Consider the following 144,179-nt stretch of genomic DNA (forward strand, 5'->3'; position numbering starts at 1 on the left):
CCGGAACTGGGATTCCTCTAAGGCTGAAAAAATATAGATAGATAGATAGATAGATAGATAGATAGATAGATAGATATGCAGCAAATTATGATGTTCTCATTGGGAGAAACAAGAAAGAAATAGAATTCAAACAAGAATTCACTTCCCTGGGCTCATTTATCCTCAAGTCCCCAGTGCAAAATTTCTTGCCAAACACACACACACAAATGGCAAAGAGGTTTTGATTTTTTTGTTTTGTTTTGGTTTTTGGTTTTTGTCTTTGTATATATATATTTTTTATTGGAGTATAGTCAGTTTACAATGTGTTAATTTCTGGTGTACAGCATAATGCTTCAGTCACACATGAACATACATATATTCGTTTTCATATTCTTTTTTTACCATAAGTTACTACAAGATATTGACTATAGTTCTCTGTGCTATACAGTAGGAACTTGTTGTTTATCTGTTTTATATATAACAGTTAGTGTCATCTTTAGAGTCCCTCCTACTGGCAGTGGCTTCCTGGGGTGTTAATAAGGTTTGTGAGGTTGAATAGGAGCTCTTTAAAAAAGAATGCCATGGTTGATTAGCATTAGGATGGAGAAGTGACAGTAAAAATGTCCTATCAGTCTTCCCATATTAAAGTCAGAATGACCTAATCAGATTATTTTACTTGAATGGTATTTTGTTATCTAAATTTTAGTTCCTAGAACTCTGAATGTAGGTACATTCCAAAGAGTACATTAGGAGAAATATGCATGAGAGTCTTACTTTATCACATGCAAGATACCATAAGTAAATGTAAACCAATTTTCCCCACATGAGAATCAAATGCAATGTATTTATCAATCAGTTGAGAAAAATGATATTATTTACTTATTTATTACTTGAGAGAGTGCACATGCTTTATTAAAGGAACTGAATTAATTTGAAATCATAGTGCAAGAAATGAAAATAAAGTGCAAGGAAGTGAGCAGTAAAGAAAGCTTGGACTAATTAGGGGGACTGTCAGGAAAGGACCTTGTAAACCACAGGACTGATGGAAGTCAATGGAAGCCATCAGTTTTCATCCGCTTACGTGATCAGATTTACATTGTAGATGGCTCCCTCTGGTGGCAGTGTAGGGAATGGACAGATTAAAGGGCAATAAGAAGCACTTGGGAGGCTTGAGGTGCTCTGGGTGAAAGGCACTGTTGAGTTGAAATAATAGTATTTGTAGTGGGAATAAAGGGAAGTGGAAAGACCCAAGACCGTAAGAGTTGGAATCTCGCAGACTTGATAACGAGTTGGATATAAGCAGAGGAATGCATCAAAGAGTCACTGAACCAGGGAACAGAAGGAAAGAACAGGCTTGGAGCAAAAGACAGAGTTCAGATTTGCACATACAGAGCTTGAGCCAGTTAGACACGTGGGTCTATAGCTCTGAAGAGGGGTCAGGGCCAGAGACAGAAGTGGGTGATCTTGGCACAGAGAATGGGCTTGCAGAGGAGACAGAGATGACAGACGGTTAAAGAAAGCCTGGAGTAGGATGGGATCATGGAAAGTAAGGGAAACATGGGCTTCAAAAAGAGAGTTCCAAAGGTGTCAAATGTTGCCAGGTGGAAAGTGAAAAAGGACTAAGGCACGTGGACTGAACGGGTGTCAGGCTCGGTGTTGGTGAGAGGTTTTTTCCCACTTCGGTAACTTAAAAGAGAATGTATGTTACTGTATATAAAACAGATAAACAACAAGGACCTACTGTATAGCACAAGGAACTATATTCAATTTCTTGCAATGAGCCATAATGGAAAAGGAACTAAAAATATATATACGTATGTCTGTTTATGTATAAAAACATTTTTTTAAGTAACCCAAATGCTCTTCATGTTCACAAGACTTGGGTAAGTCTTTGGCAATTAAGACTTGCTTATAGTTTGGGTTTAATTAAAAACAAACAAAAATGTCTTATGAAGTATCAGCATTAATTATAAAGGAGCATGCATTTTTATTCAACTTGGGCTTACAAACCATGCAAGCTAATATATTTACTAGATGTTTGAACTATAAAATTGAAAATTCAACCTCAAGAAAAATTGTACACATAAAGATGCAGTAAAATGAATTGCTTGATATCCATCACTTTATGTATGTCAAGAATAGTAGTATAACAGAATAAATGTATTTAACTTTAAAAAAAAAAGAGAGTATGTGTAATGGCTTGAGAAGAGTGATGGGACTTGAAGTCAGAGAAGAAATTTGAATACGAAAGGGGGAAGAGGCTGCAGTAGCTAGAGAAGGGCTCAAGGACTGTTGTTGTTATTTTTTAATGTAAGAAAGATTTGAACAATTTTTAAATGATAGGAAAAGCCTGTACAGAAAAGAAATGCTTGAAGATTTAGCAGACAAAAGGTATGCTGGAGTTGGGGCGGAAAGAGAGAGGAGGGGGCTTTGCCGAGCAGAGGTAAAGGGAAGAGCCTTAGCTCAGAGGAGGGACGGTGTCACAGGAGGGAAGGAGGAGATGGGGTGTAAGGATGGAGCAATTAGTTTGCAGATTCTCTCACAACTATTGTCTGTACAGAGCAGGAGGAGATGTCATCTGCCCAGAGTATCGGGAGGAGAGCATGAGGGAGGAGACTTAAGAAGAATGTGGGAAGCACCCCTGTGAAAAGTGGAGAGACAACCATGGAAACAGTGGGGCTGTCCTGCAGCTCGGACATCCTGGTTGAAGTTGTTGGCATGAATTTATGGCGGTATCAGTCTGTGTGTGTAACCTTTACTGGCAGCTGAGATGCGGGCAGCAGAGGGCAAGCAGTTGTATTCATCTGGGTTAGAGTTTTGATTTGTGGGTGTAATGGAAGGACAACAAATCGGGAGAGTTGAGGATTCCAGAAAAAGTGTGGCTCAAGCAATGGTCCTGAGACTTCAAACTGGATGAGGCGGGGGCTAAAAATAATGGGAAAGTAGTGATGACAGGCTGTAATTATAGCGCTGACAGACCGAGGAGGATTCAATGGAGATGGACAAGTTTATAAACAATGGAGATAATTAATGGAACAAGGACCCTGAGGAGATGGGAAAGAATGAAACCGACACACGGGTAAATGGATTTACCTTAAGGAAGGACGTGTGTTCCTCTGAGACGGTGAGGACGGGCATGAGGATGAATACAGGTGCAGAGTTATCGCAAATGGAGCGGAAAAGCTGATCTCTTAGAGTCATTTACTATTTTGGTAAAGTAAATGTTTACCAAAAATAAATACTTAAACTATGTGCTTAATTTTAAGAGACTCTACACAGTAACTTATACACTGGTTAATTAGAAATTGAGAGACCATATAGTTTTATAATGGGCAAAATCAATGCATGATGAAAAATACAGTTTAGAAATGTATGTGCCTGAGGACATAAATTTGCTACAAAAAGTGCTTTAACAAATGTAGTTCCCCTTAACAAGCATTTTTAGTCTCAAGGTTGTAAGTCAGCATCCACAAAACAAACAAGATTTCTCAGCAAACTTCTAGTTAGTGCTTAGAGTCTCAAACTCTCATTATGTTTTCTAAGTCTGAATTAAAGAAAAAGAGAACTAGGGGTCCTTGGAGAAATGGCTAATTTTAGGAGTAGAGCAGGGAAAGTACAATATAAACCTGGAACATCCTGGTGCAGATAGTAGGGAAGTGCTGAAAAAAATGACAGGTGCATAAGTCAAAAGGATGCAGGAGTGAGATCAAAGAAGCATCTGTAGGCTGAATCTGGGGTAATTTAAGCATTAAAATTAATGATGACAGAAATGGACTATTGATTGAATTTAGAAAAATTCATGAGTCCATACTAATGCTAAATAAATAATTGGAGGCAGTTTTATGGGTTGAACTGTCTCTCAACCCTGCAAAACTTTCATATGTCCTAACCTCCGGTATCTCAGAGTATGCTCCTGTTTGGAGACAAGGATTTTGCAGAGGTAATTGAGTTAAAGTGAAGTCATTAGAGTGGGTACTAATCCACCCTGACTAGTGTCCTTATCAAAAGGGGATATTTGGACACAAAGACATGCGTAGAGAGAAGAAAATGTGAAAAGACAGAGAGAGAAGACAGTCATCTACAAGCCAAAGAGAGACCTGGAATACGACCTTCCCTCACAGCCCTCAGAAGGAGCTAACCCCGCTGACACCTTGATCTCAGACTAGAAGTGTGTCTGGCCGTCACAACTGTGAATCAATAAATTGCTGTTGTTCATGTCACTCAGTTTATGTCACTTTGTTACAGCAGCTTTAGCAAACTGATCCAGGTGTAAAAGCTCTTTCTTATAATAAATATACAAGAACAAAATTAGAGAATCACCATTATACAATCATAATAATAATAATTGATTCAGGGAAGAACCATCAGTACATGGTAAAATGCATTGGGTAAAAGGGTGATTAGGAGAAAATATTTACATGGTTTCAAGGGATTCTCTTCACAGATAATTTAATAATTGCAGAAATGGTAACTTTAAAAGGAGAAACCTGGTGGATACAACCTTAACCAAGTAATAAAGTTAATATAACCAGTAAATGGCATAAAATAACATCATATGTAACTTAAATCAAATCATGAAGAAACATTGTAGACACACAAATTAACATTTTACCAAGCAACAGACCTGCACTCTTCAAAAATATCAGTGTCATGAAAGACCAAAGGAGAAAACTAAATATCATGCAACACACAATCCTAGGTTTACTCCTGGATCAAAAAAAGAAATAAACTGACTCTCAAATGGTTCAGCAAAACTAAAAATAATAATAGATATATTTATGGGTATTGTGAAAAACATAAGGAATTCCTAATAATATTTCTGAAATATTCTATAAGTTTGAATATTTTTCAAAGTAAAGTCTTAAGAAAGAGAAAATAGGGCTTAAAAACCAGAAGTATCAATTCAAAGTAGAATTTAAATTCATACCCAAAATTAAATTTTTAAGTAATCACATTTATAAATAATCAATTCTTTTTGTCAAAGAACAATATTTTTCAAACAAAATTTTATAATCAGTTGAGCATTTGACTTATTTACTTCATATTTACTTTTTCCAGCACCCTGAAAATTACTATATTTGCACAAATCAGACTTTTAAAATTATAGCCCTCACATAACTGTAAGATGATAAAGATCACTTATTTCTACTAAAAAAGGAGACATAAAAGGAAAAGAGGGGAAAAAAGAATTAACAAAACCTTTAGCTTCTCAGAAAACCTTGTAATTTATAAAGCATAATTTGTTATTTCTTAAATTACCTCTGCATATTAGTTTTCAGTATTTATAATTAATACGGTCATTATGCAAACATATGACAAGCAGATATTTTAGATTAAATTCAATCCTCCAAATTCAACCCATTTCTTTGCACTCTAAAACACCATCTAGACTCAAACACTAGAAGAAAATTGCATAATCCTAAAGCAAAAAAAGATCTATCCTGGTTAAAACATACTGCTTGAGATCATTCTGTCCAATAACATTTGTTAGGAACCCAGTGCAGATATAATTTATACATAATATATAATTTTATGTAATATGTCATATAATCTTATAATTTATAAATATAAATAAAAATTTAATTCAATTTTTAAATTAACAATTTACATATATTTGGACTTCCATTTTTTTTCTTTGTAGACAATTAAGAGCCAAAATTAAGTTGAAACTGTCATCAACATTAAAGTAGGATAACCTATAACTCCTTTCTTAACACTCTACAGTTATGCTAATTCAGTATTTCCTCACAGTAACTCTTCTGCCTTCTGATTTATGGTTATCAGAAGTAAGCTCTTAACATGGCAGCATCTCGGTCATTGTTAGTCTTTCAATTTTGGCCAAAGCTCTGACTATTGGGAATCTCATGGATCAAATAGTACTTCACAGACCACCAGCCTATAAAATTACTAAAATGTAACAGAGCAATATTTCTCTGACTCGGTTGCCTTCCACAGAATTCAGGTAACTCAGACCCTAAGTCCTCTCTTCCAAGGAGAAAACCTCTGGAAGACGTCTTCCTCCTCACTTCCATGTCTTTCCTGGACTCTGGGATTACAATCTTTCTCAAGGTATCTGAGAAACAAGATGTTTCCAATGCCCATCAAATCCCAGCTCACTGAGAATGCTAGCTTGTTATCAAAGCAACTACTCAGGACTGTGCTAACATGTGCTTCTCTTGTCCGTGTCACATCTCAAAGCAGCATTGTTGTGTGTCTTGTTAGTTTTAAATGGAAACTCTTAAGACACACACCTCAACTCATTCTCCTCTCTCTAGTACGGTTCCCTCTTGACACTTGTCGAAAGACAACTCAGTCAGAAGGTGGAAGATTATCACATCTTGGTGCAATGTGCATACCCTACCCAACTCCCACGTAGGTTATAATTTGTGGAGCATAATGTTATAAATGAAAGAGCTGTACAGAGAGAAAGTTCTAGAGATCTGCAGAGGGGTCCACTCAAACCTTTGACTAAATTCTTATCTATCCATGAATGTAGTGAAACTCTATGAGGATGATAAAGAACCTCCAGAAAACATAAGACTGAACAATTACCAGAGCTCACTCAAGCCTGAAAACAGTTTATATTACCAGGGTGCAGAGACTTTTAAATACTTAGGCCATTGGGTAAAGTCTGTAGAAGGGTATTGCCTTAGTGAATTAGCCCCTAAAGGCTATTCTGAACCTGCCCTAACAAATTCTAAAATCAACACTTGAAAGAGTCAGATTAATCACAAGTAACTAAACTGTGTGTCAGAACAAAGCCCAGCATTCCTTAAAAGAATACAACACACTTTAATACCTAAAAGGTAAAATTACAGTGTCTAGTATACAATTGAAAATTGCTAAGCATTCAAAGAAGTAGAAACATATAACCCATAACAACAAAAAAAGAGATAAACCAGTCCATAGAAACAGATGCAGAAATGACAAAGATAATGGAACTAGCAAATCAGGATATTAAAATAGTTATTATAAATATACTCCCTATATTGAAGGTGGTAGAGAAAAATGAGTAGAATGAGAAAAGAAATGAAAAATATAAAAAAACAGACACAAATGGAACCTCTAGACATAAAATACATAATATCTTAAATTTAAAATATTCCAAGTGGGATTAATGGCAGGTTAGATAATTAAAAAGGAAAAATAAGTAAACTTGAAGATCTGGAAACAGAAACTATCCGAAATAAAACACAAAGAGAAGAGAGATAAAGAAAAACTGAGCATCAGTAAACTGTGAAGAACAGCAAATGATCTAACAGACATCTAATTAGTCTCAGAGATGAGAAAATGTCTTAAAGAAATATGGTTGAACATTTTTCAGATGTGATGATAACTACAACCCCACAGGTCTTAGAATAAGGATTAAAGAACTGCAAGCAGAGTCAGTCTAAATAATATCACACCAAGGAACATTATAATCCAATTGCTAAAACCCAATAATAAAGAAAAACAATTAAAAGCAACTAGAGAAAAGAGAAAGTGCAGCTAACCTTTGAACAATGCAGGGGTTAGGAGCGCCAACCCCAGACACAGTCAAAAATCCATGTACATCTTTACAGCTGGCCCTCCATAAGATCAGTTCCACATCCACAGATTGAAACAACTGCAGATTGTGTAGTATTGTACTACACATTTATTGGAAAACAATGTATGAGTGGACCCATACAGTTCAAACTCGTGTTGGTCAAGAGGATGTAAAAAGAAACAAAAATAAGAATGATAACAGAAATCTCATCTGCAGCTCTGCAAGCCAAAAGACAATAAAGCAACATCTTTAAAGAGCTAAAATTTTTTCAAAAACAGTTAAAATAGAATTCTGGACACAAATAAAGAGAAAAGGTCCCTTTTCTGACCTTTCCAAGCTTACAATCTAGAGGAGAAGCTATACTAGTCAAATAAGCAAAACTAAAGGTATAAGATCATGTCAGGTAGTAGTAAGTCTTTGAAGAAAAAGAAAGGAGAGGAGTTAGCTAGAGACTGAGAGTAAATGCTATTTTAGAGAGGATTCAGATATATCATTTTTGCAGAGATGACTTTTGAGCAAATACCTAAAGTGAGGATTCATGAGAATGATCCACAGGAGTGTCTGGAGGAAGATCATTGTAGACAGAGGACACACCAGTGCAAAGGCCCTAAAACAAGGGCCTGATGGGTGTGCCAAAGAACATCAAGATGATGACTCAGAGAGAGAGAGAGAGAGAGAGAGGGAGATAAAAAACATAAAATAGAGATTAAGAACCATAAAAGACAGACAAGACCTCTTAAAGAATAGAGTTTAAGGATGGAGACATGTCACCATCCAAAGAAACAATGGTTGACAGTTTTCTAGAAATTATGAAATACACGAATCATTAGATTGAAGAAACATGAATCTCATATAAGAGGGGAAAAAATCCAAACCTAGGCAAGCTACAGTGAAATCTTGAAATATCAAAGACAAAAAAAAAATTCTTGAAAACAACTTTTTGTGTTTTTCATGACAAACCACCTTTTTCTCACTCCTCACGTTTTCTAGACTCTCTCCCCAACATGTATGCCTAACTCTAAGAGGAAGAGAAGTGACTCATCTGACTGAAGAAAAGTTTGGCTCCTGTGTCTCTTGATCCTTACCCCTGTCTCTTTTTAAGAGCATCTTCCTACATGCTCAAAGTGGATATGCCGCCTCGTGGTGAAAGAAGCCTGCATCTAGGGAGGAGGTGTGAGATGGCCCATGGGGCAGGGCTGTACAATTTACAGCTGCAGCTTATTCAGAAGGACATCAGGCTCTGACTACAGCCATCAGAAGAAAAAGCACTTAACTTCTCACCCTTCAATACTCAGCATAAAATACTAGTGAGATTGTTATTCTACTAGTGTCCTGAAGAAATTATGTTTTTTATTAGTCAGAGGTTGACTAATACAATCTTAGGACAAGTTTTAAAGAAAAAAAAAAAACCAGTTGAGCTACTAAAATAGCATGGCAACTTTAAAATGTCATTTAGATTTCTTCCCAAATTATGTTTCTTGTGTCCTTTGACTATGCTCCCATTTAAAACGTTTGAACTACTTAGGAAGTGCCTTTTTTAGGTGAAATTCACAGAGATTAAATTAACCATTTTAAAGTGGACAAGTCAAATACTATTCTGCCATAAAAAAGAATAAAATAATGCCATTTGCAGCAACATGGATGGTCCTAAAGATCATCATTCTAAGTGAAGTGAGCCAGAAAGAGAAAGAAAAATACCATATGATATTACTCATATGTGGAATCTTAAATAAAAATAAAAGGACACTACAAACTCACCTACAAAACAGAAACAGACTCACAGACTTAGTAAAAAATCTTATGGTTACTGGGGAAAGGGGATGGGAGGAGATAAATTTGGGAGTTTGAAATTTACAAATGTTAGCCACTATATATAAAAATAGATTTTTAAAAAGTTTCTTTTGTATAGCACAGGGAACTATGTTCAATATCTTGTAATAACCTTTAATGGAAAAAAATATGAAAATGAATATATGTATGCATATGCAGGACTGGGACATTGTGCTGTACACCAGAGATTGACACATTGTAATTGATGGTAGAAAAAAAAAAAGAAAGTGGACAAGTCAGCACTATTTAGTACATTCACAAGAGTGTGTAACCACCACCTCTGTCTATCTAACTCCAAAACATTTCATTATCCCCCCAAAAAACTCCATATCCATTAAGCAATGGTTTCCCCTCCCACCAACTCCAACCCCCTCCCAGGCCCTGGCAACCACCAATGAGCATTTTATCCTATGGAGTTTCTTATTTTGAACATTTCACATAAATGGAATTATGTAATGTTACTTTTCACATCTGCCTTCTTTCCTTTAAGCCTAATGTTTTCAAGATTCATGTACATTTTAGCATGTATCAGTACTTCTTTCCTTTTTAAAGCTGAATAATATTCCATTGTATGTATATACCACAATTTGTTTATCCATTCACTCATTCATGGACATTCAGCCTACTACTACCTTTTGGCTATTATGAATAGTGCTGCTATGAACATGATTGTACATCTGTTTGAGTATTATCTGTTTTCAGTACTTTTGAGTATATATATACCTAAAAGTGGAATTGCCAGGTCCAATGATAATTTAATGTTGATCTTTCGGAGGAGGACATTTCTTTTAAACTTTATAATATTACAATATATCTTTTGCCATAATTCTAATTCAGCCATTCAGTTAGCCCCTTCAACTTTATCTCTCTAAAATAATATTTAATTTTTTTCAAGCATATGTCATTTATTTTGCAAGTATTATTACCTATACATATAAGTGATAGATTAAAGAATGTCTGTGTGCTTAGAATTCGTAAGCAATTGAGAGATATGTATCTTCAAATGTCAAAGATATGCTGTCATATTATTTTATTGGAAAATTTAACATATGTTTAACAGCTATGGGCTATTTTATATATTAAAAACTTCTCTCAAGTATAACATAATTAAGTTCAAATTCTGAAAAGAGTATTTGTCAAGTTTATACTTATAAGCCTATAAAATTGTCTAGTGGTGATTCTGGTGGTTCTCTTCTTATTTGCATTTAAAATCTATTACTTTATCTATAACCAATTTAACTGATAGTTAGTTTACTCAAACTACCATGACCTCTAATAAAATAAATATATTCCTGGCAAATTTACTCAACAAAAATATCTCTATCATTCCTACTAAATGACATCCATATTGTAATTGTAATTCCAAAGTTAAAAGTACTATATTTTCTAAATAGATTTCAAGGGCCAATTTTCTTTACTCTCTGTGTATATTATTTCCATAAATAAACATCTAATTTGAAATTGTCTGAATTTTAATCTCTGATTATCAGTTCTCTTACAAAATAAAAGATATGGCTACATTATTGGGCCATTATGATCATTTATTGTGATCAGATCTTTGTTACCAAGTAACTCTGCCTCTAGCTGGAATAATTCCTCACTTGTGGACCATATCATGATTTTCATGTTACCTAATCTGCCCATATGGACATAAAAGACATATATTCACCATCTAAGGCATAAAGTTTTAAGAAAAGCACACAAAAAAGCTCTGCTTATCTGGCATTCCATTGTCCTAAGAGTCATTATGCCATGAGGAAAGCAGCATTGTATACAAGGTAAAACACAGACCTAAAGCAAACCAGTTATCACAATGTAATAGCATGATTGCCGTAACAATCATATGGCAGGTGCAGGACTTTACAGAGGAGGAGGAGCACTGTCGAGCCTGCATGTCATGCTTTCCCAGAGAAGTAACCCTGTCCAGAGTTTTACAGGGCCTAAAGAGAATTGCCACATAGACAGGGAAGGATCATAAGCGTATGCAGGGCTCAGAGGCCAGAAGCATTTTGAAGGCTTCAGAAAAACAGGAATCACCTAGTTCCCCTATTTCAGAAAGTGTGATAGACATTAACCAGAAGAAGCGAATGGGGCCAGACCACACACGACCATGCTAAGAAGCTTGAATTTAATTCTGAAGGTAATAGGAGCCACTAAAAGGTTTTCATAAAGGAGGCTGGTCAGGAGCTCTTTGCTTAGTCCAGACAAGAAATGAAAGAGTTTGATCAAATGGCATTAGCAAAGGAAAATGGAATTTATGCATATGTAGAGTATAAAATGGAAAAATCTTGGTGTCTGGTTAGAAGCTTGAATTGAGATGTGGCAGGGTTAAGGGAGAGAGAAATGGAGCGTGATTCCCAGGTAGGACCTGTCTTGGGTTGAACTCAGTCCAGCCTCTGCCATGAAAGAGGACCTCAGTGTCCACACTTCTCAAAGGAGGGGTGAGACAAGGGACAGCCCCTTCCAGGACAAACATTCTGCATCTGATGGTATGGATCTGGCCTTTCTGGGGACGGAGAGGGACAGCTCCAGTTTGGGCAGGAGGCTGGAGGGACAAAGACCACTCACAAAACAAACAAACAAACAAACAAAAAAACCAGGCTTGCTGCTAAAGGCATTTAATGCTAATAGCCATGAATTTTCACTGGTCATTAAATGCGGGCTTGTTTGACAAGTTTGAAGCCTTATCATTCATCCATCTCACATACAAAGAAACAATTACGTAAGTTCTTTAAGAAAGACATCAATACCTATGGAACTCACTGTCTACTAATCTGTGCCTGCTTCACTCTACATGAAAGTCAAATATGATTGCTGGATTCTGATAGTCCAGGCATTTGAAATATTGTTCTGCATTAGAAGTGAATTTCACCTATGCCAGCATCTGAATGACCATGAAGTGATCAATAGCACGTACAAAGTGCTTGCCACACAGCGTCAATCTTAGTTTTTCTTTTCCTATGCAAAAGACAAACAAGCAAGCAAGTAACAAATCCCCAAGGTTCTTATAAAAGGTTACAGGAATTTTACAGGCTAAGTAGATCTTTGCAAAGCTAATGATTTTTTAAAGTCCTCACCAAGATTAATTTACTTGATCAAAATCACAACATTCTCTTCCCTTATATATTGTTTTCCTTCTCTAAAGTCAGAGTTTAAATATACAATCCCTAATATTGTCAGAGAATAAGCCTGGTTCTTCTTATGTCCAAGCTACCCCAAAATTATAAATTGTATGCCCTTTTAAGTCACCGGGGTCTGAAAATCTATGCTTTTTTATAGTTATATATAGTTTATAATAGTTCCTGTAATAAGCAAATAAATGTTAATGCTTCTACCAAAGCTGATTAACATAAAATGTATAAATAGAAAGCATTATATAATTGTAATAAGATCAGAAATTGCCTCAAACCCCAATAACAATTCACATAGACTTTTTTTTTTAATACAGAAATTATTATTACAGGTTTTAGTCTGTGGGACATAGTGCTTCTAAAACAAAAACCTCAAAAACCATTAAAAAATGGTTCTCAAAGTTTTCTGCCTCAACTCTGTTCACATGTGCAAACAAGTCATTTCTCCCATTATAGGCATTAATTCAAATAATACACTGAGGAGAGAGATTTACATTATTTAACTTTTTACTGAGTCATTGGAAAATAAGTTATAAACATCATAACTATACCCCTACTTCAGCATGCATCTCTAAAAATAAAAATATTCTCTTACCTAACCACAATAACCATTATTTCACCTAAAAAATAATGATGTGTGCTTGTTGCTACTGGGGTGTAATTGCATCTAAGACATTTTAGTGAAGAGAGCAAGGAAAATATATACACAATTAGTTTGGACTGATATCTCCAGTTCAAATCCAACATTCCAGGGTTCTTCCTTAACTTTTCCCATTCCATATTTGCAGCTCCCTTCTCCCACAATGAAAATCATAATTTCCCCCCAAAATCTACATATTCATTAATTCTCTCTGTCCTACTAGACAAACAAAATAGTTTCAGAGTTATAACACCAATATCACTAACAACAGCAAACCTAATATGAAGAGTTCAAAAGCGTTTTGTCATTGTTTTTGTCCTTGAACTATTTTCTTCTGAGTGTATATAATTAAAGTACTGTATTCAAAACATACTTAACTCCCTTCTCTGTGTAGTAGTTAGGATGTCAACTTTATACACTGTAAGGATTGTTCATGTTTGCATTCATTTTCAGTGTTTGCTTTTTATTTCACTACTTTTTCTTGTTTATTTTTGAATATATAAAATATTTACATGAATGTTACATCACAAAAGTCAAAACTATTTAAAAGTTTATTCACAGAAGTCTAGTTCCCAGCCCTCTCCCTTCCTCAATTCTCACTTGCCTGCGTATGTAACCATTTTTATTGGTTTCTAGCTTGTCATTCCTGTATTTCTTTTTTGAAAAACCAAGCAGTGTGTGTGTGTGTGTGTGTGTGTGTGTGTGTTCTCACTTCTCCTTGTTTATTACACAAAAGGTAGTATACTACACACCTTCTTTTGTACCTTGTTTTCTTTAACAATATATCCTGGAACTCATTCTACATAGTTTCAAAAAGATCTTCTTTGTCATTTTCATGGTGACAAATTAGTCCATTTTGTGGCTATTCAATTACTCTAAGAGTGGATATTTAGCTTGTTTACAAAATTTTACTAATATAAATCATCTTGCCATGAGTAGTTTGGGCACTTTGTTTTGTATTTGTAAGATGTATCTTCATGGGCTTAAAAATGTTTCCAGTATTTGGCATATGAGATGAGTTAGGATTGTGTGATAGTTGTCTATCCAAAATTCTTTTTCTTCCACCTATTAACAGAATCCTGGTTTAACCGTAGACCTCAGTGTGCCAACGACAATATTATACCCCCTACCCACTCTTAGGGAGGCAGATTCAACAGGCTGGGGGGGTCCTTTGCCCTTCTCTCCTCTGTACTTTTTCTGTGTAAAACTTGAACAAAATGTCTTGAACCCCAGCTGCCATTTTGGACTATGAGGCAACCTGAAAAGCTGGAATCAAATTGCAAAGGATGACATAGCAGGTCAATGGGAGACTGTGTTTTGGCCCCAAACTGCCAGCCTCTAGAGTTCTTTACATGAAAGAGAAATAAATATCTATATTGCTTGAGCTATTTATTTGTATTTTTTTAATAATCAGCCAAATAAAATCTTAGTGATACAGAACCGGTACCCCAACGTAAAGCACTACTAGGGAGTTAAGGCAAATATGACAAGGCGTAGTGGAGGCAAACCAGCTGGAAAGCTGATGATGTTATAACGGGGCAGCAAAACACTTAGTCCAATGCTTGCCCCTGTGCTTTGGCAGAATGTCCATGTGCTAATAGACTCCAGTGTTAAGTGAAATGGTTGGAATATTCATAATGATCCACGTGTTGGTTCTTTCTTGTCACTTCTAGTAAAACCTACGAGGGAGAGAGAAACTCAGACCAGAGCTATCAAGTCTGCAAACGGAGATTAAAGGAAACACTGCCTTTGTGAGGGAAGTGTTCCCTGGCTGGGTTCTGCAATCTAAGTTTAATTAGAGACCCACAGTTTGAAGCCTCCGAGCAACTACGGCTTCTGTACTTTCAACCAAAACAGTAATAAGGGTGTCTGTAAAACTGCAGCCTTAACAAGATTTAAGATGGAAGGTGCATCTGCTGGCAATGACAAGACTGAGGGTGCAGCTTCCCACTGGAGCCATTCTTTCAAATGTCCTCCAGACATCACCCTTGAAGTGGAGAGAGAGTGTTGAGAGAACACCAAACTAAAAGATAAGAGAGAACACAACTAAAAGATAAAACTCTCAGTCTTCAGAATTATGTGTCTACAGGAGAGCCAGAGTGGTATCATCCTTTTGGGGATGGATAGATTGTCACTGCAGCAGCCCAGGACTGTGACCATGAAAACTGTCCCTGCCTCCTTGACTTCTGTCTTCCAGAGGAAAACCAGCTGCTATGGATGCTCAAGTGTTTACTATAAAGCAGTTTTATCAGAAATGCTGCAAGGGAGTAAATCTGGTATAGACTTTCTTCCTCCTTAGACCAGGAAGATGTCAGGAAGTCTACCTGCCACTGAATGGACTCAAGATAAGTTCACTCATTTAGGACATCCTCCCAGCTGGCCCCTGATGCCCAATACAATGTTACCTCCTAATCCCTGATTGCTTTTGAGCCAAAAGACTTGAATGCTGGTCTTTGACTCTTTTCAAGGGAAGGGAAAAAAATTGGCAAAACCTCTGCCAAGATTAAAGACTGCTTTGCCTTTTTCAAATAAACCCCTTAGGTGAGCTCATCACAAGACTAAATTAAAGAGAGAGCTTTTACAGACTTCATGAAGGAGGGAAACTTGAAGGGTGGGTAGAATTAAATTAACTCTGACTTATTTCAAGCAAAATAAACAACATGCACAAAAGACTGGAAGAGAGAACCCTCAGAGCCTGTCCAAAGAAGAATGCGCTGGTTTGACTGAAAATTCAGGCACAGGCGAAAAGATGCATTTGGACAGGGCCTTGAGTGCAAAGCTAAGACACTTGGATGTTGTCCCATAGGTAACGAAAAACAATAGAAAACAATGGGTGATGTTTGTAAATACTTTTTTTGCACTATACAGCAATTCCCAAAGCTCATTCACGGGGCCAGCTAGAAAACAGCACAAGTTCAACTAAGAAGAGTGGATAAGTGTTAAACTTGCAAGCCCTTCCAGCGTTCACCAGCCCAGGCCGTGACGGCAGAGTGAAAACGAGGCCAGCTCTGCCTATGTGAAAAAGTCCTTCCATCCGTATTCCTACAGAAATAGACTAACCAGTCTGGGGACTTAGGCAGCATATGATGCATTATCCTTGCCAACTGAGAGCATTTTAAACCTTGCCTTTTTCCTCTCCATCGTAATTTGATAATAGGTCAGCATTGCTCTGTACTATCAGAGCATCAAGAGTCAGATGTGTGACTCGTCCATCGAGATTAAAATCTGTTCAAATGTGTGACCATTTATGAATATGTTGAAACTACTTAAATAAAGACAAAGACAGTAGCTCTTCTAGGCTTACTGAGCAACCTTGATCTTCTTTTTCTTTTGCATCAATATGTACAGTACAGTGTCTATAAATCTTAACTGAGATAGGATGCAAAACGTTGCCTTACTTGGTCTCACTTCCACCTATCAGACTGTGTTCCCTCACCCTGGCAGAGACTGGGATTTCTCTGAATTTCAGACAATGTGATCCTGAGATGTGGTGTAATCTCCGGTGGCTTAGTGAACAGCCATTAGACCACATCAGTGCAGTCATCTCAGCCTCTGAACTGTAAGCTCCAGATGATACGATCTACCAGTTCATGAAGCTGGCTCGTACAGCGAGAACATCAGCCCTCGCTTTAGAAAGGCATTAGAAGCAAGGATGGACTCAAGTGTAAAAAGAATATTAAAAAATAATGAAACAAAAAACATATGTTATCAATGCCTCTCTAAGCAACAGAATAAATTATCCTAACACGAATGTAATAGGAGTATTGCTGTTTGCTGGAGTTCACCTTCCTCTTTCTTTCTCTCTCTCTCTCTGTCTCCTCTCTCTCTCATTCTCTCTGTTCATCTTTTACCTCTTTCTTGTTTGGTACAGTACATTCTTTTAAATTACATTTTGCCAAAGGCAAAAATGGTTTTTGCTGGTACTTTCCTACCTCTAGAGGGAAACAGGGGTGAGTGTCATTTGAAGGCAGACAGCATCTCATTTGTACAGTTGGAAACCTTGCACCCTGCAGACTTGATAAAAGCTCAAAAAATAAGGAAGAACCCTACTTCTACTTTCACTGGTTCCCTTGAGATCAATGTCTATGTTGCAATGAGAATAAAAATTTTAACTCCATAATTCTGGAGTCTGTATTCCCATAAACACACGAAAACCCTTCTGTACTCAGACACTTGACCAGCTTGATCCAAGCTTGTCAAGAAGATGAGAGTTCTGATCATCTTTCTCCCTCTACAAAATAATACTTTCCACTCCAAAAAGGAATGCAGAGCTATTAACTAGTTACTTTCTTTTTGGCTTAAAAGATTTTTTTAATTAACAATGTTCTCTAAATTGTGAAACTTTCCGCAGTGGGTTAACATACAGCATAATGTGGAGGTAAAGACGATTGTCTGTTACAGAAACCCAGGCGGTCTTACTGGGTTACCAGATATTGTTGAATTGATTTGTATCCCCCCAGAACTGGTGGAAGTCCCCATCCCTTGTTCCCTGTGAATGTGGTTTTATTCAGAAATAGGATCTTTGCAGATGTAATTCAGTTAAGGTAAGGTAATTAGAGTGGGCCCTAATCCAACATGACTGGTGTCCTTATCAGAAGAGGAAACCACCAGATGGAGACAGAGACACGTGGGGAGAACACCGTGTGACGACAGGGGCAGAGATGGCGGAACGCATCTACAAGCCAAGGACTGTCAAGGATTGCCTCCACCACCAGGAGCTGGGGAAAGGCAAGGCAGGAGTCTAACCAGTGTTTGACATGAAGCACCACCCTGCCAACACCTTGATTTTGAACTTCTGGCCTCAAGAACTGTGCGGGAATAAATTTCTGTTGCTGCCATCTAGTTTGTGGTACTCGATTACAGCACTATAGGAAACTAGTACAGCAGGCAACGAGCTAGTTGGGACCACTGACAGCTTTTCCCAGTTGGAGGAGCTGCACCTGAACTTGACATCTCATGGGACAGAGACACCAGATTCTCCTGGGGCTGAGCAGCTGACATTTCCCACCAGGTCTTCAACAGCTGTTTGTCTCCTGCTTCATCAGGGGCTTTTACTCTCCCCTCATTACAAGGTAGGGCAAAGCGAGGAGGAGTTCTTCTGCAGGAGCACAGAACCATGATGAGTCCATTCGGGCCAAGCACAGAATGCCGAGGACACGAGAGACGTGTGCCAGTCGCTGCTGACCTTCCACTCATGAGTGCCCGCCTGCACCAAGTGATACAACGTGTCCCAAGGCCTTTGCAGGACATATGAGGCGTTCAAAAATAATTCCAACGTTCCACTTACATATTAAGTAACAAATGGAGAGTGTGGAAGTACAAAGCCCATATCCTGGAGCCAGGGTGCTTGGCTTTGGAAGAGGACGCCTCTTTACTAGCAATGCAGCCCCTTGGGCAATGTATTAACCTCTTTGGCCTTAGTTTCCTTATCGATAAAAATGAAGATATTAAAAGATAATAAGAATTTCTTCTGGGTGTCCTTGACAAGAGTAAATGAGAAAAAATCCATGAAAAGTGGTGAACACAATTAGATGAAAGGGTTAGTTGCTTTGGTTGACACCTCTGTTACCTGCTCCAAGCATTAAGTAGCCGAGAATTTCTCTGCCAGCCTCCCAGTGTGCCAAGACTCTGTCTTCCTGCAGGTATCACACTGACAAATTTCACTGGCTCGTTGTCTTTCCTTGCATGAAGTTGTTCTGGGACTTCACATCCTTAAAGACCACCATGTTATCTGTTTCCATTATTTTTCCAAAATCAATAAGCAAAATATTCACTTAAATTTTTGTACTTAAAAACAGCACAGTCGGAAGGATTCTGAGCTCCCTCAAATGCTTATGAATGATGGTTGGTAAATATCAGGTAAGTATTATCACCACCAGTCATTCAGTTGCTTTCTCACTCAGCTGAGAACAATGAGCCACCATATCTCAAGACAGTTTTAAATTGTCTTTACTTTTCGTCATCTGCAAGATTTGCATTCCTCTAACCAAATTCCCATCAAAATGTCTACAATGCAGCAAAAATGAATGCTTAAAAAATAAAATATGAGAGTAGATCATTTTGGTTCCTTGTTTATTAGGACCAATAAGTCCCCTAGTACTGGGTTAGTCATAGAGAAAAGGATTGCACTTAAAACCCTACAACCGTCTTTCTTATATCTCATTATTAAGATACAAAACAAACACACATGCACAAATAAATACAAAGGAGCTGATTTCTTTTCATACATAAATATTTTTAGAGACATTTTGGGTTCACAGCAAAATTGAGAAGAAAGTACAGAAAGTCCCAATATCTCTCTTGCCCCATACATGCAGCCTCCCCCATTATCAACATCCCCCACCAGAGTGGTACATTTGGTACAATGGATGAATCTACATGGACACTCAAAATCACCCACAGTACATCATTTATATTATGGCCACTCTTGGTGTCATACATTCTATAGGTTCGGACAAATGTATAAAGACATGTATTCATTTTTATAGTATCATACAGAGTAGTTTCAATGCCCTCAAAATCCTCTGTGCTCTGCCTATTCATCTCTGCCCCACCTCCACTCCTGATAACCACTGATCTTTTTACTGTCTCCATAGTTTTGCCTTTTCCAGAATGTCACATAGGTGGAATCATACAGTATGTAAACTTTTCATATTGGCTGCTTTCACTTTGCAGTGTGAACTTAAGGTCCCTCCATATCTTTTCATGGTTTGGTAGCTCATCTTTTTTTAGCACCAAATAACGTCCCATTGTCTGGATGTACCAGTTTATTTATCCATTCACCTACTGAAAGGCATCTTGGTTACTCCCAAGTTTTGGCAGTTATGAATAAAGCTGTGATAAACACTATGTGTGGGTTTACGTGTGGACACAAGTCTTTTGGGGGAAATACTAAAGCACATGACTGCTGGCTCATATGGTAAGAAGATGTCTGTTTTGTAAGAAATGACAAACGTCTTCCAGAGTGGCTATACCATTTTGCATTCCCACCAGTAACGTATGAGAGTTCCTGTTGTCCCACATACTCATCAGCATTTGGTGTTGTCAGTATTCCAGATTCTGGCCATACTAACAGGTGTGTGGTGGTATCTCAATGTTGTTTTAATTTGCTTTTCCTTGATGACACATAATGTGGAGCATCTTTTCATATGTTATTTGCCCTCTGTATGTCCTTTTTGGTGAGGTGGCTGTTAAGGTCTTTGGCGCATTTCTTAATTGGGTTGTCTGTGTTCTTATCATAAAGGTTCAAGTGTTCTTTGTATATTTTGGATGCAGTCCTTTATCAGATGTGTCTTCTGTGGATATTTTCTCCCAGTCTGTGGCTTGTCTTCTTAATCTCTTTTCATTGTCTTTTCACAGAACAGAAGGTTTAATTTTAATGAAGTTATGATTATCAATTATTTACTTCACAGGTCATGACTTTGGTGTTGCATCTAAAATGCCATCGCCACCATGATCTAGGTTTTCTCCTCTTTTATCTTCTAGGCGTTTCATGGCTTTACATTTTACATTTAGTTCTGTGGTCCGTTTTCAGTTAATTTTTGTGAAGGGTATAAGGTTTGAGTCTAGATTCATTTTTTTTTTGGACATGGATGTCCAGCTGTCCCAGCACCATCTGTTGAAAAGACTGTCTTTGCTCCATTGTATTGAGTTTGCTCCTTTGTCAAAGATCCATTAACTGTATTCACATGGGTCTATTCCTGGGCTCTGCTCTGTTACACTGACCCATTTGTCTATTCTTTCACCAACACCACACATCTTAATTACTGTAGCATTATTGTAAGTTTTGCAGTTGGATGGTGTCAGTCTTCCAGCTTTGCTCTTCTTCAGTACTGTATTAGCTACCCTGGGTCTTTTGCCTCTCCATATAAACGTTAGAATCAGTTTGTGAATATCTACAAAATAACTAGCTGAGATTTTGACTGAGGTTGCCTTGAGTCTATAGAGCAAGTCGGGAAGAACTGACACCTTGATATTACTGAGTCTTCCTATCCATGAACATGAAGTATCTCTCCATTTAGTTAGTTCTTCTTTGATTTTGTTCATCAAAGTTTTAAAGGTTTCCTCATATAGATTTTGTACATATTTTGTTAGATTTATAAGTAAGTATTTCATTTGCGGGAATGTTAAGACAAAGAGTATTGTGTTCTTAAATTCCACTGTTCATTGCTAGTATATAGGAAAATGATTGACTTGAGTATATTACCCTATATCCTACAACCTTGCTGTAATTGCTTACTTATTCCAGGAGGTTTTGTTTGTTTGTTTGTTTGTTTGTGGGTTTTTTTTTTTTGGTTGCTTCTTTTGGATTTTCTAATTGACAGTGTCATTTACAAACACAGACAATTTTATTTCTTCCTTCCTAATCTATATACCTTTTATTTCCTTTTCTTATTGCATCAGGAAGGACTTCCAGTGCAATTCTGAAAAGGAGTGGAGAGAGGAGGTATCCTTGTGCTGTTCCTGATCTTAATGGAAAAACTTCTCCACAAGCATAGCAGGAAGGAGGAGGGCTTCAGGTTGGTTCTTCTGATCCACTTCAAATGGCCAATCTTCTTCTCCTCAGTAAGACAACCATCTCTTTTTGACACTCTTACACTTCTCCACTCCCTTCAATCTCAGGATCCTTTAACCCCTTTTTGCTTCCCAAATGCACCCAAGCCACATCTGTTTCTTCCTCTTCTTGGCTTTCAAAGCAGGTATTGCCCCTCTGGCTTCTTTTCTAGATCTCTAGATGTGGCTGGGGGTGGGGTGAGATGGGGTGGGCGAAAAGCTCTCATTAGAGTCTGGCCCCAGGTTGGGTTACCTACAAGCTGAACCTCCACGTCACCAAGGCAGACCTTTTGACATGCCCCTTATTTACTGTTGTGCTACAAAACAAAAGAAAGTCTTTGTCCCTTTCACAGCACCTTTTAAGGTGCTTTCAAAAGGCCCTTCTTAATTATTCTTACTTTGGTATATTTCAAGCCCCAGAAATGGGAGTAGACAAGAGGAGGGAGAACACAACCCTGCTACATGTATATTATGGTTATTATTATTAAAATGAAATTTGTAAAACAATCTGTCATTATATGCTAACCTAAAATTTAAAATTTCACTTGAATTGCAAAATGACTATCTTAACCCCTAAACAAACTATTAAAGTACGCAGTTCTGTGCAAGTGGCTGAAGAAACAAAAGAGTGCACCGTCCTACTACTCCAGACTCCAGGACCACTCTGACACGTCCGGCCAAACAACTGTGCCACTTTGACTCTTCCTAAGAACTTTATTTCTTGATGTCACTGATTTTTTTTTATCTCTGCTTTGCAAATTTTAAAGGTGAAAGGAGGCAGTGTTAATAACCGTAGTGAAAAGAAGCTAGAAACAGTCTGTGTGCATGTTTCTTACTGTTATTGTCGTTGGCAATCTCACTTGTTGACAGTGAGACTGGCTTTGTAGACCACTGCAATGGACTGAACTGTGTCCCCCCAAAACTCATAAGTTGAAGCCTTAACACCCCATGTGGCTATAGAAGAGAAAGGGCCTCTAAGAAGACAATTAAGGTTAAATGAAATTAAGACAGGAGGGTAGGGAGCAGGGCACAGCCATTCAAGGAATGACACAGCAATTAACAACAAAATGATGGAAGATTCAACTCCCAGGAGGCCTTGAGGCTCAAGATGGCAGGAGATTTGACTTCTAGCAGATCTTGAGCTTCATTTTACACCCATTGTAACATATTAACATGATAAATAACATGTCCACAGGCGCCATGACAGTTCCAAGGCTAACCACAAAAGGTCAAAGGGCCAACTGGTGGCCCAATTCCTGGGAATCCCAGCCCCTTTCCCAGGGTAGTTGGAATGGTCCTCCCACTTGTTAGCATGTGAAGCTACTGAGCCCATAAAAACTGGCAACACCACGCCTCCCCTCGTGCCGCCTCTCTCACTCCCTCGTCTTTAGAGACAGCCCACTCTCCGTCTGTCTATGGAGTGTTTATCTACTTTTACTTTAACCTGAGCTCCCAAGCTCCACACCTCACGGCTTTTCTCTCACCTTTTCAAACAGCCTACACTCTATGTAGTATATATCTCTCTAAATAAATCTATCTTTACTCAACTATGGCTCGCTTTTGAATTGTCTCCTGTGTGAAGTCAAGGACACACACTCGGCAGGGCACGGCCCAGGGACTCAACCAAGACCTGGGACGTGGCCCTCCTCACGTCTCACATCCATTTTTCCTGCATCAGAATCATAACAGTGAAGCCTTGATCCCGTGAAACTGGTGTCCTTATACAAGGGAAGAGACATCAGAGGTCTCTCTCTCCACCATGTGAGGACACAAAGAAGCATGGCTATCCAGAAACCAGACCCTGCTAGAACACTGACCTTGGACTGTCCAGCCTCCAGAACTATGAGAAGATAAACTTTTGTTTAAGCCACCCAGTGTTACGTTGTTTTGTTATGGTGGCCTGAGCCCACTTAGACAGCCCCTGATTATATGTCAGGGGAAAGGAGGGTTGCACAATATGAACAGCTTGAGAAAACCTGTTCTAAGACAAAATTACCGTCTTGAAAATACATTGTATCTGAGCCTCCAGCAATTTTGGTTTCCTTTTTAACACATTAAGGAATCATTTGGAGAAGTTTCAAAAAGCACAGATTTTTTTGGGCCACAGCCTCAGAGATGTTGATTCAGTGGTGGGGCATGGTTTGTTGATTTTTTTTTTTTTTTTTTTTTTTTTACATTTCCCCAGATGATTCTGATGCAAAGCCAGGTTTAGAAACCACTGCATCAAGGAAAAACCTCAGAAATAATACTGGTAATGAATGAAATCCCCTCCTCTTTTTTTTTTTTTTTCCTTCTCCCCCACAAACCTGCTCATCCCCTGCCCTCTTCTTTTCTTACTAGTAAAATGAGTTTAAACTACTCAAGAGTGTTGAACTGGAACCAGAGTGTGGAAATTTTCTGATGAAGAAGGAACCTGCCACCCTCTGGTCCAACAATTAGACAGTAGGCACAAGAGCAGGACACAAACCTCAGGAAGCCATTGAATCAACTGTCTGCCCCACGGGTCTGTGACGGATTTCTAGATACTTGTATCCAAAAATGGCCTTCAGGATTAGTCTATTTACTTTCTTTTGACTTTTGCACTTTAAAAGCATAGTTTTCATCTCCCAGCCTAGAAATAAGGGAAAATTCCAACATCCCTCTTCCCTCCTGCCCCTCCTCTCCAGCTGGTCACCAAATCCCCCTGATTTTCCTTTCTAAATCTCTCCTAAATATTTTCCTACCTCTGTATCTATCCACAGCATCTGCCTTCTTCCATATTTTTACAATTTCACACATATTTATTGTAAAAGCACTGCTTTTTCTCACTTGCAGTCTTGACCTTCTATGACCTAATCCAGATTAAGGTCCTTCAAACTCCTTACAGTGGTGGGTAGGGTTGTTCCTCCTTTCAAGCTTAACGTCCACAGCATTACCCTAGTCCTGACCCATAAATACATATACCACAGGACCAGGCATGCTGAGCTTTTTTATTCTCTGAACACTTCACCTCACGACTTAAATGAACTCACACATTTGCTGTTGTAAATTACCCTTCTGCTTGGAATATGACTTCCCCAAAACCTGTACAATCTTACTCATTCACCCCTTCTAGGCCATCCTCAGTGCTGCTTCCTCTATGTAATAGTCCAGACCTTCCCCTGTAGGGTTAAGAGAAAACAAAAACTCATAGTTTTTGTCAATAACTCAAATCTCTGGATAGGCTTGTCCTTGATAAGACAACAGTATAGGGGAATAAAAACCCTGCCTTTAATTTGTGCCTTGAGAGCCTGGGATGTGAAGCAGAGAGTCTGATGAAGCCATGATGAAGTGAGATTCTGGTGTCTGAGAGGGAGCTTTGCAGCCTTTGTCTCCCATAGAGCTCCCCACCATGTTAACAGGGAAAAGATAAATCTGACTCCATATTGGATCTGTTTCTTCTACTTTGTATTCTATTGCTTTTGCTACAAGTTAAGGATGTTGCCTAGAGCCTGAAATAGACAGGAAAGCCCATTCTCAAGCTTCTGACCTTTAAAAGTATAATACTTTCCCATTCATATAGAAATTAAAAGTTATGCAACAGAGAATAACATTTGTCTTGTTGGAGGTTAACAGGAACATCATGACCTGACCTACTACGTGGACAGCAGCAAGAACAAAGGATTCCAGCACCAAGAAGTTTGCACCAACTAACCACAACCTCTCCCCCTTTTTTATATATATATATATATATATGTATATATGTATATATATATATATGTATGTATATATATGTGTGTGTATATATATGTATGTATGTATATATGTATGTATATGTATATACACATACATACATACACATGTATGTATATAGAAGTATAGTCAGTTTACAATGTTGTGTCAATTTCTGGTGTACAGCACAATACTTCGGTCATACAGGAACATACATATATTCATTTTCATATTCTTTTTAACCATAAGTTGCTACAAGATATTGAATATAATTCCCTGTGCTATACAGTATAAACTTGTTGTTTATCTATTTTATATATAGTAGTTAGTATCTGCAAATCTCAAGCTCCCAATTTAGCCCTTCCTACCCCCTTTCCGTGCTGGTAACCATAATTTGTTTTCTATGTTTGTGAGCCTGTTTCTGTTTTGTAAGTAAGTTTGCTAGTCTTTTTTTTTTTTCAGATTCCATATATAAGTGTTATCATATGGTATTTTTCTTTCTCTTTCCAGCTTACTTCACTTAGAATGACATTCTCCAGGTCCATCCATGTTGCTGCAAATGGCATTATTTAATTATTTTTTATGTCTTAGTAGTATTCCATTGTAAATATACCACAACTTCTTTATCCAGTCATCTGTCGATGGCCCTCCCCTTTTAGTATAAAAGAAGCCTGAATTCTAACTCGGGTAAGATGGTTCTTTGGGACACTCCTCTACCATCTTCTTAGTCTGCTGGCTTTCCAAATAAAGTCCCCATTCCTTGCCCTAACACCTCATCTCTCAGTTTATTGGCCTGTCATGCAGTGAGCAGTATGAGCTTGGACTTGGTAACACATGCACAGACTTCCCCCATCATGCTCCATGGCCCTGAAGGGAAGACTCAAACCATCTCCCAAGGAAGGTACCTTTTAAGTTGTAACACCAGGGACCCCCTCACTTCACAATGTGAGGAGGAAGGAAGGAGCTGAAAATTCCCTGAGAGAAAGGCACTACAATTATGATATTTGGAGTTCCTAGAGCTGATATTCTAAGAGAGGCTCTCAGAGGAAATTCGATCTATTTCCTTCCAAGGACTCACTTTGGGAGGTAATTGTTGATAACAGTTTTCAGAGTCTGCTGTAGCTAAATTTAAAAATGATTTTTTAAAAGAATCTGGAAAATAATTTTTATATATATGTATATGAATCATTTTGCTGTACTTCTAAAACTAACACAACATTGTAAATCAATTACACTTCAACTGAAAAAATGTTTCAACCCTTTCTGAAAGGACTGTGCCCTCTTCTCTCTGTACAGACACATGACACACATGGAATTCTCATGCTGGCTCAGTCACCTGTGAATTCAAGAATTCACTGGAACTGAAGCAGGATTTGGGCCCTGTCAGACATGCATTCTTTGTGCTCCAAACTCAAAGAAAAGCAGTTTCGTCTCCTTCAGCTTTTACTTCCCATTTGAAGATTGCTCTCTTTAATACAAGCTCACTCTTTTTCTGTCTCCAAGGATCCTAAATGTTTCCATCATATCAGGCTTCGTATCAGTCTTTAAGGAGAAAGCTAATGACAGTATCAATTTTGGAGGCAGGAGAACTGGGATCTAGTCCAGGCCCTGCCTCTGACCAGATGTGGGACTTTGGAAAAGGTCAAATACATCAGTCTTTTCTCAGCCTATTATCATCAACCACACAAAAAGTATGCTACATATTAATGTACAAGGTGTCTAAGTTGTCTAAAATTCTCCGGGATCTGATAAATAAGTTTATATCAAATATGTCTATACTGAGAGGGAGAGAAACACTTCCATTTACTAGCAAAGGCCTTGAATGGTTTTGCCACTTACTGGCTACAAAGATTGCGGAATGTTATTTAACTTCTTTGAACCAGTCTACTAATCTAAAAGATGAGGATGATAATGGCCACTTCCCCCATAAGTCTGTTGCAAAGATTAAATGAGTTAATAGATGTAGCATGTTTACAGCAGTGCTGCAAATAGTAAGAGCTCAATAAATGTCAGCTACTGTCATCATCTTTATTGTCATTATAAAATGAGAATAACAACCTGCTTTGACTTCTTCCCATGATTCATGAGGGTCAACTAAGATAACAGATACCAAAGTTGATTTGTAAAATTTAAAATGCTATTCAAAGTTAAGGAATTAGGAGGGCAGGGATGAATTAGGAGTTTAGGATGAGCAGATAGAAACTACTATATGCAAACAAACAAACAAACAACAAGGTCCTACTGTACAGCACAGGCAACTAAATTCAATGGCTTGTAATAACCTATAATGAAAAAGAATATGAAAATAATATACTTATGTATAACTGAATCACTATGCTGTACACAAAAACAACACAACATTGTAAATCAACTACACTTCAATAAAAAATAATTTTTAAGGAATTATATGGGAAAAAATAAATTTAAGGAATTATACAAATGTTCAGCAACTGGTGACTGGATTTTTTTTTAAGTGCCATATCCCTACAATGGAAAACAATCCAGCAATGGAAAGGAAGGAGCTACTGGGACATACTACATATGGACGAACTGAAAGACATTTTGCCAAGTAAATGAATCCAGGCACTAAATAGTGCATATATATATGTGGCTGCCTAGGATGGGGTGGGAGCAGGGAAACTGACTGTAAACTGGCATGAGGGGACTTTTCAGGACACCGGAGATGTTCTACTACTGGATTGTGGTAATGGATGCACAACTCCACAAAGTTAATAAAACCATTGAACTGTCTACTCACAATGGGTGAATGCTGTGTTGTATAAATTATACCTCAATCAAGTTACTAAACTAAATAAATAAATACAAAGTTAAGGCGTTATTGTCACCTAATATGTTACGTCATAAACCCTGTTTCTTTCTTTCTTTCTTTCTTTCTTTCTTTTTTAATGATTTGAAATTGCTTGGTTTGGAAGACAAAGTTTGTTGAAAGCTGTAAATCTCTACACGAAGTAATAATAGCATTAACAAAAATAAATAATAATAAGTACATTTTAAGGCACTCTGTGATTGGTCCACGCCACACACAACCAACCTCACAGCCAAATACTCCCACAGAAACCCCTGAGTCCCACAGCCCACTCATTCCCAGAAACCAAGCTTTCCTTGGAGCTCCATCAGCCCATCTCTGGAATACACTGCAATGGAACGAAAAAGAACAAGCCTTAGAGCCAGTCATAGGTTCAAACCTCAGCTCAGCACATATCACCCGTATGACCCTAGGCAAAGAATTTACCCCTGAGCACTTCCTTTTCCCAGGGGCAGGAAGACAGGCCCTGAAGCAGAAAAACTAGCCCTACACCAAGGAGACTGGTCATAACTCTGCACATCCTCCCAAAGCCAGCTGAGCCCCAATTCCTCCACACAGGCTTTCCTGCCCCTTCAGCTCTTCCATGAAGTAATCCACTTAAGCGCTTCCAACTACCTTGACTCTGAGCTCCTTGAGGGCAGAGACCAGGTCCCCTATGTATGTCTCGAACTTCTAGGTTGGAAGTATGTAAGAAATATTTATTGAAAGTCAACAATTTCTGTTCATGACTGAGTGAGCAGCTTCTCATGAGGACTTTCGATGAAGAAGGGTGTTGATCATGATCCATTGTCAAGACATCTAGGACCTGAGGTTTTGGTCTGTTAGATTTGTCCTATCTCATCTGGTCTGCCTTACGGATTTCTTCACGGGAACAGATATCAACATGCACAAACATGGAGAAAGAGCCAGTTTATGGACAGGATGGAGTTTCTTCCCAGGGCAAGACTAACTGTTCCTGGAAAATTTGGACCCTGATGACAAAGTCTCATCACTTAAGTTAATCAACCTAGATTTATTATTCTGCTCCCCATACCCTGAGTTTGGTGGATACCATTGGCCAATAGAGTCAATAAATAGATACTTTTAAAGAGAAAATGCCTTCATTCAAAAAGTATTGCTGGAGACTATTGTCGATTGAATACTTTGTCCGCAGTATTTGCCCCTCCTGCAAAGGGCATCTCTACAGAGTCCTCCCCTGGAATCCCTCTCAGTGAAGGATGCATACTTTTTATTCATTTGACATCAGACTCAGCCATGTGGCTTGCTTTGGCCAATGGAATGTGAGTAGAAATGTTTAATTTTATCATTTAGCAAAAGCTTTAAGAACCATTGTGATGTCCCACCATTACTCTTCCCTCTGCCTAAGAATGGTCTGGCTCCATCAGCCTGTGTCCCAGGGCAAACATGCGAAGTGGACCTGCAGACAATCCACAGCTAATATGCACTGTGGGCAAAATATAAACCTTTGCTGTAGTAAACCACTGGCATATGGGGGCTATGCTTTGTTACCATAGCAGAACTTACTGAGAGTTGACTAATACAGAAGGCTAACTTTAGGCACCTCATACTCTCCCTCTGGCCTTTGTCATACTATAAATACAGAAGGCAATTTGAAGCTCATTTTTTGAAATCAACAGTAAAAGAGATACAAACTATGTCCTACAGTTACTGGAATTGTTTGGTGGGATAACGTATGGAGAGCATCTTGGACTACGTGAGCTCCATTCACGTGAGCCCCTCCCCACCACAACACCTTTCCTTCTCACTTTCTTCCTACTTCCACGGTGGAGGGTAGGAAGCTATGGACAAATGTCTCCTTTTCTCTGCACTGGTGAGGTGAACAAATCATACACAGTCCCTACCGTAAGAAGCTTCTAAGCTAGCTTCTAGCAGGAAAATGTGCATGCTTGCCTTCTTGTATATTAAAGTAAGTTTCCAGCATCCAGGTGGAAAGCTAACAAATGTGACTACAATGTTTCTCGGGATGAAGGCTTTGCACTGTTCATTTTTCCCACTTTCCACCACTACCAACCAGCTTCCTCCTAGACACACGCAACCCCCACCCCCACCTCCAACTAATACTCCCTGATGCTCAAGCTAGATTAGATCACCTCTCTTTGTGGTCCCACAGTTTTTTGTACGTCCCCCTTTGCCCAACTATTACCATGGATTAGATTTACTGGTTTATGAATTAGTTTTTCCACTAGACTCTAGGTCTATGAGAGAAGAAACTATATTTTCCTTATTGTATTTCCAGAAGCTAGCTCTTGCCCAGAACAAGGTACTAATTTATCAACATTTTTTTGAATGAATAAATTTGATCAGTTAATTCCTTCATAATGACTTTTGAGTTCTCCTTGCAAGTGGATGGATTTGTTTTGCCACGTGCTCAGGGATTCAACTCAATCCTTATAGATGTTTTTTTATGAAATATGAAATCGGTATGCGAGTTACATATACCTATAGTCTAAACGCACTCATAGAGCCTCATGGAAATTCAAATGGGCAATCCACAGATTGAATTATCAGCTCCTAATTAAGCAGATGCTGACTTTCATTAAAACTGGTAAAATTATCCCAGAAGTTAATTAATAGCTTGAGAATAACCATGAACTTCACAAAGCTGAAATCTGCCAAGGCAGGGGTGTCCTGAAGTATGTTCAGCAGAGTTTACAAGTGTACTATGTATGTTTCCATAGTTGCTTGCACTGTCATAACCAAAGGATAGATAAGCTAATTTCCTAAAAAAAGAATAGAATGAACTCGAATTTCCTTCATCTCTTGGAAGGATTCCAAAATTGCCAGAATAGGACCATGTCCTTACTTACTCCTAGGCTATCTAAAAAACTTTGATTCTGTGAGTTTCCTTTTAAAGATGAGGAATGATTTTTGTTCTGTTTATTTTTACATAACATCTCTATCATCAAACATATTTTAAAATGATGATTTGGATCAGTGCAGCCACTGTGAAAAGCAGTATGGAGGTTTCTCAAAAAACAAAAAATAGAAATACCATATGACCTAGCAATTCCACTCCTGGGTATACATCCAAAAAAAAAATCCTAATTCAAAAAGATACATGTGCCCCAGTGCTCATAGCACTGCTATTTACAGTTGCCAAGGTATGGAAGCAACCTAAGTGTCCATCAACAGATGAATGGATAAAGAAGATTGATGTGTGTGTATATATATGTACATATTATACACATACATCTATTGTGGAATACTACTTGGCCATAAAAAATAATGAAAGTTTACCATTTGCAGCAACACAGATGAACTTGGAGAGCATTATGCTAAGTGAAGTAAATCAGGGAAACAAACACTATGTAATATCATGTATATGTGGAATCTAAAAAATAAAACAAACTAGTTGATATAACAAAAAAGAAGCAGACTCATAGATATAGAGAACTAACTAGTGGTTACCAGTGGGGAGGGAGGGGTAGCCTAGGGGTGGGGGAGTGGGAGGTACAAACTATTGGGTGTAAGGCTACAAGTATGTATTGCACAATGCAGGGAATATAGCCCATAATTTTGTAATAACAATAAATGGAAAGTAACCTTTAAAAATTGCATAAATTTTTAAAAAATAAAAAATAACATACAAAAATAAAAGGAAATAAAATTTTTTAAAATAGAATCTTTCATTTAACTTTTTTTAAAAGGCAAAAAAACTTTTAAATGATGACTTATAAACACCATCTTTCTTTGGTAGGAAAAAAATCCTTCCATCCCATCCTCCTGTTGGGCTTTAGTCCACTTAAGCCTTTTTTCTTACTGTAATAATTAGTTTAATAGGATTAGCAAAGCAAATCACAATTCAAGACTTTGGTTTAACAACCTCTCTTTCTCTTGTTGGGTGAAATTCTCCTTCACACCCACACCTAGGCCCTGCTGAGCCTGAGAGGTACCCCAGAAGGCAAGAAGAAGGGTACACTTGCTTGCTTTCTGAATTGAAGGATGATTTCGTTTGTTTTAGAATTGCCAAGCCGCTAGGGGAAAAAATCGCCTTCTGGATTTTTGCCACAAGGCTTCACACAAGAAAGGCAAGCAAGAGGCAGGTATTTGGGGACCACATGGGCTGTCTATAGAGGTTCCAATGGCCTTTCAACTGGAAGATTACATCAAACTGTCTACAGATCATATTGTCTATGGAAGACTTTCTATTTTTTTTATGGCTCCCATGTCTCTTCTCCTATCTGCCAGGGTTATAGTTCAAATAATCTGATGTTGCCCCCAAAATATCATGGAATCAATCTATGTAAAGCCTCAAGGCTTCAGAGCCAACAAGGTCCCAGACAGGAAGTAAGCAACTAGCCCTGGGGAACCTGCCTTCAGCAGGACCAGGATTCTCTAAAGTCCCTCCCAAGTTAATTTCTCTAGCCTTGCCAGGTTAGTACTCTTGGAACACTTGGAAGAGCACAAAATCTCCTGCCAACCTGAAAAGTCTGCTCCCACCTCCTTCGCTGCTCTTTTTCTTCTCTGCTCTCCCTTACCTCTCTGTCTCTTTCCACTTTTCCCCACCCCAATTTGCCTCCGCTTTTTCCTCACCGTCTTCTTCCCATCCCTCTCCTTAAAGCATCCTGTGGAAGTTGACTGTAATTTTCCCCTTGAGGAAAGCTGAGTAATTCACCTCCAGAGCGTTTGCTTGGAGGAACCGCAGAGAGATAAGGTCCAAATTCGCCAACTCTTTTTCTTTTGCTCTCCCTCCCAACCTAGGCTGGCCACAAGAGAGGGGAATGGGGTCTGCCTCTCCTGGCACCAGTCGGCCCCTCTCCACCTGGGCCGCCGCCTGCAAAGGGCTCAGGAGGATGGACCCTTCCTCGCACCCCGCCGCCCCGTAGGCCAGATTTATAGTGTGGGCAGCGCTGCCCTCTAGCGTTTGCAACCGGGAGCCCTGAGGGCGCCATCGGCTCCAGAATTTCTTTTACAACCTAAGCAAGACCTGAAGCACCTCGGAGCTCTGACCCCTAGTTCTCCTCCACCACCGTCCACCGCATTGCACCCCAGCTCCCCTTTTCATCCCACCCACCCTGTTCTCTGTTCAGGGATGTCCTGGTTGGCTGCAACCTACCGGTCGATTTAACAGACTGCCCCCTGCTCCTGCTCCTCCTCCTCCTCCTGGTCCTCCTCCTCCTCCCCGCTCTCGCCTCCTCTTCCAGTTGGGGCGCCCAGACTTGGCAGAGAGCAGCGCCTGCCTCCCGGCGCGCCGCGCTTGGGGCCCTGTCTCGCCGCAGCCCCGGGGACACGGCGCGGGCAAAGGGCGCCCGAGGGGCCAGCGTCCGGGTTCTGCGCGCCCTGGAGCCGGGTGCCGTGAGAAGCGGCGCTTTGGTAAAGCTCGAGAGGAAAAGCAGCGGTTTGGAGTGAGACTTCTGGAGCCACGGGACGCCCGGATTCGCCCAGTGCGCGGCGGCTGCGCGCACCGGCCACAAGGTGAGGGGCGCAAGCTTTCCGGGGACGCCCTCGGCCTCCCCTTGACCCCGTCCGCACGCAGGGGATCCAGCTCCGGCTGGCGGATTTCTGCAGCGGCTGAGGCTCCAAGGTGCCGGGGGTTGGGGCCCAGGGAGGGCGACTACGGGGGTCACCAGGGCACCGTGCCTGCCCCTGGACTTCTTAGCTCGGGACACCTGAGGGTCGACCTTGTGTAGATCTGTGCTTTCAGAATTTTATCCTGCTTCCTTGCAAAAGGATTTGAGGGGTCTTCAAGATGAAATACAGGTGGAAGGGGTGCTTGGAGGAAAAAACTTGAGTGGAAATCCCACGGAGAGGGGTGTGCTGAGGGGACCGCGGAAGGATGAGCGGGAGTCAAAGCTGACGCTGACTGAAAAAACCTTTGGTTAGAAAGAATTGCACGGTTGCTCTAGCCCTCAGAAAAGAATGATGTCCTGCGCCCTGGGAAAGAAAATAGCCCAGGTGAGGAGGTGACGGAGCTGGCTTATTTCCCTAAATTACCAGATAAAGCTTGAAAGTGCGAGTGACGACGAGAAGTTTAGTCTTAAGCTATTTCCACCCAGTACTGCAAGGTGAGAGACTGGCCCCCTACGAAGTGAAAATGAGAGGGAATTGAGGCTAAATGGAAGTGGTTCCTGCTCCTATCTCATGGATCATATAAGGTTTTGCATTATTAAAATACAATCTACTTTTATGAGTTGCTGCCGGCGTCCACTTTGGGGTAGCACCTTACATTCAGCCTAACCCTGCTTGTCCTTGAGTTAGAAGGATGAGACAGAGGGTGTCAGCATTCCAGGATGCTACTTCTTAACCTTCCTTATTGTCCTTCCTTGCTTCCTGCACCAAATCTCTCAGAATGCAGGAGGAAATAATATAATAGATGGGCAAATGGATTGGGGGAGGGGTGTTTTCCCAAATAATTCAGGGTTCTTTTACTATTCTTCTTTCACCCCCAGCTCCAAGCAGTATATGCTCGGGTCTGAACTCGACATTGCTCCAGAATATATATTTGCCCTAGTTATACATTCAGATGTAATGTGCATGACCTTAAACACCCAAGGTGGACATGTTCATACCATATGTTATGAGTCTGGGGCTTCCCTAAAACATTGCTCATGGGGCAGGAAGCAGGAGCTGGGTCTGGTACCCTGTGCAGTCTCTTCCATGAGGAGCATATTTGAAATAGATTTTTGCAATATAGAGATTATGAGCCAGCCTTTCTTCTCTTGCTGGTGCACTTGTTTTCCTGCAGAATTAAATGAGATGACCCTGTCTTCCACAAATGAGTGAGCAAAGGCGTTTAAGGACAGCTTAGCAAATGCAGAAAATGTGCCTGCCTGCCTGTTTCCTCCACTCAGAACTTTAGCCCCCAGACCACAGAACTATGAAGATGAAGCATGCCTCCTAAGCGGGACTCAGCTCAGTTTCTGTATCATGTTTAAAGCCAAGCATGTTGCTTATTTCTAAAATTGCATAGCACCTCCACAACTAACTGTTTGGCTGCATGGAGGTGGGGGAGGTATCTCAGCCCAGGCATTTCATCACTCCAGAGCTATACAGAGAAACTCATTCAAATCCTGATTCATCACTGATGATAGAACTTAACTATTGTGTCATCATCACCTGATACGGGCTGTAGAAGCCCAGGGTTGCTGCAGATCTCTGTATAGACTGAGATTTGTCATGAAAGAGCTGAAAAGGAGCTCAGAAAAAATATAGCTGGGACTCAGGTCCTCAGAGATTTGGCATATGCATGCCTGAACATTCCTTTAGTTGGTCATTGTTCCCTTTGTGAAGATTTCCAGGGATGAAGACTTCACAGATTATTTTCATATTAGACAGTATCGACATCGACCATTCATGTCCACCAGCTGACAAATGAAAAAAACTTTGAAATCAACATCACCAATATAGTAAACTCAAGTTTTCCTTCTCTCCTCTTGTCCTGCCCATGGTGACTTTACTCGGGCCATATTCCCAGACCAAGTGCTCCTGGGTGTCCTCCTGGCACACCATTCCTTTGGGCACATGTTCCCTTGCAATTCTCCCTGATGTCACCTTGGTTAGCCTTTCTGGTATCTGCTCAAAACATCTGCTCCCCATTTCTTACTGAATCCTGCATCAATCATGTAAATAAATTTCTATTCTTTTGAGGAAAATAACCAAGTCAGGGATTCTCAGAGGTGGTATCTAAGAAGAGACAAAATCCAGGACACATCTCTAGCCCAGGTGACACTGCAATATGTTTCCATTTCCTGCTGTTTGACGAGATAATTACTGGGGAGTGAGGTGAGATGTACCACTAGCAGCACCTTGGGCCCACCTGGCTGAGGCCCCTCCCTATCGCCATATTAGGTGATAATGGTGATTTTCCCCCATCCCCATCACCACCTCCACCAAGATTCCAAAACTTCAAATTGAAAGTAGATCCCTTAGCAGAAGGCCTCAGGCCCTGACCTGTTAGGTTATCTTCACATTCCTCAAGCGTCCCATTCTACACCTCACCTTTACATACAGGTCATGTTTTCATGTCTCTGTGATACTTTATGGAATTTTATTTCTATACTATCCTTTAAAAGTACAAGATCTAAGTCTAATAGTTTAATATAGGGAGAACTTCCCTTTATTCCTGTAGGCTTATTTATATGAGAAAATAAGCTTGAGGCTACACAAGAGGTGAATTTCAACCAAAGAGGGATTTATTGTTCATACCGTATGTTATCAAGGCCATTCTGTGTCAGAGATGAACCTGGGCATTTTATTCCTTTATGCTCCTTTTTTCTCCACCTCCCACGTTCTTATGTGTGGGAAATTACATGAACATTAATTGCAGGGAAACACTGAAAGTGAGTATGCTGTGTGGCTGAGAAGGGGGCAGGTGGTTGGACAGGAAAGAGAAAAGGGGGGCAGATGGATGGACAGGGAAGAGAAAGGAGGGGCAGATGGATGGACAGGGAAGAAAAGACGGGAAATGGGCAGCAGCTCTTTAGTGCAGCTGACTCCTCCCCTGTTTTCTCCTCTCTGAGTTATTTCTAGAACAAGCATCGTCACCCCTAAAGCTGGGGGCCAGGTCAATCATCTTACCAAAGTCTATCTTCCGGGGAATGAAAGGACTTTGATCAATATCCCACCAACTTCTCATAATTTGATATTCATTTCCACATTTTGTAAATTAAGAAACTGAGAACCAGAATTCACAGAGATCATTCTGTCAGTCTGGTGTATTCCTGGATCACAACAAATTGGCCAAATCTTTAAGAATTGTCTTTCTAATACAATTAGATTCTGATTTTATTTTTCACTTCTTGTTGTTTGGGTTTTTTTTTTTTTTAATCCCATCCACTGTAGATTACCTAGTTCACTATAGTTATTGTCCTAATGATTTCAGGGTTTTTGGTTTATGGTTGTCTTCCCCTAAGACATAGCACATAACCAGGACACTTGTAATAAGTTCGTTGTTCACGCTCTCTCCTGGGTGACCTGTTCTCAACACGTACAGTTGTAGGATTAGGAAGACAAAATCCTTTGGAAGAAGCTGTAAAACCCAGTCCTTCAATATCTGGATCATTTTAAGTTGTGAGAGGATTGAGCGTCTCAAGGTTCTAGTTATCAGTACAGACCAGATGGAAGGTCTTTATGAAATCTGGCATGAGAAAGAAAGCATTTTTATAGCAATAAGATAATATTTTGAAAAATAGCAACCAATGGCAGCAGCATCTTGCGGTTCTAAAACTCACATCTTTCTAATGACCCCATCTACCAGAAGTGCCCAGGTAAAGTAAAACCAGACCCTGAGAAAGCTTTCCTTAGCGGCAGCTGTTCTTTATTTCTTTATCAAATAATGGGCACATGGTGATGTTTCTAGGGGATCTGGGAAGGATCTGACTTAAACATGAAAGTATGGGTTTTGTTGGGACAGCGTGCTGAAGAAAGTCAAATTTGTGTCAAGCTCTGTATTCTTGGGAATCAAAGACAAGCCAGAGTGTCTTTTTGGAGTAAACTCCACCAAATGAATAGTAAGATTAATAGGCCATATCTCCTCCAAAATGACTTCAGCTACATTATTCTAACAATGTTCAGAGTTATCGTAAGTCCATTCATCTCCACTGGTGGCAGTGGAAAAGGAGGAGGAACTAATTAACTTATAATCAGTGTCTGTTATGCTTCAGGGACTGTGCTAAGAGCTCTCCGTATATTCTTTCATTTAATGCTAACAAAAGCACTACAGGGTAAGTATTATCAACCCACAATTCATTCATTCATTTAAAAACTGCACTTGTCATCCAACTGCCAGACTTGCTGTCCTTTTCAGGAAGTTGCAAAAAATCCAGAGGGAGCAAAGGGAACACACACAAGGGGAAAAGCTAGAGAGAAGGTTTTGAGAGGTTTGCTGGTTGTGGAGGGGATCCTACGAATTTGGATTTCACTCTGTAGGCCTGGCAGAATCATCACAGAATTTTTTAACGTATTTAAATGTGTTTATTAAGAATACAAAGCAAGGGATAAACAACAAGTTCATGCTGTATAGCACAGTGAACTATATTCAATATCTTGTAGTCATGACTGAAGCACTATGCTGTACACCAGAAATTGACACAACATTGTAAACTGACTATACTTCAAGAAAAATATATGTTTTAAATATAAATATATATATATATATATATACATTAAATAATACAAAAAAGAATAAACAGCAAGGTCCTACTGTATAGCACAGGGAACTATGTTCAATAGCTTCTAATAACCTACAATGAAAAGGAATATATATATATATATAACTGAATCACTATGCTGTACACCAGAAACTAATACAACATTGTATATCAACTATACTTCAATTTAAAAAATTGAAGCAGGAATTTAAAATCTTCCCACAAAGGAAAAGCAAAAGAATAATATACAAGGCAGGGAGGGTATAGGTCAGTGGTAGAACACATGCTTAGCATGCACAAGGTCCTGGGTTCAATCCCCAGTACCTCCATTAAAAATACATAAATAAAAAAAACTTAATTACCTCTCACCCTCCAACAAAAACAAAACTAAACTAAAACTAAAAAGAAAAGTTATTAAAAAAGAATAATATACTTACAAAAAGTGTACCAATCATAAGTGTTAAGCTCTGTGACTTTTCTCAAAGGGAACATACCCAGGTACCTAACCACCACCAAGGTAAGAAATGGAAGAGCCCCACCACCCAAGTCCTCTCTCTGCCCCCACCCAGACAGTACTTCACCCTCCTCCCTAAAGGTAACCACTATCAGCCTTCCAACATCATAGATTATTTTATGCTTTATGTACACATAAATCACACAGAATGATCTCTTTTGTGATTTGGCTCAATTTTATATTCGTGAGATTTATTCATGTGGATGGTTATACCAACAGCTTGGTAATTTGCTGTGGTGGTGGGAATAGCGTTGTATTGTACGAACGCGCCACGATTTAATTCATCAGTCTACTGTTGATGGGCAGTTAGGTTGTTTCCTAGGTTTCTAAACCTGGTGAATAATGTTTACACTCACCAAGACTGAAAACACAGGAGAATGAGTAAGAACGCATTTGTTGACTCTCAGAAGGTTAAAAGAATTGCCCGAATCTGTGTTTCTGCCACAAGCACTTTCTCCGCTGGCTCCCACCACACCCCTTCCCCCGGCACAGCACCCCTCTCACCCCAAATTGTAATGAGTCACCCAAAAGGGAATGTGAACTACTTCATATTTCCTGAAATGAGGACCTATGAATCATCTGCTCTCCTCTTCAATGTAGTCTCCTTTCCGCAGCACAATTATAAAGGAGATGATGATAAATCAGCTAAAACTTATTTTTTTTTTAACTTTTAGACTACAAGACAAAATTCAGAGCAAGAGAATGGAAATAAAGGAAGTAGAACGTCAAGGACTTAGGTTTATTCTGGGTGGTTCAGGGGGATGGACCCAGTTAACAAAATGTGCAGAGAAGCAGACACCAACGCTGCACAGAAGGACTAACGTTCTCTGAAAATGCAATTAGATTGCTGGTGGGGTCTGGACTCCGCATGGCTGGAAGTCTTTGGGGGCATGTCACAGGTCGGGTTCTCCAAGAAACATCCTGAGATGGGGTTTATTATACAGGATGTTTATTAGGGAAAGCCCAGGGGAACCATATCGGTGGAAGGGAAGGAAGGAGGGTTGGGCAGAGGAAGACGCTGAGATGCAAAGTAGACCCTGGGGGGAGTCTGAGCCAGAATGACCCATGAGAATTGTCCCAAGCTGGGCCAAAAGGGTCAGGCTTCCCTACCCTTCCTCCCCCAGAACAGAATGTGGCTGTCAGGGTGCAGCCTTGCGGGAGGCAGCTCTCTGCAGCTGAGGCTGACAGTTGAATGCTGTCCGGACCCAATCCCAGCAGCTGGGCTGCAAGTCCCTTCTTGAAGGAGGGCTCTGGACAGGTGGGACTCTGTGTCCATCTCAGGTCTTTTTTTTTTTTTTTTTTTTAATATGGACTCCAACTAGAGAGGATGAAATTAGGTAACTTTCCAGGCTCCTACTAACTGTGAGATCTGCATTTACTCTTTTCATTATACCCAGGTTTCTAAGTCACTGAGGCTACTGAAGAGCTTACAAATTGTTGTAAATAATTTACCATTTTGCCTTTAATCTCTCCTCCTGCCATTTCAGCAAGAAAATATGTCACTTAAACTACTCAAAGTGGATGGAAGGCAAGACTCCCTACAAACACATGTGGCCCCTTGATGCAGAACTTCTTGTAAGAAGGGAGGGAGGGAGGGCATACTGCCAACTGTCCTCAGTGTTAATCTTTTAGATGTTCATAAAGGGACTGTGTGTGTGTGTGTGTGTGTGTGTGTGTGTCTGATGGTGATACCTATATTTAATGCTTGAAAAAGAATTTGCAATAACTGCTTCCTTATCATTGGACCTGCATGGCGACTAAAATATAATAGAAAAACTGCTCATGAAAACCTCTCCTTACCGTCTCTGCCTATCCAACTCAGTAGCATACACTTTCCTGCAAAGGGGGTTTTGTTGTGCGCTTTTGACAAGGGGCCAGCTGATCCTTGTTAGCTTAGAGAACCTCTCAGAGAAGATTCTGCAGGGGAAGCCCTGCTCTCACAGACACAGCAGCCCCTGAGCTGGCCCTGCCTCTGACCCCATGATTCATCCCTCTTTGCCTCCAGTGCCGAGGCTGCTGCTCCTGGCTGTCCCACAACTGTAGTTAGTGAATTCCTACCAGGAGCCACTCCACAACATTCTTATGGCCCAGAGAGGGCAGGGTGACACTCCATGTTTTGCATTCATCCGAAGCTCCATTCCTGGGCACTCTTTGCTTTTGCTCCTGCAGTTTGGTCTCCTTTCCAAAACAGTTTTAGTGTCTGCAAAAGCATCTTAATGAAAGAAACGTGGTCTGTTAAGAAAATGTCGTTAGTTTTTTTGGTCTTCGTTGTGTTAATTTTCTCTAATGTTCTTACTGCAATTCTCCAGTTTGCTTTTCTTGATTGTAATCTGATGCCTCCCCCTCCCTTATTACCTAATGTAAGTTCTTTGACTGCTTTGTGCCTCAGTGGTCCCAGTTCTAACATGAGAACGACAGTTCCTGCCTTCCAGACCTATTGTGAGGGGTAAGAAGGGGTAGTGTAACATAGGCTATGAAGAAATGGATGTATTATTACAGTTGCTGTCTTCATTATTATTTCTGTGTGGGATGTGGTAGAAATAATACTGACCTGCACATATCTGCAAGAAGCTCTAATTTGAAAAGATACATGCACCCCAGTGTTCACAGCAGCACTATTTACAATAGCCATGGCATGGAAGCAACCTAAATGTCCATCAACAGATGACTGGATAAAGAGATTGTGGTATATACATACGATAGAGTACTACTCAGCCAAAAAATAAAAAAAATAATAAAATAATGACATTTATAGCAACATGGATGGACCTGGAGATCATCATTCTAAGTGAAGTAATCCAGACAGAGAAAGAAGAATACCGTATGATATCTGTTATATATAGACTCTTAAAAAATGACACAAATAAACTTACTTACAAAACAGACACAGACTCAAAGACATAGAAAACAGATTTGTGGTTACCAGGGTAGGGGAAGGGGGTGTTGGAGGGATAAACTAGGAGTTCAGGATTTGCAGATACTAACTACTATACATAAAATAGATAAACAACAAAGTCCTACTGTACAGCACAGGAAACTATAATCAATACCTTGTAATAGCCTATGATGAAAACGAATATGAAAAGGATGTGTGTGTGTGTGTGTGTATGTATATATATGAACTGATTTTATATATGTGTGTGTGTGTGTGTGTGTGTGTGTGTGTGTATAACTGAATCACTATGCTGTACACCAGAAACTAACACAACATTGTAAACCAACTATGCTTCAATTTAAAAAAAAAGAATCCCAACCTAAATTTAGGTGAAGGATGTGGTACTGGCCTTGTAGAAATAAAAGAGTGATGGATCCAGGCTGAGTTCCACTGCCCTGAACCCAGCCGGCAAGAATTTTTCCTCTTTTAATTTCCAAACTGCCTCAGATCAGGGATGACCTCAAGCCCCAGAGAACGCTCTTATGTGCTGCTTTCTCCAACCACTCAACCTCCACACTCTGAATCCACTCACAAATCCTTCCTTGATACACACAGGAGAGAAGACTGACCCCAGGGTGGGACTCTGGAATTTCATTTTGCTGTTGCTCTGCACTTAGAAAGTCACATGACTTCTGCATACTCTGTAGTGGTGACTGTCAAACCTTAGTGCAGAAGAACCACCTGGAAAGCATGTTAAACCTCAGGTTTCTGGGCCCCACCTGCAAAGCCACTAATCAGGAGGGTGGGGTGAGGCCAAAGATTTGCATTTCTCACAGTCTCCTCAGTGATGCTGATGCTGTTATCTGCAAACCATACCGTGGGTGGCAGGGCTCTGTGGGGGTCAGCACTACGTACAAAACAAAATGTTTTTGTACAGCTAAAGAAACAGAAAACATATAAGGGAACTCATCTCAAAGAACTACAACCCAGATTAGACACATGTCATCTTTAAGCAAGAAAGCATGCTGCTGCCATCTTGCAAATGTTATTTCCAGAGTCGTCTTTGTGGGGAAAGCAAATTGCCTTTAAAAATGAGCAAAAAATGCCACATATATCACGTCAGGGAGCCAGCCGATCGTCATCTCAAAGGCTACCAAATGTTGACTAAATTCACTATATGTTCATAATTTTTTAAAAACAAGCAAGCTAGAAACAGAAGAAACAAATTTATTAGTAAACTAGAAATAGTTAAGGAACAGTTTTTCATAAGATTCCAAAATGGAAGCCACAGTCTTTTTGTAACCTAATCTCAGAAGTGACATCCCATCAGCTGTACTCCGTTCATTAGGGACAAGGCACTAGTTCCAGCCCATACTCAGGGGGAGGGAGTGCGCCAAGGGCACAAGCACCGGGAGGGACAGACCCCTGAGGGCCACCCTAAGGCTGCTGCCACATTATGAGGATACATGAAAAGTTGTTTGATAAGGACTCAATTCAGTATCAGCTGCTATTACTACCTCATAGTACAGTTCCTGGACTGAAATTAAAATCTATGTAATCTATTATAATATATGTAAAAGGAATTAGTAAAATGTAAAGATCTATGCAAAATTAAGATTTCATTAGCTTTATTAATGTTGAAAATCTAGCTCCAAATTATAGGTGGTGATATAAAAACAGCAAATCAAGGATTAAGTGATCTGAATTCTACACCTTGCTCTGAATGACCTTGGAATAACACTTATTTGTTTCATGCCTTAGTTATCTCATGAGGGCAATGATAATAACAGCCTTGCCAGGATCAAATGTAGTATGTATGTATATAAAAGTACATGGAAACCTAAAGAAATGAGATGCTGGTGATGGTGATGAGAACAATGGTAAAGGCGATTATGTTTCAGCTACTACTTCTTGGTCCTTTTTTTGACCATTGAATTAAACAGATGTGGTTTTTATCAGTTATGTTTTAAATGTGTGTATAAAATCCAGGTACTGCCAATTTTTACTACTAATTTTATATGACTTAATCTTATCTTGCTTTGCGCATGAGATATGCTGCCCTGAAAAATGGATGCAAATAGAATTTTTGGAAATTGACCCATAATTCAAATGCACAGAAAGGGTTTCTATATAACTAGGGGAAGTTTACAGTACATGTGTGATATTGTGATATAATTAATATTTTCATAACAGAAAGAATTGTCTTTATCTAATTAGCTAGAATTTTCTGACATTATATCAAGTACTTTAGAATTGGGCACACCTGTATAAATATTCTACTGTATAATCGAGCCTTAAAGTTATTAGAGAAAGAACTTGCAAAACAGCCTTTTGAAGTAGGCAAATACACCCAACTCTTGGTTATCTCAAAGAGTGTTTATATTTAATTCTTGTGCTATGTACACTGCGTCTCTCACTGTAAACTGACACAAATTTAGCAGGCGTAAGTAAAGTTCAAAATCTCCTGTTCAACCGCCTTAAGGTTTTTTCCCCTGCTTATAAATTTATTATATATTCATTGTAGAAAATATGGAAATACAGAAAAGTGTCCAGAAGAAAACTAAAATTATTTAAAACCCCACCACCAAGAGATAGCCACTATTGATAACTGGATGTAGCTTTGCCCACAGTGCTTTTCCTCTATATAAGCAGAAAACAGATGTTTCTTTTTTAATAATATTAGAAGCATGCGATGTGTTTTTTTAAATCCATTAACTTTTTTCCCATTAACATTATAGCTTTAATAGTTTCACATAATAACTAAACATTCTTTTGAAACATCACTTCTAATGAGAATATAATATATTGTGTGGCTATATCATAACTTATCTAACCAATCATTACTACTGGACTTTTAGATTGTCACCAGTTTTTTTTTTTTTAATACTATAAAATTATAGTGTGAAATTATGTAAATTTTATACTATAACATTATAGTGTGAAATTTTTTACTAAAATCTTTGTCCTTTATTATTCTGGTTATTTTCATAAGCATTTTGTAGCAAAGGGTCCTTGAAGTCACTAGAGGAAAATGAGGCTCGGTGATTTAATTGTGGATGGGACTTACATACACATAGCCTTTTCTCCCCCTTTCCCTCTCAGGTCCCCCTTTCCCTTACAGAAGTTTATGGGCTTTTAGTGCTGGAAATTGCAAAAGCAACAATCTAGTTGGAGTGGCATCTGTTCTGTTTTCCCTACCCAGCATCCATCCCCCTTCTCCAGTAACAGTGCTCTGATTTTCCTTGAAGAAATAGACTTCTTTACTCTCAAACTATATGACATGCTCAGGTGAAACTGAAGGCACCCGTTCTCCAAGAGTTACACGTGACCCAGACCAATCACAACACTTTGCTCTCCTAGCCTTTGTGATTGGTTCGGGGATGTCCCATTTTCCAGGACAGACCAATCAGAATCAATGAAACTCATTTTGGGGGTTTACAGGTGCCGCCAAAGGACTGTGTCTGGGCTGTGGGATTGGAGGATCTCTGCCTGACATAAAAGGAAAGCCCCCTAAAGATAACACCTTACATGGTGGAAAGAAGAAATGGAGAATGATTCCTGATTTTACCCTTTGACTTTCTGAATCCAGCTGTGCCTGGATCTATTCTAGAGCAATTCCTTTTTTCCATGTAAACTAATTTGACAGGATTTCTGTCATTTGTGTTTGAAAGGCTCCGCACTAATCCAGAGAGCTTACACTCTCACTTGATGAAGGTGAGTTGTGATCAAGATAGTATAAGTACAGACTTTATGACTTTATATGAGCTGTGGTCAGGAAGATTCTGAAGCTGAATCATGGATGCATCACTCACCGTGTAACTGCGGCAAAGTTCACAGGCCCGCCCCGCCTCAGCTTCCCTACCTCCACAATGAGGAGAATGAAGGGCTACCTACATGAATGTGTGAAAAGCGCTTAGAGCAGAGCCTGGCATCTCCTAAGTGCTGCATGATTGTGCCCCTGCTGCTGCTGCTGGTGTTTTGGAGGTGGAAAGTGAAACACAGGAGAGTTAAGTGACCTGTTTTTCTCAGAGGTTTGTTGGCCAAGCTAAAATTCAAACTTAGGTCTTCTCTTTCCTCTGCTCAGTTAACCATGTCGTCATTTTTATGACAGGGATTTAAGCATTAAGCTTTGAGGGGATTTCTGTCCATCTATTTGAATAGTTCTGACAAAAGCATTGGAGAGAAATCTGGAGCCCACAAAATAAATTAATGTTACTAACAGTGACCAGACCCTGCCGTTAGAACTGTAAGTTATAACTTATAACTGAATATCTTTTACTATGGTAAATTTAATTAATTTAGTTTAATTTAAATAAATTTAATTAAATAAATTTATTGTGATAAACTTAATTTAATTAAACAATAAATTGTTAAGTGTATTTATTTAATTAAAATTAAAATACATTTTCTGGTGACTTCTATTATTACAAGTGGCTAGGAAGGAAACACTTGGTCCCTCTCCCAGCTTTTTATTTCTTAAATCAAGTATACCTTCCCCCTATACCAGGTGCTCCTGCACAATGTCCTCGGCTAGTGGGCTCCCATTACTACTGAGCGCTGGGGGAACGTGTTTGCTGGGGGAGGCAGCTGGTTTCTCCCAAATTTAAATCAGATTTCATCGTGTCTGGCTCAGAGAGAACGTGGCATGTGGCAAATGAATACACAGCTGCCTGGTGAATTTTTCCAGTGAGAATTAGTCTAATACCTAAATGCACAGTGAATAAAACATTTTCTAAATAAGAATAGCACGTTCAAATTCCTTGTCATTGTTAAATATTAAGAGTCAGGTCATGCCCTTGAATTATAATAAAATCCCACTATCCTACTTGGAAAATTACCTCATATTTAATGTCATACTATTCAAGTCCAGGCTGCCTTTTAAATTTTATTATTACAGACTTTTTTTCAGACAGCTACATTGCCTGTTGTTAAAATATAAACTCTTCTTTGAGTGGAGAACTTCCCTATCAAGGCCTTAGAAAGTTCTGATAGAGGAAAGTGTGTAAGAACGGTGACGGGGGAGGTCCTTGGCCTAGGGCTTTGGAATAGTCTGATCACAATTCAGACACAGCCCTGCCACTTCTCGGCTGCCCACCGGTGAGCAAGGTACTTACTACCCTCTGCCTTAGTTTCCACACCTGTAAAACAGTAGTTATAACATCACGCACTGATGATAATTCAAACCTCATGAAATTGCCAGAATCAAAATGAGAAAATGTGCATGATGCTCTTAGCACCTAGTAAGGAAGCACTCAAAAACGAGAGCCGCTTTGTTGCTGGTTCTAAAATCTGCAGGACATCTAACTGAAAAAGTTATCACACCTTTCTGGGTCTCACTTTTTGTCATCTTTACGAGTAAACTGGATCAGATTCCATGTAAAATGCCTTTCAGGCTTAAAATGCTACAACAATACCCATAAGTGTGTACCCATAACCCCAAATCTGTAACAGTGTCAACACTGGGAAAATTTTTCAAACCTGTTCTTCCACAGTGAAATCAAGCTGCACCCATTCTCAGCAAGGTCCATCTATTCATGACTTTCCATCCATTGCTCAGATTTTTCAGCACTTGCTTGGGGAGGAGAGTTAATGGCTCATTACAGAACTTTCCTCATCATGACGACTTTCATAGTATTATTGACAATCTTTCAGATTCCATAATGAATCTTTATCATCATCAAAGGACGGTATTACGTTGTTAGCACAGACAAAAGTAACCAATTCACGGATTAGCTTGGTTAATGAGGATCATTAATATAGATTATTCCCTCCCAGTTGTTTTGGTGCGGTGGGTGTTGAGTGCTTAATTCACTGGAAGAAAAAACAATAGATATAAATATACCCTGTGAGACTGAAAAATGTTTTTCTTCTAATAATAGAAGTGGAATAACGCAAATAAGAGCGTCACCTGAGTTTTAAGTGGCACACAGTATTGTTGGCCCCCAGACTGACTGCTGGCATGAGTACCAGAAAATATAGCCAGGTATTGGCAAATATCTTCCGTATTATTGTTAAGAAAGTAAAAATAAATGCCTCTTCGTTGGTGTGAATTTTCCTTATTTGAGGCTTTCTTGATTACAAGTAACAGATCCCACTTCAAATTAGCTTAATCATGAAGGGAATTTATTAGAAGTTGCTGAGATATATGTAGAACCCCAGAGCCAGAACTAGGTGCTAGGAAGTTATCCAGAAGCTGAACCCAGTGTGTATATGTCTCTCTTTTCTCTCTTTCCCTCCCCTTCCTATCCCCTTCCCTCCCCGCCTCTCCTCTCTCCAGATTGGCTTTCAATGCCTCTGCAAGCACATAGCCAAAGACACGTGTTCCACAGCCCCTTAGTTTAGATGCCCAGATTCAGACAACTCAAAGAGAAAACCAATAAACATCTCTCATTCACAGGTCCAAATTTTTAGAAGAAACTGACTGGCCCAGCTACAGTTAGGTGTCCACCCCTGACCCAATCAACAATGGCCAGAGGGCGAGGTCACAGAAATGCAAACAAGATTGCTGGGAATCTAGTCCTAGCAGGAGGGGAACGGTATGCAAGAAGAAAAGAGGATATCGGTTGTAGAGATACTCCTCCCAAAACTCTGTTCTTCCTTTTGGCTGGTGCACAAACACACACACACACACACACACACACACACACACACACACACACACAAACACACACCCCTACCTCTCTCTTTATTCTGAGGTCTCCATGCCGTACATGATTTAAAACAGCTTACCCTGAACTACACACACACACACACTCTCTTCCTAAAGGGAGATAATCCAATCAGTCATATCTAGCAACTGAAACCAAAAATGTCATCAATGAGCCCCTCTCCTCAAAGTGAATGATTTCCAGATTAGCCCATTTTCCCTCTAGACCAGACTCCATTTTGTTCAGACAACGCTCCTTTCCATCCTGCAATGCAGTGGTTAAGCGGAAAGATTAGAAAGCTGTCAGAACCACAAACACCCCCCCACTTAGAAAAAGATACAAGAAACAAAAATCTTCAAGGCAACACCGTACATTGGTTACCAGACCACAGAATCTATTGCATCTCACAAGACAAGGATTAGAGGGGAAGCTAAAAATACTTTATAGGCCTCCATTGGTGGTGGGTAGGTTCCTTGCTTAATCAACTGCTCCAGGGACACACAATGCAAATGAGGGAATTCTTTCTGCATGTTCCCCCGAGTGACTCCGCCAGTCAGTTCCACATTCTCTCTGTAGCTCTGTTGACCACGCTCTGTGGCTCTGCAGCCTTCTCTATTGATGCAATTTCTCTCTCAGTCAAGATTCTTTGGGTTGCAAGTAAAAACATACACAGATACAAAAACCACACAGCTTAGGGAAAAAATATATTAGGGGTTTATTGGAAGGGTACAGGGATATATCAGTTAGTGCTTACTGAATAACAAGTGACCCCAAAACTTACTGACATAAAACAGCACCCTTTATTTAACTCAGTTTTGGAGAGGGGCTGGGTAGTTTTTCTGGTCTGATCCAGCTCAGCTGGTCCCTGCGGAGTTGCTTGTGCATCTGCACACAGCTGGCAGGTCAGTTACAAGCCTGATCTAGTGTGTTCACACATGTATGGGGGTTGGCAGGCTGTCATCTGGTGCATGGAGGTGGGCCATTCTGGACACTAGACAAGGTGTCTCCACTTGGTGGTCACAGGGTTCCTAAAAGAGCAGCGGAGGAGGCTGCAAAGCTCTTGAGACCCAGACTCAAAACATATACAGAAATCATAAAATTCCATTTCTGCTGTGTTCTATTGGTCAAAGTAATTAAAAAATTCAGCCAGATTCAGGAAATGGGGAAAAGACCCTCCTCATGATGGGAGGAGGTGCAAAATATTCTGGGCACTTTTGCAGTCTCCAGCAAGTGATATTTCAAGATCAAAGATCATGTGAATAGCCAGACAACACAGTGGCTGGAACTGGGAACTGCAAAGCTAGCAGAGCCTGGGAGATTTCCATTTTCATTCAGGCTATTGTCTGCCTCGCATCATATCTAGCTCTGCTTCTCTCAATAAGACAACTAACTTTATTCTGTGACTTTCTTCTCTTTGGTGTGTGTATACAAGACCCAGAGAACGGCCCCACAATTCACCAGGGCACATGTCTTCAGTTCAAGTGACCAGTGGGCAGCTGTTCCCCCAGCCCATCCGCTGCGGGTGGAGAGTCACAGAATACACACATGGTTGCTGGGAGCCCACCCTGTGGAAGGGGAAGTTGTGGGATCTTTCTCAGAGGATGAGAGACCCAGGAGGCACTTGCTGGCACAGTGTGTCATGACAAAGCCTGCCTGCTATAAAAAAGACATTATATCTCCGGATGAAGTAAGTACCCTACCACTAAGTCAGTAGCCGGCAAGAGCAACAAAATTTGAAAACAAGCTGGTCATTTTCTTTGATCTCTAATGAATCTGAAGCTCCCATAAATACTCTGCTCTTTTAGAAGGTTTGTAAACAATATTTAATGGAAGTCAAATTTGGTCTGCAGCGTATTTTTTTCATTCAATTTTTCCCTTTTATCTTGGGAACGTCCCCTAAGGAAAGAAATATTCCAGAGCACCATCACACGATGCGTCTGGGAAAGAAGCATAGCATAAACCAGAGCAAATGGACTATCTGCTTCCTGATAGCAAGCATGATTTTCAGGAACTTCTCTGAGCCCAGGTCTTATGACTTCACCATGCTTCCTGCACTTTCCTGAGGTCCAGCAAAGAATCAGTTTCCCTGGCATTCTTGTTGGGGTGATCAACATCTCTTGCTGGTGCCACTGCTTATTTCCTACAGGGTGATTGGGAGGGAATATGAGCCCCATGCAGATTATCTTCCCACCTGCACTTACCAATCATGTGACCTCAAACAGAGCCTCCTCTCTGTCAACTTGTCACCTGCAAAATCTAGATTTAAAATATCTGCTCCTGCTAGTACTCCATGTGTTGTTTATCAAGATCAAACGAGGGAGGGTGGGTGTAGCTCAGTGATAGAGTGGGTGCTTAGCATGCATGAGGTCCTGGCACCTCCACCAAAATAATAAACAAATAGATACACCTAATTACCTCCCTGTGAAAAACTAAAGTAAAATAAAAATAAATCTTTAAAAAGTCAGCCTCTGCATTAAAAAGAAAAATAATCTACTTTAAAAAAAAATCAAATGAGACCATGTCTACACGTGGTAGTGCCTTGAAAACAGTACAACGTTCTATAGGTGAAAAGAAATGGAACTTCTCTCACAGATATTTGGTAGGGAGATCAATTGTCACAGGTTATTTTATGCCCAGTGTCACAGTACAGAAGTAAAATCCCACCTTGGAAATGTAGGTGACCCCTGCAGAATTTTTGCTTTGCTGCCCCAGCCTGCTGCTGCCCCTTGCAGTATCCTCCTAGCCTTCCTCTCTAGTAAGAAACACGTGAATAAGTCCATCAGAAGGAGGCTGAAGGCATGAGAACTTAACAAACTTCGGTTCTCCCAGAAAAAGCCTCCAGAAAGCTTGCCAGTGTGCTCACAGATGACTCGTCACGCTGGTCTGGGTGAGTAGCCTTGTGGCCCACTCACTTTCTGATGCCCCTTCCATAGTTTTCTCCTAAATTTATCATTATTGTCTTCTCTGATTCCCTTTAATTTTTCTTTAACAGAGCATGCATTCCCATCCTTGAGATGACTCCCAAATGTCAAGAGGACTCTTACACACAATGCTAAAATAGCCAACCTTCAAATTATGTTCTGGATGTAGCAATTATTCCTATTATTTTCAATTATTACACTTGAAATTTTTCCCCTACTTCAACATTTTATTGTGATAAATGTCCAATCTATGGAAAAATTTAAAAAACTAGTACAATGAGCATGAGTACATCCTTCTAGATTCTCCAGTTGTTAACATTTTCCCACATGTATTTGCCTTCTGACCCTCTCTCTAAATCTCTGTCTCTCCCCCTGAATATGCATATTCATCTATGACTATGTGTGTGCAAAAATACACACACATATGTATAGGTTGAAATATGTGAAGTCACAAGATGTTCTGGGCTTATCTTGGACTTTCTGTACACCAATTTGGAATCCATTTCTCCAAGGAGTACTGGTTTCTTTTCATGGAGAATGGTACTTAGAAACCACAATCTCGTCTCTAAGTATACTTGATACTAAGGTGTCACTACTTCTAGGCCTTTTTAGTGGACAGAACTAGGAAAACAGTTTTAAATTACAAGTTTATATTGTTAATGTTTCCAGTTCAAATCCAGCCCTCCAACCCTGCCTCGGTCTTTCTCACCATCCCATTTCAGATTTTGTGTCTTCCTTCTTTCACAGTGAGAACTCTTGTTTCCAACTACATCAGTGTATTTATTCATGTGTCCTATCCTGTAGTACATACAGAACAGTTTCAGAATTACTGTACCAATACTACTGCTAACAATAAAGTTTATAAGTAAAGGTCAGGATTTCTTTGCAGTTCTTTTTTTTTCCCAAGGGGGAAAAAAAAACACAAAAAATTTCCTTGGTATTATAGAGTATGTGTCACTATATTATCAGTCTGATTATGTACATTTGTTTATATTTACACTCACTTCTACAATTTGCTTTTTTCCATTGCTTTTAAATTAATTACTTTTGATCACATAAAATATTTATAGTTTAAAAGTCCATCCTCCTTACTTTCAGGCTGCGTATGTCTTTTGCTCTAAAGTGAGTCTCTCATGGGCAACATATTAAAGGATCTTGTTTTCTTATCCAATCAGCCACCCTATGTCTTTTGATCAGAGCATCTATTCAGTTGACATTTAAAGTAATTATTGATAGATATGTACTTATTGCCATCTTGTTCCTTGTTTTCCAGTGTTTTTGTGTTCTTCTCTGTTCAGTCCATCTTCTTTTTGTTTCCCCTGTTGTGTTTTGGATGATTTTTTCATGTAGTAGGCTTGGGTTCCTTTTGGTTTTTGTGTATCTCTTGTAGGTTTTTGATTTGTGATTATCATACAGTTCACGTATATTGACATATAATTACATCTACTTGATTTAAATCAGTAAGTCATTTAAGTTCACAGAGGACAGACCTCTCTCCACCCAGCCTGGGGCATACCAACACCTGTGCATGCCTCACTAGTGGAGTCTTGGCTTCTCCAGCCTTTCTGTCCGTCCCAGCAATTCTCCAAACAGCCAAGGGGGCTTGTCTCCTACATGTAGGGATCCCAGGACTGGGAAGCCCAATGTGTGGCTCGACGTGCTCCCTCCCCAGGGTGAGTGTCTGCCTATGCAATCTCCTTTTTCCTCTTAGTTCCCTCCCGGGGGCATAGCTCCCAACCTGATGCTTTTCTCCTCATCCTACCTTGATCCTTTACATGTGTATCTTTAAGCCTTGATTATATAGGAATCCTTCTGCTGACTTCCAGTTAGTTTTTCATGAGAATTGTTCCACATGTAGACTTATTTTTGATGTGTTCATGGGGGAAGGTGAGCTCCACGCCCTCTTACTCTGCCATCTTGATCTTCCTCCTCTGGCCATAGGCGTGTATCTGGATTTTGAATCATTATAAAGACTCTTCTATAAAGGAATTGACCTATATTTTCTTCTGGTCTTGTATAGTATTTTGTATTTAGAACTGTGACTAATTTGGAATTTTGCTATGGATCTAATTTTATCTTTTTTCAAATTGCTATCCAATTGTCCCTAACACCATGTATTTACAAGTCATCATTTTTCCAGTGATATTGGAGGCCACTTTTACACAATCAAAATTTCCATTTGCACTTGAGTCTATTTGGGGAGCTTCTGTTCTGTCCCATTGGTCTATTTATGCACTAATATAAATGCGATACCTCTTCAGCTGGGTTCACACAGCAGCCAGTCTTTCTGCCATTGATTCTTGAAAGGGGTGAAGAGAGCAGGCCCATCAGGCTCAGTATCTCACAACTTAGAGACCTGGAGAAGTGTTTAGGGACAGACCCTAGGGTGAGCCCAATGATTCTGCACTCTGATGTTTACACTTTTATAGATTCTCCTCCCCTTGAATGTGAGTGAGACCTGTGACTTGCTTCTAACCAATAAAAAAACAGCGAAGTTGATGGGATGTCACTCCCTTACATTATGTAAGGCTGAGTCTTGCTAGCAGACGTAATCTCACTCTCCTGCTGGCCTTGGAGAAGCAAACAGCTCTGTTGTGAACTAGGGAGCAGGCCACATGACAGGGAACTGTGGGCAGCCTGTATGAACCAAAGGCAGCCTCTGGCCAACAACTAGCCAAAAAAACAAACCAAACCAAACCAAACCAAACCAAACTGAAGCTCTAGAATCTCCCTCTCTGTCCCTCTCTCTCCATCGGGGGCTTTAAAGAAGCAAGCTGCCATGAATCCTACAGCCACAAGGAAATTAATTGTGCCGATAACCTGAGGATGTGTGAAAGTGAATCCTTCTGCGTTTAAGTCTGTGATGAGAACCCAGCCCTGGCTGGCACCCTGACCGCAGACCTGTAAGACCTGAAGCGAAGGACTCAGCTCAGTCATGCTCAGGCGTCTGATCACAGACACTGAGATAATAAACATGTGTGGCTTTAGGCTGCTCAGTGTGTGGTGGTTTATTACACAGGGAGGAACAACTGATACTGTGTTCAATCTTACATCTCAAATAACATTTTATATAATAGAATCCTGAGCATGTATGAGTCTGTGTAGGCTTGAGTGAGAGATTGTGTGTGTGTGTGAAAAATGAAACACATTTAAAAATTAAACATCTTTTTTAAAACATGCTTTTTTAAACAAGGGCCTACTGTAGAGCATAGGGAACTATATGCAACTTCTTGTAATGAGCTATAATGGAAAAGAATCTGAAAAAAATAGACATATGTAAGTATATGTATAACTGAATTGCTTTGCTGTACACATTATAAATTGACTACACGTCTATAAAAAAATAAGAATTAAAACATGCTTTGTTCAAGGTCAGAAAGAGCTGGGATGCTACTTGCTCACCCTGTGGCCTTATAATGTTGTTTACTTTTTTTGAGTTTTCTTTTTTTTTTTTGAAAATAATAATACCACCACCAACTTCAGAGTTTTATGAGAATAAAATGATAAAAGTCTATGAATATGCTTAGCACATCATTTGGCCTTGCTAGAAGATGATAAAGTTAGGTTTGTGCTTAGTTGTTTGACCCTTTACTGGTGTGCACTGGGTTCAGTGGCTGAGTTCCATCACACGCCAACCTTGTCGTTCAGTATCTAAAACAACCTGGGATTTGTGCCACTGTTGAAACAGCCAGTCTCCAGATACCCAACAAGCCTGTGACTCTGAGACAGCTTAGTGAAACCTGTCCAACGGAATTAAAGAAGCCTTGGGAGCAGATGTTCGGAGGCATTTTTAAAGAACTTTAGGCACCAATCCAGGGGGGAATTTTTGCTCAAGTGGAGCTAGTATGGTGAGATTTTTCAAAAACAGTAAGCAGTCAACATTGTTCAAAGCTAATGATTTCCTGCCTTCTGGGCTGATGACTTGAGCAATATTTTTCAAATAATCTTAATCTAAGAAGAATTTTTCACTTTAACCTTTGGGAAAAGCAAGAAAAAAAAATATTTTTCTCTTATTAGCTGTGTAAAGCAACCTATTTATTAGGGCGTTTGAAAGTATCCTTTTATGATAGATGCTGGCCAAGACCATCTGTGTTTTTGTGAAAAGAATTAAATCCGAGAATTCAAGATGAGCTTTCCCTTACTGTCACTTTTCTTCCTACATCTTAAGTCTTCAGGGACTCTCTGTGGATACCTCGGCCCCATCTTCTCAGTCATGTGGCACTGGAGAAAAAGCACAGTGGGGTCTATCTCTCAAGTCACATTGATCTGAATGTTTAGTACTTTCCATTTGCTTTGCAATTTCTTACAAAATATTTTCCCAGTGGGAAAAAAGAAAGATTTATATGCATTTGCACAGAAAGATTTCGAAGATATATGGTTAAATGGGGGGGGGGCGGGAAGCATGTGCTGGAATGAAGACTAACATGCATAGCAAGATCCCATATGCATGGAAGTGCGTGGCCAAAGGTCCGCAGGGTGCAGAATGATAACACTGGTCACACTGGTTTTAGGTTATTACCCACTAGAAAGGGAGTGGAGGGGGGAGAGGGAGGCGGCCTGTCGCCTTTAGTTATGTATATTACTGTATTATTTAATTTTTTTACATTTAGGCTCTATTGACACATTGTTTAATTTTTTCATTTGCTTTCAACTGGAAAAAGAGCATGCACTCCCTGATCAACAGAGGTACTCGTCATTGACCAGCCTACGTTTAAATGTCAGCTTCCCTGAAATAACCTTCCTTGACCGTTCTCTCCAAAGGACCCTCTCTTCCTTCACTCTGTCCCTGTTTCCCTCATCTCCCTCAAAACACTTGCCACCATCCAAATTTAACTCGTATAGATGTTACTGGCCTCTCTCCCAACTAGAATGCAGGTTTTGTGATGACAGAAGTCTCATCAATCTTGTTTAACTTTGATTCCCCACTGTCTGGAAGAGAGCTGGGCGGGAAGTAGACTGTCAGTAAATATTGGAATAAATATTTTAGTGAATAAGACAGGTGTCCATTTGCCTTGTGTTCTCAGCTGCACAACTCCAAAGGGGCAGGAGCTACAAGGAAAAGCAGCAGCTTTCTCAAGTTCTTCAACTCCTTCCAAAATACCCCTCTCTTTGTTATAGACACATGTTTCAAGAGCTCCAACGAAGATTTGCGCAGTGGATCCCAGCAGTCACAGATCTGTGACACAGAAGTGTCCACCAACCAGATGTTGGCTTGGCTCCCAAACAGTATGAGGCAGTATGTTAGTTACTCAGGAGTCTCCAGAGAAGCAGAACCAACAGGATATTGTATCTCTCTCTCTCTCTCTTTCTCTCTCTCCATATATTTTTAAAATATAAATTATAGCTCTATTTATTCTATAAAATTGTAAAAAGTAGATTTTTTTTTCATCAAGAGAGAACACAAAACAATCACTATAGCCACCATCTTATGGATAGAGCCATGATCCCATAATCAGAGTGTGCTCCCACCACAGATTTTTAGCAATGGTACTATTTAAAAGAATCCAGAATTTTTCTTAAAGCCTCTCTGTCTACTTGTCAGAGTAGTAAAGAAATCAATTATTCTGGAAGAAGAATAGAAGATGTTTGATAGAACACAACATGAAGGAAACAGAAAGAAATGATTAATTCTTTGTAGTAATAGTGTTTTTAAAAAGTAGCATGAATTTAAGGTTGTACCCATCTTTTGGAGCTTAGATGGGATAAAAGAACCACAGCACATGACAGACAGGTCCTAACTATAGGGAGAGAATAACATGAGTGGCTCTACAGAACCAAGCTCCTTCCAAAAAATGTCACTGTGTTGTTTCAGGTACCGCTTTGTACTTTGGGCACAATTTGGATTGGAGATTGATCATTTCTCTTGTTCCTTCTCATGTCCTGTTCAACAGCTCCATTGGCTCCAGAAGCATCATTTCATATGCTACCAACAGAGAGAGAGAGAGAGAGAAAGAGAGAGAGAGGTTGATTTTAAGGAATTGGCTCACAAAATTGCAGGGGCTGGCAAGTCCAAAATCTAAAGAGCAGGCCAGCAAGCTCGAGACCCAGGAAGAGTTCATGTTTCATCTTGAGCCTAAAGTCAGTCAGCTAGCAGAATTCCATCTTTCTTGGGGTGGGAGCATCAGTCTTTCTTCGTTTAAGGTCTTCAACTGATTGGGTGTGGCCCACCCTTGTTATGAAGGGTGATCTGCTTACTTCTCAAAGACCTCAGAGTCTACTGATATAAATGTTAATTTCATCTTTAAAAATGCCTTCACAGAAACATTTAGACTAGTGTTTGGCCATGTATCAGGGTAGCATGGGCTCACCAAGTTGGCACATAAAATTAACCATCCCAAGCAGGGTGGCAGAGCTTTAACCGATGCAGGTAGATAGAGAGTCCTGCAATGAAAAGATTAGAAACAAGGGCATGTGTGAGGAAGAAGGGGAAAGTTTTATGTAACTTCCTGACTGATATGAAATCTCTCTTAACCCTCTTTTATGCAATGATTGGAAAGAGAATCAGAAGATAGAGCCCAGTTCAGCAATGGGAACCTTGGCTTTCCAGGCCCATCTCTGCCAAGTGCAGAGATAAAGCTGTTGGTGGAGACTGGGTAGCTCTGACCCCGCTTTGTCTGCAGTGACTCCCTTCCCTAGTGCCTCTAGATTCTTGAGTACGAGGAAGGAAGCCAACCAATTCCACCCACATTTTAAAGAATTAAATTGAAGGGCAGACTGTCTAAACCAGCCAATTTAAGTGGCTCACTGAACAAATTGTCCAGATAAAACAGGATAAGACTTGTCAGGTAGGTTTGCAAAGCTTATTATATTGGGAGTTCACTTTATTCCAGTGGGTGCCTTCGCCAGTTAGATTCTGTGAGTCAATGCAGGCAGATGTTCTGTCTTCACAGGTGTTCTGTCAAGCTCTGTGGAGGTGAAGGTGGGGAGAGGAGTGGATCAGGGACACCCACCTCAGAAGACTAGGGGTTAATGAAACAAAGGCTGGACTGGGTATCAGAGGAACAGAATTCTTACGGGCTTTAACACCTCTCTGGGTAACTCAGGACAAGTCACTTAATCTTCAACCCTCAGTTTCCTCTGATTCTCCCCCTGCCCTACATTTCATGGGCTTTCTAATTTCAGACACTCTGATGCTCATAATGGCCTCAGGGCCCCTTTCTTAATACTTAATGCTAACTCTCTGTGCCTTCAAATCTCCGCTACTGCTCCTGTTGATTTTATTTCTACCGCTTGAGTATTGGAAAACATTTTCCCCATGATGGTGAGTCAGAAAACAGGTTTTACCTTACACATACACTGTATGTTTCTCTAATTATAAATAGAAAATAATACTGTGCCAGGTAATAAAACGAAGCTAGGAGCTACCAAGAAAGCCTGGTTGTTATTTCCAAATACCAATATATTCTTTCATATTTTGGTTTCAGATCGGCTTCCAATGTTCGGGGAGTCGGTTTTTCTTTTTAATATTCCTGCTGTTCACGTGATTCAGAAAACCTCTTGTTGCTATGGAAGTCGAATAGGTTTTTTCATGTTTTCAGATCCTCTCTTCAGACCTTTACAATTAAAAGTCATACCTAATTAGAATGCTAAACATTTCAAAGTGAGATCCCATTGGAAATAAAAGAGGCTGGTGGGTATAGCTCAGAGGTGGAACACATGCTAAGCAAGCAGGAGGTCCCGGGTTCAATCTCCAGTATCTCCATTAAATTTTTTTGAAAATAAAATAAAAATATTTTAGGGTGGAGAGGGTATAGCTCAAGTGGTAGAGCGCATGCTTAGCATACACAAGGTCCTAGTTTCAATCCTTAGTGCCGCCTCTAAAAATAAATAAACAAGTTAACCTAATTACATCCAAGTAATTAATTAATTCAATTTTTTAAAAAGAAATAAAAGAGAATACTTTTTTCTAATTCAGTTTATTATTCTACCTGACATTAAATCTCTCGTTCTTTCACACCCTACTTGAACGAGACTAACGGGTGACGAAAATCAATTATATGAGTTTAATTTGCCCAAGCTCGGGATAAAATTTTATTACTTTTTTCCTGAGCATCTGGTTATTCTAATTAATTTTCTCCTCCTTATCAGCCGATTTAATGCTTCACCTCCATGCCCTTCTTTTGCCAAGTGCGTCAGAGCGGTGCTGTTAACCCGAGGTGTCTCCATGGCTGTTAAGAAGCCCTTCTGTGGGAGAAGAAACAGGAGACGTGTGCTGAGCAGGAGAGGAGTGATGAGCTCATTGCACTGAGCAGTGACTGTCACCTTCATTTCGCCTTTGGGTTTGGTAATGTCCACGCGTGTACGTGCAAATAGAGGTACGCCCACACAAAGACAGGCATCGTTGCGCGTGTCCCTATGTCACAAGTAAGTGGCAAGTGAGGAGGAGGGCATATTCCACATTTTTTAACCTAGTCTTCCTTCAGCTCCTTTGCAGAGCTTCATCTGAGTAAGCCCTTTTAAATCGGAGTCCTTTAATTACTGCAGATTCCCTTAACACTTAGCTTCTTATGTGCCTCTGCCGTCGTAGCAAAGTCACTAGTTGACACGCCCAGCAGGGGAGATCAGTAACAAACGCATGAACCTGTGGTGCGCATGCTCACGACTGGCATTGAGAATGTGATGTGAGTGCCTAGAATTAAGAGTGGAGACAAATTAAATCCGAAATGGTCTGGATGGTCCCTATCCATGGAAGGTATGAAAATGTTCCTAGTCCACTCTGCCCTTGGTATGTTTACTAACTCCTTCCGGAAGGGAACACGGCTCAGCCCCAGACTCTGAGCATCTGCCAATACTGAAAAACGCATGGGGAAACAAAATGCATGAACATGAATACATCCACTGGGAAGCGCATTATCACCACCGGAAACTACTGAGGCTAACGTCAATCACGCAGAAAGAATAAATCACCAGCCCATGCCCCGTGCTTCTGTTTTGCCTTTAATTCCCAAGATTAATCCTCTAAGTAAAAATTGCCTTCCTGAGAGCATTTTTCCACATGCCTTTTATCTGTTCACGGACAGTGGGCAAAGAAGATGTGAACAAAAAGCAGGTGGGATTTTGTTTGCCCCTTAGGAAGAATTTCTGGTGATGAACAATGGAACAGTTTATAAAATGGGATGTGTGGTTTTCAACCCTGGAGCAGGAAAAGAAAAAAAAAAAAATCAAAAACCATTTGCCTGAAGTCGCTTGGGACGGAAATGGCAAGAATTGAATGAACATCATTTTAAGCAGCTGTGAAACTGGTCAGACGTAGATATGACAAAATTAATATCATCATTTATCCTGTAAATACTTGCCAAGCATCTGCTATACACCAAACACTATGTCTGCTTTGGAAATACAATAAACAGACTCCCTTTCCAAGGCCCTCATAGTCTTAGGGATAGGAGAAACAGACAAGCAAAAATTACTATACAAGTCGGGACATAATTCTAGAAAACTCTAGGGGAGGAGCTTGCCCTGGGTGCACTGGGGTACAGAAAAGAGGCACCTTACCTGGGCCAGTGCAAGCTAGGGAAGGATTCCTGACAGTATCCAGCCCTCCATCTCTAAAAACTAAGTAACTATGAGATTATAAAGAAAGCTCACCTGTAGGAATAAAAGAATATGCATTGGAATAGTGTCTTTTGGTGTGGGGTAGGTTGCACTATTAGCACCCAAGACAAAACTCAAGTATATTTACAATTATTTGTAAAATTCCTGCCTGTTGCCCTTAAAGTACTATGTACATGAATATATGCACTTTTATTTATAACTATGTTCAGTAATAAATATGCATAAATATGTGGTCTAAGCAATAAACACAAGAACCACAATCAGCGTAGCGAGATGCTCTCAATGTGACAGACACGGAAAAATGTGATACACTCATTTAGTGATACAGCAGAATCGTTTGCAGTATTAAAATTATTTCTTCCTTCCTCTGCCTTTATATTTTTCTTCAAGCATGAGTAGTTAGATTTGTCTAAGTTAAATGAGGACATGGTACAATTACACTGTATTACTTTGACTTTTCTGTGCAACAGTGATAAATTACAGCTTGAACAAAAGTCTTTGAAGTGTCTAAAATTCTCTTAAAATAGTGATTCACAGTAGTGAAGAACTAAGTGAAAACTGCAGTGCAATAAACCTTTACCAACAACAAATATTTATTAATTTTGGTAGCCTTATATTTCTTAATGCTCTGCCATTAGGAAGAATTATTTCATTTGGAAAAATGATAACTTCCACGTAAAATTACAATTGATAATTTAAAATTAACAAATAAGGGGGGAAGTTACAGCTTAGTGGTAGAGTGCATGTTAAGCATGCACAAGGTCCTGGGCTCAATCTCCAATAGCTCCATGAAAGAAAGAAAGAGAGAAAGAGAGAGAGAAAGAAAGGAAAGAAGGAAGGAAGGAAGGAAGGAAGAAGAGAGAGAGGGAGGGAGGGAGGGAGGAAGGAAAGAAGGAAGGAAGAAACCTAATTACCATTCCTCAAAAAAGAAGAAAGAAAGAAAGAAAGAAAGAAAGAAAGAAAGAAAGAAAGAAAGAAAGAAAAATGAGCAGAGCAGAAACTAACAACATTGTAAATCAACTATACTTCAGTTAAAAATTAATTAACAAATGAAACAATACCATTAAAAGAATGAAAAGGAACATTAGAAACATATTCCCGAAATCATTGGTGTTCCTTCCATCCCTGGACTGTGTTGCCAGGCTGTTGCTTCAGAACCAAATCTGCTCAATTAATATCCCCTTCTGCCTCATTTCCATTGCCTCTATGGGCCAAGTTCCCCATCAGTCCCCACCTCACTGCTCCATATGCAGCCTTCCAGACCAATCCTGCCTTGAGGGACGCATCATCCTGGGCTTCCTATACCAGTGGAGTCAGTGGAGTATCTCAGGGGCTCCTCCATCCATCCTAGGGCATGCTCTAACCAGCGGGGGACTAGAGCTGACCACTGATGCAAGCCAGTCCTGAGTCTCTTCACCCTCTACCTAGTGCTGCCAGTCTGAAAATGAGGCTCGCCTTCCTGGTATGGGACAAATCCCCCTCTCCCACTTTCTCTGAGTCCCACTTCAGAAAGTCTCAATGATACTCAGCTGAAAGCATTAGAATTCCTTTGTGAAATGATTCTCCAACTTGACTGCATATTATATTCATTTAGGAAATTACTTATTTTTTTAATATCAGTGTTTGGCCCTACCCCCATAGATTCTGACTTAGGAGTTCTGGGATAGGTGACAGTCGTCAGCATTTTGTACAAGTTTTCCAGGTGTTTCTAATGTGCGTGTTGCCAGTCTTGAGGACCACTGCCCTAGTAGGCTTCACAAGTAACCCCAGACTCGCCTTCCCAGACAGTCCCAGCAGCCAGGCCAGTCCATCTAGGGGTTCCTCGTACACACACACACACACACCAGACTACCTGTAAGGAAATGACTCAAGGATTCACTCTGAATAGCAGGTCTTTCTCTAAACTAAACAGTTTTAACTGTTAGAGTCTTTTTTGAAGATGGTTAGGGATGAAAGGATTGTTTCATAATTTTTCAGACCCTGAATAAATAACTTAATAAAAGAAATGCCTTGGTGATGTGGAATTTGAGGGACAGATTCGATATTACCAAGAAGAAAGAAGGGAAAAATCAGAGCTGAAAACAAAGTCAGGTGAAGTAAGTGGGTCCTGGGGGAAAAAAAGAGATAAAACAAAGGAAAGAGGGAAAACTAAGGGGGGAATCGTTGAGATTTTAAGGAAAGTTGATCTTACTTAAATTAACAGATTCACAAATAAAGGAAATGGCCACCCAATTATTAGCTACCTCAACTATCCCAGGCCCTGTGGTATAATGAAGACTGCACAAGTCTTGAGCCAAAATGGACAGGTTGACCTCATCACGGCCTCTTTCCAGCTCTGGGACCTGGGGCAATCGTGGCAGACTTTTCCAAGATGCCCACAAGATCTTCTATCACACATGCTCTTCTTACAATGTGACATTAAATCTTCTAGTGAGGGGTGGGGCCTAGGTACCCCATCCCTTGAATCTGGCTGGACCTGTGACTACAGTGGACATGACACTAGCTGACTTCTGAAAACTATATCATGAGAAGCAGTTCTTTTCTTAATCCTCTTGGGATGGTCCCATGGGATCCCAGCCACCATGATGTGAGGAAGCAGGAGACCTCATGTGGCAGCCACATGCCGGTATTCCAGCCGACAGCTCATGAGCCCCCAGCCCATGACCAGTGCCAACCTCCAGGGTAAGCCTTTAAGTGAACCTAGCCCCCAGCCTTCCAGGCATTCCCAGCTTCAAGTCTTCCCAGGTGAGGCCCTAGACACAGAGGAGCAGAGACAAAGTACACCCCCTGTGCTGTCCCTAAATTCCTGATCCACAGAATCTAGGAGGTTAATAAAATAGTTGTTGTTACGTACCATTCTGTTTGGGAGGTTTTGCTACACGGCAATAGATAATTGGAACTGCAAGTTATATAACTTTTCTGAGGTTTGGTTTAATACTTTTCTAAGATTTTGAAAGGTTGTGTTGAAAATTAGAATTAATGTATGTAATTTACCTGGCACAAAATAAGTGCTCAGTAAATGATATCCATTCATGATAATGATTATCATTCATGTGCATTAACTATTGTCTCTTTAAGACCTGGCTGCTGCTGCTGCTACTTCATAATTGCCCTTCAAATTTGGTGATGCATAAGAATGTGAACAAAAGTTTCTGTATGACAGATGCTCTTTCAAAGCTAGCCATGCAAAAGGACCAGCCCTTTGGTTTCAGGTGACATCAGTCATTTGCCCAACAACTTGATCATAAGTTACTTTTTCGATTTATGTTTTCCTGAGTAGTTTAACAAATTAGAGGATGTTGTTTATTGAGGGGTCATGCTTCTGCAAAAGATACAGAGGGCACTTGCTGGTCCTGCACAGTCACAGCTGAAGACAAGAAGTGGTACCCATAGCCAGTCTCTTCCAGACTGATAGCACCAGTGTGTATATACCATGTGGCTGAGAAAAGAACTATCTCAGTGCCATTAAGGATTCGGCATCAGATTTAAATGTCAGCCTTGCCAACAGTTACAGAAACATTAAGCACTCTGACACATGTTATCTTTCTAGCTAGTTTTAATGATCTTCTATTTTCACTCTTAATAAATAAGCTTGTAAAATCGTGATTGAACCAGCTTTAAACTGTCATTATGCCATTATTTTTTATGATCTGAGTGAAATTATTGAGGCAGATATTGCATTAATGGTCATAATATAATTAAACAGATGTACTATTAAAAAAAAACAATGGGCTATGTACAATGACACAAAGATAGGGTTAACAGTCCAAAAGGAGTTAATAGTCCTAATAATAATTAAGAAAACAGTCATCAAATAGACCTAAGAGAGCTTCTCAAGAATCCTTTCATTTTATATTTAAGGAAACTGAAATCGAGAAAAGTTACTCGAGCTGTTCAGGACCACACGTTCTTGGCGGCAGAGCTGGGACTCGAATCCAGGACTCTTGACTTCCAATAATTTATTCACTCCTTCCTTTAGGAAACATTTGTTTCCTGACAAGCACTTCCTGTGCTCCAGCCACTGGGGACTCAAAGATGAGTAGGAAACACTCTCACTGACAAGGAGGCCACAGTCTGATGGGAGGTACAGTCACAAAGGCAGATTAAGTCTAGAGCTGCAGGGTTGGAAGGTGGTCTGGGAGCCGAGAGGGACTGCTGACTCTTCTTTGTTGGGGAAAGATTCAGAAAGGAGATGGCGTCTGGGCTGAGTTTTGAAGGCTGAGTAGGAGTTTGCCAGGCAGAGAAAAGTATTCCAGGTAAGAATAACCAATTTTTATGACACCTTAGAGATATGACTCTGCATTTTTATTACACCAGAGTTTCAGAAATTCAGCTCCATAGACATATTCTCAAAGGACCTAGAGAATTTTTATCCTTTTTTATCCTTTTAAAGGGTAACATTTCAAGTTTATTAAACAGACATAATTCTTCATAAATAAAAACAATACAATACACATATAATACACATCTTTTCTAAAGAAACGTGTAGTGTCTAAATTGGAGAGGCCCTCCGAGCTCATTTATCTCAGCTCCCGTGTACACGCGGGCCACAGCTGAGGAGGAATACAGCTTAATAAGTAGGAAGATTGAAACCAGAGATGTAAAGAGCAAGAACAATTAAATGCTAAAATTAGATTATTATTCCCTTTAGTGCCCTTCCCCTGGCACATCACAAAATATAAAAGCAAAAGAGGAGGGGAAAGAAAAACCCCAGCAAATGGAAAGACGCTACCTCTAGCCAGCTGATCGCCATTATAACATGGTATTTGTAAGAAGAAAAGACATTTTCAAAGGGCACCATTATTAATGCCACCAGGAAAGAATTGGAAAGTTGCCATTTAAATCATGGGTTTTGTGCCAGTTCTCTTTTTTACATAAATATCAATTCTCACTATGAGTTATTGCACCTTAATTTAGTTAGCAATACATATTAAAAAAGGCTCACGAGAAGGTGTGATTCAGTGGAGGGGAAGTATTACCAGCTGCTGCAGTGATCCATTAATAGCTGTTATTATTATTTAACATTCGTTAAACACCCACAGTGAGCTAAGTACCGTACGTACGAAGCTTTGGGAAGATATGGTTCTTTCCCTGGCAAGGAAAGACTAAAGACACAGAAGAGAGGAAAGCTTAAATCTACATAGGATCAGGGAAATTCATTTTTTCTACTCCAACTTTTCCTTGCTTTGCTTGTCGAATTAATATATTCAAGACAATAGACTAGTATTAATAATAGTCATTCCTTTCCTGTGCTCAGTGTTTTACCTTGCAAAGGGTTTTACATACACATCTCACTAGAGAACGTGGCATATAGTCTCTGGAAGGTGTGAGCGTTAAGGAGAGCTGGTTCATTTCAGGAGAAGACCAGAAAAGTTAGAGGGATCAGCTGACCTTCAGAGCATCAAAGGGCAGTTAGTTGTACCTGGTAGAGGAGAGAGATTTTCTTGGATAGGTAAAATATGCACAAAACCACCATCCCTCCCACCTCTGTCTTTCAGCCACAAGTTTCCCTTCATGGAGGCAGGCAATGAAATCAATTTGTGTATTCTTCCAGAGATATCAAATGCATATACTGGCATACAGCTTACACGTATAGTATCATGTTATCTGCACTGTTCTACACCCCACTTCTTTTTCTTATAATATATTTTGGAGATTATTTCATGCTGCATTATTGTTTTTAATGGTTGCATCATATTTCAGCATCATATTTCATAAACATGCCATAATTTAACTAGTCTACCAGCAAAGGATATTTATGGGGAGTGTTGTTTTGGTTTTTTGTTTGTTTCTGGAAACTTCTATTATAAAGATTCAATACATATCCAGTAGAAACAACTCTGCAAGTATATAAAAATGTATATGAACTGGTAATGTTGATAGCTGTTGCCAAATTCTTCTCTGGAAAAATCTATATGGTTTGGAATTCCCAGCAGTAATGTATATAATGTATAGGAATGCCTATTACTCCACCGTCACTGACAAAACGTTACCAAAATTTGTGATCTTTGATAATCTGATAAGTAAAAAATAGATTCTCATGGTAGTATCATTTGCTTACCTTCCAATTTTGAGACTGCTTTTTATCACAGTTTAAAAAACATCAGCATTTCTTTCTGGAACTCTGCTTGTAAGTTTTTCTTTTGGGGGTGACTGTCCTTTTCCTGATTGATTTTGGGGAATTATTTTAATACTAATGAAATACATAATCTGAATTGCATATATTTTTTTTCATAGTATGACATTTGTCTTTTGACTTTGTTAATGACATTTTTAACTTATAAATATGTCTAGTTTTAATAAATTAGTGAATTAAGCAAGCTTAGGAATGTGATGGCGATCTGGCTGCGACATCTAGTCACCCCATTGATCGCCAGGGTTGATTCAGGCCGATCTGGCTGGCTAGGCGGGTGTCCCCTTCCTCCCTCACCGCTCCACAGTGCGACCCTCGAAAGCTGCACGCTCAGTCAAAGAGGACAGCCATCCCCAACAGAGGAGGACCATTCTTCTCGGTCAAGGGTATACAAGTAGCTACACTTCTGGGCTAGAACCTCCAAACAAGCTCTCAAGCAAGCTTCGGTTTAGTTTCATGTGTATAAAAGTCTTTAACACAAGATTATTTTTAAAAGAAAAATTCCCTAGTTTTCATCTAATACTATGATTTTTGTGTGTAATTGATAAACCCATTCGGTGTTTATTTGGTGTGGTAGGGCTCTAACTTTTTGTTTTACTTGATGGCTCCCAAGTGGTCCCAACTCCATTCACAAATAAATCACCTTTCCACCACAATTTAAAATGCCACTTCTATAAAATACTAAATTCCTTTATAGACAGGAGTGCTTTGCTGAGGCTATTGTTCCGTTTAGGGATCTAGAAATTCCCCCGGGTCAGTTCACCAGAGTCAATACTAGACATGACCCACTGAATCCTAGCACACGTGTGTGACCAGGAACACAGAAAAAGTGATACCCAGGAAACAGGCAGAGCACCAGCTGGCACTAAGATAGCAAATAAGAATAGAGGAAAATTAAGATAAAAATATAAAGGAAAAAAGAAAGATCCCAAAACAAATGCTTTATGATGCAGGAGTTGATCTACATTCCAAGTGCCTTCTTGATAAAATAGGTAATTGCCTATTCCAGTTGCCCTCATGATCAAGTTCAAATTCCATCACATGAAATCCAGGAACTGTCTGGTCTGACCTCTGCCTACCTCTCTAGCCCAGGATGGGTTACCCCTCCTTGTCTGTCAGGTTTCAGCCTCAGCACTATTTCCCCAGGTCTACTTCCCTGACCTGGCCAAGACTGAGCCAGGTGCCCCTCTTACGTGTCTCTGCAGGATTCTGTGCTTTATGGAGTCTCACAGTCTAGTCTCTGTTGTGGGTATTTTCCCCTAGCCCCCAGCTTCTGTATCTTTCTCCGGGTAACTGCATTTCTCTCTGGCGGACTGCCCCTTCTCTTACAGCAAAGCTCCACATTTCTGGTAGCATTGACTCCGCCCAGCCCAGAGGTCCCACCCGTGATCTAGAGCAAAGCCATGTAGCCCCAATCATTCTCCAAGCCCCGGTGATTGGTTCAGGGATGGGCATGTGACCATGGAAAGCTAACAGGACACAATGACACTTAGGCGGGGGAGCCTGAACACAGACTCACACCGCACATCATCTTAAAACAGGAAGCTACAGAATGAACTGAAAATAAAGAAGTGGGGCCAATAAATGGAGAGTGCAGAGAACTGCACTTGAAGCCCTGGCTCAAATCTGAAACCGGTCTTGTCCCTGGACTATTTAATGTTATGTGGCTTAAGACATTTCCTGTTTTTCCTTGAGTCACTTCAGGTTGGGTTTTCTGCCACTGCCAACTGCAACTTCTTAACAGCTCCTAAAATTTAAGCTTCTTAAGGGCAGAAACTGTCTTAATGCTATTGTATTCCTAGCACCATGCCTGGAGCACAGCAGCCTCCAATACGGGAAAAAACAGAATAAATAATCTGACAAAGTTCTTTTAAATTTAAATACAGTAACAATTGCTTCCATGTATTGATATTCTACTTGCAAAAGATCACTGAGCTGGCAGTTGTCTGGCAAAGCCTGGATTCAAATCCAGGGCTCCCTGGGTCAGAATCCTTGGTTTTCTCATCTATAAAATGGCAACAATAATACCTACTATGAAGTTCAACATAAACATGATGGTAAAATAGCAGTCAGAAGACCTGCCACACACCCCGCAGGCCAAGTCCAAGGTCAGGTGCATGGAGACCCATCCACACTGGATCCTGTGTTCTCCTCCATGTGGACCCAGCACTACCAGACCATGCGTGCCCTCAGGCTGAGATTAGTGCCTGAGGTACAGAAGAAGGTGTACCAAGTCCAGTGGAGTGCAAGGGGCTGGAGGACACCAGGGAGGGCCTGGAGATGATGGCCTGGAACCAGGCTGAGAACCTAGAGCAGAGGCAGCAGCTGGCCAAGCGGAGGGTCCCCAGGCTGGAGAGGCGCAGGCCCTGGGCACAGCTCAAGAAGCAGGAAGTGCTGCAGCCACAGGAATGAACGGAAAACCTCTTCACCCGAGAGAACCTGGAGGTGCAGAGACTAGAAGCACTGGGCCCCCCAGAGAGCTACAACTGGCCATCCTAGAGGGGGCTGGTGGCCAGGCCACAGCACAGGGCTCCTAGGGGCCCAGTGGGGACAGTGCCCACCCAGGGCCTGGAAAGCATGTGTGTAGGGAGTAAGGAGAGTTGAGTCTGATCTGGAATAAAGCAAGTGGTGCTTCTTACGAGGAAGGCTCAGCCTGTTCCAGCACAGCCCTCACCTTCTGGCCTCTGCACCCACCAGGGGGTCAGAAGCTCTCCAACCCAGTGCCCTGTTCCATCCACATGCACAACTCTCAGCACAGCACCTGAACCTGAGATGGTTTCCATCTCACAGAGGAGCAGACTGGACCAGAGTCCCCTTGGGCAGCCCGGTCATCTCTGAGTATCTTTAAGGGTGGTAGTTAGCACATTACAGCCCATGGGTCAAATCTGGGATGCTGCCTGGTTTTATAAATAAAGGTTTACATACACACACATACACACATACAAACACACACACACACATACAAACACACACACATACACAGAAACACACATACACACATACAAACACACATATACACACATACACACATACACACACACATAAGTTGATAATAATCACAGCAAATATCAAATGTTTATTCTTAAACTGATTATTTCACCCTTTTTCTCCTATCGGCTTAATCCCCTTCCAAATCTTTATAGATTATGAAAAACCACATAGGAACTCTCTAAACTCTGAAAGGTATCATGGCTAAGAGAGATTACCCTGATTTTGCAAATAAAATCCTGTTTTCACTCAACTTCCAATTGTCTCTGCTGATGGGAGAATACAAAGTAGTGAATAATCCAAAGTCATTTATACGTTTTTGGGGACCTTGTTCTTTGATGAGTTCAGAGGTAAATTTTCCTTCCTAATTGCATTTTGCCCAAAGTGGCATTAGAATGAGTTTGGATTGTGTGAGTATATGTTAGCTGGGTGATAAAGAAGATAATCATTGTGGAGGACAGGAACAGAAGCCACTTTTAAATGTTTTAAATTTTTTCTTCATGCAATCCTCAAAGCAGATAATCCACAAAGCAGAGTGGTGAATGTCAACTGAGTATAAGAAATGTTTTTGTTAGACTCCATCATTATGATTTTTAACACAGCATTATGATTTTTTTATTTGGCAATAATTAAAAACAATTTTACCTACTTTGGTTAGAAGAACTTTTATTAACTTGTAAGATTTTGTACCACTTCAATAATCTCCTGTTTCAATTACTATCTTCTCAAAATAGCACAAGTAAGAGCTGAAGCATTATTCATTCTATTCATAAGTTAATGCTGCTTTAATTCTGTTAGTGAAAGATATTAATAATTCTTTATGGAATTCTGCTGATCCACAGGTCACAGTAGGGGTAGCTGGGCTTTAGAGAACAAAATGATTCCTCTGTGCATGTATGACTGGAAAGCCAGGACAGGAGACACAAGAGCACAGATTTGTTTGCAGTGAAAACTTAGCATGCGCAACCGGAATGGGAACTATCCTCTGAGGTACTCCCCCAAGAGATTTACAGGTCCAAGGCATTGCTAGAGGATTCCTTTCTTAAATGTCTGTTAAAAAGAAAATGTATTCCCATAGTGACATCAGCATCATGGCTTCAGGAGTTGCTCCCTTTATCTCTCCCCTTCAACTTAACCCTGATCCTAACTAATAAAACATCCATAACCCAACAAAGTTTCCTCCGCCCAACACACCAGGATGCCAGAAAGATCCGCACGTCTGTCTATCTAAAGGTGAGTGGACTGGAACAGAGGAGGCAGAGCCGGGGGACCAATGGAGGCGGTGTCCACAATCCCAGCCCCCCAGCCGCAACCCCAGAGAATGCAGAAGCAGCAGCAGAGGTGATGCTCACAACTCTGGCCTCCCAACACAGTAGCACCTGCAGTCACAGGGAACCAGGCGCAGTGGCGGAGGCACCTGCAACCTTGGCTCACCTCTGGCTTCCCTCACCACAGTGTAAGGAGGGGCGGGGGAGGGGCATGACCCACGCAACCCCAGACTTGGAAGAGGTGCCCACCATCCCTGTGACCCTGGTGGCAACACCAGCAACAGCAGCGACACTGGCAGCAGCAAAGCCCCAGCGGCCCCAGAGGTACAAGCCGTGATGACAAGGACGCCAGCAACATCCCGGCAGAAACAGGGGATGGAAAGTGCCAGTTCTCAAATATAGCCAGAGGCAGGCGGTGCGGGTAAGAGAAACCAAAAACTTGTGCTATAGCGCCACCTACTGAAAACAAAAGAAAGGTCTCTAAAATTACCAACCTGTTGAATGGTTAGACTCAAGTTAAAAACAAAACAAAGAACAGCTTTACCTAAAGAAGAAAAGCGTTTGCTAATTCAGATGCATCACCAGCAAAGGAACAACTCCTCAAGCACCATTAAAAATCATGGTCACACAGAATCACAAAAAGAAAATGACAGTTCTCAGGAAACCAAACTTAAAAGTCATGAGAGATTGTGATCTGATAGAGAATTCAAAATAGCTGTTGTGAAGAAATTCAACGAGTTACAAGAAAACTCACATAAGCAGTTCAGTGAGCTCAGGAATAATATTAACAAACAGAAAGAATATTTTACCAAAGAGATTGAAACTAAAAAAGAACGACACAAATTCTGGAGCTGAAGAACTCAATAAATGAGATAAAGAATGCATTAGAAATTGGAAATAGAGCAGACCATATGGAAGACAGAATTAGTGAACTCAAAGGCAGAAATTTAGGAATGATTCAGGTAGAAGAGGCGAGAGAACCAATTTTTTTTTTTATTGAGGAAACTATGAGAACTACCTGAATCCATTAGAAAAGGCAACATAAGGATAAAGTTATCACAGAAGGAGAAGAGAGGGAGAAGGGAACAGAGAGGTTATTTAAAGAAATAACAGCTGAAGGGGGGATGGTATAGTTCAGTGGTAGAGTGCATGCCTAGCACTCATGAGGTCCTGGGTTCAATCCCCAGTACCGCCGTTAAAAAATAAACAAAATTACCTACCCCCCCAAAAAAATTCAAAAAAATAAATTAAATTAAATTTTTAAATAAATAAAATTTTTTAAAAGAGAAAAATGTTTTTTAAAAAGAAATAAAGAAATGATAACTGAGGACTTTCCAAATCTGAGGGAGGAACTGGATATACAGGTCCACAAAGCTAATAGAACACTTTTTTATCTCAGTGCAAAAAAAGACCTTCTCCAAGACACATTATATTAAAGATGTCAATAGTTAAGTGATAAAGAATTTTTAAAACATCCAGGGAGGAAAAAAACAGTAATCTACCAACGAATTCCCATTAGGCATCAGCAGATTTCTCAGCATAAATTCTACAAGCCAGGAGAGTGGAACAACATACTCAAAATATTGGAAGATAGAAACTGTCTGCCAAGAATACTCTATTCAGCAAAGTTATCATTCAGATATGAAGGAGAAGTAAAGACTTTCTCAGACAAACAGAAGCTGAGGGAGTGGTAGAGTGACATTCAGGAGAATCTGACTTGGTCACAAAATCCCCTGGCAAAGGGCTTTGACCCTATAATCAGCTCCAAAGCAGTGCTACTGCCAAAATGAAAAAAATATTATCTATCCCAAGATTGTGGACATGTTTAAGTAAGTAATGCAGAAATTGTTAGTTCCTTTAATACACAACTGAATCAAACTGGCTTCTACAAGCATGGTATAGCCAATTTCTAGATTTTGTCTACATATTTCCTTACTGACACCTTAAAATAATTTCTATTTTGAGAGTCACTTTTGGAACCTACACAAGCATTGACATCTGCAAAATGGTGAGAATGTTCTTAGTCAAAACTTTAATGAGGAAAAATATTGATATTACATGTATAAATGGAATGCCTGCAACTCTTAGCATCACATTGATTTTGCTGCTTCAATAAAGAAAGAAACTACATATGCTGTAACTCAAGATGTCAATTTATCAGACTCAATCCTCTATCAACCACCCAGGAAGATTTTTTTTTTTTGAGTGCTGTGGTCTTGTCAAAGTTATGATATTAAACCATTGCCTTTTTAACAGCTTTGTTTCCAAAAAAAAGTGTAACAGAATACGAAGTTCTTCTCTACTACACCTAAGATTGCTGGGTTTCCAAAAAGCATTCTTGAAACACAGTAGAACTCAGAGCAAGAGATGTAGAGAAAAAGAATAGCCATTCTCAGAATAACTCAATAGAGAGTTAATCCATTGTCTGGTTTAGTTAGCAGATATTTTAAGCTGAGGTAAGTCTTCCCACATGCTTCCTAAAGGGATATTATACATAACTGAAAAGATCAGTGGACAGCATGAGCTACCTTCCCAACATCCACTTCTCTTTCTCCCTTCCTCACAGAATGCTAATTTTGTTTGTATATCTCCCCCAAAAGACTGAGGGAAAAAAGACCTCATTTTCAAAGTGCTCCTGCCATCAGTACATGATGTTGCTCTGGCTCCTGTTGTAGATGGAGAAGTCACGTGACCTGTGTTAGTCCAATCAACAGCTAGGGGAAAGTGTTCTCTCTGATTGAATAATAACTGGAGGTGGTCAGGAATTACCATGACAGGGAAAGAACAAGAAGGAATAAAATAAGATGTATTTTAAGAGTTTTGATACCGGCAGATAGGAAACTACCTCCTGGCTATGGCAAAATGGTTGCATATGTATTCACATCTGTTGCGGTGTGGTGGGGAAACACAGCATGCACATAGAAGTAACTGGAGCCTGTAAGATATTTAATGACAGTATACTCCAGTGCATGTATAAATTAGGTGCATGCCTCTATCAGTAAAAGTTCTGGCAGGAATCTTAAGGCACAACCAACAACCAAAAAGGGTAATTGAAGAGACTTTAATGAAAGGGATATTTACAAAAGAGTAAACACGATTGAGGGAAGCCACAGAGATGGTGAAGGAGCCTAGGATTAACAGCAATGAAACCTGTTACCACTCACTCTTAAACCCAAAGAGGTGAGGAGAGAGTTTTCTCAGAAGCTAGCCTAGTGAGAGTCATAGCTAGAGGGCAAGGTGCCTGACAGGAGCTTCGACCCTAGACAGGGATGCAGAAACTGCCAAACTGCAGACCAACAAGAAAAGAGTTGGGAACGTAAATGCCCCATCCTCGGACCTTCCACCAAAGCCTCTCATTGACCAAATCCAACACAGAAGCTAAGGGAAGGGGAGCTGGATTATCCTGTCTGAAGATGTCAGTCCCTAGGATCCGAATAGGATCAAGGGTGGAGAAGGGCCTGACAGGGCAGACACCATCCAACACAGCAGCTGCCCAAATGAGCGCGTGGGAGGGACTCTCATTAAGAAATGGATGGGTGGGGAGTGTAAAGCTCAGTGGTAGAGCGCATGCCTAGCATGCAAGAGGTCCTGGGTTCAATTCCCAGTACCTCTGTTAAATAAATAAATAAACCTAGTTACCTCCCCCCACCATTAAAAAAAAATTTAAGAAAAGAAATGGATGGGGGTAAGGATGGAGCCAGTGGTAGAGTGTGTGCTTAGCATGCGTGAGGTCCTGAGTTCAATCCCCAAGACCTGCATTAAAAAAAAGAAAGAAAGGAAGGAAGAAATGGAGATATTTGGTTCCACAATAGCTCTGGTATACATTTGGGCCAAGGTGCATGTTGTAGAATTCCTCCCATTTTGTTAATGTTAATTTTGCATCATTATCCTTCATGTTGACAACTTTTTGAATATAAACAAATCCATATTTCATAACTATTAACTTTCTGACAGTAAATCCAATCCTTATTCTCTCCGGCAAAATCACTCTCCCAGTTCCATGATCTTGGCAGTACCTCATTACTGCCAAAGAGCAAAGTGTTTGTGTAAACTTGAGGTCATTTGCTTTGATTCCATCTCCAAACTATACTCCTTCACATTAGATTCATCTTTCTCTTTTGAGCTGCTATGAGCATAAATCGTGTCTGGGAGTGTGGGTAGGTGTGTGCAGCTAATTTACTAAACTGATCAACGGAGAGGTTGTGTGTACAGATGAGTTGGAGGCCACCACTAGCTCAACACGTCTGTGTCTTTTCGGGAGCTGATTGTATAGGTCGTGCAGTGCAATGGAAAACATTCTGGATTTGGGTCTGGAGGCACTGGTTATGATCTGCCTTTTCATTCACAAGCTGTAGGACCCCACAGATCCCTTCACCCCTCCAGCTTCACTTTTCTTTCCATTAAAAAAGGCTGAGGCAACAAAGGCTCTGATGTCACTTCCCACTTTAAAATTCTGTGGTTCTCACGCATGACCCTAATTACCACATCTAGTAGCTTTAGTGTGAAAGGGCTTTTTTCAAACTGATAACAGAGAATGCTAAATACTCTACTTTAAATTTTAATTTAAAGTAGATAAAGAGACAAGCAGATGACATTAAAATCCAGCAAATCCTCAGTGACTTTTTCAGAGTCTAACAGTTCTAGTCTCCCATGAATGCTGGGATTTCCTTGAATTGCATAAATTGTATTTACCATCTCACAGGTAAATATTTACACGCCTAAGTAACAACACCACAAAGCTATGAGGAATGAAGAGGATAATTTATGCTCTAGAGCAGAGCTGTGCCTTGTGATTCAGCTCCCTTGAAGAAGCTCTTCTTAGTAGCCTTTATTTCTTCTCCAGTGGCCTAGAACACAGAAAAGAGCCACTCAGCCACTGCTGAGGCTGAAGGATTCCATGCAAACTGGTACCTGTTTACGAAGGTAAATAAATCATTACCTTCATATTTAATACCTGCTCCATGCTGTATTGTGTATATTACATATGCTATTTAATGCTCACAACTGTCCTTTGATAATAAGTCCCATTTACTGGTCTCAGAGAAGTCAAGTAACTTAACTGAAGACAACCTAACAAGCAATGGAGCCAAGGTTTGAACCACACAGTCTACAGCTGATGCCTTCATTCTTGTTCCCCCTGTGTCTCCAGCAACACTGGTCCAATACATCCGCTACATCTCAAATATTTCATTTGTTTTTCATAGAAGATGAAGCTTTCCACTTCCCTTTGCTTTCCCCCTTGAGCGATACCTCTGCAGCCTGAGCCGTCTACAGGCTCCCTAGCAGTATCCACCACTCCGTCTGGAATGAGATCCAGGAGGGTTGCCTTCAAATTTCAGTGTTCTCAGGCTCCGTATCAGGGGCAACTGACACATCAGTGAGGCTTGTCTGAGGCATGAAAAGCCCTATCTCTTTTCACTCTTCTTAATTATTGACCACATTTTCCCCATAAGTATCTACCTCTTCTCTCTTCCACCGTAATTACCAGTTGTCCCCTATCTCAGGTCTTTCTAGCAAACACCTACCATCTAAATGCTCTTCAGAAAATGTTACACCTTTACTGGTCTTTGGAGAAGTGTGTGCCAAAGTTTGGTTAGAGCGTCCTCTGAGAAGATACATCTGCAGGGAAGTGAAGAAAGAAGGACTGAGGGAGGGAAGACCCAGGGATGGGTCAGCCCTGAAGAGTGGTCTCAGATAAGCCACATGGTGCAGTGCTGCATCCTGTCAGACTGGTGAACCTAATTTCTGTCTTCAGCTTAACTACCTGTTTCTCTTGCCAACAAAGGGTTTTTAAGGTTCTAAAGACCCAACTGGAATCTGACTGCAGAATTTAAAAGACCCTGATATTTCTCTCTGGGGAAACTAAATGAAACAAAGGATGACTGTGAAAGTTCTAAAAAATAAAAGAATGAAACCGGGTAATTTGAATAAAAGCCAGTCAAATCTGTGTGGAATATAGCATATTACTGATTGATTATCAGGCCAAATAACTTAATTATATTCTACTTTCCATGTAATTTTCACACCTTAAAAATTCCAGTGTGAAGTCCACATTATCTGATTAGAGAAAACAGAAGAGACAGAGAAAGAGACCATGTAAAAAAAGTTTAGTTAAGGATGGCAGAATGCATTGCAAATTCAGAGACATCTTTAATATGTAAAATAAATGATGCAAATTCATCTTTTGTTTTCTATAAATAAGCAGGGTTTGATTATCTTAAACTATTAGTAAGAATATCTTCACTTTCATCTTTCCTGAACCTGAGTCATTTATGGTTTGTATCAGATCTAACGTAACACGTAACTCTGTTGTTTCAGTTGAATTTAGCAAAACCCTGAAAGAAAATTCTTCCCAAAGATATAATTAATTTCTACGAAGTGTTGATTTAAGAGCTACTAAATTAGGAACATACATATCATTATTGCTAGGTTCTTCTGGTCAAGCTTTGAAGCTGTTCTCTCTAAATATATATATACCTCAAGTTCTGGGATGATGAGGTTTTAGGGACTGAAAAATGCTGAGGAAAATGTAAAACTCTTACTTAAAAGTATCAGGTCAAACACATCGGTGACATTATCTATGCTGAAAACAATTATTTACTTTTGTCCTGACAAAAGATTATATAACAAATATGCAAATAATGCTGTTAGGTCTGATCAAATAAATAACCCCATAAGCAGTTCTAAACCCCATAAGCAGTTCTAAAGTTCTGAGCAGTATTTCTATATAAAGAGGTATGTATGTATGTATGTATATGTTTAAAATACTTCCCATAGTTTATAGTGTCCTAGGAATTATATACAATGCACTTTTAAGTCTGTCTCTAAAGGAGCCACAAGTAACACTTCATTTTAAATTAATCGTGCTTGAACAAGATATAAATCGTGGAAAGCAAAGTTTTTTATCTGTTTGATTTACACCATATCCCCAAGTGAAAGAGTAACTTGCCCAGAATAGGCACTCAATAAATATCTGTTGAATTAATAAATTAGGACAAGGTTAGTGAGGACTGTAAGACAATACTAAGAACAAGAAATGGTCCTGGCCATTCAATGAATGTACTTTATTTTAGAAAGAGAAATAGCAGGTATTTAAAACAAAAGGGTTCAATCTAAGTTTGGGTTAACACTAAAACTGTCTGTTGACATTTGTCCAAATTCTATCCACAATCTTGGATTCTTACATAAATGTTCCAAAACCTTTTAAAATAGGACAATAGGCATAAGCCCAGAACCATGACATCTTTGTTTCAATAAATAGAGACTTAAGAGGTGGCCTGTTTATGTAATGTCTCTAAAATGAAGTATTCATGCTGGGAAATCAACAAATCACTTACTAATTTCAGCCATAATGCTTAACTGTGTTGTTTGACCAAGAGATTGAAATGGTCCTGAAAAGCTCAGGAGAGACAGGAAAACTCGACAAGGAGTTACACCCCATGGAGTCACATAAAGACCCTAAGTGCTGCAGTATTGTCACTATTACATAACACACTTCACAGTTACCAAAGCACATTGATATACCTTATCTAAGTTGATGCTCAGGACAACTTTGTGAATCAGGTAACAGTACTGGAGCATGTTGGAATTTGGGAGTACTAATTACAACCCTTGGCAATCTAACCATTTAAAGTAATAACAATCATCATAATCATCATAATCAGCACTGAATAGCATTTATTTAAGTGCCAAGTACTACCATGCACTTTTACATCTGATAACTCACTGACTCCTCATAACAGTCACAAGGTTCCAAACAGGAATCAAGGCATCTGCTTCATTAAAGACAGTTGGCAAAGTCAGTTTCTACCTGATGCAAAAATTACAGTTTTTGTCCCTCTTGCCTCAGCTGAAGATAATTAGGGAATGACCTCCCTGACTTTTCCACCCAGGGTCCTGCTGTAAAGCTAGAACAGACAGAACTGAGGTCAGGCTGCACCAGGTTCATGCAGTCTGGGTTTGTTACTGTCAGGGCCTGAATGGGTAAGCTTCGGGCTTTCCCCAGTTTCACCAGGCTCTCACAAGTCTGTTCAGTGGGTGGAAAACTGCTGCTGAAGATGCTGCTGCTCCTTCCTGGGAAGCCAAGCAGATACCCTCCAGGTCACCACGGGAAACTGCAGGGAAGAAAGTAAGTGTTCTAGTCCATCCTTCCCCCAACATCTCCAACAGCCAAACGAGGAGAACTGAGGATCAGGTAGGCTTCGAAGCTTCCTCCAAATCAAAGATCTGGCACGTAGCAAAGGCAGGACTTGAGTGCTAGCACTCTGACAGCCATCCACACCACATTCACTCCACAGGACACGGGGAAAGTCTGATGAAAGCTGAAAGACAAAATTCTTTTTTGGAGGGAGGGTTGGAATAAAAATTTTTTTAATCAAACCACAGAATTTATTTCTTGTCACAACCGTTGGCCTACTTAAATAGTTATTTGCAATTAGGTATCAACGAAGTAACAGAAATTTTACTTAAAACTTTACATTAACCTAACTAGACCTTCTCTCACGATAGTTTACTTTTTATTTAAGGATTGTTGGTTTACAATGATGTGTTAATTTCTGGTGTACAGCATAGTGATTCAGTTATACATATACATATTCCTTTTCATGTTCTTTTTCATTGTAGGCTATTACAAGGTACTGAATATAGTTCCCTGTGCAATACAGTAAGACCTTGCTGTTTATCTATTTTATATATAGCAGTTAGTATCTGCAAATCTCGAACTTCCCAGTTTAATCCCTCCAGCTCACCTCCTTTCCCCCCAGTAACCGTAAGTTTGTTTTCTGTCTGTGAGTCTGTTTCTGTTTTACCACTAAATTCATTTGTCTCATTTTTTGAGATTCCACATGTAAGTGATATGATGTGGTCTTTTTTTTTTTCCTTTCTGGCTTACTTCACTTAGTATGACAATCTCCAGGTCCATCTATGTTGCTGCAGATGGCATTATTTTATTTTTTTTTATGGCTGAGTAGAATTCCATTGTATGTATATACCACATCTCCTTTATCCAGTCATCTGTCAATGGACATTTAGGTTGTTTCTATGTCTTGGCTACTGTAAATAGTGAGGCTATGAACACTGGGTGCATATATCTTTTCAAGTTAGAGTTTCCTCCAGATATATGCCCAGGAGTGGGATTGCTGGATCATATGGTAAGTATTTTTTTAAGGAATCTTGAAAAGCAAACCTTTTGAACACGCTTCTAGGAACACTTTCATGCCTTAACCAGATCCTCTTTTTCCCATAATTTTTTGCCACATGCTCTGAAAAGATATCATTCAAACCATTTCTTTCTGAGCCAAGTTAAGGGATGGAGTGAACAACAAAAAAGAGAAAAGAGAAAGAGATTGTAATTGTACTCCATCTCACATCAGTGTATTTAAAATTTGACCTTGCTCTATTTCCATTACTCAATAAGCACTCATATTGAGTAACACAGCAAAACATCTTCCATTTATAGAGTTACCCATTGTGCCAAAAGCATGAATATTTTGCTTTGGTGGACATCAGATTCAGGAGCAGATGGTGCATTGCTCTCTTATTTGTATTTTTTCATCAGTCTTCATTCAACAGGTATCCCAATATGAAACTGCTTGTTAGTTTACTTTCCACTAAATATCTACACGTAATTATTATGTGCTAGTTCATGGAGTATTTACCTTACTGTTTATTAATGGGCTCAAACTGCAGAGTATGAATAAATCTGACTACATGTTACCACCAAGAAAAAGTCTTATCAGTCTAATTCAATTAGAGGAGCTCCTCTCTCTAATTCATTTTGTGGGTTTTTAAATGACTAGTTTGAACGATTCACTGTATTTCTAAAGTCCTTCTTAAAAATTCCACCCTGGGAATTTAGAGTTTAATATCTAATCTCTCATGTAGCCTCTGATCTCTTAAACTATTCTCCCACCAATAAGCTCTCCAATTGTAACTATAAGAGATTCTATAACTTGTTAGAGTAGAATGTGAGACATGGGGTGGAAAGGGAATTAAGCAGGTCCCACAGTGCTGCCAATTTGGGACACCCTTAGTGAGTCTATGGGGAGCTCAGCACTTTCTGTTTCTGCTGTAATGCTTCCCGATCAAGTAAAAAATCTTAAAGGTTAAGTAACTTCAAGATCTCATACAATCATGAGAAAAATCATTTCAGTTTTGCACAAGCCACTAATTACTTTAGATAATGATATCCATTGCCTCTGTCTTCTACTTCTTGTGGACAAATTTTCCTGGGTGCCCTTTGAAAGGTCACTTGGTTTTCTGTTTGTTTGTCTGAGTAACTGTTGTTATGGTTATTCTTCATGGTATCCAATGTTTGCTTTTAAAAATCAACCAAAGTTGTTCTCACTAACCCTTCTAGAGCCAGACTATCCTTTCAGCTCACCCATCTTCATTTTATCTTCCAATGGATTTGGTTAGGTGTACAGTTGTATCCATTATTGGAGTCATAAGTTCTGAATAACTTCATTGCCCATGAAAATACAGAGCAAAAGCTTAAAAATCATCAAAGAAATACATCTCAGTAGTATGAAAATGTTCCAAATCAATTTTTTTCTCTATTTCTGATTGAATAAACCTATTCATCTCACTAAGCAATTAGCTTTCAAAAATAACCAATACATAAAACTTTTAAAAAGTCAAAGATAATATCTTGAATTGCAACAAAGCTATATTTAAATAGGTATATACTTCTAGACTTATTTGACCTTTACTTAACTAATACTTTTCGTGATCAATCCCCTGATTAAACTCAATTTCATACTGCTCTATACTCATATTTATTTTTGGAAGCACTATGAAAAATTTTCCAAATTGGGCTTATTAACAAAGTTCATCCTCCCTACTGCTGTAAGATATTCCAGTATGATCCATTTGCTGGAGGTAATTGGATCTTAGTTGCTATAGCCTTTGCTTCCATCGTTTTAATTTTTAAGATAAAAACTTCACTTCCCTAATACATTCTATTTCTGGGCATATGTATTTAGGCCTCAAAAGGCCACATTTTTAAACTTAAGAAACAAAAGCAGTAGTGGGTTCAGGATACATATGTAAAAATTATAAAATTGTCTTCCAGAGTGGGGGTCCTTTCATTATTAGGAAGTCCAGGAATCTGAGATGTTTTTTACAAAGTGAATAAATGAATTTGAACTGTTCAGTCCACAGTCTCTCAATCAGCCTTCCTTGAAACCAAAGCACAGCCCTCTTGAGCTTCAGTGCTTAGAGCAACTCTCTGACCTACACAAGGAGCCCATCCATGAACTTGGGTTTCAATACTGTGTCCTTAACCAATGGCAAAAGTGAGCCATCAAAAAGAAAAAACAGGGACACAAACTTTAAGTACTTAACTGCAATTCTATATAGGTCAGAGTCACCCTAAGAACTGGAGCAAATAATTCCTGAGGTGTCAGTGGCTTGACACAGCAGACATTTATTTCTTGGTCAAATACGATCCAGCTCAGGAACTCCTGACTGAAAGGTAGCTCTCCTATACCTGGTGATTCCAGTCACTCTCCTTTGTCTTTTGGTCCTTCCATTTAAAGCTTCATAATCTTCTGCATTCAGCTAATGAAAGAAGAAAGCATGGATAAACACCCTTGCTTCTTTAAAGCCAAGGCCCAGAAGTAACACACATCACTTTTGCTCACATTTCTTTGATGAGAAATAATCACAAAATCAAACCTAGGTGCCAGGGAAGGGGTCAGAAAAGGGTCGAAAATGTAGTCCTTGAAGGGATGACGACTTCCCAGTGATAAACCTAGACTACTGAATAAGAAGCCCAAGTTTGCTACATAGCTAATCATCACCACCGCAAATACCATCAAACAACAATCGACTAACACCTGTTTTGTTCTAGATACCACATGAATAACCAATATATGTGTAGTGACCATAATTACAGTTTTTTCACTCAGTCATTCAACAGATGCTCATTAAACATCTACTCTGTGCCACTTGCTGGGCTGAAGGAAACAAGGAAAGTGCTCTCAATTCAGTGTAGGAGACAGGGCTGAACAGTACCAAATTACTGCCAAAGTAAATCAAGTACATTTTTAGGGTTCCAATGCAAGAGCACCAAAAATAGAGACTTCTCTGTTTCTTTTTCTCTAAAAGAAAGATTTTGAGACGATTTGATCTTTGATAGATCCTTAAAAGGCATTAAAATGTTCATCAAAAGAAAAGTGAGAACTTTGTGGGATCTCCTTATACTAAATTGTTTAACATTTTAAAATTACATGTAGGAAGAACAGCAAAATCCTTTCACAATGCCTGAGCTCTCTAAAGTCTCACCTTGCTCTTGGATATTCAAACAAATAACTTTAAGAATGTCAGAAAAGACCTCACAAATTGGATGGGATTTGGATGCTTTAAAAAAGAGTAGGGTTCAAATGAGGAGAGGAAATGAGGGAAGGTGTTCCAGGCCAAAGGCACTTGAATAGTGCTAGTCAGTAGACAGCGTTGGGGGTACCATTATGACTAGGAATGATCAATTAACACAGGATAGGGGGTGCATCCTCTAATCACTAGCTTCACTCAGGCTATAATTTAGAGGAATCGAGTCTATCTTTCCTGGAAAACTGTGAGCACCTCAAGGCAAGGACCACAGTCATCCTTTAGCTCCAATAATATCTGTCCAATGATAACTGCTGGCCCAGGTTTGGAGAATTGAATAAAATTGAATGTGTGTCCCAACTTGAATGACATACATTACATATCTATGGTGTACATTACAACAAGGGAAACTTTTAAAATAAATATCTTGACTTTGAAAACCATGTGCTGTCAGATTGAGATGGGAGGAAAGGAGCACTCTAATCTGTCTAGGATGGGAAGGCGTCTCATTTATATCACAAGTTAAATTCTCTGTACACTTCTCCTGTCATCACCTCTTACTTTGTATGGTAAATATATGTTCTCCACATAATCTTCACCCTAAAAAACTGGCATTATATATTCTATTAGTCACAATTATCTGTGAAGTGTTGGAAAAGCTATTAGTTAAAAATTCATGGTGGCATTCTTCACACACTGCAGAACAAATTCAGGTAATGATTATTATTTCCAACATCTAGAAGGCTGTTATTTACTATTCATGCTGTTGTAGAAGGGGAGAAAGTTATATCACTACCTTGCTGTGCTTCTTATAAACAATAAAAAAGTAGCATGGAGCGATACAATTCTACCACTTTTCTCATAAAGCTTGAATTCATAAACATGGTGATTAGAATTTATTTTTCTCTAAGTAGAACTGGGATTGAAATTCGAGTGAATCAAAATCATGGTCCTCAAGACATTTGCTGCCATTTTGAAGGACAATGGCTTTTTTTTCCGTAGGGAGATAAAAACATCTTAGGGAAATATAAAAAAATCTTGGCTATTCAGATACCAATCTAGTTATTAGTGACTTTTCACTCATCCGTCATAACCGCTCTTTCTGAGTCTAGATACCACCTCTGAATCGTCAGCCCAGGCTGAACTCCAGCAGCCAGGATCCATGAGTTGGAGTTTATATGAGGTAAAACTATCTGCTTCTCCTATTATACCTGAAGTACCTCACCTGTAACAGTTTAAAAAGAAAAATACATAATACTATAAAATTTACAGAGATATCCGTGCCCTTTAAAATTCTGATTAGTGCTACTTTCAACACTTTGCTGGAAAATAGTGAAATCTAATTAACCGTATTCTAGAAGGGACTGTAGCTGATAATAGCTTAGCAACTAAGAGGGTTCATCAGGGGTAAAAACAAACAAACAAAGATTCCTTGGCCCCCTAATAACCATAATATTGATGAAGGGGGGGAAAAAGGAGGCAAAATTTGACAAAGTAAACATTGTAAATTTGGGAGTCAGACAATATAACTATGGGAAAGTCAAATCACATTTCACTTTTAAGGCAAGACAGTCCAATGCGAAGTAAACAAATATAGGGAGGGGACAGCTCAGTGGTAGAGAATGTGCTTAACATGCTTGAGGTCCTGGGTTCAATCCCAAGTACCGCCATTAAAAATTAATTAATTAATTAATTAAAGTACCTACCCTTCCCCCCCACCAAAAAAACATAAAATTAAAAAAAAAAAAAACAAGGAAATATAAGACAAAAAAAGGGCAAGTATACAGGATGCATGCTCTCTAGCCTTGTCCTACCTTTTGCTACACCCACAGCAAATATCACTTGCCATTCACAGCACTTCCATGCTGAGCCCAGATGCAACCTTAGAAAGTCCAACACAGCAGTCCACGCAGCCACTGGTACAACTGATACATGAGACGAGGCTTAGTTATCATTCCCAGTCTTTTCTCTGTTGCCAAACTCCTTCTAAGTTTTTACTGTATACAGAAAGGCAGGGTTCTCCATGGCATATTCATGAGTCTTGAAACTTGCCACAAGTTAGCAATAAGGCAAGTAAACTGGTCTTATCCAACCTCCCAATAATAGCAAAGGAACTGGAAAACAAATGATAATTCTATGACACTCCATAATGTATAAAGAGATTTGTCAGTGCTGTCCAATAGAATTTGGAGCATTAGTAGAAATAGTATATATCTGTTCTACTCAATATGTAGCCACTAATCACATGTGCCTATTGAGCATTTGAGAAGTGACACTAGTTTAACTGAGGAACTGATTTTTAATGTAATTCAATTTTAATAGCCATATATGGCTGTCATATTGTATAGCACCAGTATATATTATCTTATTTTCTCTTCACAATAACCTTGTGAAACAGGTCATCTTCACTAAAAAGAACAGGAAAAAGAGGCGCAGAGATATTAAGTGACTTGCCAACATTGCAGAGCTAGAAAATGACCTAATGTATTCTTGAATCTGGTTCTTTGAGAATCCAAGTTCTCAGCTCTTTCTATGCTGCCACATTAAGTTCATGGTAAATTTGAATCAAGAAAGGACCACGCCCAAAACAAGTGATTCTATACAATCCACTAAAAGCTCACAATGGGCAGTACACTGCAAAGCACTAACTGTGAAAATCTGAGATTTTACCCTACTTATAAGCTAACAAATTAGCATGCCACAGTTTTGTGGAAACCATCACAAGACAGGAGACTCCTGAGTCAGAGAGTAAGGAATTTATTATAGCAACAGCAGTGGCCAGAGTGCAGGAGACCTCTGAGATTTGCAGGTTTGGTTTCAGACCACTGCAATAAAGCAAATATCACAATAAAGCAAGCCACAAATATTTTTAGTTTCCCAGTACATGTAAAAGCTTACCCTATACCATAGTCTATTAAGTGTGCAATAGCACTATATCTAAAAACACAACATAGATACCTTAATTTAAAAATACTTTATTGCTGAAAAATGCTAACCATCATCTGCGTCTCCAGCAAGTTGTAACCTTTTTGCAATAACAACATCCAAGATCACTGATCACAGATCATCATAACAAGTATAATAATAATATCAAAGGTTGAAATGTTGCAAGAATTACCAAATGTGACACAGAGACATAAAGAGCAAATGCTGTTGGAAAAATGGTGCCGATAGACTAGCTCAACTCAGAGTTGCCACAAACCTTCAATTTGCAAAATATACAATATCTGCAAAGCTCAATAAAACAAAATGTGTCTTATTAGCATTTTTTGCACCGATTTCCCATGCCCAGATACCCACAGAGTGATGCAGAGAAGGCCAGATGACTCTTGCATATGCAGTGAGTATATTACAGGTTGAATACTGAGCTGCAGAGCCCAAATCTTTTATGATGGGCAGTAAACATCCTGCCTCTCACTCCAAAAAGGAGGCATTATCTTTATCATACTAGACTGTAAGCATGCCTTCCTATTCCCAATCTCTGTCATTCAAAGCTATTCTCTATACAAACATCCTTGAAATGATAGTCTGGCACAAAGGCAATCCCAAGATTTGCATAAATGTGAGAGACCACACACCAGCCATGACAAATGGCAAAGTGGAGAAAGTCCAAAAAAGAGAGAGATGGCTAAATATCAACATGAGAGTCATAGTGTAGGGATAAATGTGTATGTTTGACAGAAAGAGTATGTGTTCAAAGTTAAAAATAGAAGATTAATATTAAGACTATAAAATTAATGTGAAAGTAAATTTGAAAAATAGTAGTACTATATAAATGTCAGGAATCCTTGGCACTTTTATTGGGCATCAATAGTACATTTATAAATATAATTTCCCCTGACTAGAGGCTAATTCTCTCTCAGAATTGAATCATAAATATACTCACATAGCCTTCTTCCAGCCACCATAAGATCGTAGCATAAAAATTGTAGAATGTTTGACCTAAAAGAGTCTCAGAAATAATGTTCTAATTATACAGATAGGGAAACTGAGACCCAAAGGCATGGAGTGACTTTTTCAGGGCCACACAACCAATCATCAATATATCTAAGGTACATTCACAGGAGCCCTCTTCTCTTGACCCTTCCATTTCTATACAACACACTATTTCTCGCTTTTCAACCTAAAGTAGGTTGAGCCAAAAATAAAAATTAAAAAGAAAATGTACGTGCAAACCTCCCTCTTACAAATATACCCTTGGAGGCAGTTGGAATGGAGCCAAGTGGTCTGGGATAGCAATACTTCCCAAGGTGGAATCTCAGTAGGAACCCTTAGCTCTGCGGGCAGCTTCAATGCTCATTTCCTTGAGTTGGCTACAAAGGCACATTGCACTGCAGAAGATTTAAAAGAAAAATACATGCACAGCACAAGATGGAGCCCAGATCTTCTCTGGGGAATTGAGTACTTTAGTTGTGTCATTAAGCTGGGTCAAAAAGAAGTCATTTCATTTTTTTTAATGCTAATATAATCTCAAGCACCAGCTAGCTTAAATGACAGGCACTTCATAAAGTTCATTTTTATTAGTCTCAGCTGAAAAGTAAATAAGACTTCTACATGTGCCTTTCATAATAAAAGGCTTTATTTTCCTGCAATAGAGACTGTCTATTGACTAAAACTTTATCTATACTTCATAAGACAGGTTATTTTTCCCTATCACCTTTCAAAGAGTTGTATCCAGTCCATATAGAACAAAGGAAAACAATCTGATAAAAGAGATGGTGCAAGAGAAGCTAACTGAAAGAGCTCTCAGTGACAATGACTGAAAAAGCTAGGACAATCTGAGCAGGAATACAAATAGCATAATATTGGATTATAACCCAGAAAATAAAATATTCATGAGTCTACACTGATATGAATAAATAACACAAATAAGCGTCAACAGCACTTTAATAAAGGTAATTTCCCTAAAACTAGAGGCTATTGCCCCCTTAGGACTGAGTCATAAGTGTATATACACATATATATGTATATATAAATTATTGAATAAGTAAATGAATGGTAGAGATGAGACAAATCTTCCTTAAAGAAGAATTTCAATAATTTACCTACATATTTCCCACTACAAGAAGAGGAGCTTAATTCCCCACCCTTGAGGGTAGGCTAGTCTTCCTGACTCACTTCCAAAAAATACAGTAGAGAAAGGGAAAAATAGTACCTTTGCAGTGGAGGATCCTGGCAAGCATCACCTTATCCAAGTGATGAAGGTTAACATCCCAGTGATGTCATGTGGATGGGCTGTGCTCCGATATGATGTCATGAGAAGGGCACTTCATCTCCATGGTATTCTTTCCCCAAACCCACAACCCCAGTCTCATCATGAGAAAAACTTAAGGCAAACCAAGATCAGGGGTCATTCTGCAGGATACCTGGCCAGTACTCCTCAAGACCATCAAGGTCATGAAAAAGAAGCAAAGAGTGAGAAGTTGTCACAGGCTAGAGGGAAATGTGACAATTAAGTACAATGTGATATCCTGGATTGAAACAGAAAGAGGGCATTAATGGAAAAACTGGTTAAATCCAAATAAAGTCTGGAGTTTAGTTAAGGGTAATGAATAAAAGCCACTTTCTTAGTTCTGATAAATGTCCTAGGTAATGTAGCATGTTAACAATGGGTAAAACTGGGTGATGGGTATACAGGAGCTCTCTGTACTTCATTTAAAACTTTTCTATAAATAAGAAATTATATCAAACTAAAAGGTTTATTTTAAAAAATAGATGGTACAAATTTATCTTACTGTATGCTCCTGCCTGAAGCACAGTAGAACTTTAGAGCTAATGAACTGCCCACAAAGCACAGTTAAAGAAGTCGAATGCTAAATGAGTTCAACAGGCAGAGCGGAGTGGGGAAAAACACACTGCAGAATGAAAGAGAAAGCAAAGTTTGTTCTTCACCAAACAAAGCGGTATCTGTGTAATAGTCTAAGAAGCACAATACGTTCTGAACATTATAAAAATTGAGCCTCTCCTTTACAGGTCAGCAAACATGATAAGGCAAAAGCCCAAACCAAACCAATGAGCTAACCAGATTTTAAAGAAACATACTCGCACTTACAGTTGGGAGATTTTAACACTCTTCTCGCAATCATTGACCAAACATCAGTAAAGGTATAGAAGATCTGAACAATTCTGTCAAGCAAATTACATGGGACAATCACAGAACACACATTCTTTTTAAACACACATAACATCACCAAGATAGACTGTGAACTGAGCCATAAAATAAGTCTCAATAAAATTTAAATGATTGAAATCATGCAGACCATATTTTGTGAGCCTAAGTACCATGGAATTAAATACCAATTCTTAGAAAAATCTATATAACCCTTAAATACTCTGTTAAGTTAGGTTAAGGAATGCACTCCTAGCTGTTGCATACGTCAAAAAGAAACCATGAAAGAAATTAGAAAAGATTTCTGACTGAATGATAATGAAAATACAAATACTAAAATTTGTAGGAGTCAGCTAAAATAGTGTTTAGAGCACATTTTTAAATTCTAAGATCTTATACTGCTGGTGAAAAAAGCTTTAAACTAATTATTTTAGCTTCTACATTAAGAGACCAGAAAAAGAAGGGTGAGTTAAGTCAAAGTAAGTAAAGGAAGGAAATAATAAAGTCTGAAAGTAATTAAAGAATAGATAATAAAGGAAATCAAGTCATTCAAATGCTTATTCTTTGCAAAGATCAAGAAAATTGTAAAACCCTTACACAGGCTAATCAAGAGATAAAAACTAAAATTACCAGCATCAAAAATGAAGATGAGAATATCCCTATGGACGTTACAGGCATTAAAAGGGTATGAAAGGGCTATTACGACTAACTTTATAACTATGAATTTAATAACTTGGATAAAATTGACAAATTCCTTAAAGGATATAAATTACCAAAAGTGACACAAGAATAAATAGAAATCCTAAAAAGCCCTATATATGTTAAAGAAATTTATAATTTAAAATCTTTTCACAAGGAAAACTCAAGATCCAAAGGGATCCACAGGCACCTTTTGTTAAACATTTACAAATAAAATGACATCAATATTTCTCAAACTTTTTCAGAAAGTTTTTAAATTCATTTTTAATTCATTTTTTTTAAGGCCAGCACAGCCTTGATTCCAAAACTAGGCAAAATCAATACAGGAAAAGAAAATTTCAGACAAATATCTCTCCTGAACATAAATGAAAAATCCTTAACAAAATATTGGCAAATCAAATTTAGCAATATCTAGAAACAGCAATACACCTTAACTAACTGGGGTTTTTTCAAGACTGCAAGATTGGTTTAACATTCAAAAATCAATTAATGTAATTCACTACATTAACAGAATAAAGAAAAGATATCATAAAATCATCTTAATAGTTGATACATTTGGTAAAATTAAATACCCACTTTTTATAAAAACTATCAGCAATTCAGAAATAGAAGAAAATTCCTCAAACTAAAAAAAGGGATCTAAGAAAACCTTACAGCTGATTTCATATTAATGGTGAATGTTGAACATGTCTCCTTCTGATACTGGGAACAAGGTAAGAATGTCTGCCTTCACCTCTACTCAGCATTTTACTGGCATTCTAGTCAGTATGATAAAGCAAGACAAATAAATAAAAGCAATAAAACTGGAAAATGAAACTCCCTATTTGCAAATGACATGACTGTTTTCACAGAAAAATCATCAGAATCTACAAAATATCTACTAGAATTGATGAGTATCTAGCAAGATCACAGATTCAAAATTAACATCCAAAAGTGCATTGTATTTCTTTATACAAGCAATAAAATGGAAATTGAATTACAAATACCACTTGCAAAAACATCAAAAATATTAAAATACATAGAGATAAATTTAAAGAAATATGTACAAACCTCTGCACTGAAAATTACAAATACTACTGAGAGAAATTAAGAAATAACCAAAATAAATGGAGAATGCTACTTTCTTCATGGACTGGAGGACACACAATATTGATAAATTTCAATTCTCCTTAAATTAGTCTATAATTTCTACACAATCATAAATAAAATTCCAGCAGGGTTTTCATAGAAATTTACAATTTGATTCTAAAATTTATATGGAAATTCATAGATCCTAGAATAGTCAAAACAATCTTTAAAAAGAACAAAGTTGGACTCATACTACCAGATCTGAGGACTTACTATAAAGCTACAGTAATACAGATATTATTATATTGGCACAAAAGTAGATCAGTGGACCAGAAGAGAGGGTCTATAAATAGACTGACACATATTCAGTCAACTGATCTTTTTTTCAGTCAATTGATTTTTGACAAAGGCACCAAAGCATTTCATAGGGGAAGGAAAGTCTTTCCCACAAAAGGTGCTGAAACAACTAGACATCCATCTGGGGTAAAAATAGCCCACCCCTTGATAGGAAGGGGAGTTCTTACTATGATATGCTGAGAGGTTCCACCTGGAGGAACATGTCCGTAGGGGTTGGATAGGTTTGCACATTATCAACCACAGCTTCTGGGACAACATCCATGTTACCCAACCAAATGACTCCTCAAAACTTTATGGCAGTGCCTGAGCCTTGAATTTTTGCGGGTTCATTGTCTATCCTCTCCACAGAGGTTCCAGCAAAGTCTACAGCAGCAGGGGCCAGTCCTTATATGTTAACATTATATCATCAATGCAATGGGTCCGTTTTGTTCATGTGGGGAGAACGCACAATTTGCAACGTCAAAGGGACCTTCCTGACCGTAACTCTTTGTCCTCTGTAACCATCGATGGTGCTGAGGGGGCCAGAAAACTTCTAGGGTTACAATGTATTAGAAAACATTTGGCTCCCGTATCAACCGGAATCATCAAACTGGAATCATCACCTTTTGTTCATTTCTGGGGGACCAGTGTATAGTGACCTCGACATGAGGCTTCCAACTGCCTCCAGTCGCCCTCACCTGGAGGCGATCTTGGCCTGCATCCTCTACCTGGGGTGTGGGAGGCACCCACCCCGAATAGGACTGTATCTCTGAGGTCTGCTGGAGCAGGTGGGGCATCAGGAGTGATAGGGGCAGGTGGGGCAGGTCTGAACTGTTGTCCAGGTATTAAGGCTTTTCCACTGGCCAACCTGCCTGGCTTTGTGTTGCTGGTCTATGTTTTTAGGTGGGGTCCTGGCAACAAGGAAGTAAAGCTATATTTGCTTCCAGGTTACCTTTACTGGGTTACTTTTACAGCAGGTTGGGATAGACTTTCCGGCTTTATGAGTTCCCTCTCTGCCTGGGGGCTTTCCTGTAGCCCAAACCTGTTCCCAGGATTTGTCGGTTTCCCCCAGATCAGCAGTGGGTTGCCCATCATCGACGTGTCACCTGACGACTGGGCTCAGCGTGGAAATGAGCATCCCACACCAGGTGCTGGGGGTGGACTGAGGGGAGTGGCTTTCACTCCCACAGTGACCGTGGCCCAATTAGGGCTCAAAGACAAGGATATAGGTGGCCTGTTTTACCAAACTCCCCCAGAACTTGTTTACCTCCTCTATAGATTTCCAGGGTCCCACGTGCCCAGGGAGACGCCCCGCCTCGGTGGGCCGAGCCTCCCTGTAGGATAGAACACTCCCGTCTGTAAGAGAGTATCTTGCACCCTCTGAGCACCACGCAGACACTGCTAGAGGGCAGGAGTGTGGTCAGGGTGCTCATTCTCTCAGCTTCCTGGCTGGTCAGAGAAATGCCACCGCTCCCGGTATCCCCTGGCCTGGATACTTTCCCTGGCCTTTTGTTGGAATTTGGTAGTTACATCAATACGCTCCGTAGGGGCACATTCTCTCACTATGAGTGTTTCCTGAATTGGGGGCTGTCCCACTGGTTAGGGTTGTTGTTGCTGTTTTTGTTTTCCTTTGTATTAGGCAATCAGACGGCACAGCATGGGGCAGTTTCATTGTCAATCATCATAACATCCTGTTCTTCATTCTAATCACCTTCCCAGGGATTCCACCTCTTAGCATCCCAATCAGGCTTTGTCACAAGCACTTGGACCTTAATTCTCAGCAGGCTGTGCCCTCCTAGCTTTGCAAGCCAGCGCACTAAGGTCTCTAACTTATTACCGTGCTCTCCCACCTCGTCTTAGAGCCCAGAAGCTAGCAGAGCGGTGGATAACTGCAAGTCCTTCTCCAACCTCAGCTCTCCTTCCAAATTCTAATGCAAGCTTGCGCCTCTAGTTGGACACCAGTAGCCAGCAAACTGACCACAGTAAAGCCTAGCCCACTGCCAGCCCTTCATTTCCGTTCTTTGCCTCAGTGCACCATGTAGAGTTCCTCAAACAAGCCATTCAGCCAGCCAGAGTTTCAGTGTCCCCGAACTCGTGTAGAGGACCACAGGCATCTGACATACACGTAACCCTTCCCCAAGGAGAGGTCGATGACCAATTCAGGGTTTCCCCCACAGGTGCCTCCTTCCCAAGACCCATTTCTCCAGTCTCCTGGCTGGCTCCCAGTTTGATTTGCAAATTCAGGAATTTCCGGCATGAACCTAAAATTGGCCGCCCTACACAGAGGGCAAGGAGAGACCAAAGAAAGAGGCAGACTACTCTAGATCAGCAGGTGGCAGGTTTACTAAGCAAGGGGCCTTAAATATGAGGCTGGTCTTGAGCGACCACAAGATGAACAGATCTCCACACCCCACCCACCAGAATCTTTATAGTATACATAGGAGCTGTAACTGGGTGCAGTCACATATCCCATCCAGATGGTCTCAGTAATACCTTAATGTCTCAAGACTGCGTCCTTGAAAACAGCTCCCCCTGTGGGAACTGTGAGCAGAACATATATTCCAAGGACGGGGGAGGGAGGAGCCTCCCGTTGCCCAGGTCCAGCTCACAGGTCAATTGGCAGTCATGTCCTCTGGGTGACCTCCCCCAAGATGAACATAAAACCTACAACTATTAAGCTTCTAGAAGAAAATATAGAAAAATACCTTTGTGACCTTGAGGTTAGGAAAAACATCTTAGGGCACAAAAAGCTCTAACGATAGAGAAAAAAATGGATCACTTAGATTTCATCAAAATTAAACTTTTCTGCTTTATCAAAAAACATCATTAAAAAATACAAAGGCAAACCACAGAGTGGAAGAAAATGTTCACAAAACATTGTTCTGACAAAAGACTTCTGTCTGGAACATGTAAACATCTCCTAAAACTATGTATGCTGTTTTGTTTGAATTTTTACAATGATAACGTTTTCCTGTTGTTATGAGTAAATAGCCTTGCAATAACCATATCATGTCCCAATCACAATTTAAATAAGAAAAAGAGAATAAGGAACCCCGCACTCCAGCATCTCCTCTACATCTTCCTTTGCTCGTACTAAAGATCAGCTTGAGAAACACACGACTGTCCAGCCTTCCTTTCCCCTGGACAGGCAAAGAAGAGTCTTCCTGAAGGCTGAGGAAGTGAATTTAACAAACAGTCAGAGAGATAAAATTAGTAATAAGAGGGCAAGCTGCTACTCTGGAAATAAAAAAAGAAGAAATTGGCACATATTTTCTAAATGATTTGAAGAAATTTGGGCAAAATGGTAATTAAAGGAGAGATGAAAGAATAGTTATGGCCAATTTTTAATAGTGCTTGAAAACCAACAGAAAACTAGATAAGAGGGTGAAGTTAAAATGAGTTGACTGTGCTCATAACTTCGTCTGGTGACTGGAGCTCTAACTGTCACTGGGATAATACAAATCAGAGGCTCTGAAGCATCTTGGTAAGTGGGAGCAGCAGGCAGTGAGCCGCTTGGCTTAAAGTGATTCTCTCCTATTTGTAATTTTAATGAAAAACCATTTCAGTATGGCTTTGGACTGCACTGGTATTTTCCATGTCATAATTAGAGCAGAAACTGAAAGTTACAAACCCCTCAAGATGATCCTGCATCAGCTCCTGACAGGATATGTCCGTTTTCAGCTATAATTATTGCAAGTAATTTTCCATTCCGGTGGACTAATAAAAGTTTGGTGCGTTGATGTCAGTATTTGCACTGGTTCTGCAGAATGTGTTCTGAGTTAAGTGTTATTACAGTCCCTTCTCCTGGACTATGTAGAAGCTAAAGATACTTAAGAGATTTTTCCGGGGCTATTTAACCAGCACTGTTCTAATTAGAAATCATACCACCTCCTAAAGGAGTCAATAGTGATTGTCAAAGTACGTGTTATTTTCTTAAGAAGGTAAAAGGAAGCCAAGACAATCACGGTTGGATAATTTCCTGAGTACGGCTGTATCTTTGGTCCCTTCACTGCCTCCAACATGATCCCTTAAATTGCTCTAGGAATCCACCCACCTGGTGTCCCCAGCCCCCCTGACTGACCCCAGTCTCCTCCATTTCTGCTTTCCTGCTTCCTCTTTTACATGTCACTCACTCCAAAAATGCTCTCTGTCCCAGTATAAAGGATATTGAGTGTAACAGTGAAGAAAACTATAAACAGCCTGGTTTAAAAAGACAATCTCTCCTCTTAAAAAGAAAGCAACCTTGACTCCACATTCCCCTCTACAGCTACTACCTTATTTCTCTGCTCCCCTTCTCAGTAAAACGTAAAGCAACTGCTCTTATTCTCAGTCTCTATTTCCTCTCCTCCCCTTCCTTCTTGAAACTGCCACGTTCAGCCTTTCACCGCCACTGCTGCACTGAACTACTCTTGTCAAGTTCATGGATGTCACCCAGGTTGCCTAGCCCACCACGGTCTGTCCACAGTGTTTATTTCCACAGTGGATCACCCTCTTACTTTACACACTCTCTTCACGTGGTCATGGGATGGAATTCTCTCTCAGTATCGTTCTCCTCCACCTCAGGAGCTTTTCTAGTCCTCTGATCTGCAGGCTCCTCCTTACCCACCTGATTTTTAAACAGTGAAGAGCTCCAAAGCCGAGTTCTCATGTTTGTTCAATCTCGCATCACTCCCTAGGTGATCTCACCCAGCCATTCAAAAGAACGTGTTACACGTGTTGTTGTGCAACAAACTTCAAGATAATGAAATGGAAAAAGATGAAACAGGGCAAGTTGGATGTATGCAGGAGTTCGGGGTTGCTGTCCATACAGGAATAGAAAACTTGACTTCTCCTCTGAAAGGCTCGGGCACCAATAAATCAGGAAGTCACATTAAAGAGCTGACAATGTAGTCCCCCAAAGTGTAATGTTTTTACTAATTTAACTAAAGGCAGTTAGAAAGAGGAATCAGGCATACATCCCACTGTCCAGAAAGGTATAGTCCGCTGGGGGAGGAATAAAAAATACCTATAAAATAAGGAACAAAACACTGTCACAATTGACAATTTGGAGCTATGGGAGCTCAGATAAACAGAGCAGCTTTTAAAAGCTCTATGAAGTTGAATAGGTTCTGGTTTTTTTTTACTGCACCCTTTTAAAATTAATGTATTGCCCAACTGCTTCTATTGTCAAATTGAAATTTCTGAAGTTTTCTGTCCCTTGTTCACGCTTGTCTCTATGCTCCCAATCTTACAACCAGAGTGGAAAAGCCTTTTTATTGAGAACTACTCTATCCCTCAAACCTCAAGAACCCAAGAAAAACATAGCTAAGGGTTAACATTTGGAGGAAAAAAATTATATAATTTTATTAAAGAGAAAGGTGTCAAAATGGAGAATCAAACACTTGGGACACAGGGAGAAATGCAGAGAGGCTGCCCTAAGCAGCTAGTAGACGGCACAGCTAGGATATGAATGCAGCTTTGTCTGATTCCAGAGCCCAGACTCTTTCAATTTAACAGCCTGGTCTCAAATATAAATGCACATTTAAACTGATTTAAAAAGGAGGGAAATGTACCGGTGGAGAAAATATTCAATTTACAAGAAAGAGGAAATTGTTGGTGGAGAAAATCCCCTGGAAGAACTAAAGAAACACAAGACATTCAAAAGTAGGTACATCCACAGAAACACTATAAAAATATAATGGAGACAGAAAGGCAGAACCATGCTCACTTAACTGCAGGAAGATGCAGACTATCTTAAAAACAACTGCCCTATTTTTGGTCGTTAGTGAAATCATCATTACTGTCTTTTATTTTCTATATCCATTTCCCTTCTTCTTGGTTTTTGCCCTATGAACAGGAGATATGAAATTTAGAGCTAGATCTCACCCAGGCTGGAGATCTTGATTCCTGCTCCCTGCCTTCCAGTCCCCACTTCATCCCAAGACCCCACCCACCTTCACTCCCGTTTCACACATCTTACATGCTCTTGCCCTCATCCTTTGCTAAATCATTATGTCTGTTGGGCCAAATCCACATCAGTCTATGTCCCTTCTGAAAATTGCTGAAACACCTGTTTTTCTTTGACGTTTTCCTGAACCTGATGCCATAGAGTCAAATCAGAGGATTTGATCTGTGGTGTAACCAGCTGTCATTAGCTGTGAATGTTCCTATGCAGATTTTGATTGAGTTGTTCTCATGAATATACATTTATTTTTGACTTTACTTTTTAAAAATTCCTTACAGCTGTGCATTCGATAAATGTCACTGTCTCACTGACTTCTCAGCTTTATCACAGCTACCCAGTATACAGATGATGACGATAGATAGATAGACAGACACATAGATAGACAGACAGACACACACAAACATACACACACACACACAGAGGACACAAATGCTAACCAAAACTAAATACATTTTTTTAATGTAGAGATCTTTGAGATTGTTAATAAGGTTGTTTCACAGTCAATTTACTGTATTCCTCTGAGAATAATTTGCCATAAACATCAAAGTAACGTTATATGCTTTTTTTCTCTCCTTTCTCCAAAGAAATGCACAGTGGGATATGTGAAGTGTCAGAAATAATTAGACAAAATTGCAGAATCCCATTGTGACACTAAAAATATCTCGAGTTGAATATTTGCTATGAAACTTTAAAATCTGGTTTGAAGGCTGCTTATTATAAACAATGTAATTTTTTCTTTAATGTAATGGCCTCAGAATTTTGAAAGCATATTATGTGAATGTGTTTCCAAGTGTAAAAAGCCTTATAAGTATAAATAAGAAAGTAATTTGGGTGGCAAGACACACTTAAAATTTGGTAATATCTTCCTCAGAAAGAACTTGGGAACTTAACTTTTTTTTTAAAAGTAGTATTTGAAGAATAATGTAAAGATGAAGTTTAGACTCAGAGATGAGAAATAAAATTATATCAAAAAGATGTAAAGAATGTATGAAAACCAAAATATTTTCATGTTTTCCAAGTAAAAGAATACGGTTTTTTCATTCCTTAACCAGTAGCATACTGTTTTCCAGAAACCCTCCATTCAGAAGAAATGCTGTGTTGCTTCCCTTTACCCACACAAAATGGAACCCAACAGACTACATAACTGAAGAAATTACAGCCTCCTTACAAATGAGAGACATTCAAGTCTACGTAGTTTCCAGCTGAATGAATATACCCAACAGCTTCTCCACAGTGTAGATCAGAACTAGGGAAAAATGAACATCACTAACTGTACCACAGAAGCCAGTGTGGCTGGGAGACCCAAGACCATCACTGAGAAGATGCTCATTTCCATGACTCTAGTGATCATCACCAGCCTGACCATGCTGCTAAACTCTGCCGTGATCATGGCCATCTGTACCACCAAGAAGCTCCACCAGCCTGCCAACTACCTGATCTGTTCTCTGGCTGTGACGGACCTCCTGGTGGCCGTGCTTGTCATGCCCCTGAGCATCATGTACATTGTCATGGACAGCTGGAAGCTAGGGTACTTCACCTGTGAGGTGTGGCTCAGCGTGGACATGACCTGCTGCACCTGCTCCATCCTTCATCTCTGTGTGATTGCCCTGGACAGGTACTGGGCCATCACCAACGCCATTGAGTATGCCAGGAAGAGGACTGCCAAGAGGGCTGTACTGATGATCCTCACCGTCTGGACCATCTCCATCTTCATCTCCATGCCTCCTCTGTTCTGGAGGAGCCACCGCCGGCTCAGCCCGCCCCCTAGTCAGTGCACCATCCAGCACGACCACGTCATCTACACCATTTACTCCACATTTGGGGCGTTCTATATCCCCTTGACTTTGATACTGATTCTGTATTACCGGATTTACCACGCAGCCAAGAGCCTTTACCAGAAAAGAGGCTCAAGCCGGCACTTAAGTAACAGAAGCACGGATAGCCAAAATTCATTCGCCAGCTGTAAACTGACACAGACTTTCTGTGTGTCTGACTTCTCCACGTTGGACCCTACCACAGAGTTTGAAAAGATCCACACCTCCATCAGGATCCCTCCCTTTGACAATGACCTAGATCACCCGGGAGAGCGCCAGCAAATCTCAAGTACCAGGGAGCGCAAGGCAGCCCGCATCCTGGGGCTGATCTTGGGTGCGTTCATCCTGTCCTGGCTACCGTTCTTCATCAAAGAGCTGATTGTAGGTCTGAGTATCTACACCGTGTCCTCTGAAGTGGCCGATTTTTTGACATGGCTTGGTTATGTTAATTCTCTGATCAACCCGCTGCTCTACACAAGTTTTAATGAAGACTTTAAGCTGGCTTTTAAAAAGCTCATCAGGTGCCGAGAACATACTTAGATGGTAAAAAGCCAGAAGGCATGACTTTTACCAGCCTCGTGAGTGCACGGGGATGAGGGGTGCAACTTACTAATTCTTGAACATAGTTGGTTCAGGAGAGGTTGTAAGTATGTGTGGTCTTGTTTTTTGTTTGTTTGTTTCTGTTTGAGGCTTGTTGTTTGGTGTGCTGTTTTCTACCTCTGGTCTTATTTATGGTACATAATTTCAAATAAACACTATCCTACAAAAACCAGAAATTTCATAGAAGTAATAAGGTAAAATAGTACAAACTTTTTAAAAATTTTTTTAGCTATTTCTGTTAATCCTGCAATTAAAGAATGCCAAAATAAATTTTCACTTGGAGAATTTCTTATTACTTATAAATCAAATGTCTGATAACTTGCCCTTGTGTGTGGCATTAATTCTGAGGTTATAGTTCCAAATGCTTACAAATGCCAGTGGGAATTGCCTGTCTACATAAAATATTTTTTTAAGTGGTGTGCTGTCATCTACTGCTTGCAGACCTGAGCTAAAGTCATTTACTATGATTACATAGCCCACTCCTTTCAGGCTCAGAGAGTACAGCTCGTATGTACTTTTTGGTTCACGATTAAATAAGCATGCTCATTCTCTAAAAAGAACCTAGAATGAATGTACTGTCACTTTGCTAGGCCTTTGACTATGAATGTGAAACATAAGCAAATAATGTTATAAAGTAGTCATCAAAATTGGTCAGTTTGTTGCTATATTACCTGAGAGACACATTGGGTCTCCTCCAGTGCTAAAAAGTGTCCCAGCTAAGTCTCGAATACCCTCTCCCACTCTAGCACAATCAAGGAGAGAACATATGTCTAATTTGCAGAACTTTTAAAGCAGCTTCATGGGATGCAGTGATTGAACGAGGGAATGTATGACCTGAAGAACTTTGTTGGAGAATGTTACTCATTAAATTACCAACTACTGCGTTTGGGGAAAAAATAAAATGAAAATTGAAAATCTGTTTACAGCAAAGTCCACCCACTAGGAAATGAGTATGAAATTGTGTCTCCTGGAATCTCTGTGGCCTCCCAATCAGACTGCAGCCTGGGGCCAGAAGGCTGCAGGCAGGAACCAAGGCCACACAGTGCATGGCCTGATTCAGCCTCGCCCACCTGGAGTGACCACTCCAGTCACATGGAAAAGCTTGCCACTAAGTCAGGTGTGATGACAGGAAGGACTGAAAGGGTGCAAGTTCTTGGACACTCCTAAGTGAGTGACTGTTCTAGACCTCTGTGTCTCACCTCTCATCCACAGCCTCCCCCCATCTCTTCACTCCCCAGAGGTCAGGTCTCTTCTTTATTTTCTGAGAAGACATCGGTTTGCCCCCAGTTCCCCACCTACGTCCATATTTTAGCCCCTAATTCTATGCCCTCTCCTTTCTATAACCTTGCTCCTTTCCTCCATCTCTCTCTCCTTCGCTTTCTCTCTCCCTCCCACCATCCCTTCCTCTCCGCATTCTTCTTTAATCTCACCTATCAATTTGCTGAAGCCTCCTGGACCCTAGAACAAGCATCTTCCGGCCCTAGTTCCTCCTTAAGCTCCTGCTCCATCTCTCTCCTCACTCTCGCACCTGAGTTTCCCCAATCATCAACCCAGTCCTGCGTTCACTCCTCACCTTCCACTGACTCTTCTCTCCTTTGTCAGTTGTGTGTGCCCCTTCCAGTTCCCTGAAAACACATCTCCCACAGGTCATTGGTGACTTGCCAGTAGGCAGATCTAGTGGCCTTCCCTCTGTCCATATCTACTTACCCTCTCATCACTTAAAACCATCCCTTTCTTGTTTAAGCCCATGCCTTCCAGGAGACTTTCCTCTCCTGGTTTTCCAGCTGTCTTCTCATTCTTTGCCTCCTTTTTTTTCATCCCAGGGGTTAATCCTCAGCTCTCACCTCCTTTGTCTTCATACTTTATCCCGACCTCCAACATTTCCACAGTTTCATGCCTGAGGCTCTAAAATGTGTGTCTATAATTCTGCTCTCTCTCAACCCCAGGCCCAAGAATTATGTCTGGTGAACAGCTCCCTACAAATACTCTGTCGGTGCCTCAAACACAACCTTTCTAAAATGAATTCATGGCTCATGATCATTTTCTCACACTCAAACCTTCTCCATTTCCACCTTCTCAGTCTCAGAGAACAGGATTAGCATGCTTTTTCTCACTCACATTAGGTAAATGAGATTCTCTCTCTTTATGGCTTGTCTCTCACATCCAGATAGTAATAAAGTCTTATCCATTTACCTCTGTAGAATTTGTTGGAAAGCAAAGGTCTAGGGCCCCACTGAAGACCTACCGAATCAGAAATTCTGAGGTGGGGGTGGTGGGGCATCACTCTCTGTCCTGCCAAGCCCCACAGGAGATTCTGGTGCATGCTCAAGTTTGAGACTCACTCTCCTAGAATGTACTATGATTTTTCATTGCAGTGCTCAAAATCCCCTATTATTTTCCCATCAATATACAATAAATTAAAATTCCTAAATATAACGTTCAAGGCTTCTTCTCTGTGTGGCTTCCAACTACCTATACAGAGTTATGTCTCACCACTTCTTCTCACCCACCTCACATTCCAGAGAAGTCTGGACATTTCCTATGTTTTCTGAGCTCCCCTAACATTTGTCCCCACTGCTTCAGAAACCTGACCCCATGGCTTCCCACCTTTCTTCCCTTAATCCTTCATCATGGAGTTCAAGTGCAATCTCTTCGGTAAAGTCTTCCTGAGACCCTCCTTCCTTCTCTGTCGCTAGGGACGTCCTCTCCCCCAGCTCTAAGCTCCCACAGAACCTCATTTAAATCTCTGTTATTTTAGACGTCCTATCCTGTAGTGCATTCCTTTGTGTATTTCTGCTGTCTGCCCTAGTAGAGTGTGAGCTCCTTGAAGGCAGGAACTATGTCTGTTTCATCTCTGTATCCCTAGAGGCTCCTACAGTGTTTTACACACAAGAGGCACTCAATAAATGTCTGCTAAAGTGAATGAAATGATGTCCCCAGAAAAGAAATGTAAACGTGCAATCTTCTCTCCCTAAGAAGAGCAAACATTTAAAATCCCGTGATACAATACGCAATTCCTTTTTCTTTAAAATGTACCCTCCCATTCCCAGCTGTGGTCAAAAGAAAATGCTAGAAATGCTTCCACATGCAAAGAAAATGGATTTCTCATTGAATAGAAATGAATGTCTTTATTAGTCAGTATTCAGGCTAAGCTGCTCTCCAGGAAGTGACCCCAAATACAGTCGGTCAAACGTGTCTCTCCCATGGCAGTCAAGAGGTAGGAGGGCAGCCAAGAGTGAGGAGGCTCTGCCCCACGACGTTGTCCCAGGACTCAGGCTGCTTGCACTTGGTGGCTCTGCCGTCCCCTCAAGGCTTGTCCTCAACCACATGGCCGAAGCTGACTCACCATCACATCCATGTTCCAGTCCATAGACAGGAGGAGAAGGAAGTGGGGAGCAAGCAATCTCCCTTTAAAGAAGGCCTATGGAAGCTGTACACATCACTTCTCGTATTCCACTGGCAATAACTTGGTCCCATGGCCACATCGAGTTGTGAAAGAGAATAAGAGAGTGAATCTCCAGTTGGGACACCATGCGCCTTGGTAAAAATGAGAACTATTTAATAAAAGGAAGAAGGAGAAAATGGATACAATGGGTCAATGAGCAGTCTCTCCCACACGGGGGACACCGGTTTCTGCATGTGCAAGTCAAACAACCTGGAACAAGTCAAATGGCTGCCCAGCTAGTGGCGATCTCTGCACAACGATGTTCGAGACTTCCATTACAGGTGATTCAACTGAGATGGTGCCTATGCTGAAAGTCTTATCGTGACTGTAATACCTAGAATATCTAGAAACTATATGGGCAACCCACTTGCTTTCTCACCTCCCTCCATATGTCACTGTTGAAAATTCTTGGCAATTATAAGACTTTTAACATTTTAAGAGTCCAAGTCAATAAAAAGCAAAAAGCAGATGCATAACTAACTTTCACTTACTCGTTGTCACTACCTCATTTTCAATTTACTAGCTATATCCTAATGAAATGCATTTTCTCATGCCTACCTCAGACCTCAGCAAAGGAGAATCTGTATCTATTTCCTAAGATAAATCAAAGCTGTTGGAGAAAAAAAAATCTGTTGTTTGATTTACTCATCAAACTGATAATGCTACCTGCGACTTACCACTATTGCCCCTTTAAATTAAAGCTTGAATAAAGTAACAGTACCTTCTGATATGGTCGGTGTTTCTAGGGTAAACATTAGCAGATTAAAAGTAAACCCCAGGGATGACATTTCAATCACCTCTGTTAACTAATAAATTAGGACTCCCTGGTTTGTGTACTTGGTGAAAAAGTCTTGGTACCTGTCAGTCCCTTGGAGACCTGGTAGATGCTTGGGTTAAACTGGTGTCAGTAAGAACCCCCAGTAGCACTGCTACAGCTCTCTGCTTTGGATAACTGTACAGGCCTCCCGCACTTCTGAACTTCAGTATGCAAACTCTGATAATGATGTACAAGGTCAGTTGTAGTGCAACATCCCGCGACTGAGCTGGTTACCAGCCCACGTTATTTTCGTTTCAACCATCACATTGGTCTTAGTCTACTAGTGTATGTTTGCTGTGTTTGCTTTATTTTTAAGGCCTTCTATACACAACACCTTTTCATTATGGATTGTATTTGCAAAACCACTGAAAACAGAAAAATTAGTGAATGGGAGTCTATGACAACAACAGAAATACAAATAGGTAATTTTTAAATTAAAAGCGCTGAGAAAATGACAACTGTTGCATATGAGAATGGGATGAAGCCTTGTTCAGTTTACAAATGCCACCATAAGCAACATGTGAGAAGGCACTGTGTCTAAATTATCAACTATAATCAGCAGGAAACAAGGACAAGTGATTAATGAGATGGGAACATGTCTGAGTATCACACGGGAGTTCTAAAAGGCATTTGGGAATGTGTGTGGGCATGTTTAGTTACTTCAGTAGAGAACACTAGTGGTATTTTGTGGTAGAAGGCAGGGAGGCTAATCCTGCAATTTAAACAAAAAAGCCAGTCCCCCTCAATAAAGAATTGCCCCCCCCCAAATACCATTATTATCACTGTCTGCTGAAAAAACCAGGTGTGTCAGCATCAATGTGGGACGCTCAGGAGCCTAATGTTAATTCAGGTGTTGGCTTGGGATATCTGAGAACTTAAAGCCCATGCATGGTGAAAGTGCTGCTTATGAGCTTTTATTGCAAGCTGTGGAGGATTTCAAAGGCTCAGGGCCAATTTGAATCTGCTCAATATCAAAATGAGGACCAGGCCAACAAACACAGACACCACGTTGGCTAAAGAGTTCCCCATGACATTGGCGGAGGTCATTAAGAAAAGGGACCCAATAAAATGTCTATCAGAAAAGAAGAGGTACTGATGCTGGAGAGGATTGACTCATATCCTTATCTGCTGGAAAGGCTTTTGAAGACAAATACAGCCCCACTTAAGTCACCTCAGACTTAGAATTAAAAGAGAATCTCAACATCAACCCCATCCAAAACTGGGCAGAAGACCTAAGCAAGCAATTCTCCACTGAAGACATACAGATGGCCAGTAGGCACATGAAGAAATGCTGAATATCGTTAATTATCAGAGAAATGAAAATCAAAACTACAATGACGTATCACCTCACACCAGTCAGAATGGCCATCATTAAAAAGTCCACAAACAATAAATGCTGGAGAGGGTGTGGAGAAAAGGGAACCCTCTTACTCTGTTGTGGTAGGAATGTAGTTTGGTGCAGCCATTATGGAAAAGAGTATGGAGATTCCTTTAAAAACTAAAAACAGAGTTACCATATGATCCAGCAATCCCACTCCTGGGCATATAGCCAGAGGAAGTTCTAATTTGAAAGGATAAAAGCACCCCAATGTTCATAGCAGCATTATTTACAATAGCCAAGACATGGAAGCAACCTAAATGTCCATGGATCAAGAATATGTGGTATATTTATACAACAGAATACTACTCAGCCATAAAAATAATGAAATAATGCCATTTGCAGCAAAATGGATGGACCTAGAGATCATCAAGCTATGTAAAGTAAGCCAGAAAGAGAAAGACAAATATTATATGATATCACTTATACGTGGAATCTTAAAAAAAAAAAAAAAGGACACAAATGAACTTATTTACAAACCAGAAACTTACAGACATAGAAAGCAAACTTATGGTTACCAGAGGGGTAAGCGGTGGGAAGGGATAAATTGGGAGTTCAAGATTTGCAGATACTAACTAATATATATATTATATTATTATAGAATATTACATATATAATAAACAAGTTTATACTGTATAGCACAGGGAACTCTATTCAATGTCTTGTAGTAACCTATAATGAAAAAGAATATGAAAATGAGTATATGTATGTATATGTATGACTGAACTGTTATGCTGTACACCAGAAACTGACACAACATTGTAAACTGACTATACTTCAACAACAACAAAAAAAGAATGTCAGACACCTGTCAGGAGGAGGAAGTGATATAGTAAATGGTAGGAAGGAAGACACTGAATGTTCCTGGGACGCTCAAATTATCCAGGGGACCTCCTTTCTCCCCATAAACCTTAGAGAATACACAGCAGGTTTCAGCCTTGCCATAAATTTGAAATTATTCCCTTCAGAACAGAAGGGAATCACTCTGAGGGGAGAACCACTTCAGGAAAGCAATCTGTTGGCTCCCTGGAAGCTCCTAGCACCCAGCACAGAAAGTGATGCATAGTAGCATTCAGTTTATATGATTTATGTCTGTTGAACTTGATTGAAATGAACACATTCATTACAGACTTCAAGAAATTTAAAAGCAGAACTATGTCCTTGGTAAGGATTGTACCTTCTTAGATGGAAATGGAATTGTCAACTATTTAATTTTTTAAAGAAAAGGAGGCATCAGGACCATGATGATATGTCAGAAACAGCAATGAGAGGAAAATAATTATCAACAGAGTCTCAGGTAATCAAAACTACTGATTGGCCATCTGCTATCAGTGTGGGTAGATCATGACAACTTTTCATCGAAAAAGAAAAAGAGGTATAACAGCAATGATACAAAGAAAGCAAGAATACAGCAACAGAAAGAGCAGAGGCCAGAAGATAATACCGGTGGTGGTTTGGGGTCCATAAACACCAAGTGAGCATCTGGCATGAGTCTGGCATCTACCTACGCACTGGGATCTCTGGAAGGGGAAAACAAAAGGGGGAAAAGGGCAGATAATCCAGGTGGAAAACTATGAGACCCTGATCTTAAGGGCAGATTTGCAGAAAGCTGATTATATTTACTTCCTATTCAGATAAAATAGAACTTTACAGAGAATTATAAGCATTGCCTTTGCTAAGAGGGTTGGGGAGAAATTAGGCAGAGGTGAGCATTCTGCACATCTGAGTCTTAGGGAAAATGAAGGTGATGCCAAAAACTCTGAAGAATGAAGGAGAAAGGATGGTTCTTCAAAGAAAATGTCTAAACTACAGGGATACAAGAATTTAGGTGGTAGTATGGACATGTTTCTCTAGTTTGGATGGTATCAAACAGTCACACATCAAGGAATGAGCAGGAAAAGCTAATTTATGAAGACTCCCAAAGGAATGATGATGGAAACCGTTCTCAGAGGAAAACTTAGACTTATAAACAACCCAACAATAAGCAGACCAATGACAATGACCCCAAGGGTTTCTGGTTCATGGTTAAGCACTCAGTAACGGATTGGCAAGTGAGTAAATCAACTACTCAGTTAAGCAACCAAGGCTGAGTTGGAATTTGGATGACAAAGGCAAGTAACTTGGGTATATATATATAGTATTTATGTAAGTCAATGAAAATAAAGATGCTGATAAAATATTCATTCAGTGGTATGAAACAGTGATATAAAAAGGCTGAGACTGCAAGCTGAACCATCAGCCATCCTTTCTTCTAGCTGTACTTTGTAGGTCGGGGGGAAGAAGAGGTGTTTCATAGAGAAATAAAAACATCCTAATGTAAATGGTGCTGACATAGACTATAAAACCTTTGAGGCAGGATGCAACTTCTTACCTGAAAACTTTACCTGACTACTTCTTATTCATCAGTTTCTAATGAAGAATTAAGGCCTGACTTCCCTTTCCAATCACATATACACCCCCTTAGAAACAACAACAGTGTCCTCCACCCCAGCAAGGAAAGCAAAGGTGTGTTTGATACAGGCAAGTGTCGTTGACTGAGTGGTTACAAGAGTCCAATTACAAATGCAAAGTCAGGTGTACCATGTACGGACATGTCATGTCCCCTATGACTGCTGAATACACTACAAACTGGAACAGGAGGATACAAGGATACCAGCCTTACCTGGACACCTGGGAGAAATCACGATCAGGTTTCCAAAATGTGTCTATACTGAAGAGGTCTTGTCTTAGAATCCCCACCTTGCCCACAAACTCTTTCTAAATTATTATGAGACGTGGCACCGGCTGAAAAAAATCAACTCTAGGTGGTTTTTTAAGCAGAGTCCACCAGGTGGCACCATGCCACAACCCCTCCCCAATTGGCTGGGGCAGGGGACAGAGGCCCATAAACAGCTGGATCTATCGGCTGGCCCGGTACAAAAGCTCCCTCCATACAGAAGGTGCTCAGTTGCAACGATGACATTCTTAACTCTCAGGAATTGGAATGGAAAAAAATATGAAGAGACCTTCCATCGTCAATAGAAGCGGGATTGGAAAGAAAAGCGAAAGGAGGCTGAAACAAAAAGAGCAGCCAACTCGTGCGGGTTTGTGGCAGAGCAGAAGAGTGAAGCTCATCTAATTCTTTCTGCCAAAGAACTGACAGTCACCTGTCTTCAAGAGCTGCCTCTCACAATCCCCAATAGCCTTCCGGTGCCCAAACAATGCTCCAAGCCCTGGAGGTTTAGCTGTAAAAATATTTCAGAATATGTCAGAGACTCGTGTCTTTTAATAGCAGTTACCGTAATGGTCAACCCCCACCACCTGACTTAACCTGCACTGTTCTCTCTTCCAACCATGGGAGCCCCGAGCTCCTAGACAGGCCCACTGGCTCCACTGGGACAGTAAGTGCCATTGGACTAGGTTGAAGTCTTCTCTTTCCAGTAACCTTTCTAGAGTGAAAACATACAATTTCCATGACTCCCTGATAACCTTCAGTTACCCTCATAAAATGAAATCTCTCCATTTAGTTTTTACTGCATGGATTTCAAGTCTATCCATCATAGGTTGTTTTTGTTTTTGTTTTTATTTTTGTTGCTATTTGCCTTTTGTTTTGGTTCCTAGGATAAAGTGACCTACTCTTTGCCCAAGGAGCAAGTGATTTTGATTTCCTCAAATCTTAGCCTTGGGAGTGTTTGAAAGGACAAGGAAGGGGTCAGGGGGAGAATGGGCAGAGAGATCAAAGTGCTGTCTTAGTTTGCTGGGGCTGCTACAACAACAACAAAGAATGCCATAGAAACAGCAGAAATGGTTGACTTAGAAATAGAAATTTATTCCTCACAGTTCTGGAGGCTGGAAGTCTGAGACCAGGGTGACAGTACGGTCTGTTCTGATAAGGGCCCTCCTCTGAGTTACAGACTGCAGACTTTTCGCTAAATCGTCACCTGGCAGGGAGCAGAGAGAGAGACAGGAAACAAGCTCTCTCATGACTCTTATAAGGGCACTAATCCCATTCATGAGGACTCCATCCACCCTCAGGACTTTATCTAATCCAAACTACTTTCCCAAAGCCCCACCTCCCAATATGTTGTGCAAAGAGGGTTTTGATATGAATTTGGGCAAGATGCAATATTCAGTCCATGACAGGTACTAACAGGTATCTTTAAAGGTTTTGTGGACCAGGCTTCACTGATACCACTTGCATCTTCCCAGGGTGTTTTGAGGATTTGGGGGAGCAGTGGCATGCCATTAACGACCACTATGGACTCAGCCAGGCTTAACTCAATCACAACCACTCAGTCACAACCATCCAAGGGGATAGAATCACTTTCTTTCAACTTAAAAAATGTTGAATGGCTGAATATACTCCAGCAAATGGGCATATTTCCAGCAAGATGAGCCCTTTCTTAATAAAAATAACCAGGAGAAATTAATAAAGTCCAGCAAGGTTAGGAAGGGATTTAGTATACAAAACATTCAATTAACAAACATTTATTAACATCTGTGTGTCAGGCTTTGCAACACATTGTGTTGCAAATGAGACACAGCCCAGCCCTTAAGGAAAATATGGTCTACTGGAAGAGAAAGTGAAGTAAACAAGTCAGTGAATGCCATAGAGTGTGATACATTGCATAACAGCGATATGTATGCTGAGGTATGTGAGCACAGGAGAATAGACAGTTCTGTGGGAGACATGGGAGGGGAGCCTTCCCTGAAAAGTTGAGCTGGAACATAATATAAGAGTTCACTAGGCGGGGAAGGTATAGCTCAGTGGTAGAGCACATGCTTAGCGTGCACAAGGTCCTGGGTTTGATCCCCAGTGCCTCCATTAAAAATAATAATAAATAAGTAACCCTAATTACCAACACTCCCCAAAATAAATAAAATTAAATAGTTGCTTAAATAAAACTATAAATTAAAAAAAAAAGAGTTCACTAGACTGACAATTTATTCAGAGAAACAGCATGAACAAAAGTGTGGAGATGCCAAGATCCAAATGACAAGTGGCGCGTAGTGGCCAGCGTGTGGCTCAGAAAGGAGAGGGACAGGAGAGGAGGCTGGCTGGGCAGCCAGGTCCATGAGGGGCCTCCAGTGCCTCACTTAAGGACACTGGATATTTTTCTGCAAACAGCAGAAAACTGCCTGAGGATTTTAACCAAAGGAGAACAAGACCGGACATGCAGTTTCCAAAGCATCTTTGAATGAAAGGGGGGTGGAAGAATGAAGACTAGGTAAACAGGTATCGGAATAAGCCAGAGAGGGGTAAGAGGGAGTCTGTACCAAAGAAGAAAATTAAGAGAGGGGAAAGACAAGGTGGGGAGATTTTCGATTTCAGAGATAAAACTGGAGGACAGGCAAATCCGTAGATTTAACCGGAATATGATCTTTTAAATTGAAAGAGAGCAAAGTTTCAGACTGCCAAGGGGCAGATCATCGATCTCCCAATTTGAGGATAAAGTAGTAGGGGACAGCAAGAGCCCCCTCCTTTGCCAAATAGACCAGTCCTTTTCCCACTCTGGAGATGTCTACCCTCGCTTAATCACAGGCAACTGGGCAGAAAATCTCTTCTAGGAACTAACAATAGGATCAGAGGTGTTAATTACACACCTCATTTGTCTGCACTGTTAGCACTACTCTTTCATTGAGTCCCTCTAAACACACTGGTTACTTAACAACTGGGTTAAGCAAACAACCCCTACTCCGCAGATTTCCATTCATTTATCATTCAACAAACATTTACTGAGCACCTACTATCTGCCAAGAACCATGCTAGGTTCTAGATAGCCAATGGTGCACTAGACAATATAGATTCCTTACCTAACTGAGATTTTAGCCTAATGGAAGAGGGAGAGAATTTAAGTAGCATTTTCAATACAGTGTGTTAAAATGCAGTAAAAGGCCACATTTCTTATACTTTTTATTTGGTAGGTCAGGAGTGAGACCTGAGAGTGCGCATTGCTAACAAGTTCCCTGGTGATGCTGATGTCGCTGGTCTAGGGACCACACGCTGCATGACACAGAATCATGTAACTCAGTCTGGAACACTCTCATCCAAAACCATTTGAAGAGAAATTGGCAAGAGGAGGAAATCTCCTGCATTTCATAACTTGAACAGTGGCAATAAATAACAGAAAAAGAAATAAGCATAATACAAGCGTCTTTGCAGGACTCTGATGAGACTGAAGCAGAAAATCTGAGCTCATCTTTGAGCAGGCTGGAACAGAAAGACGGTGGGGATGGGTCTCCACACTGAGGACCTCAAGCACACGTGGAAGCAGAGCCGTGAAAGTTTAGAGAACAAGGGCCAGGACAGAGCACTCACCTCATCTCTCAGGATCTCATTTCTTTTGCCCATGGCACAGTGTAGAGGGATCAGATGACCCCAAATTAAGTTATACCAGTACTTTTAAAATTATTTTCTGTGTGTAGTTATGCTGAAGTTAACTGTTCAACCAACAAATGTAGTTTATAAACTTGGGCTCATGTCTTTTCAGCTAATCCATTGGTTGTCCTAATAAAATCTCTAGATCTTAAAAATCCTCTTCAGGCAACATTAAAGAAAGGACGTGAGCAAGGAGAATTTAACTAATCTGGGTCCTGAGACTATGTAAGCCATTGGGCACTTTGTCTTTTTTAAGGAAATGAAAAGGTCAAGAGAAATGGGAAGGAAATGGGAAGAGGCAGACAAATGCTCTGTTAATTGAGTCAGCCTCCTTCCCACCTGTCTGCATTGGACAGCGAAAACCCGGCATCCAACAGATGCAACAGCAAGATGCAGAAGCATAAAGCAGACCAGAAGGAGACATCAAGAAAAGACGCTTTCCTAAGGAAATGCTTTGTACTTTGCATTTTAATACAGTGTGAAGAACCTACAACGTGTGATTAAGTTCCAAGATTTACATCTATTCTATTAACAGAAGATACTTAAATGTGCACCCAAGTCAGCATCCTGAGAAATGGCTCACCTGGCTCCCAGAGCTCCACCAGATCCTGTTCTATGAGTTTGGTACCCTCCAGGAAGCTGGAATTCCCAGCCCTGTGTATCCTATAAGCCCCAGGTGATTATGTACGTCATATCTCCTCACTGGACTGGCCCTACATTGTCAAGAAAAGCCAAGAATCTTAGTTTTACATTCCTTTGCTTTTATTATATTGGTAACCAAAACAGATAAAGATACATACATACACACACACACACACACACACACACACACACACACACACACACACACACACACCCCAATCCTATCTTACAGGATACTTCTGAAGATAAAACCTTAACACCCTTAGACTCTGGGTCTTTCCTACACTTGCTCCTGGTTCTGTTCCTTGGCTGGCCCGAAGTAAAGGAGTCAGGTAAGGGAAGTTTGTTTTCTGTGTTCCTTCACTCCTTTGATAAGCATCAGACGCCAAGGTCCTCCTGCTGCTCCCAGCTGCCCACAGACCTTCCCTGAGGCCAACCATTTTATTTCTCTGTGCTTCTGGAAACAGCTCCTTCAATAGCTTGGAGAATTTCCCACTGAATTCATTTCATGTGGCTCCAGGGAGGATTTCAACTACAGCAAGCACCTTAACACCGCTCCCAGAGAGGAGTAGGCACGTGACCAAGGCCTGGTCAAAGTCCTTCCCTGGGATTTATGCATGGTCCCTGGGCATTGTAAAAATACGAACACAACAACCATATTCTCTGCTATCTGAAGGAGCCTGAGTTAGCGAGACCAACCCAAGAGGTAAGATGAAATGAGAGTTGGAGATGAGGGGAAAGCTGTAAGTGTTTTTGCTAATGCGGAATTAGAACAGCTAAGTCCTTCCACCTCTAAAAGCTTATGATTTGCAAATATATCCATGAGGAATTACAATTTAACAGACTACTCCTCTCAAGTAACATCAGGTGAGTTAGGACTTACCCTGGTAGACTGAAAAGAATATTGAATGTGGAGGAAGACAACCTAGATTTAAATTTCCACTCCAAAATTATTCGTGACACTGGGAAAAGCTGTTTAGTCTCTCTGATCCTCACTTTCTTCATCCATCAAAATAGGGTGAAAATATTTACTTGCCAGGTTGTTGTGAGACCAAGAGAGAGAGATTGGAGGGAACAGAAAGTGAAATCAGAAAACCTCTAAACTGTATAAGATAACTCAATGCAACAGGGTTTTATTTTGATAAATAATGCTGAGAAATCAGACACAGCGTCCAGAAACTGCAGGGCACTGTCAATCTGAGTTCTGGTTTGGTCGAGGGAGCCCTCCAGTGGCTGATAGGCAGAATGCCTCTAAATTCTGTTGGCAGTGGTGTTCCCAGAAGACAAGTAGACTCACTGTCTGTCACATCTTGATACTGCGTAGCTAGAAAAGACCTTGGAGAGCATCTTCTCAATCTTCCACATTAAAAGATGAGGAAACACTAGGAGGCTGTAGATACATATTTCAAAAGTTAGAACTCATATGACTTTTAAATATTTAACACTTTATATTTTCCCTAAGACTATCAAAATTCAACAATTTTTGTTTCAACATGAGAGCTACTCTCACTTTCAAAGTGTGTAACTAAGGCATGTCTCTAGTGACAGAGACCCGGGATTCTCACTCAGTCATGTAGCCATGATGTTGTCAACACATTTGCATCAGGGAATTACTTTAGTACAGATGCTTTGGCTGAAACTGTCCTGCAATTAAAACTGCAATATTTTTGTCTTTTCAAGACCTGTACTTGTGACAATTCCTTGATACCTTCTACTGGCCATCATGTTAGTATCCAGTGTACAATATGAATTATTTCTGCGTGGCCTACTCATCTACTCCATAATATGCCTCAACATTAGAAAAGCTGACTTTGGGGATAAAATAAGTTTTCTAAAAAAAGGAATACACAAATTATAAGTACACATCCAAAAAAAATGTAGGCAATGAAATAAACCCAAAATTCATTACTGGAGTAAGTTTTTGGAACGTTAAACAATTATAACATCAACTAGTGTCATCTGATATTTGATCTGGGCTGTAAATTTTGTTCTCAATGTAAAATTTTCCAACTGCATCAAATTCTATAAGGATGGCCTACTGAATGATTTATCATGGAATTTGACACAGAAAAACAGAGTTGCTAAAATTAAATCATCAAATGTTGAAAGATGCCGGGTTCAGAAGTGCAGGCAACAGAAAAACGTGAGTGAATGTCGTATCCACTCAAATAGCCTTTAGATTAAAATAAACTGAACTAAAATATATTCCTGGCTCCCATATGGTTTTATACCTACAAACATGCCCTCATGCCCTCCTGCCCACCCTGCACAGCATAAAATCATACTTTTGACCCAAAGAAAAATCACAACCCCTAAAATAAATCAAATTATGGTCATTAATTCCATAACCAGTCACATCACTGATGATCGCCCATGGTCCCCACCTACCACCACCACCTCATCATCTCTGGGTTCCCTGCCTTCCTTCCCCAGCCCCTCGGAGGTAAATCCATTTATACCTTTCCCACATGGAGGCCCAACAGGCTCTACCTCCCAAGCAACTATTTTTGGGCCCCCACGCCCCAGTCCTGTTGCATATCCTAAGGGAGGGGCTGTGATGTTCCCTGGGTCACACTCCCGGTCGGACCTGTAACTTCGCTCCATGTAGCACAGCTCCTTTCGCCCCTGTGCTCCCCAGCTCTGAGTCCCAACCTCCTCTTTGGTTCCTACTTGCTCCCCTTACTCTACTGGCCCCCGTATCCCAGCCTAATGTCTATCTTCGTTGCTAGGGCTGCCGTAACCCAGTACCACAGACTGGGTGGCTTAAACTAGAGAAACATACCTTCTCATAGTTCTAGACGCTGGAAGTCCAAGATCAAGGCTGCCCACAGATTTGGTTTCTCCTGAGGCCTCCCTCCTCGGCTTGCAGCCAGCCACTTACTGGCTGTGTCCTCACATGGTCTTTTCCCACGTGGCCCTAGGTACGTCCAAACTTCCTCTTCTAGTGAGGACACCAGTTAAATCGGATTAGGACCCACCCCAATTGCCTCATTTTCATTTAATCTTCTCTTTAAAGGCCATAGCACCAAATACAGTCACATTCTGAGGTGCTAGAGTTAGGGCTTTAACATAGGAATCTTGGAGGGGGACACAATTTAGCCCATAACACTGATGCCTAATAAGCTACAAGGAACAAGACCTCAGGCTCATGTGTGATTGAGGATCCCCAGCCCAGATGCTCTGCTCATCGACTGAGCCCCTCCTATCCACTCACGGAAGCCAAGGTTCTGACTGCTGCTTGACTCTACCCAAAACTTCTCCTTCCCTGACCATGGAATCTTCTCAATCTTGGGAACATCTCCAGCTCATGTTGACCATTACACTGCTTACTCTAACCTCCTGGGTGGGTGTCAGACAAATCACAGGTTCATCTATCTCCTCATCTACATCATGTCGCCAAAATATTACTCCTAGTACTTATAATAATAGCAGTTAAAACATTTACTGAGTTACAGCCATGTTCCAGTTACATCTTATGCATAATTCTCACTGTAATCCTATAAATTGGGTGCAGAATACATGAGAACTAACTGTACTATCTTTGCAACTCTTTAGTGAATCTAAAACTATTCTGAAATAAATTTTTATTTTAAAAGAATAGAAAGAATACCCACTACTGCTCTATCAAATTTTGACTGCTCTTTACAAAATTTCGGTGCATTACCTTCACTCATTTATATATACATTTTTGTAAACTCAGTTAACCATCTCATTATCTTAGATGTGACACTTAATAAACCCAAAAATCAAATGCTGCACTATTGACATGAATGTTTTGCTAAGCTGTACTCTCTAAGATGTCCCCTATAGTTTGGCACTTCATGTACATGTCCCGTAAAGAGCTCTCAAAGTAGGTGCCCAGGTAGCATATGGTGTATTTATTATCTGTGCTTAACTGTCCTTAGTGTCGTTCATTACCACACTCACAATTATAAAACATATTTTTCTGTTGTGCTTTTCTACTTTGATTATAAGTTATTGATGGCTTATATTTAGATTTTGATTAATTTTCATTAATCATTTTGATTAATCTTCTTTCAATCTCCTCTCGTTCTCAATTCCAATCATTCTTCTTATAATAGAATGTTAAATGGGACATTTCCTAATCTCAGCTGAAACTAACAGGGGTCAAGTATCCCTCTGTTCTAAAGAGATGTGCCAAAAACACAAACAGAACTAGCTAAGAAGCATCCAGAAAACTGAAAATGACAATCCTTGGCACATTACCAATCTCCAGGATATGGGAAAGAAAGCTAAGAAATTAAAGGTATTGACAAGGCCTTTGAGCAGAACTGTTAGTGTTAAGCATTCCCCATTCCAATCCTTGTTAGAGGAGTGTCTCCCCACCCCCAAGCCCCACCACTAGCCAAAGGACAGGGTTTCCAGAGAACTATTCAGAGAGAACAGAGGATGAAGGGTGGACAACGGGAGGGTGCCCCAGGCGAGTGTTTACTGAGAAGCAGGTGTGTGTTAGTCTGCCTGGCGCCTGGGAGGGAGTGTAGCCCTGTGTCCTCCGGGGATGGAGAGTGCAGATTCTGGGGCCTGCTCTTATCTGGAAAATCTTAAAGAGACAGGCTGACTGGAATGCGTCTTGACTGCAGGGGAAGAAAAGAAGGCTGGGATGCAGAAAGCTGTCCTTGCACACACTGGTCAGGTTTCCTGAGGGCTAGAGTGGACCCAGCAGAAGATGCTCAGGCTTGAGTGACCTCCATGGGACCCTGCCCCAGGGGACAGCTGGAGAGATGAGGTGAGCTATGCAAAAGAAGACTGTATGGCATGGACTCAAGCAGGCATGGGATGGGGTCAGCCAGGGCACACTAAGCCAACTTGGAGAAATAGTGAAGGCTTTCCGCTGCAGGGGATGGGGTGGTGTCTGCAAAATCCACAAAGTGCCGCATGAGACAAAGAACCAGCCTCTAGGCATAAACTGGTTATAGCAGAGAACACCCATTCCAGGCTTTCATCATACCAGTTGAGGCAGAATTGCTTCTGTTTCAAATGACCAGAACTGATCTTGAAGCTATAGTAAGTAACCTACTAAAATAAAATGCTTCTCACCCTGAAAAGAAGACATTTTAATAGGTTCTGCATGAATTCACTGTTTTCTATTACAAAGAGAATAAAAACAGGTAGCATTTTGGAAGGGAGGGAAGGAGGCAATATTACTAGTATTATGCATCTTGGAGCACAAATAGTTTCTGGCAGACCAACTCTCACCATAGAATTGCACAAATTGAGTTTTAATGGAATGGAAAACCTGAAAGAGATCTGGGAAACACAGGTAAGAATTACCTTTCAAAATCATATTGATTCTGCCTGGAAACCAGCTATTATATAAACTGCAACGCAAGTCTGTTCAGGAAAAAGAGCTGGCTGGCATAGTATCAAATCATGCCCACCAGCCAAATGACAATCTACTCGCTCACAAATAGATGTGTCCATCCCTGTATTGTCAAGAGGGCAGTCACTCACCAACCTAAATTAGAGCCCATGAATCAATATTGTTTTAGAAAACATAACTACTCTCTCTCATCTGCACAAAAGTGCAGATTTCCTCAGGGAAATTTTCTCATGAATTTCTCACCCATGACCAAGATTTACAATAGCCCTTGCTAAGGTTTTGTCAAGAAATTATCCCTTAACACTTGAGAGCTGAATGTACATGATGATGTACAAAGTCAAGATCTGGGACCTCACATCCTTTAAAGTAATTCTAATAGAAATCTGCACCCTAGATACTTCCCGCGCCTAGAACCTGGTTATGGACAACAAGGCAAATAAAGCAGCTGTGAGCCCCAGCACACGTGCCCTAACGTCCTTCATTTTGAGGGTTACCACCTGCATGAGTCTGCTCTGGCTGCCATAACAAAGAACCACTGGCTGGGTGGCTTAAATAACAGAAATTTATTTCCTCACAGTTCTGGAGGCTGGAAGTCCAAGACCAGCGGTTGGAAAACTCAGCTTCTGGTGCGATCTCTCTCTCTCTGACTTGCAGATGGCCACCTTCTCACTGTGTCCTCTATGGCTTTCCTCTGTGCTCACACAGAGAGAGTTCGTATGTGTCTCTTTCTCTTCTTGTAAAGACATCAGTCCTATCAGATCAAGGTCCTACCCTTGTGACCTCATTTAACTTCAATTATCTCCCTAAAGTTCCCTCCAAAATATAGTCATATTGGGATTAGGGCTTCAACATATGAATTTAGGGGAGAGGGAGACACGACTGAGTCTGTAACATGATCGTTTCTGCAGTAACAGCACCCTGATTAACGTTAAAACAGCTTGAGATCAAAATGCAGAATATCCGTTCTCTAGCTCTTTCGAGTTCTAAGATAACGATTCAACCTAAGCAAATGCTGTTGACCTAGACACCACTAACGTAAAACTGATGTTGTTTGAACTGGGCAATCTGAAGCATCCACTTGTACCTTAAGTGCGAAAAAGAATTACTGAGGCAATTGCAAGTATTAACAAGTATGCAGGACTGGGGAACCAATAGAGAATAAATTTTACTTGCTTTACTTGCTGCCATTGGCATATAAATAACGAGCTGGTTTCCAATTACCCTTACCTGGTCATAAAATACTCTTGGTGGGCTCCCCCTTCAGGCATTCATTGACCAACTCCAGTCAACTAACTATAGGTTCAGTGCTCTAATCTTAAAATAGACAAATCTTCTCAAACATTTCTTAGTCCCTAATGTATAGAACTCACACTCAAGATCCTCATTTGGATAATCAAGGCCCTCCCTAATCCAGCTCTGTTTACATACCCAGCGCTGGCTCCCATTACTCCCAGCATAACCCCCTACTTCGGTAAGGCTACTTGTCTTCTGGCCCCTGGTCATTTGCCCCTTGCTTGCAAGGCTCACTTGCTCCTTTTGTCCTCAGTGCCTCAGAACCTTGGAATGAATTCTAAAGGCAGAATCTGGAAAATAGAGATGCTTCTCATGCTTCGGACTCCAACAGCTATGACCGAGGCTCTCAATTTCCTAGTCACTTTCACTTGAGAATTCCCACTTCCTGTAAATATCACCTCAAGTCCCACCTCCTTGAAGAAAGACTTCTGCTTCTAGTCATTTTTATGGAGTTGCTCTTTTCTGAATTTCAAGGCCCATTCCACCCACTCTAGCTATGCAGTGTAGCTTCTCTTCCTAGTTTGGTTTTGCTTTTTTTTTTTTTTTTTTCATAAGCAGGTCTTGAAGTGGAGTGTCAGTTTCTTCCAGTCAGGTATCACTGACTTATACTGTTTTTAAACATCCAAAGAGCTCAACAGAGTGTGGAAACATAATTCAATAAAAAATTTTTTTCTTCAAAGTAGCTTGAGTTCAAACCTTTCCCTGCTTCAAATCAATCTTCCAAGTAATGCTAATCACTGAGGCTGGCTGTATCTAGCATTTTATTCATGCTTGACATCACAAATCAATTCTGGAGCAACAGGTATGTGACAGCAAGAAAGAAACTTAAAAAGGGTGTTGAAAAATCAACAAATTCCTTTAAAGAGGTGGAAAGAGTCACTGAGCAGTAGTCAAAGAATCACTTAGGGAAGTTTTAATGTAGAAAAGAAAGTTCTTACTTGAAATGTCAAGTGGGAAAACAATTTAACTTTATGTACTTTGGTGGCAATTATTTAGATGATGAGAACTAAATCAGATTTTCTTCTTTCTTAAAATTCAAATCTCTTGAATTTCCTGGAGCACTAAAGCAAGGTTTTGAGAAGAGTGGGCTGGGATAGATGAGGTGGGGAGGGTGATTGTATTTTATTTTTTAGATGCATCCTATCACTGAAGAGCAGTTTCTGCCCCTTTCCAAAAATGAGTTACAGGGGTGACACTCTAATATTGACAGTTATGGAAAAATGCCTCTTTCAGCTCTGTGAATTAATAATTCTCAACCACAACTCCACTGAAAGTCATCCGTGGTATAATTATATACACACTCAAAGGATAGAGGCTAAAAATACATACTTTTGCAAAAAATCCAGACACAAAAGGATGGAATGGATTGCACTGAATTACCTGAGACAGCCATTCTAGAATCCAAGCAAAGCTTCTCAGCACTTTCTAATACAAACTTATAATTTCTGAACAGAGAGATCTCATAACCCCTTCTGACTGAATTTCATGAAGTCTGATCATCCAAACAACATTCCCAAAAGTTTTTGGACAAAGTGTTAATTCTAGCTGAACAGAGGGAGGGTATAGTTCAAGTGGTCGAGCCCATGCGTAGCACACATGAGGTCCTGGGTTCAATCCCCAGTACCTCTTCCAAATAGAAATAAATAAATAAACCTAATTACCTCCCCTTCATAAAACAAACAAACAACAACAAATTTTAGCTGAATATATCTATTATTTTTCATGAAGCCTGTCTTTGACCGGTCTCCAAAATATTTTTTTAAATGACAGATTTCGAGTTGTGCCAAAGTTATACAACAAAAATTCCCACTTAATTCAATGGTTGATCTTAATAAACCATATGGAGCAGGTTGGAAAAATGACTACACATTTCCTCTCCTTGTATCCATACTCTCTTTATCGTGGAAGTTTGCGCACCCTCAAACTTGACTCTGAGCTTGGCCATGGGACATGTATGACCAATAGGAAGCTAGCAAACATGATGCAAGCAAAGGATTGAAAAGCACTTGTGCACTGGGGCTCCTCCTCTTACCACTACCCCCCCCCAAATGAAGAAGCCCAAACAAGTGTATTGATGATGAAAGGACTGTTTCAGTCAGCCCTGCCACCCAAGCCAAGAGCGATTCCATCCCCGGAAGCAGAGCAGACCAAGAGCTGACTGCAGATAAATGAGAGTCAGCCTAAATCAGAAGAATCACTTCATGCGTTCCAACTGCAGACACATTCCAACTGCCAATGCAAAGAAGCGTGAACTAAATAAACGGCTGTTGTCTCAGACCACTAAGTTTTGGGGTGGTTTGTTATTCTGTAAAAGCTAATGGACACACCATGAGATTTCAAATAATATCCTACCATTCTTCCTCACCCCTCGTCTTCAACTCCAATTATCCCTTGTTTAAATCAGTTAAATTGCTAGATCTTTCATTTTCCCTAAACATAGTGGGATTATGGGATTGCAGTTCGGAAACCAATTCAGAGATTTAAGAGACTGTCTCATAAATGGAAGAATGGGAGTGTAATAGTTTTCACCAGCTGGGTTTTACTAATATTCAGCTGTCCTATCTCTACAATGTATTCCAAGTGGCTAAAACACACTGATGGCTAAAATACAAGCAAAAAGTCCAGCATCTTTTACTTGCAAAGTTATTTGAAATCTAGTGAAACAATGAAAGCTTTCAAGCAGAACAAGAGTTTTTCTTTGTGTTTTTTTTTTTACACTAAGCAGGTGGCATACAATAGCCACAAAAGAAGCATTCAAATTTCAATCCATCTCAACAGAAATTAGACAGTTATTTGGGTTAATCATGGCTCAAAGCCCCCAGATATCTGTAGTTTTTGTACTAGAGATTCCAAAATTGACCCAAGGGAGAATCATAGAACCAAGTTGTAGCATGTCCAAAATAAACCATTCATTTATGTCACTGATAAAAAATCATTGTTTTAATGCTACTACAGCCACAATTACTATGGGACTTATTTTTTCTGAATCATATCACATAATATGATGCTTTTTATTATTGCATATTCAATGACCATTCCTGTTTAAACTTTAGGACATTTGGATAGATTTCTCCATAAATTGCCAGGCTGAAATCCACCTTCATACCAAAACTTATACTAAATTATTTTTCTCATCTGCCTATGAGGAAGCAAAAATTGACAACAATTATTGCAAACAAATTGCAAACATATCATTTGAAAACAAATATGCTGGGGGAGGTTCATTTTAACATTTTCAGAGTAAAATCTTCAGATGGTGTTATTTCTAAGTTATCTTTTCTGCCATTTGGATGCTTGTTGCATTAGAGGGAATTAAAAGACAGAAGCGCTTTAATAGATCAGACTGGGAGACACTTTACAGGCTTTCCCAGTGTTCAAGAAATATGATGGTAACGGGTTAACCGTCTCCACTGAATGTAAGCGAGGGTCCGGCCTGGAGCCAGTCGCCGTGGGTTGGGCCTCTACCTGACCAAGACCGACAGGTAAATCATGTCTGAGCAAAACGAGTGGGGCTAGAACGACCGAGAGAAACGCAAGGAAAAGAAGGATGACCCAGCCTGGTACCTCATCGATTTGGAAAACATTGGATCCTTGGCGCCTTTTCTCACTTCCGGTTTGGTGGGAGCGCGGAAACGAAGTCCTGCATCGCTTCCAAGTGCGGATGGAGAGCCAGGTGCAGCCGGAAGGCCTGGGGAAGTCCCTCGTGCAATCCTGCAGCTCAGGGCCAACAGCACCCAGAAGGAGAAAGTGATGTTAACGGCATTTAGGCACAGTCGTGGGGCCTACCAGTTCTTCAGAGAAGCGCCGCAACTTGAAATCCGCGACCCTTCCCCATTCCGGCTGCTGTGGGAAGGAGGACTGCACCCTAGGAGATCCTGAGTTGGAGAACCAAGCTTGGGAAGAGCCACACTCCCCTGCGGCGGGCCCAGTGGTAGCGGCTGCCACTGAACTCCCGAGCCAGAACACCCTCTCCAAGGCCTGGCCTCTCCCCGCTCCCTCGTCGCTTGCTAGGAGCTGTGGTCTCCTCAGCCCTGCACGTTCCAGGCTGCACCCTGAGAGCGCAGACCCTGGGGAGGAGCAGGCCGCCAGGCGGGAGCAGAGCTGGTGCTGCGGAAGGAGCTGGCGGAAGTCTAGGCACAGCTGGCATTCTCCCACGGTGCCTGCCTTCTCACTCTGCGCTTGCGCCCTTGGGCGTACGCGTCTCCGACTTCCCTACAGCTGGATTCCGGACACGCCCTCCGCCCACCTCCCCATCCCACCGCCACACACAGTGGGACAAATGGAGTGTTTATACTCCTTTATGAAAGTCCTGGAGCCCTGGGTCAGGGTCTGGCTGGTTCTCAAAAAGGAATGGACTCTTTGTGAGATCTGAGCGCAGAGAGAGTCTTCGGAGAGAATCACGCTTCGTGGATGGAATGCTCTGATGGAAACCCTGGGGAGGTCTTTGGTGCCACGACGCTGGGAAGCGAGGGAGCTCTTTCTGGCAGTGTCCTTGTGGATCCACAGTTAAAGTGGAGTTGTCCCAGAGGACCAGCCGACTCTGGGAGGAAGGCTACCTCCCCCCTCCATTGCTGTCAGTGAGGGGCCTAGAGGACCAGGAACAGGTATGAATGGGGCCTGCCACCAGGACTTGCTCCTCTGGGCTTTTGGACTTGGCTGCATTCTGAGCTTAACCCCTTGATCTCCTGGCCGAATCGAGTTTTTCCTTCTGCTCTCAGTTTGCTCACGCCCCACCCTCTGCCCTGACTCAGGCCGCCTGTACGGGCGGAGCTCCCCAGAGCTGTTCTTGCTTCTCCCTAGATTACTGCTTGTGCATGGCCTGTGCCCCCGGTCTGCTTCCCCCCGGCCCATCCCCGCGCTGAGAGCTCTGCGTTGCTCTTGACCGCCAGCAGTGGACATGGCATGCCCTTGGAGAAGGCGTTGCGGCTTCACGCTGGAATAAGCCCACCTTTGCCCCTACCCTGCTGGCTCCGAGGGGATTTCACCCTAAAGGGAGAGTTTTAATTGCTAGGAGGACATTGAAAGGCTCCTTCCAAGAATCGTGAAACAACAGAAGCACATTTAGACAGAGTTTCCTCTGATCCCTGATGTCTCTCAAAGGACACAGAATGATAAATATTTACTGTCTCAGATTATGGATTTCTGAAACCTCCTACTCAAAAGGAACCCCAGTGTAAATCCTACATACGGTGAGTTCAGTGTGCGACATCTCTTTCCCCTCATTGGATATCTGCACCAAGCCCATTGGTAGACCGGCTCTTGGTGCCGGGCCCTGCTGGTCCAATCACCTCCGCCACTCCCCAAGGGCTGCTGGGAGCTGGGGGCTGGGGGCTAGGGGCTGGTGGGGGGTGTGGCTGGGCAGGGAGGCGCCACGCGAGACCAACGGGTCACCCTGTTGGTGATGTTGAGCCCTTTCAGTTCTCAACCATCAGTCCTTCTCCATTTCCCCAAGGTCTTGGTTTTGAGAAACCTAGCAGGACTTTTGACTAGGCTTTTCTGTTTGCTGTTGGTTTGGGGCATGTTAAAATATTGAGTTTGAGACTACTTTTTCGTTGTATGCACACTGTTTCAGGTTATTTTTGTTGACGGCAGATGTGCATATGACATGTATGTGGTTCTTCTTAACCCTTCCTGGGTCTTTTTAGAGAAAACTTTGAAGATAAACTCCTTCTTGAGATATAGAGAGATATATATAGATATAGATATAGATATATTTCTTTTTTCCTTTAGCAACTTATCACTGAAATCAAAGGGAAAACGTGATCTCTTTTTGCATTGGTTGTATTTGTATGTAACAGGTAAAAGACACTTTGTTCAGCGGCAAAAACAAACAAACAGAAAGAGGTTTAATGCTCTCAGTGGAATCTTGAGGGAGATACTGGACCTCTGTGAAGAATATATTTTCACCAGGGTTTCAGAAACTGCTCATGTAAGGCCAAAATGAGCTGAAATTAGAAACACTCCATTTAAAAAGCAGGTGTCTAATAGGCAGGTCAGCTAGCTATAAGAAGTTTCTGACCACAAACCAGTCATTTGTTGGTTTTTTTTTAAACTAAAAACTTGGTGGAATAAATACAGAATTGACATTCTCAGATTGAACAGACCTAAATCTTTGTTAAAACAGTAATAATTTTACTTATGTGTTGGATAAGGAAACGTCACTGAGTAAACAAGAGAGGGAATATTTAAGAGCATATACTTAATAAAAATGAAAAATAGATTTCTCATCCCATCAACTAATGATTAGACATTATTTAATAGCTTATTAGATCCTGGGAGAGAACAGACTAAGATCAATTTCATGACTGTTAGAAACCAATAGTGGTACCTGCAAGAGGAAGCTTGTTGAAAATTATACTCTAGCTTTTCTATAATTGAAACTATAATGTCCTGTCATTTAGATATTGAGTGGGCCTTTGGTGAGCACAGGCTTGAGTTCACATTATAAAAATAAATAATCCAGTGAAGCGCCTTCATGAGAGAAAATTTTTTAGAGCTAGAGGAAAAAGAGAAGGCCTGGTCTATTCAGAGTAAGGTTTCTGTGGTTTGCATTACATAATGCAAGTTCAATCCCTCAGGACACTGAACAAGTAATAAAATGAATAGCTATAACCCCTTTATGCAGAATCCAGGAACCAGGTTGACAGAAAGGCAACTCTGTGGGGCTTTCCTTCTGGTGGGTGTGAATTTATGACAGCAAGTATAACCTTTTCCAAACTTTCAATAGCTATGGACACTGTATTCTATGCGCTACATGCGAGATAGATGAGAAAATTGAGGTTAAGGAGTAAAGATAACTTGCCCATGATCACACAGCTTATAGACCATTAAGACAGAATTTGGACCAAAGAAGGGTTTTGCCAATAACTACATTCTTAGCCAGTCTCTTCCTCTTAACAAAAGAAGTAGCATTGGGGAAACTGGAAGACCCTCGGCTTTGTACTTGTAACTCATGTTCAACTTGGCCAATAAAGAGAGACCAAAAACAGTGGCTAGGCAGTACCAGTAAACCCTGCCATATATTACCTCTGACCCCTGGCGACATTTTCCTTATGTGCCTTCAGTCATTAAGCTTCAACACTCTTAATCAATGGAAACATATGTCAGCTGGGTTTATTGCATATGAAAAAATATCCAGGAACAAACAGAAAAAATAATATGTTGTTTCCAGGAGCAAGTGAGAGATTATTGATCATGGTACGTGAGCGTTCACTCAGGTGCTTTGCTGTAGTTGAGTGAGCAAGAGAAAAGAAAGCCAGGCTGGTGAAACAGAGCCCCTGTAAAGAGGTGGATGTTCTCCATGCTTCTGACAAACTCAATTTATGAGGACAAATCTGTGCCACAGACCTTGCCACCCAGCAACCACACAAAACCATCTGCACTTACCTAGTAACTGCTCAGAAGAACTTAATTCTCCTGTTTTCAAAGCTAATCATATACATAAAAGGAAAACATAGGGAATGGAAAGAAATTGCAGGGAGGTGGCATCTTTGCAGATGGTGGACTTAGCATTCTGAAAAAATTTCACCTTTAACAGATGGCTCTACTACATGACATTTTAATCTAAGAACCAACTGTCCTTTAAAACTCAGTTTTCAAAATTGACCTGTGTATACTGAAAAAGATCAATAGCAGGAGAAATAATAGCCCAGGGAAATAATGCAATTCAAATATACCAGGTTTTGGTAGAACATGTCTTCATGTGAGGATTGCATACTAGTTGGAGACCAAACATGAAAGAAAAAGCAACAGAAGAAAATTTTATGAGAGAGAATGCTCACAGTTCCACTTCAGTGGACTCTGAATAAAGAAACAATTGTGAGTTCTTTTGAAACATTTCTTGCCTCAAGCCATTATGAAGCATTTACACTATGCCTTTTACAAAAAGTAGAATTAAATTAGATTTTTCAAAGCTCCACTAACTTTGCCTGACATACAGTTCCTTGGTTACAGATTTAAACACCTCTAAAATTCAGAGTAAACATTCTCACCTACAGGAGAAACACTCAGGATGAAATCACACATTCAAAACATTAGCTTGAAACTCACATAGTAAAGTGTGTGAGGAGAGAATATTCTAATGACTAAGGTGAGGAATACAGTCAAGGTGGTGCCTTTATCCTTAAGGAAATGAAGAAATGTGGTAAATGAGAGTGAAAACACAGATATCATTTATAAAGCTGTGAATTGTTTGCTTCGACTTTCTGTGAATTAAATAACTAAACTTACAGGCAAGCATTGGATGTCATTGAATCTTTAGAGGAAAACTATTGATATGTTATTCTACTCAGTTTTTCAGCTAATCTATCAGATAGGTGTTGTTACAAATGTCTCTCAAACAACTAATAATAATAATGATCAATTTAACACACTAAGCTAAGTTTAATATTACTAGTTCCTTATGAAAGCAAACATTTTTCCAGAAGTACAGCAAATAGGTTGGACTAAGTCAGTGTTTCTCAAACTGGAATCCACAGATGTATCCTCAAGGGAATGCCCAAGTACTATGAGAAAGTTATTATCGTCTTTCTATTTTAGTGATAATCTTTTTTTTAAAGTATATGAGTCATCTGGATAACTGCCTTACTACCAAGACTGCCCTATAATGCAATATTGTGTTTGTGTTTGCATTTGCAATCCTGTGGTGCCCAAGGAACACCTGTAATCATGGTATTTATTATTACGCACATGTCAGGCAACAAGTGTGACCACCTTTCTATTGGCATATTCTAACATCAAAATGACTACATTTCAAGGAGAGGGTAATAGCTCAGTGGTAGAGCACATGTTTAGCATGCAGGAGGTCCTGGGTTCAATCCCCAGTACCTCCATTAAAAACAAATAAAAATAAATGACTACATTTGCTTTTGTTTACCAGTCATAGATTAAAGAAATTTTTTTCTCTTTTACAATTTAAAGACATTTTTATAAAGTAGACTTCATTTCCTTAATTTACATATTAAATTGAAATTGATCTAATATTATTTTTAAACTGTAGTAAAGCAGAATGATGTGGTTCTTGCCACAGGCTAATGGGAAGAAAATAGATATAAATGTAATAAATAAATGATTCAGTTTGTACCAAGTTAAGTTACATGGTACCACAGCAGCAGTGTGCAATGAAGGGTTCAGAGTGGTTTGAACAGAGAATAGAGGTGCTAGGATTCAGGTATCACAACGCAGACTGAACGCACCAAACTAAAAACAAAGCAAATGACAATAAAAACAATGTGGCAGGCAGAGTCAAATGCACTTTGCTTACAAACATATTGCTCATCTATACCAATTGTTAGGATACATGTAGCAGCCAAAACTCAGAGAAGTGTTTTGGTTGAAGGAAAAGTTCTGTATCTCCAATGTTGGGATGTACCATAAATTTATAGGACCATTCAATAGATCGGTGCTTTCATGTGAGATCATTTTCTAAAAGGCAGAATCAATATCAATTGTAATAAAGGCTCAAATGATGGTCCAGATCAAAAAATCAGATCAACAAATGAGATACAAAACCAGAACATTTTTTATATTTTTATATTAAATTCAAAGTTATAAATTTGTTTTACCAAATAGTATGTCATACTGAATTGATAACTAGTCTTTGCCTGGGTTTTATAAATGTACCTATTTAACTATCATCATAATAGAGTTTAAGTCAACACCGAAAACGGAAAGAATTTTTCCTTTAAAGGAGGCCATGCTTTAATCCAGTTTGAGAAACCCTGCATAGATGAAATCTAAAATGTTTTCCAGCTATACTTTTCTACATCGCTAGCTTTTTATCCTCATGACCATGGACCCCACTGCCAGCTGGGTATCTTGCACAAGCAAGCTGATGATGACCATGAGCTAAAAAGAGAATGAGGCTCAAAAAAATCAATCTGTCATCACAACTGAGATACTATCACAAAGAGACTGATGCCAAGACGCTCGGGTCTCTTTCAGATAAAAAAGACAATGTGCATACATGTTGGATATCATCAAATTCATCTCCTTCCTTCAACATGTATTATCCTAAAAAGAATTATTTTTATCAATAAAAATGAACAAAGCAAGTTCCCCTGAAATGAAAGTGAGTGGAAAGTTAATGAATACAGCCTGTTCATGATTCCACACTGTTTATCAAAGATCCGCCGCTAGGAAAAAAAAATTATCCAGATCTCTCTTATCAAAAATTTTCAGGGAGCACAAGGGAAGTGGCAGGCAGCATTCTGGCCTTGCTGGGCATGAGTGTTCATGCCGGCTCTATTTTTCTCCTTGTTATCAGAGCTGGCAGTCAGTCATAATGAAATTCACATTTCCAGTGCTTCTACCTGAGATCCTCTTTGAGGAGAGTTGAAATTATTGCTTATTGCTTGTAAGTCTCAATATTTGACTATCTTTGGTGATTCTTATTGGGTTTTCTTTTTAAATTTTTAATTCCTATTAATGCCAATTAATAACCAAACATATCAAGTTTTTAGCGGTTAGGACTATATATAAACCAGATAAACAACTAATTTCTACTGTGTAGCACAGGGAATGATATTTAATGTCTTGTAGTAACCTGTAATGAAAAAGAATATGAAAAGGAATATATGTATGTGTGTGTATGACTGAAGCATTACGTTGTACACCAGAAATTGATGCAACATTGTAAACTGACTGTACTTCAATTTTTTTTAAGTAAAAAAAGAAAAAAAAGGTTCTGGCAGTTAGGAAGCACTTGCAGGACCTCTCATGTCCTACTGAAGTTAAATGGAAGCATCGTGCAGAGAAGGTGATATTTACTACCAAGATGATTGAATTCAGGGTGAATTGGCTTGTTTGCAACTTCTAGCTTTTACTAAACCAACCCAACAACAAAACCCAAAACAAAAGCTTTGTGAACTCCTAAGGTTGGGCTTGTTGTCTGGCTGGGCGCTGAGAGTAAGAAGCACTGCACACAGAAATAAATGATAAGGAAAACGGACCTGGATTCTATAACTATCTTAGTCTGGGTTTTATGAATGTACCTATTTAACTATTATCATAATAGAGTTTAAGTCAACACCGAAAGCTGAAAGAATTTTGCCTTTAAAATTCTTTGCTGTGAGGCCAGGGTCTGCAGCACAGTGAGGTTTTCTGTTTCTCCACCGGGATTTTGAGAGGATTATAATGCATGGTGTTTATGAAACATCTGCTACAGACAAAGCACTCAGTATAAGCTTTCCTGGGGAAGGTGTATCTCCTAGTGGAAGAGTACATGATCAGTATGCGTGAGGTTCTGGGTTCAATCCCCAGTACCTCCATTAAAAAATAAAAAATAAAAATAAGTAACTAAATAAATAAACCTAATTTCCTTCCCCTCAATAAAACAAACAAAAAAACCAAGAAATATAAAAAAGATTAATCTCAAACATAAGAGAACAGATTCTAAGATAGGTAGGTAAAATATGTATATATAGGTTGTCTTTATTTTTCAATACTATTATTATTACTGTAATTATTATTAACACAGTACCTGGCACTGAGTCATTTCTGAATAAATGTAAATTCTCATCCCTATGGCTCAGGTTACAAGAATCATTCCTCTGAAATTTAGTACATGGCACTCAGTAGACCAAAGATGAGCTACGGCATTTCTCACCCTTACTGCATCCCCCCTGCCTAGCCTGGGCCCTCTCAATGCAAATTAAACTCATGTTGTCTGGAAATACCAGCTCCCCTAGAAGTCCTTGAAGACCTTGTGTCTCTCCCCTCCACTCATCCTTCTCCCTGCATCAAGATTAATGTAATTATAGGAGGAAGGGATAGCTCTGTGATAGAGTGCCTGTCTAGCTTGCACGAGGTCCTGGGTTCAATCCCCAGTGCCTCCACTTAAAAAACAAGAATAAATAATCCTAACTACCTCCCCCTCTAAAAAGAAAAAAATGGAGGAAAGATTAAAGTAAACTACACTTGCATGACTCTTTACAATTTAAAAAATGCATTCACCTACATTACTGCATTTACTTCTTTTAATAGCTCTTATTTTATGTCCACTTTACAGATGAGAAAAATTAAGGTTCAAAGAAATTATAACAATAATAATAGTAAGTAACATTTGTCCCTAGCACTGTGCCAAGTACTTTACATCACTCAGCAAGTCCTTAAAGCAAGTCTAGTAGTGTGTGGGCACCATTCTGGGACGAACCTAAGACCCTGGCCTCACCCTTTTCCTTGTGCATACATACCCTGTACAACCCTTGCTACTGTGAATCTGATGGTTTTCTTTTTTTTTTTTTTAAGCTTAACATTTTCTATTGAGTTATAGTCATTTTACAATGTTGTCTGATGGTTTTCTCATTGAAGTAATTAAAAGCGGAGCTGGTAACCTCTTTTCATAAATAGCCATTGTCCTAGCCCTTTCCTCTGCCCCCTACCCTCCCATCTCCTCAAAATTCAAGCACTGAAGAATTAACCGCTGGCACAGCACATCCAGAAGGCACTCCTGAAGGGCTGATGACTGCGCCTTTACCATTGATAAATGTTTTTGATATTAACTCTGATGAGAAAGGCTCCCTGAACGTCCCTGATGTCCTGATGTCCACCTGTGTCCTTTGTGCGAAATGTATCCTTTGGATTTATCTCAGTAAAACATAACTTGCATATGGTTCACATCCTATCTGCCGAACCTCTCTGGGATTATATCAGGTGCATGATGAGGTGGTTGTAAGTGGCAGAACCCTGCAGGCTGTGTTCAGAGCCCTGGCTTTTGGCAGAGCACCATTCGGTTTTCAGACTACAAGGCTTCTGATTTTTCTCTGTTTCTTCCCATGATATCAAACCGTTGTCTGCTATTCCGTGTAGAAGTTAGTGTCACACAGCAGAGGGAATGACGGCTTTAACCTATAATGACACATTTTAGGGTGAGTTAAACATGGAGAACAGAACTGAAAATGGCACTTCAGGACAGAGTAACATAGCTCTGTCCCATACTCCAAACATAGTTAAAAACAAGGAAGTTAAAAAGTGACTATGTAATATCACTTACGTGTGGAATTAAAAAAAAAAAAGGATACAAATTCTATTTACAAACCAAAAATAATTTCACGGACATAGAAAACAAAGTACGATTACAAAAAGGGAAGGGGTGGGGAGGGATAAATTAGGATTAACAGACACACACTGCTATATATAAAATAAACAACAAGGACCTACTGTATAGCACAGGGAACTATATTCAATAGCTTGTAATAACATATAATGGAAAAGAATCTGAAAAGAAAATGCATATATGTATGTATATGTGTAACTGAATTGCTTTGCTGTACAACTGAAACTAATATTGTAAATCAACTACATTTCAATAACAATTTTTATATAAATAAAAAAATAAAAAGTGCCTATGTAGCCAATCTTGATACATCATCGTTCATTTACTACAGTTTTTGCTCTGTCTTGAAGAAAAGACTCCTGCTCTTTTCTCTGTCTACTTACTCTTCTTTCCTGCAAAGCTCTACCAAATGTACAATCTACATTCTAAATCCTCAACAGTTAGAAGCAGGATACAGGCTGACACACTCACTTCCTCAGGAATAGCAGTCTGCAGGTTGATATCGTGGGAAGAAACATAAAAATCAGGAGCCTAGTTGTCTGAAAACATTTACTCTAAAGACAAAACAACAACAACAACAACAACAACAAAAAAAAAAAACCCTGCACATCTCAATAGCCCCTAAAGTATCATTAAATCAGAACAAATTATAATGAAAATTCTTTCATTATAATTTATTTATTCATTTATATATTCAAGAAGAGTTAACTCAGCATCTAGTATGTATCAGGAAGTGGACTAGTTGTTTGAGATACAACCATGAATGAGACAAAGTTCCAGTTCATTAAGGTTACATCTAAATAAGGACACATAGTATTTTGTTTTGTTTTGTTTTGTTTTTGTTTTTTTACTTCCTTCTTTTTTTAAATTTTACTTATTTATTTTTTTATTGAAGTGCTATCAGTTGTAATGTGTCAGTTTCTGGTGTACAGCACAATGTTCCAGCCATGCATATACACACATATATTCATTTTCATATTTCTTTCATTAAAAGTAATTACAAGATATGGAACACAGTACCCTGTGCTATACAGCAGAAACTTTTTTAAAATCTATTTTTATACATAGTGGCTAACATTTGTAAATCTCAAACTCCCAAATTTATCCCTTCCCACCCCCTTCCCCCGGTAACCATAAGATTATTTATTATGTCTGCAAGTCTATTTCTGTTTTATAGATGAGTTCATGGTGGGTTTTTTTTTTCTTTTTTTTTTTTTAGATGCTACATATGAGTGGTATCATATGGTATTTTTCTTTTTCTCTCTCACTTACTTCACTTAGCATGACCATCTCTAGGACTGTCCATGTTGCTGCAAATGGCATTAGTTTACTCTTTTTATGGCTGAGTAGTATTCCATTGTATAAATATACCACAACTTCTTTATCCAGTCATCTGTTAATGGACATTTAGGTTGTTTCCATATCTTGGCTATTGTAAATAGTGCTGCTATGAACATTGGTGTGAATGTATCTTTTTGAATTACGGTTCCCTCTGGATATGTGCCCAGGAGTGGGATTGCTGGGACCTATGGTAAGTCTATTTTTAGTTTTTTGAGGAATCTCCATACTGTTTTCCATAATGGCTGCACCAAACTACATTCCCACCAGCAGAGGACACAGTATTTTAATACAATACAGTTGATTACAATAGAATAACAGAGAAAGGCAAAGAGTGCTACAGCTTCACCAAGGCCAGGAACACAGCATAGCAGAGGAAGCTCAGGAGAGGCTTCCCAGAGAAACTGGGGCCCACCAGAGGGCCTGAGTGATGAGTAGGAGTTAGCAGGGAAAGTGGAGGCTCGAGGAAGACTATTCCAAGCATCAAGAATAGTATGTGCATCTGCAAGTCCCAAACTCCCATATCCCTCACCCCCCTCCCCTGTACCCCACCACAGCCAGTAACCATAAATTTGCTTTCTACATCTGTCTGTCTCTGCTTTGTAAATAAGTTCATCTGTGCTATTTTTTTAGACTCCACATATAAGTGATATCATATTTGTCTTTGAAACTAACACAACATTGTAAGTCAACTATACTTCAAGATAGATAGATAGATAGATAGATAGGAATAGTATGTGCAAAGGTCCACAGGAAAATAACAGCCCAGGCCCAGCTTTATGAGCACACAGCTTGTCCACAGGCCCCCATGCTCAGAAGCCACGTACATACACACACACACCAGATTTTTTTAATATTCTGCTCTCACTGCCTTGAAATTCTTAATGATTTTATCTCTGAACTTGTGTTTTTGTAAGTGAAGTCCAATAAGACAATGAAGCATGTGTGTGAGCAGAGGACATACGATACATGCCGCCACCACCCCAGCTGCTCCATTTGCCTGTAGCATCATCTGACACACAGAATTCCAGCAGACCCACAATAGGTGAAGTTCAAAGAGACTCCATCACTCCCAAGTTGGGATGACCTCGGGCATGTCGCTTCATCTTCATGTCCATGCTTCTGTTTGATATAAAGGCCTAGATAGAAAAGATGATCCATAATGGTGCTGTTGTGATTCTTAATTTCACAACAGCCAGCTAAATTCCTGAAGCTACCCCCCAAAATGTTGATTAAGGGTCCTGGAGAGGACCCTTACGCATTATGGCCTTTGCTGGCCCTGTCCTATCCAACATGTTTATCGATAGCTTGAGACAGAGATGAAATTTCTAGACAGCACAAAAGTAGACCAGATGACTAAAACACTGAAGTGGACCCCAACAACACCAGGACCAAAGCCAATAAGGGGAAATTTGATGTGACTGAAAGGAAGACCCAGGCTTTATCTTCCTGACATCTGCCATTGAGACCCCACGAGCAGCAAGCCTCGCCTAAAACACCCCCGTGGCTTTGAGTGTGATATGAGCTAACAGAGCATGAGGGCCCTAGAATTCAGGTGACCTGAGTTCAGAGCAGTGTCCCAAAGAGAGCGGCAGAGGAGATGACAGAGCTCGCCCAGGCTGCAGGAGGCGGAAAAGGCAGCTCTCTCCTCATTAGAATCCGGTTACCTTCTGAGCCCCTCAGGATGTGGTGGGAACATGCAGACTTGGATTTCATACCAACCCAGTTTTAAACTACTAAAATCTCAATTTCCATAACAGCCTCAGGAAGTAGGTACTATAAACATCACAAAAGGTTTTTTTAAAAAAACACATGGTAGCAACAATATAACAAAATGGCACGAAATAACTAAAGAAACAAAAGCAAGAAGAGAGAAAAGGTCAGGATAACCGTCACGGTGATTGCGTGACCTGGTCATTCTCCTGCTTCTGATGCACCAGTTACTCTAGTTCCTTTAAAAGAAATCAATTTTTTTAAGGTTTTAGCTACACATTGCCACTGGGTGGCGCTCAAGGTCTACAGGAACGTCTTGGAATTGCCGGGAGCCAGTCAATAAAAAGCGGGCAGCCACTGACTGCTTCTCAGACATACTCAGAAAACATTTAAAATATTTTCCCTCTGGTGTTGACGCATAAAGAAGCACAAACACCGAAGGAAAGGAAGTGGCCATCTTTAGGAAGAAAGAAAGCATCTCTGCGACTGAAACAAAACAAAACAGACCAGCTAGGAAAGAGGCAGCCGAAGCAGATTTCAGATCAATAAGGCGCGATCTCCTTTGGCTGAGAGTGTGATGGGCGGCTTACAATAATGACAGAATTGAAGTCCTTGCACAGAGGGTTGTTGGTTTTTTTAATCAGCTTTTCTAGTTGCACAGAGGCGCTTGCCTCTTCTGCAGCTATATTTTGCATGTGTACACTGCGTGGACGTGTGCGACTTAGGAACATAGTTAAACAGGTTTCTATAAAGAAGGCCGGGGACTGCCCCTGGGGCCCAGACAGTCTGTCTGGCTCCAGCAACTCTCCCCTTGGGAAAATCAAATACAAAATGCCGCTCAAACAACCAATTATTGCACTGTTTTAGATAAGGCAGCTTGCACTTTCCCCCTTTGTCAAACTCCTGAAAGGAAGGGTTGCGGACCAGAAAAGGAAAGAATAATGAGCTTTTCATGATCTATAGGGCCTGTGCTGAAAGGTCCTTTGACAAAGAGAAGATGGGAATCAAGTGAGTCCTGACTGGCTCTAGCATTTTCTTTCTTAGCTATACTAACATTTTTCCAATGTTCGGTTTCCTTTTATCGTACTGATTTACCTACTACATGTTTAACAAAATGTAGTTGGGAAATACCAAAATAGCTGGTGGTGCCGGACAATTAAAAAAAAAACAATAGCTGACACTTAATGAGGTTTTATTGCACGGCAGGTGCCAAGCAGTCTACCTCCTCGCTCCTTTTAACACTCACAGCAACCCTCTAAGGAAGGAATTTGTATCATCTCCACTTTGCAAATGTGAGAAAGAGGCCCCAGCGAGGTTAAGCAACTTGCACAAGGACACACAGCTAGGACGCGGCAGTACTTAGCTCAGACGCATCTCTGCACCAAAGCACACCCTCTTCCTTTCCCATAAGCACATTTCACTGAGATTTCAGGATGCCCCAGTTAAGGAACTCAGCCTGTGGGAAGGTGTCCTCATTAGGAGCTATCTTGCTGGCCCTGCCCGGTCAGCCCCTCAGTCCCACAGAGCAGCGCTGCCATCTGAGGATGAAGGAAATTCGGAATATGACCTATGTTTTCTACTGAGTGTGTATTTTCTTTTAGGTGAACTAGAGAAACTGGTGCTTCGAAAGCCAGAATGTGACCAGGTCATTGCAGTCCCCTTGGCTGTTATCCTCACCATCTGTATATTAATTTCTGTAGCTAAAGGTCCTCAGCTTGGCCTGGGAGATGTTCTGCGGGAATTTTTCACAAGAACAAAGCTGGAGAGAAGTCCTCTTCCAGCCTACCAGGAATCTGTATTTGTGGTCCTGAGAGGCTGGAAATTTAAGTGGAAGGATCTAAGAAGATGGAGGGGTCAGTCCTAGATTTCTTGGGGTGGTGAGGTATGGTTAGAATTGCCAAAGGGGGAAAACAGCCACCTCACTGGCACCAAGCTCTGAGCAGGTGGATCTTCCCTGAAGGCTCTAGCCAAAAAAACACGCCAGCAGCCTCTTAGGATGCAAGGGAGACTCCTATTACCAAGAAATATTAGGAATGATCAAGAAAGAATATACCATATACATATTATTTAAATGGTTTTAACATTCTTGACTAAGGAGCTAGACTCTAATTAAGTACCAGGGTCCTCTGGCCAAAAAGTTTGTAGAATAAAATATGTGCTTGCTTTCATAAGCAACTCATTGCTCTTCCAAACATTCATCACGCTGAAGAAAAACATAGCAAGGGAGCCCAATCTTGCAGTGTTTTCAAATACCCCATGATGCCTGTATTGGTCCTTCCGGGTAGGCAATACTGCAGAAGCCCAACAGAACAAAGTTGAATTTTTTCCCTCATGCTGCGTGTCCACTCCCATGCTGCAGGTGGGGAGCCCTACTGCACAGAGTCTCTCAGGGACCCAGGCGCAGAGAGGCTCCACTGTCTGGAACATCACCCTGAAACAGTGCCTGTGGGAGGCAAAGAGAATTCACCTCAACCTGGAAGTGACAAGTCACCCTTTCACTCGCAACTCATTGGCCAGAAGTGGTCCCACAGCCCTACCTACCTGTAAGGGAGAAAGTCTATCCAAAATGTCTTAGACACACTGCCCTGTGTCTCTGCTATGGGCAGACATCAGTGTCCACTGCTTCTGGGAAAGGTATAGGGACTCAATAATGTACTTAAATAAGTCACACGTGGGAAGAATAGAAAGCCCAGGTGGATGACTTCAGTGTGTTTAATTCCTGGATCAGAAATTAAATTCCTCCTGAGCCATATCAACATCTGTCTCTCTGGGTTAAAATACACATGGAGGCCTTCTTTGATGTTTTGATTCATGGAATGATTACAGAATGTGACTCAGTGGAACCTTTTCTCTACTTTCTGAATAAAGAATGGTCAGACAATAAACACTGGAATTTGTTTGGCCAAGAGTCAAGTTAAAGACCTAACATTTTCATTTATGTTGTGACTTCATGGAGTTGTTATTTGTGGTGGTAGTGATTTTTTTTTTTTGATCACCTATGTCCTAAAAGAAAGAAAATGCATTAATAAGAACTCCATAACCAGCTTTCTTCACATAAAACATGTGAAGTGACAAATGAATCTCCCGGGAAATTCCTCTCGTTTGAGTGAAGCCAAAACCCCTGAGACTAAAGGCCATAGTCCTTGCTGCTTTCTCATGCTGCTGCTTAGCTCAAGATGTTTATTCAAGAGAGTTAAGGGAGAAGAAATGCAAAATATAAGATTTTCAAGCAGTGCTTTGCAATTACAAGTAACACCCTTAGGGAAACGGATTTCAAAAGGAAGAATGGATGACACTAGTCCTCATTCTTATTTGAGTCCTTATAGCAAACTGAAGAGGACTTTTATCATCACCGGGAGCAGCATTTTTCAATCAAGGATGCACATAAGAAATATCTGTGGAGCCTTAAAGGGTACATATACTTGGACTGAAGCATCAGGGATTCTGATTCAGTGGTCCTGGGGTTGGGCACAAACAGCTGTAATGTAATTTTTAAATTCTTAGATGATTTTTTTTTTGTAATTAGGAAGCAAAGTTTTAAAAGTATGATCTCTATTATCTAAAGGAAAGTGGCATTCTGCCTTTTCTTTCCCTGTGGAATTTACAGTCACTAATAATACATCCTCCATTTATTCAAACAGGAAAACTGAGTCAGACGACCAAGGCCCCACCACCACAGAGTCATTATTGGAGCTGAAATTACACCCAGGATTTTCTCAACCCATAATCATGCCCGATTATTTGCAGCCATATAAGTGATCATTAAATCCTGCTTATCAAAGTGACTCTCTGATTGTGTCCGTTCTTTATCTGGCTCTGAGCAGACTGTCAGTGTGTGACAGCAGAACAATTAGTGTTTACCTTCTTTTTGTATTTGGGGCAAAAGCAAATCCGGTGTGACACAGCCCCTGCCTACCTTCACTCAGTCCAGCCACACCAGCCAGCATTTTCTGCCTCAACACATCAGCTGGTCTCTAGACGGGACAGACCTGGATGGGCAGGAGCGTGGACTACACGGCCCTTAGCATGGAGCAGCATGGCAGGGATGCGGTGGTGGGCTTTGGAACCACTGGACGAGCCTGTGCTCCACTCAGGGGTGGCTGGTCCGTGTCAGGGAGGTCCACCACTGAGTAAGGAGGGCAGGTGGCACCTGGTCACGGGGAATTCAGAAGTAATTGAAATCTGGAGAGCCACTCCAGCTAGACTTTCAGAGTCTAGAAAGGCATTGAATTCAGCCCCACATCTGGTTCTGAGTCTCCTTAAAACTAAGGCAAAAGGACAACAAGCTGATTTTAAGATTCATCTTCTGCTCTAATAAATACGGAAAATTATCTTACATAAATGTTTAATGAGTTGAAAGGTAGGAGGAATCTGTGACAGGAGTCATTGGTTAAGAAACATTTAAGTAGTTTAATTGACTTCATTAATTTTTTTAATGAAAACATGGATATGTCTTTCACTGACCTTCTTATTTTTTTATACCTCCATATTTTATTCATATTTTCTTAATATTTACATAATGTCCTTTCTTCTGTATATATATATTTTTATTGAAGTATAGTCCGTTTACAATGTTGTGTCAATTTCTGATGTACAACATAATGCTTCAGTCATACATGAACATACATATATTCGTTTTCATATTCATTTTCACCATAAGTTACTACAGAATATTGAATATAGTTCCCTGTGCTAAACAGTATAAACTTGTTATTTATCTATTATATATATATTAGTATGTGCAAATCTTGAACTCCCAATTTAACCCTTCCCACCTCCTTCCCCTCTGGTAACCATGTTTGTTTTCTATGTCTGTGAGTCTGTTTCTGTTTTGTAAATAAGTTTGTTTGTCTTTTTTTTTTTTTTTTTTTTTTTTTAGATTCCACATATAAGTGATACCATATGGTATTTTCTTTCTTTTTCTGGCTCACTGACCCTCATATAGATTGAGAGCAAAACTTTCCCAAGAGGCAGACCAGCCCCTTCGTCATCTGGGCCTCACCTACACATGGCCATGGGCCCCCACATTTCACAGCCCACAGCACTGAGCACCCTGCCTGGGGCTGGAGCATGTCCTCACTCACACTCACAGGAGGCTGTGTCCTGCCTCAGAGCATGAGGACAAGGCATTGCTTCTGGCCAAAAGGTCCTTGGTCCTCCTGTTCTGCCTTGTGAAGACATGTTTATGGGTCAAAGCTCGGCTTAGACATTATCACCTGTCAAAAGTGTTCCCTGGGGGAGGGTATGGCCCAATGGTAAAGTGCATGCCTAGCATTTACGAGGTCCTGGGTTCAATCCCCTAGTACCTCCATTAAAAAAGTAAATAAACCTAATTACTACACCTCCAAAAAAAAATTTAAAAAAAAGAAAGAAAGAAAGTGGTCCCTACCCCAGGCTGAGCCGATTCCCCACCTCTCTGCGCCTTGTTGCTAGTCCACCTCAGGGCACACTAGGGGCAGCCAAGGTTGAAAATCAATGTCTTAGAACTATTATTGATTACACATTTATTTGAAATTCAACAATTCTATCTTTTTCAACTCCAATAGGCTGAATCCAAGTGAAAGAAAATGTAATGGTTTTTATTAAACAGAAATATACAGTGTATCATGTTGGTCTGCGTGTTTATCCTTCTCTAGGTGTATCTGTTTCAATATCTGATTATGCTGATCGTTTCTGAGTCATGGGATTATGAGTAATTTTTGCACTTTTTTATGAAGTTACTTTATAAAATTCAATCATTCTATAAAATGAATAGTTGTTTTTAAAGAGGCCTTCTGACTCTCCCATCTAAAACTGCGCACCCACCTCCATGCCATTACCCTCTACCACTGCATGTGATGGATTTTCCCCATAGCCCCTCACCAACAATTTGTAATTCTATACTTACTTACTCATTTGTTTGTTTTTTGTATCTGCCTGTTAACTATAAATTCCAGGGAAGGACTTATTTTTATGTTATTTGACTCACCAAAGTACACTCAAAATCTAGCTCAGTGCCTGGCACAGAGCAGCTGCTCAAAAATCTTTGTCACTTAATGAATGGGTGGACATATGAATATGTAATATAATAGAAGGGAGTCCAGCATGCCTTGGAGAAAAAAAAAAAGAACAGGAATAAAGTTAGAGAGGATCCCAGAAGGCATCAAAGAGAAGAAGACACATGAACTGAGTCTGGAACAATTAAATAATTTTCCTGAGCAGTGAAGAAGGAAAGCTTATAAAAATATAAATACAAATTAAAAAAAAAAAATATATATATATATAGTGATACATTTTTAAAGAAGATAAGCTTTCCAGGCAGTGAGAATACCCAGGACAGGTATACAGAGGACAAAAGTTGGCTGTGGCCAGAAGATTGGCAGGGTTATAAGAGGAAACAAGGCTGAACAGATGGATTGGAGCTCATTTTAAAAAGCTTTAGAAGTAGTGGGGATTTTAACTTACAAAGAAGACAACCTGAGAGCAAATAGACAGAAAAAAAGGAGGGCGAAGGGCGAAACTCCCGGAAATACCTTCGTAAGAGAAGTAGAAAGAAAATGGGTTCAAACAGAAGAGTCAGAGAGAAGGAAAACCAAGGGAGGAAAGTGTAATGAGAGGCAGGGAGAAGATTTTAAGGAAGAAGAGGCCAAGAGTGTCAGATGCTGCAAAGAGGCAAAAGCACTAGAATTTGACAAATAAACAGATTGATCATGACCATAAGGAGACTCAACACAGTAGAGTAGGGGATGCAGAAATCAGATTAGAAGGAGGATGTTTGTTAACTTTTTACTTTGTTTTTTGTTTTGGTTTGGTTTTGGTTTTTTGGTGGGGGGAGGTAATTAGGTTTATTTATTTATTCTTGGAGGAGGTACTGGGGATTGAACCCAGGACCTTATGCATGCTAACCATATGCTCTACTACTTGAGCTATACCCTCCTCCCTAACTTTTCACTTCGAAATAGTTTTAGAATTGCAGAAAAGTAATAGTAAGTAATAAATTATAACTTTGGAGACATAGAGAAAGCTGGCAGTCCCCGCCTTCACCAAGCAATCACAATGAACATCCCCAGTAACAAGGTGTTATCAACATCACAAGCTCCTCAGAATGGTGTGCTGAGGACCAAAAATGCACAGCCTCAATCTGATCATGAGGAAGCATCAGGCAAACCTAAATTGAGGGCCAGTCAACAGAATAGCGGGCCAGATCTCTTTGAAAGTTTCCAAGTCATGACAGATGAGGGAAGATGAGCTGTCACAGATGGGAAGAGACACAAGAGACACCACAACAAAATGCAAAGTAGGATTCTTGGATTGGATCCCAGAATAGAAAAAGAACTGTAGTGGAAAAACTGGTGAAATCCAAATAAAACACATGAGTAAATGAGCCTACAGATACGAAGAAAAAAAAAGATATTACCTAGTGGCCCTTTTCCCAATCACAGGAGAGAAAAATGGACTTGGCGGAATGAACCTATGAAAATGCTTATAAATATCCTCATGTTCACTAATGTGGAACAATACAGACAGCAATCCAGATGAGGAGAAGTTTAATGCCATGTCACACATCTTAAATTAGTAATAGCATGGACTATGCAACTAATTCTATTTTCCGTTCTTAGTTTGCTAAACATTCTTCAGGATCTCCCTTTTCTGAGTGTTCTATAGATGCTTTGGGATATGCTTTGCTTTGTTACAAATGGCAACCAAACACAGCCTTTTTTTTAATCTGGTCATCATCCCACTGTTTCCCAACTTTTCATTTCATGGCACGGGAGAATTAGGGAAATGATGGGGTGAACTGGAGGGTACTTGGGGATGCCCAAATGGGGCTTGGTTAAAAAAAAAAGAATAACTATAGTTATTAGTGAGTATTGAGAAATCTACAAAGTAGCTAAATAGTATAAAACTTTCAAATAAAATATTTTCAGATATTTTAATGAGAAATGTGAGCTTATTTCTTTCTCACTTTTTGTCAAGTTTTACATTTGAAATGACCACATGAACTTCATCATCAAACTTTTTAATGACACTCTTCAAATTTTTCATAGTCACTGCTGACAAAAACTGTGCATGGAAGGAACAAAAAAATTCTTAAAGTCATTATTTCACAACCATTTAAAACTTTATAATAGTTTAAATTATATGTAAAGGACTTAATAGCTTTTCCTTTTCTTTCATTAGCGAATGTCATGTTGAAATCTGTGCAATAATGTCAATGCATTTGAGCTTATCAAAAATTTTTTGAAGTATAGTCAATTACAATGTTTCAATTTCTGGTGTACGATGTAATGTTTCAGTCATAATTATATATACATATATTCATTTTCATATTCTTTTTCATTATAGGTTACTACAAGATATTGAATATAGTTTCCTGTGCTATACAGTAGGGCCTTGTTTGTTTTATATATAATAGTTAATATTTGAAAATCTCGAACTCGCAATTTAATCCCATCCCACCCTCTCCCCCCTAGTAACCATAATTGGATATTTTTAAATAATGAAGCTATAATTTGCCAAGTGCCCACGCATTGGAGCTTTCACCCTGCAGCTAGTTGGATGCCACTAAAAAGGGCACAGCAGAGGCAAGTGAACAGAAGGATCCCATCCATATGAAGACAGTAGTCAGCTGGACCCATCTTGCCAAGCATCCTGGAAAAGCACACCTGCTCCCCTGCCCCAACCCCTGCCCAAGCCCCAGTCCCAGCCCAATCCACATCCCCGTGTTCAAAAGTG

The 144,179-nt window shown here is 40.1% G+C and overlaps 1 protein-coding gene, 1 long non-coding RNA gene and 1 pseudogene across 2 annotated transcripts; 2 read left to right on the forward strand and 1 right to left on the reverse strand.

The window, feature by feature from the left end:
- Positions 1-26,082: 26,082 nt before the first annotated feature.
- LOC116665298 lies at positions 26,083-32,602 on the reverse strand. Its single transcript, XR_004321843.1, has 3 exons — positions 32,593-32,602; positions 30,383-30,386; positions 26,083-26,168 (listed from the first exon to the last, which is right to left on the reverse strand). It is a non-coding gene; the product is annotated as an uncharacterized LOC116665298 (long non-coding RNA).
- Positions 32,603-33,335: 733 nt separating this feature from the next.
- On the forward strand, positions 33,336-100,253 carry HTR1E (5-hydroxytryptamine receptor 1E). Its single transcript, XM_032484561.1, has 2 exons — positions 33,336-33,614; positions 98,742-100,253. Exon 2 carries the CDS (start codon positions 98,928-98,930, stop codon positions 100,023-100,025), a length of 1,098 nt encoding a protein of 365 aa, XP_032340452.1. The 5' UTR covers positions 33,336-33,614; positions 98,742-98,927; the 3' UTR covers positions 100,026-100,253.
- A 17,645-nt stretch (positions 100,254-117,898) lies between these two features.
- Positions 117,899-123,294, forward strand: LOC102505692 (annotated as a pseudogene).
- Positions 123,295-144,179: the final 20,885 nt, after the last annotated feature.

The sequence above is a fragment of the Camelus ferus genome, chromosome 8, assembly GCF_009834535.1.
Source record: "Camelus ferus isolate YT-003-E chromosome 8, BCGSAC_Cfer_1.0, whole genome shotgun sequence".
NCBI classification, from domain to species: Eukaryota; Metazoa; Chordata; class Mammalia; order Artiodactyla; family Camelidae; genus Camelus; species Camelus ferus.

Bases quoted from the DNA above. Each gene is read 5' to 3' on its own strand.
- HTR1E (XM_032484561.1), top strand. From the start codon at position 98,928: ATGAACATCACTAACTGTACCACAGAAGCCAGTGTGGCTGGGAGACCC.